Below are 144,179 nucleotides of genomic sequence, written 5' to 3'. Positions count from 1 at the left end.
CCCTTATGGCAGAAAGTGAAGAGGAACTAAAAAGCCTCTTGATGAAAGTGAAAGAGGAGAGTGAAAAAGTTGGCTTAAAGCTCAACATTCAGAAAACAAAGATCATGACATCCTGTCCCATCACTTCATGGGAAATAGATGGGGAAACAGTGGAAACAGTGTCAGACTTTATTTTTCTGGGCTCCAAAATCACTACAGATGGTGACTGCAGCCATGAAATTAAAAGACGCTTACTCCTTGGAAGGAAAGTTATGACCAACCTAGATAGCATATTTAAAAGCAGTGACATTACTTTGCCAACAAAGGTTCGTCTAGTCAAGGCTATGGTTTTTCCTGCGGTCATGTATGGATGTGAGAGTTGGACTGTGAAGAAGGCTGAGCACCAAAGAATTGATGCTTTTGAACTGTGATGTTGAAGAAGACTCTTGAGAGTCCCTTGGACTGCAAGGAGATCCAACCAGTCCATTCTGAAGGACATCAGCCCTGGGATTTCTTTGGAAGGAATGATGCTAAAGCTGAAACTCCAGTACTTTGGCCACCTCATGCGAAGAGTTGACTCATTGGAAAAGACTCTGATGCTGCGAGGGATTGGGGGCAGGAGGAGAAGGGGATGACAGAGGATGAGATGGCTAGATGCCATCACTGACTCGATGTACATGAGTCTCAGTGAACTCCAGGAGTTAGTGATGGACAGGGAGGCCTGGCATGCTGCGATTCATGGGGTTGCAAAGAGTCAGACATGACTGAGTGACTGATCTGATCTGATCTGTTGCCCCTAAAAAGGCAGATATCACAAAGATGGTCACTGAAGCTACCTGAATTTCAGTTACAACAATTCTAAGATGGAAGAGTAAACAAAATAATAGAAATGAGGTTTGTACATAAAATTGCTAAACTTGGAGGACAGTTGATCCGGTGTTAAGCACCAAAATTGTAGAAATATCAGCAGGCTTGGCTTAATTTTTTTTTAACCTTTGTTCTTGTTCCTTCATAGCTAAGTCATGTCTCAGTCTTTAGCTATATTTCCTGATGGGACATGGATGCAAACGGAAGTACAAAGTAACATCTATGATGTATTCTCACCAAAATGTCAAACCTGAGTCTGTTGAATCTCATAAGTTTACAGTAAATAACTGTGGCTAGAAGAACAGGTAAAGGAACACAAGAGGGATGCAACCAGCCAAACCCAGGATTTCTGAAATTTTAGGACACAAGGACTTCATTTCTTCAACAAATAAAATGCAAGGAAAAGCAAGAGGAGACATACTGATAATAGATTTAAGAGACTAACAAGCATGACAGAGGCAGGGTGCAGACATTGGTTGAATCCTGGCTTGAATAAGCTGAGAATTAAAAGACATTTATAGAATAATCTGGGAAATTTAAACACTGACCAGATATTAGATAATGTTAGGAATTATTGACAGTTCATCAAGCCTGTTGTTTTAAGAAATGGATATATGTATGCAAGGGCTGTGAATAAAAGGCTGTCTAGGATTTGCTTTAAAATGGCTGAATGGGGGTGGGGTAGTGACAGAGCTCGAACAGCATATATGTGAAACAGAATGAGGTATAATTTAATGGATGAAGCTGGGTGGTGTATTGGTGGGGATCATTAGTGTTCTTTCTACCTTTATGCATGTTTGACAACTTTCAAAAAGCACGGCCAATTGCCACAGAAAACCTCTCAGTGCTTCTTGGCTCTTTTTGGCCATGTGGTGTGTGAATGGGGAATGTGTGGGCTTTGGACACAGATAAATGTAGACTCAACACTAGGTGATGTGGAGCACACGACTCAACTCTGTCTGTCCTCAGTGTCCCATTCTGTAAAATGAGATAACCCCCATTGACCTTGCAGAATTGGTGTAAAGATCAGATATACAAACCACTTGTTCATGACAGTCATTATTAGCCTTTGTTTGGCTCCCAACCTAGTGTCTGGATCATGGTACGTGCTGAATAAATCTTAGTTTAGGGGTTAAATGAGTTCATTATGAATGAACTGTTAGCATATTTTACATTGACTTCACCCTTTATTGCCTTTAGTTTTATCTGCAATGGATTATGGCCAAATTTCTCAGTGTAGATGAAACTCAAGATTATCCATCAGTTTATGAATCCAGCACCTTCTCTTACTACTCTCCAAAAAGAATCTTCAACCCTATTCCCCCTCTTACTGTCTAAACTCATCCTCATCCTCACTTCCCTGTCTGCCTACCTTCCCAAAGGCCCTTAGAACCTGTTGATCCCCATACACAACAGAGAGTGTAGAAGAAAGTTGTCATAAAAAGTACCCAGTCAAAAGTGAAATGAAAGTTGCTCAGTCATGTCCGACTCATCACAACCCCATGGACTGTAGCCCTCCGGGCTTCTCTGTCCATGAAATTTTCCAAGCAAGAATACCAGAGTGGGTTGCCATTCCCTTCTCCAGGGGATCTTCCTGACCCAGGGATTGAACCTGGGTCTCCTGCATTGCAGGCACATTCTTTACATCTGAGCTACCAAAGAACCCAGTCAAAAAGAAGGTAGGAAAAGAGGAGGGAAGAACAGAGAACAGAAGAGACCATTAGAAAACAAAAACATCCCTTCCTTAAGGACTGGCTGATATGCTTCTTCCTTCATCCGAGATTCCCTTAGGGAGAAATGGAAGAACACCAAATGACAACCTGTCTCCAGTCATGATTTTCCATTCTCCAACTCTTTATACTGAGAATATGCTTTCTTGAAACGTTTACTTTTCACAGTTAATGCAGCCTGTGCAAATATAGAAGCTTTGTTTTGTACCACACATGCTCATTAGATCACTGGCCTCTCAAGCATGCAAATAGAAAAAGTACACAAGGATGGTGTTCATGAATTTGTAACAATGCTCTGTTTTGATGGTATAGTTCTTAAGAGTCAAATGGCTGTCTTGGGCCTCTGGAAGGACAACAAGGTGAGCATAGAAGGGCATTGGTGTGGAGGAACAAAGGCTCCAAGGGAAAGGATGGGGGCTAAGGAGTGGGTGTGTGTCAGGTCAGGACAAGGAAGGAGTCTTGGAGGGGAGGGGAGGATTCATTGGGAAAGAGGATGAAGAGCTTGGATGGGGTCATCTCACTATGAAAGTGCCTGTGCACCTGGGTTGACGGGGGAAGGGCTTTCTTTTCTTCCTCCCTTTGTTGCTTGGGGTCAGTTTTTCAGTCACTGTGGCTTCTGGGTCACCATGGCCATAGTCTCCTAGTGGCCTATCCCAGGCTCATGGCTTCCTTCACTGAAACTTACTGGGGTCCAGCCCCGGTTGGATCCAGGGATTCTCTCGGGAGGACAGCACTGGCGAAGGGATAGATAAAAGGAGAAAGAGACAGAGGCTTGAACTAACTGGTTTACACAGAAAGAAAGCCAATAAAACCTGTGATATCAGGTTTTCACTGACCACGGAGGCCACAGGCACCCTCTCAAATCGCGGAAAGTGCCCCACCTTAGGCACCTTCTCGAGTGGGTCTTAGAAGCCCAGGCAAATAAGTGGTCTCAGAGGGCCCCCACGCTCCAAATTAGTTATCCTTAAGGAAGAACAGAGAAGAAAAGGAGAGAAAAGGAAGCAAGAAAGAACTATATGGGGAGACCAAGCTTGATGAGCATGGCCCACAACTTTATTTTCCAAAGTAGCTTTTATACCTTGAGTTGTGCATAGAGGATAATAGGGGGTGTAGAGCCATGCAAGGTCAGCAGTCCCTGGCCCTTATCGAAGCCAGGCTTTCTTTCTGCAAACTTATCATATGCAAAGGCTTTAGGTGATTTACATCATCTTCTGGCCAGGAGGCCTGTTAACATTTTATGACCCTTTCTTCAGAAAACTTATTTTTCTCTAAAGGTGATTATTCTAAAGTCAGGTGCCACCCTCTGAAAGCATTAGATAAAGTTGCATTCCTATAGGGCAAAAGTGTGGTGGGTTATAACAAGAAAAGAATTAACTCAAGGGTCCAAGGTTACAAACATTAAAGATACTACTTACATTTCTATATACCAACTATATTAATCAATACACTCCCAGGGACACAGTAGGTAACGGATATGGAAACTTGGCAGCAAGCATTAGCTCAACAAAGAAATCCTCTACTAGTTCAATTCTAACAATTTTAACGCTCTGAGAAGCTCTGCATTGTTAGAATATCTTAAGCTTCCCATGCCTCTCGTGGTTGGGAGGCTGTGAACAATCACATGCGTAGCTGCAGGAGTCTGAACAAACCTGCCATGCAAGCTAGAGAGTCATCAGAGGGGTTTGAATTCAAACACTCCTATTATGCCCATGAGACTTATTAACTAGAGCTCTAAGTTGATTTTCTTCAGAGAAAGGTGGTCGGGGATAGACCCCCATTAATGTCAAAAGAGTTGGTGAAAGTCGTGAAATAGTAAAACAGACAGATTTTGGTTTGGGGGTAGATGCTCGGGCAGGTCCAGGGGGCCTCTCAAGTTCTGATTCGCCTTTGCATGTCAGATCCTCTCTTCATGACCTTTGTCATGGATGGGAACTCCCATGCTGGCTCCCGGCAGAAACTCTCCCCAGGGCAACAAGCATCCACACCTTTGGGCATTGATTGGTCATCAAGGCACCCTTCCAGCCAATGGTAGCCCTGGGTAGGTGCTTAAATGTCACCAAGTGTTAGTCGCTCAGTTGTGTCTGACTCTTTGCGACCCCATGCACTCTAGTCCACCAAGCTTCCCTGTCCATGGGATTCTCCAGGCAAGAATACTTGATTGGGTAACCATTCCCTCCTCCAAGGGATCTTCCCAACACAGGAACTGAACCCTTATCTCCAGCATTGCAGCAAGATTCTTTGCTGTCTGTGCCACAAGAGAAGCTCACACATCACCAAGCAATATTATTTACAGTATGAGGTGGGGGGCAGATGTTGGGTTTGCCACAATGCTCTGGTTCCAGAACACTGACATTTGTTAGCACTTCTAAGGGGTCCACCAAGCTTTGAGGCTTACTAGTACATTCATTGGGAAACAAGTGAGTATATAACTGCCCAGAGGTCATCTCAGGCTTGGTTAATGAGGTCAGAAGTCCTTGTGCCAGGCAGCACCAGGATGGCTGTGTTTCATTCCCAGGGTGCAAAGCACCTGACTGTTGGTACATCTGACAGCTATGGCTTCTGGCCTAGGGTGACAGCCTGAAGGTTGCTTGGATTGCAGGGACAGAGACAATCACTCCACACTGATAGGGGTGGATATAAGATTGGGGAATTGATCTTGAAAGCCCTTCCAGGGAAAAGGGGAGGCTCAGGATGGTTACAGTCCTGGGTCAGTGAACTTGGCAGATCATCGAGGGCATGGTGAGAGGCTCTGGGTGGGCTTGGGACTGAGGCATGATGCACTGAGGCACTGAGAGCCCTCCATGACTTGCAAGAGTCTCAGGGTGTACGTGGAATTAGTGAGGACGTGGAGGTGATGAAGAGTTGCAGAGAGTAGCTTACCTCCAGGTCAGACTGGGTCCCACTCTACTGGGGCAGAAGGGCAGGGGAGTGGGGTGTAGATTGAAAGCAGGCAAAGGATGAGGAGGTGTTGGACTGGATTGCACAGAATCTCAGGTCAACCTTGGGGCCCCAGATAGTAACTTTCTATTTGGAGCACGTGGCCCCTGGCTTCCCCAAGGCTGGGATGTGATGAATTGGCCTCAAAGGTTCCAGTCGTTGTCAGATTTGAACATGGATATAGAGACCTTAAATGCTGTCCATGCCTTCTCCATGCACCTTTGCCAACCAAATATTAGGGATAGAGCCTGATGTTCAGTCATCTGACTTGAGACCAGAGGAGAGGAGGCCTCCCTAATCCACTAGGTTAGGGTGGGTGAAAGGTCGGGCTTTCCCATAAGGTACATACACCCCTGATGGAGAACCAGCTTAGGGCAGACTTAGAGCTGCCTTAGCAAAGGTTTAGGTTGGAAAGGCTGAGTATACCCAACTAGCTACAAATCCAGTTCTACACACCACATGTTTAAGTCAAAAAGAAGAAATGTCTAAGGATGGGGCAGAGGTTGGCAGTAGATATGCCTTTTGTGAAAGCAGAAAATGAAAGTCACTCAGTCGTGTCTGACACTTTGTGACCCTTTGGACAATACAGTCCATGGAATTCTCCAAGCTAGAATACTTGAGTGGGTAGCCTTTCCCTTGTCCAGGGGATCTTCCCAACCCAAGGATCAAACCCAGGTCTCCCGCATTGCATGCAGATTCCTTACCAGCTGAGCCACAAGGGATGTGAAAGCAGAAGGCTTAGCCAAAGAGAAGTGATGAGCAATAAAGCAAAGAAGTATAAAGGCCATGCATCCATGTGCCTATGGCGTAGGCGCATGGCAGATACATGGGGAGAAATTGCCAATATTCCAGAGGCGTTTTATAAGCCCTTCAAACCCAATGCCTTGCCTTATTTGTTACTACTGTGCATTAAAGGGCAACCATGTGGGGAGGGAGTCTCATGACCAGGATTTCATTTGTGTCACTGGATATCCTGTGCCTTCTGTACTCCTGCAGCTGATCCCAGGGCAACTCTTCACTTTTTCTTTGCTATGGAGCCAGTGCCCCCACTGCCTGTGCACCCAGGGGAGCCAGAGGTGATCACCAGCATACAGATATACTGGGTGTCAGGGCATTGCTTTGTTAAAGAGCATGAGCTTGAAATCCAGAGATGCATAGAGAACTGATTCCAGATGAAATGTTTAGGAGAAGGGAAAAGGCTTACCCTGGGAGTGTGGATTGTGGCAGGTGTGGTTCTGGAGCTGGATCTGTCAATTCCCAGACTCGAACTGCATGTCTGGCAGACCCTTCACCCTGCTCAGTGCTTCTGAAGTGCACAGAGTTCTCTCAGGGGTCAAACAGCATCAGCTGTACAGACCCAGGACATGAGCACCTCCAAAGTGGATCTAGAAAATGCAAGAGAAGATAGGAAATTAAGCCACTGAACCAGGGATTAGTTTGTCATACTCCCTTCCCCAAGTCTGGAATGCATGCCACTCTAAAACAGAAAAGTTAGTTAAATCTCACTTATAATGTGGGGCTCATGTTTACTTCTCCCTTCTGTTGCATTTTGAAATAGTTCCATGGTAAGCTACTGACTTTCTGCTACTCCCTCCTGTCTCAGAGGAGTAGGGATGACCAGCTCCATGAGAGCCTTCATCTGCCATGCACACATATGTTTAGTAGGAGCAGCCACAAAAGACCCCAAATCGCCAAAGCAGCCTTGAGAAAGACGGATATAGCCTCAGGAATCAGGCTCCCTGATTTCAGATGACACTAGAAAGCTATGGTCATCAAACAGGTATGGTACTTGCATGAAAACAGACACACACACTAGTAGAAAAGAAGAGGGAGCCCAAAATATAGCCTGGGGCACTGTCAGGCCCCAGACTATAGATGAATGGTCATAGATGAATGGTCAATTCATCTATGCCATAAAAGTCAATGGTATATGACAGGGAAAAGACAGCCTTTTCAACAGGTGCTGTTGGAGAAACTGGAGAGCTACATGCAAAGAGATCAAACTGGACTCCTTTATCACACCAAAATGGATTAAATGTAAGGCTTGAAACCATTAAACTCCTAGAATGAAACATCGGCCATAAGCACTTTGTCATTGGGATTGGAAGAGATGTCTCTGGATTGAGGCCAAAAGAACAAGCAATGAATCAAAAGTCCAAAGGATGTAATGTTAGGATAGGGAATACAGTCAATTACATTGTAATAACTCTGTATGGTGGCAGGAGGTAACTAGACTTGTCATGGGGATCATGGAGTAATGTATAAAAACACAGAATCACTAAGTAGTGTACCTGAAAAAAATGTAATACTGTGTGTCAGTTATAATTCAATAAAAGAGATTTAATAGAAGCAGCAGTGTGTGTGTGTACCAAACACAGGACCCATAATGTTTGTATGTTTCCTTGTGCTTCTGAACTAACCAAGTGGGATTTCACAGAGTCTGAAACGTGCAGAGAGATATATACAGGAGACCAGACGCTGTAGATGCTCACTCTCAATATGGTGGTATATGGGGTTCCCACACAGTTCCCCTGCATCCATATACACACACCTGCACATTTTAGCTGGGGCTACCTTTCTTCCCTCAAGAGCACACTTGATCACTGTTTCCTGTGAATGCCTACTTTTCATGCCATTTTGCCAACTCTCTTTACAACTCTCTTTATGGATGCTCTGATATTCAAAATTCTTGCTTACATAAATTTCAACTATTTAGCTGCGTGCAATGCAGAAGATGCAGTTGTTGTCTCAGTCCTTCTCTTCACATGCAGAAATACAGTTAGTAGGTCCTTCTTCTCTGTGCACATTGTACAAACATGTATTAACGTTCATCAGTAGCAAATGTTGTGTTCATGACAGGAGCTATCATTTCCCTAATAGAGCCACGTGTGTACAACTTTGTTCACACATAATACTCTTAGATCTAATATGAAGTAGATGATGGACACACAGATATACTTTGGGCATCACCAGCACAAACTTATTCCTGGTCGAGGTTTCAGGTCTTGTGCTCCAGGGAACTCTGTGTTCTGGCTCTCAGAGCACAGTGTCATGTCATGACACAGAGCAAAAGGGAAAAGGAGAAACAGGTGACTAAGCCGCTGCAGTCTCCCTGCATCAGGACCTCACAGCTCATCACACAAACTCAGGGATGGCTGAGTCACCTCAGCCCCAACCAGTGAGCTCTCCATACCACAAGGCACACGTACATGCACCTGATGCTTGCAAAGAATGAAGACAAAAGGAGAAGAGGGTGGAAGAGAATGAGATGCTTAGATAGCACCATGACTCAAGGGGCATGAATGTGAGCAGCCTAAAGGACTTTGCAAAGGATAGAGAAGACTTGAAGGCTGCAGTCCACAGGGTCGGAAAGAGTCAAACACGACTTAGCAACTGAAGAACAGCAACAAAAATAGACAGGATAGATGGCCTCAAACCAAGGGCCTCATTGCCCTGAGGCCCCAGGAGGAGGCTATGGACATTACATTACATTACATCAGGGTTTGTGTCCCTCCTTTTACTCCATGCTAAGAAGCAAATCCATGCTTCCCTGGTTGGGGAACTAAGATCCCACATGCTGAGCGGCAAGGACAAACATTAAAAAAAATAATAAATAAAAATAAATTTAAAAAGTAAAAAGGACAAACAGAGAAATGGAGACAAGAGTGGCCCTCACCCAGTTTCCCCGCTTACTAATATCTTACATTAATATGATACATTTATTACTGAGGAATTACTGAGGAAGTATTAATGAGGAAGTATTTATTATCAACTAAAGCCCATACTTTACTCAGATTTCTATAGGTTTTACCCACTCCAGGATCCTGGCCAGGAAACCAGCCTAACATTTAGTTGTAATGTCTCCTAGGCTTCCCCACAGCTTTAACATTTCTTTGTTTTGGATGATATTGACAGTTTTGAGGAGTACTCAGTAGATGTTTTGTACAATGTCCCTTGATTGGGATTTGTCTGATATTTTTTTTTCTAATTTTATTTTATTTTTAAACTTTACATAATTGTATTAGTTTTGCCAAATATCAAAATGAATCCACCACAGGTATACATGTGTTCCCCATCCCGAACCCTCCTCCCTCCTCCCTCCCCATACCATCCCTCTGGGCCGTCCCAGTGCACCAGCCCCAAGCATCCAGCATCGTGCATCGAACCTGGACTGGCAACTCGTTTCCTACATGATATTTTACATGTTTCATTGCCATTCTCCCAAATCTTCCCACCCTCTCCCTCTCCCACAGAGTCCATAAGACTGTTCTATACATCAGTGTCTCTTTTGCTGTCTCGTATAATCGGGTTATTGTTACCATCTTTCTAAATTCCATATATATGCGTTAGTATACTGTATTTATGTTTTTCCTTCTGGCTTACTTCACTCTGTATAATAGGCTCCAGTTTCATCCACCTCATTAGAACTGATTCAAATGTATTCTTTTTAATGGCTGAGTAATACTCCATTGTGTATATGTACCACACCTTTCTTATCCATTCATCTGCTGATGGACATCTAGGTTGCTTCCATGTCTTGGCTATTATAAACAGTGCTGCGATGAACATTGGGGTACACGTTTCTCTTTCCCTTCTGGTTTCCTCAGTGTGTATGTCCAGCAGTGGGATTGCTGGATCATAAGGCAGTTCTATTTCCAGTTTTTTAAGGAATCTCCACACTGTTCTCCATAGTGGCTGTACTAGTTTGCATTCCCACCAACAGTGTGAGAGGGTTCCCTTTTCTCCACACCCTCTCCAGCATTTATTATTTGTAGACTTTTGGATCGCAGCCATTCTGACTGGCGTGAAATGGTACCTCATAGTGGTTTTGATTTGCATTTCTCTGATAATGAGTGATGTTGAGCATCTTTTCATGTGTTTGTTAGCCATCTGTATGTCTTCTTTGGAGAAATGTCTATTTAGTCCTTTGGCCCATTTTTTGATTGGGTCGTTTATTTTTCTGGAGTTGAGCTGTAGGAATTGCTTGTATATTTTTGAGATTAGTTGTTTGTCGGTTGCTTCATTTGCTATTATTTTCTCCCATTCTGAAGGCTGTCTTTTCACCTTGCTAATAGTTTCCTTTGATGTGCAGAAGCTTTTAAGGTTAATTAGGTCCCATTTGTTTATTTTTGCTTTTATTTCCAATATTCTGGGAGGTGGGTCATAGAGGATCCTGCTGTGATGTATGTCGGAGAGTGTTTTGCCTATGTTCTCCTCTAGGAGTTTTATAGTTTCTGGTCTTACGTTTAGATCTTTCATCCATTTTGAGTTTATTTTTGTGTATGGTGTTAGAAAGTGGTCAAGTTTCATTCTTTTACAAGTGGTTGACCAGATTTCCCAGCACCACTTGTTAAAGAGATTGTCTTTAATCCATTGTATATTCTTGCCTCCTTTGTCAAAGATAAGGTGTCCATATGTGCGTGGATTTATCTCTGGGCTTTCTATTTTATTCCATTGATCAATATTTCTGTCTTTGTGCCAGTACCATACTGTCTTGATAACTGTGGCTTTGTAGTAGAGCCTGAAGTCAGGTAGGTTGATTCCTCCAGTTCCATTCTTCTTTCTCAAGATCGCTTTGGCTATTCGAGGTTTTTTGTATTTCCATACAAATTGTGAAATTATTTGTTCTAGCTCTGTGAAGAATACTGTTGGTAGCTTGATAGGGATTGCATTGAATCTATAAATTGCTTTGGGTAGTATACTCATTTTCACTATATTGATTCTTCCAATCCATGAACATGGTATATTTCTCCATCTATTAGTGTCCTCTTTGATTTCTTTCACCAGTGTTTTATAGTTTTCTATATATAGGTCTTTAGTTTCTTTTAGGTAGATATATTCCTAAGTATTTTATTCTTTCCATTGCAATGGTGAATGGAATTGTTTCCTTAATTTCTCTTTCTGTTTTCTCATTATTAGTGTATAGGAATGCAAGGGATTTCTGTGTGTTGATTTTATATCCTGCAACTTTACTATAGTCATTGATTAGTTCTAGTAATTTTCTGGTGGAATCTTTAGGGTTTTCTATGTAGAGGATCATGTCATCTGCAAATAGTGAGAGTTTTACTTCTTCTTTTCCAATTTGGATTCCTTTTATTTCTTTTTCTGCTCTGATTGCTGTGGCCAAAACTTCCAAAACTATGTTGAATAGGAATGGTGAAAGTGGGCACCCTTGTCTTGTTCCTGACTTTAGAGGAAATGCTTTCAATTTTTCACCATTGAGGATAATGTTTGCTGTGGGTTTGTCATATATAGCTTTTATTATGTTGAGGTATGTTCCTTCTATTCCTGCTTTCTGGAGAGTTTTTATCATAAATGGATGTTGAATTTTGTCAAAGGCTTTCTCTGCATCTATTGAGATAATCATATGGTTTTATTTTTTCAATTTGTTAATGTGGTGTATTACATTGATTGATTTACGGATATTGAAGAATCCTTGCATCCCTGGGATAAAGCCCACTTGATCATGGTGTATGATCTTTTTAATGTGTTGTTGCATTCTGATTGCTAGAATTTTGTTAAGAATTTTTGCATCTATGTTCATCAGATATTGGCCTGTAGTTTTCTTTTTTTGTGGCATCTTTGTCAGGTTTTGGTATCAGGGTGATGGTGGCCTCATAGAATGAGTTTGGAAGTTCACCTTCCTCTGCAATTTTCTGGAAGAGTTTGAGCAGGATAGGTGTTAGCTCTTCTCTAAATTTTTGGTAGAATTCAGCTGTGAAGCCGTCTGGACCGGGGCTTTTGTTTGCTGGAAGATTTTTGATTACAGTTTCAATTTCCATGATTGTGATGGGTCTGTTAAGATTTTCTATTTCTTCCTGGTCCAGTTTTGGAAAGTTGTACTTTTCTAAGAATTTGTCCATTTCTTCCACGTTGTCCATTTTATTGGCATATAATTGTTGATAGTAGTCTCTTATGATCCTTTGTATTTCTGTGTTGTCTGTTGTGATCTCTCCATTTTCGTTTCTAATTTTGTTGATTTGATTTTTCTCCCTTTGTTTCTTGATGAGTCTGGCTAATGGTTTGTCAATTTTATTTATCCTTTCAAAGAACCAGCTTTTTGGTTTTGTTGATTTTTGCTATGGTCTCTTTTGTTTCTTTTGCATTTATTTCTGCCCTAATTTTTAAGATTTCTTTCCTTCTACTAACCCTGGGGTTCTTCATTTCTTCCTTTTCTAGTTGCTTTAGGTGTAGAGTTAGGTTATTTATTTGACTTTTTCTTGTTTCTTGAGGTGTGCCTGTATTGCTATGAACTTTCCCTTAGGACTGCTTTTACCGTGTCCCACAGGTTTTGGGTTGTTGTGTTTTCATTTTCATTCGTTTCTATGCAAATTTTGATTTCTTTTTGATTTCTTCTGTGATTTGTTGGTTATTCAGCAGTGTGTTGTTCAGACTCCATATGTTGGAATTTTTAATAGTTTTTCTCCTGTAATTGAGATCTAATCTTACTGCATTGTGGTCAGAAAAAATGCTTGGAATGATTTCTATTTTTTTGAATTTACCAAGGCTAGCTTTATGGCCCAGGATGTGATCTATCCTGGAGAAGGTTCCATGTGCGCTTGAGAAAAGGTGAAATTCATTGTTTTGAGATGAAATGTCCTATAGATATCAATTAGGTCTAACTGGTCTATTGTATCATTTAAAGTTTGTGTTTCCTTGTTAATTTTCTGTTTAGTTGATCTATCCATAGGTGTAAGTGGGGTATTAAAGTCTCCCACTATTATTGTGTTATTGTTAATTTCTCCTTTCATACTTGTTAGCATTTGTCTTACATATTGCGGTGCTCCCGTGTTGGGTGCATATATATTTATAATTGTTATATCTTCTTCTTGGATTGATCCTTTGATCATTATGTAGTGACCTTCTTTGTCTCTCTTCACTGCCTTTGTTTTAAAGTCTATTTTATCTGATATGAGTATTGCTACTCCTGCTTTCTTTTGGTCCCTATTTGCATGGAAAATCTTTTTCCAGCCCTTCACTTTCAGTCTGTATGTGTCCCCTGTTTTGAGGTGGGTCTCTTGTAGACAACATATGTAGGGGTCTTATTTTTGTATCCATTCAGCCAGTCTTTGTCTTTTGGTTGGGGCATTCAACCCATTTACGTTTAAGGTAATTACTGATAAGTATGATCCTGTTGCCATTTACTTTATTGTTTTGGGTTCGAGTTTATACACCATTTTTGTGTTTCCTGTCTAGAGAATATCCTTTAGTATTTGTTGGAGAGCTGGTTTAGTGGTGCAGAATTCTCTCAGCTTTTGCTTGTCTGAAAAGCTTTTGATTTCTCCTTCATACTTGAATGAGATCCTTGCTGGGTACAATAATCTGGGCTGTAGGTTATTTTCTTTCATCATTTTAAGTATGTCTTGCCATTCCCTCCTGGCTTGAAGAGTTTCTATTGAAAGATCAGCTGTTATCCTTATGGGAATTCCCTTGTGTGTTATTTGTTGTTTTTCCCTTGCTGCTTTTAATATTTGTTCTTTGTGTTTGATCTTTGTTAATTTGATTAATATGTGTCTTGGGGTGTTTCTCCTTGGGTTTACCCTGTTTGGGACTCTCTGGGTTTCTTGTACTTGGGTGATTATTTCCTTCCCCATTTTAGGGAAGTTTTCCACTATTATCTCCTCAAGTATTTTCTCATGGTCTTTCTTTTTGTCTTCTTCTTCTGGAACCCCTATGATTCGAATGTTGTAGCGTTTAATGTTGTCCTGGAGGTCTCTGAGATTGTCCTCATTTCTTTTAATTGGTTTTTCTTTTATCCTCTCTGATTCATTTATTTCTACCATTCTATCTTCTAATTCACTAATCCTGTCTTCTGCCTCTGTTATTCTACTATTTGTTGCCTCCAGAGTGTTTTTAATTTCACTTATTGCATTATTCATTATATATTGACTCTTTTATTTCTTCTAGGTCCTTGTTAAACCTTTCTTGCATCTTCTCAATCCTTGTCTCCAGGCTATTTATCTGTGATTCCATTTTAGTTTCAAGATTTTGGATCAATTTCACTATCATTATTCGGAATTCTTTATCAGGTAGATTCCCTATCTCTTCCTCTTTTGTTTGGTTTGGTGGGCATTTATCCTGTTCCTTTATCTGCTGAGTATTCCTCTGTCTCTTCATCTTGTTTAAATTGCTGAGTTTGGGGTGTCCTTTCTGTATTCTGGCAGTTTGTGGAGTTCTCCTTATTATGGCGTTTCCTCACTGTGTGTGGGTTTGTACAGGTGGCTTGTCAAGGTTTCCTGGTTAGGGAAGCTTGTGTCGGTGTTCTGGTGGGTGGAGCTGTATTTCTTCTCTCTCCTTTCGAAGAGTTGGGTTGCTTTTCTGGGTGCCTGATGTCCTCTGCTGGCATTCAGAAGTTGTTTTGTGGAATTTACTCGACATTTAAATGCTCTTTTGATGAATTTGTGGGGGAGAAAGTGTTCTCCCCGTCCTACTCCTCCGCCATCTTGGCTCCTCCCGATTTGTCTGATATTTTACCCATACCTAGTCTTGGAGTACGGAGAAGGCAATGGCACCCCACTCCAGTACTCTTGCCTGGAAAATCCCATGGGCGGAGAAGCCTGGTAGGCTGCAGTCCATGGGGGTCACTAAGAGTTGGGCACGACTGAGCGACTTCACTTTCACTTTTCACTTTCATGCATTGGAGAAGGAAATGGCAACCCACTCCAGTGTTCTTGCCTGGAGAATCCCAGGGACAGAGGAGCCTGGTGGGCTGCCGTCTATGGGGTCGCACAGAGTCAGACACGACTGAAGCGACAGCAGCAGCAGCAGCAGCAGTCTTGGACTACGAGTTTGCGGGAGGAATATTACTGATAAAAATCCCATTCTCATCACATCATATCAAGTGTATATTCTATTAGCACAATTGATCACTGATGATGCTCTCATTGACCATCTGGCTGAGGTAGTGCTTGTCAGGGGTCTATGTGATAAAGTGATTGTTTTATGCCCCATTTCCATCCTGTCCTGTTTGGAAGAAAGTCATGATGGACGGTCCATGCTTCAGGGGTAGGGAGTTATGCCCCACTTTCTAGAAGTGGGAGTGTCTGCATAAACTGGAATTTTTCTCTGTGGGAGATTTGCCTATCCTTGTTTGTGTAATTAAGAAATCATTAATTTTTCTCAGTATGGACTCATGGTATTTATATTACACTTTGGGTTAAACTCCAATACCAATTTATACATTTTCATTTTCAAATTGTTCTCAGATTGGCCATTGGGAGCTCTTCCTATATGGGCTTTAGTTAATAATAAATAATACATCAATACTTCCTCATTAATACTTCCTCAGTAATTTCTCAGTAATAAATGTGTCATATTAATGTAAGATATTAGTAATCGGGGAAACTTGATGAGGGCATATGAGAAGTCCACGATTTTCACAAATATTGTTCAAATCTGAAAGGGTTACAATGGAACTATTGACAGTTTCAAAATAAAAAAAAAAAAAGACAAGGAAACTTTGGGGAAAAGACGCTGAGTAAGTTTAAAATGGAAATAGAAAGGAAACCAAACGCAAGCACACAGAACCTGTAAATGTGAAACAACCCTTCCCAAATAATCTTAAGCTTTTCCTCTCCCTTAACCTCCAACCCCATATAATAAGTCTTTTTAATCAATAGGTTTCCCCTGCATCATCTTTTTTTCTTTGTTTTGCAAACAAACAAACAAAAACAAAGAAAAGTGTTTGTTGTGAAAAAGAGCAAGTTTTGTATTTTTCAAGTTTTCCATAATATAGAATATGTTGAATGAAACAGTTTGATGTTATTTAACACGTTTCGCCCTTCAACAGTTCTTTAAATTGCTAGTTACAGGTAGAAGCTTGATTAACTTGCTTATTTACAAGACTGCTACCTAGGTGATGCCATGTACTTCCATTAAGAACATAATGTTTTCTTCTCCTTTGTGCTGAGTTGGCAGTCATTGATGATCCTCACCTTCATTTACCCATTGGGGGTTGCAGAGGGGCAATTTTCATTTTTTTTTAATTTAAATTTATTTATTTTAATTGGAGGTTAATTACTTTACAGTATTGTATTGGTTTTGCCATACATCAACATGAATCTGCCACAGGTGTACACGTGCTCCCCATCTTGAACCCCCCTCCCACCTCCCTCCCCGTACCATCCCTCTGGGTCATCCTAGTGCACCAGCCCCAAGCATCCTGTATCCTGCATCAAACCTGGACTGGCGATTCATTTCTTATATGATATTATACATATTTCAATGCCTTTCTCCCAAATCATCCCACCCTCTCCCTCTCCCAAGAGTCCAAAAGACTGTTCTATACATCTGTGTCTCTTTTGCTGTCTTGCATACAGGGTTAGCGTTCAGTTCAGTTCAGTTCAGTTCAATTCAGTCGCTCAGCCATGTCTGACTCTTTGTGACCCCATGAATCGCAGCACGCCAGCCCTCCCTGTCCATCACCAACTCCTGGAGTTCACTCACACTCACATCCATCGAGTCAGTGATGCCATCCAGCCATCTCATCCTCTGTCATCCCCTTCTCCTCCTGCCCCCAATCCCTCCCAGCATCAGAGTCTTTTCCAATGAGCCAACTCTTCGCATGAGGTGGCCAAAGTACTGGAGTTTCAGCTATAGCATCATTCTTTCCAAAGAAATCCCAGGGCTGATCTTCAGAATGGACTGGTTGGATCTCCTTGCAGTCCAAGGGACTCTCAAGAGTCTTCTCCAACACCACAGTTCAAAAGCATCAATTCTTTGGCGCTCAGCCTTCTTCACAGTCCAACTCTCACATCCATACATGACCACAGGAAAAACCATAGCCTTGACTAGACGGACCTTCTAAATTCCATATGTATGCGTTAGTATACTGTATTGGTGTTTTTCGTTCTGGCTTACTTCACTCTGTGTAATAGGCTCCACTTTCATCCACCTCATTAGAACTTATTCAAATCAGTTCTAATGGCTGAGTAATACTGCATTGTGTATACATACCACAGCTTTCTTATCCACTCATCTGCTGATGGACATCTAGGTTGCTTCCATGTCCTGGCTATTATAAACAGTGCTATGATGAACATTGGGGTACACGTGTCTCTTTCAATTCTGGTTTCCTCAGTGTGTATGCCCAGCAGTGGGATTTCTGGGTCATAAGGGAGTTCTATTTCCAGGTTTTAAGGAATCTCCACACTGTTCTCCATAGTGGCTGTACAAGTTTGCATTCCCACCAACAGTGTAAGAGGGTTCCCTTTTCTCCACACCCTCTCCAGCATTTTTTGCTTGTAGACTTTTGGATCGCAGCTATTCTGACTGGTGTGAAATGGTACCTCATTGTGGTTTTGATTTGCACTTAATTTTCAAATCCTCTCATTCAGTTTTAGTTTATTACCTAAAGTACTTTCATATGGAGAAACGTTTCCTTGTCCACCATTTGCTTATCTTGAGGGAATCATATAACATATTTGCTGTGTTTTTACATCATTTAAATATGTTTGGCATCTATAGTTTATGCAGTTTTAATTTATATTGTTTACGTGTTATATTTTTTTCTTTAGTATCTGGTCATATTTTCAAAAAAAAGCCTCTTTCATAAATATTTTCAAGTAATTGGCATTTGTTTTTTGGCCTTACTGCTTTCTAAGTCATTATTTCTACACTTATCTTCATTATTTCTTACCTTCTATTACTTAAGGTTTCCTATGATGTTCATTACCTAGCTTCTTGAATTCCTTGGGGGATTTAAATAGCTCTTGTTTTCTAACACATCTATTTCAGGATATATATTTCCCTTTGAGTACCATTTTGGCTCTTTTGCACAAGCCATGCTATTTAACTCTATGTATATTGCTTGAATTATTTTTATATGTTGACTAAATCACTCTGTTACTTATACTATTAGAAATTTTCAATATATGCCCCCAAAACAGCGAGTGTAAAATGTAGTTTTGAGAAGGCTGTGAAGATGATGATGAAAGATGCATTATTTGTGGAAAGTTTCAGAGCCCAGGGGTATTTTGTTTTATTATTGTTTTTATTAATTACAGAAGAGACAAACATATTTAACTGCTGGTGACAGAGCTGGGTTTATGCCAGGAATGCAAAGGAGTTTACTAGAAGATCAGTCACTATAACTGGCTGCATGTAACAGTCAAGGATTGTCCAGGAAAATAGAAATAACTGTAAATACTTAACATGGAGAGAACGTAATGCAAGGGGTTGGTTACAAAAGTGGTAGGAAGCCAAGCAGGAAAGAATTGGGAAACCCGATTAATAGCAACACGAGGAAATCACTCACCTCTAGGATGGAAGGACAAAGAAAGGAGACAGTGTTACTGGAACCTGGGTGTTGGATTCAACAGGATCCAGAGCCATGATGGGCCAATCTCATGGTTGAATGGCTGGAGCCATGAAGAATATGGAACCACTGAAGGACAAGCCACCTAATGCAGAGGAAGGAGAAAAATCTTTGACTGCTCTGGCTTCCAAGATTCTAATTTCTTTCTGGTGTTTCTGGTGAGCTGAACCAAAATGGCAGCCAACTGTCGGCTAGTTTGATTGCAGCCTGCTGGAGTCGGCCCCTGTATAATCTAGAACAGAGCAAGGAAGAATGAGGGATGGGTCTGGGAATGCATAAGCCCAGGAGTGCTTCATTAAAATAACAGATTGAGTGAGAAAAATCAGACCTACATTGATACAGAAAAGTGTTAATAAAAATCAACATCCAGTCGTCATAAAAAGAAGGGTTAGTCCAAAGTATTCAACTGGGGTAATGAGTTTTGGGGAGGAAGACCAGACAGACAAAGTGCCATTCTTATGACATCATGTCAATGGTACATACTATCAGCATGATTTATCACCATTGATATTTACCTTGATCACCTAGCTGAAGTAGTATTTGTTATGTTTTCTCCTCACTTGAGCTCAGGTGCAGAAATAAGGAAGAGAGGAAGATAGCACTTGGATCATGTCCTAAACAACCAGCCAGAAATCACTGCTATCTGTGGCTAACTTGTCACACAGATTCAGTTCAGTTCAGTCGCTCAAGTCATGTCCGACTCTTTGCGACCCCATGAATTGCAGCATGTCAGGCCTCCCTGTCCATCACCAGCTCCCGGAGTTCACCCAAACTCATGTGCATCGAGTCGGTGATGCCATCCAGCTATCTCATCCTCTGTCATCCCCTTCTCCTCCTGCCCCCAATCCCTCCCAGTGTCAGAGTCTTTTCCAATGAGTCAAGTCTTCGCATGAGGTGGCCGAAGTATTGGAGTTTCAGCTTCAGCATCAGTCCTTCAAACGAACACCCAGGACTGATCTCCTTCTGGATGGACTTGTTGGACCTCCTTGCAGTCCAAGGGACTCTCAAGAGTCTTCTCCAACACCAAAGTTCAAAAGCATCAATTCTTCGGCGCTCAGCCTTCTTCACAGTCCAACTCTCACATCCATACATGACCACAGGAAAAACCATAGCCTTGACTAGACGGACCTTTGTTGGCAAAGTAATGTCTCTGCTTTTCAATATGCTATCTAGGTTGGTCATAACTTTTCTTCCAAGGAGTAAACGTCTTTCAATTTCATGGCCGCAGTCACCATCTGCAGTGATTTGGAAGCCCCCAAAAATAAAGTCTGACACTGTTGCCACTGTTTCCCCATCTATTTCCCACGAAGTGATGGGACCAGATGCCATGATCTTCGTTTTCTGAATGTTGAGTTTTAAGCCAACTTTTTCACTCGCCTCTTTCACCTTCATCAAGAGGCTTTTTAGTTCCTCTTCACGTTCTGCCATAAGGGTGGTGTCTTCTGCATATCTGAGGTTATTGATATTTGTCCCAGCAATCTTGATTCCCCTTGTGCTTCTTCCAGCCCAGCGTTTCTCATGATGTACTCTGCATATAAGTTGAATAAGCAGGGTGACAATATACAGCCTTGATGTACTCCTTTTCCTATTTGGCACCAGTCTGTTGTTCCATGTCCAGTTCTAACTGTTGTTTCCTGACTTGCATACAAATTTCTCAAGAGGCAGGTCAGGTGGTCTGGTATTCCCATCTCTTTCAGGATTTTCCACAAGTCTATTGTGATCGACACAGTCAAAGGCTTTGGCATAGTCAATAAAGCAGAAATAGATGTTTTTTTCTGGAACTCTCTTGCTTTTTTGATGAGACAGCGGATGTTGCCCATTTGGTCTCTGGTTTCTCTGCCTTTTCTAAAACCAGCTTGAACATCTGGAAGTTCATGGTTCACGTCTTGCTGAAGCCTGGCTTGGAGAATTTTGAGCATTACTTTCCTAGCATGTGAAATGAGTGCAATTGGGCGGTAGTTTGAGCATTCTTTGGCATTGCATTTCTTTGGGATTGGAATGAAAACTGACCTTTTCCAGTCCTGTGGCCACTGCTGAGTTTTCCAAATTTGCTGGCATATTGAGTGCAGCACTTTCACAGCATCATCTTTCAGGATTTGAAATAGCTCCACTGGAATTCCATCACCTCCACTAGCTTTGTTCATAGAGATGCTTTCTAAGGCCCACTGGACTTCACATTCCAGGATGTCTGGCTCTAGGTGAGTGATCACATCATCGTGATTATCTGGGTCGTGAAGATCTTTTTTGTACAGTTCTTCTCTGTATTCTTGCCACCTCTTCTTAATATCTTCTGCTTCTGTTAGGTCCATACCATTTCTGTCCTTTATCGAGCCGATCTTTGCATGAAATGTTCCCTTGGTATTTCTAATTTTCTTGAAGAGATCTCTAGTCTTTCCCATTCTGTTGTTTTCCTCTATTTCTTTGCACTGATCGCTGAGGAAGGCTTTCTTATCTCTCCTTGCTATTCTTTGGAACTCCACATTCAGATGCTTATATCTTTCCTTTTCTCCTTTGCTTTTCGCTTCTCTTCTTTTCACAGCTATTTGTAAGGCCTCCCCAGACAGCCATTTTGCTTTTTGGCATTTCTTTTCCATGGGGATGGTCTTGATCCCTGTCTCCTGTACAATGTCACAAACCTCAATCCATAGTTCATCAGGCACTCTATCTATCAGATCTGGTCCCTTGAATCTATTTCTCACTTCCACTGTATAATCATAAGGAATTTGATTTATGTCATACCTGAATGGCCTAGTGGTTTCCCCTACTTTCTTCAATTTCAGTCTGAATTTGGCAATAAGGAGTTCATGATCTGAGCCACAGTCAGCTCCTGGTCTTGTTTTTGTTGACTGTATAGAGTTTCTCCATCTTTGGCCGCAAAGAATATAATCAATCTGATTTCGGTGTTGACCATCTGGTGATGTCCATGTGTAGAGTCTTCTCTTGTGTTGTTGGAAGAGCAGATTACAACCCAACAAAAAATATTCAGCCCTATTTCCTGCAGTGAAACAGAAATCTTCCAACATGGAAAACAATAAATGAGATCATGGTGTAAATAGAGGATATATGGCAGTTTGTGTCCAACTTAGGGGGACCCTGAATGTCAGAGGAAGGGGTGTGGACCTTATGTTACACACTAAGTTGCTTCAGTCGTGTCAGACTCTTTGCAACCCTATCGACTGTAGACCTCCAGGCTCCTCTGTCCATCGGATCCTCCAGGCAAGAATACTGGAGTGGGTTGCCATTTCCCTCTCCAGGAGATCTTCCCTACCCAGGGATCAAACCTGCATCTCTTACGTCTCCAGCATTGGCAGGCAGGTCCATTTCCACTGGTGCCACCTGGGAAGCTTTTCTTTTATGGGTGGTAGATAATTAAGCAGCAGAGTAACATGATCACACCTGGGCTCCTCTCATCCTCCCCAGTTCCTTTTGGGTGTGGGATTTGGATCTGTTTTCTTACAAACATACTATCCTCACTGGGTATGAGGAAGGCTTAAATGTTCTCACTTTGTGATGTACTTATGAATATCTCAAAAGAAGGGCCCATTTAAACTCCCATCTAAGAACAATCCTTTGCTCATTTTGAGATTAAGGTGTTTCAATAAGTCACACATTCAGTTCACCTGTGTCCTCTTCTTTCAGGTCAAATTCCATCCAGTGACTGCTCAACATCATGGCCCCAAGCCCTGGAAAGCATGAAGTCTTGATGAGGAGCTGAAGACACCAGTTGAGCATCTTCATTCTTCATTGTGTATTATGGACTCCCTATCCTATGGTCACGCACACCATTGTATTTCCATCTGATTTCTGATCGTAGGCCGATTTCTGCGCTCAGGTATCTATCACCTTACTGTCTTGACCTCTCTGTTGCTAGAAGGGTGGATTTGCTAAACTAACACTGTCTCAGGTCCTTTTGACTTAAGCAAAAGTGAAACAGAATTACTAAATACTTGTTTCATACACTCACTTTTCTGTAATAGTGACAGGAAGGCCAGGCCTGGAATTCGGACTGTGAGGGCACTTGTTTCTTGTGTACTGACATTTAACACATACACTATCATGGAAGGGCCAGAATGTTTATCTTCTTAGAAGGGTCAAAGTTGTCTGTGTCTTGGATGTGCCAGAGGATATTTTAGGAAAGGACTGGGTTTTATACTTCTGGAAGTCATCAGAATATTGTACTCCTCCAAACCTAAATTGCCTTCCTATTGTGCCTGGTTGGTCATTTCCTCCTAAACGCCACTTTGGTTATCCCAGCACTTGGAGGACACGGGCTCAGCTTGTCATTCTATGAGGAGCTCTTTCTTGCCATCATTTTGTTCTTTCATGGCAGTGATCAGATTTTCATGAAAAATGGGATTTTTTAAAGCTACCTATGGCCTAAAATGGTTCTGTGTCTGTTGGTGATGTAAGTGTCAGGCACCTCTCCTACAGATGTTTGCAGAGGTGTGTTTGTGTCACTGCTCCTTGTTTGTGTTTATGGTTATGTTGACCTGTTGCATGTGCTACTGCTAAGTCACTTCAGTTGTGTTCGACTCTGTGCAACCCCATAGACGGCAGCCCACCAGGCTCCCCCGTCCCTGGGATTCTCCAGGCAAGAACACTGGAGTGGGTTGCCATTTCCTTCTCCAATGCATGCAAATGAAAAGTGAAAGTGAAGTCGCTCAGTCGTGCCCGACTCTTAGCGACCCCCATGGACTGCAGCCTACCAGGCTCCTCCGCCCATGGGATTTTCCAGGCAAGAGTACTGGAGTGGGCTGCCATTGCCTTCTCCGGTTGCATGTACTGGGGGCCAAATAAAGTTGATCCAACCAGACTGCAGGAGCCATGAGTAAGACATCATCTAGCAAACACTTTCTGATCGCCCACTGAGTGCCAAGGACCATGGTGGACACCAAGACCACAGAGCATGACCAGTAACCCTTACCCAGAGGAGCTCACTGTCTTGATAGCTTAGTTGCTCCAAATTTTTGACTATTCTTCAGAGTTCTGATACAGTTTGTTCTTACAATTTCTGCTTGAGTTTTTGAAGTTTCTGAGGTTCTATGCATTTTCTTTTTAGAAAAATTTAAAATGTGATACCCATTCTCTAATAGTTGTAGTACACATCAGGAGTGAGGGGTAGTTTCTGGAATTTGAGGAACTGTACAATTCCATTTAAGTTCTTGAACTTATCTACTGTACATAGATTTGTTCTTAGTGTTTCCTTTTTATCTTTCCAACATCTTTAGTGTAGGGATTGTAGAATCGTAGTTATAGTCAGTATTTCATTTCTGATATTAGTCATTTGTCTTCTCTTTTTCGATTTTGTTTATCTGGCTAGAGTTTTATCAACTTTGTTGATCTTTCCAATGAACCAGTTTTTTCCCCATGATTTTTTTTCTTTATTTTTGATTTCTTTCTTTTTTTTTTTTTTTTTTTCCTGTTGTGTTTCTAGTTTGTTTTCAGATTGCTTTGGGTAAAGTTTTCTCTTCCTTTTCTAAGTTAAGGTAGGAGCACAGATTATTGCTTGAGGTCCTTCTTCTTTCTTAACCTAAACATTAAATGCTATAATTTTCCCTCTTAACACTGATTTAGCTGCATGCCATGAATTGTAATACATTGCACTTTCCTTTTAATTCATTCTATTGCAGTTTCTGCTTCCTTGAGACTCTCTTTGACCTATGGATGGTTGTTTAATTCCTAAGTGTTTTGAGATTTTCTTCTCCTTCCATACTGCTTGATTTCTATTTTCATTCCTTTCTTGTCAGAGAATATACTCTGCATCATTTACATTTTTTCAATGTCTTTTGAGGGTATAGGATTCTATCTTGGTGGATGTTTCCCATGTACTTGAAATAAATGTGCATTTTGCTGTGGTTGATGCAGTGATACTTAGATCCATAGTGTATGTGAATCATGCAGGGCCCAGCCTGCCCCTTGGGTAATGGTTCAGTTCTCCATGCTTTTGGTATTCTGCCTATGGTGAAATTCCTACATGCACAGCTCAGGTCGAACTCAGGAGTTCCTACAACATGCTGGAATCCCTTGCTCATATTTGCTCTTCTCCACTCTTTGCCCTCACTCTTTGGCTACCAGGAAGCTCTCCTTCTGGTCCTCTCACTCTGAGTGGTGGGTATTTAGTTTCCTTACTCTGTCTTGTACTTTCCTTGAATGGATTCACCTAGATCATCAAGCGGTGAGGTCATACGAAAATAGCACAACAGTCACTTCTCACAAAATTTTTTCTTTACAGAGAGAAAAAACGCCCTCCCTCAAAATTTTATGTGTCTACCATGCTGTTAGTGAGTCTTCCACCACAGGGTTACAGATCTAGGCCTGGAGTTGTTGCTTCTACCCATGTTATAAATCCCTCAGTATGTTCATGATATTTTGCTTTACACCAGGGATCAGCAAACGTTCCTGGTAAATGGTTAAATTGTAAATATTTTTGTCCTTGTAGGCCATGCTTTCTCTGAGATAGACAGATTTTATATTTTATTTTTGTATTATATTCATAATAATTTTGTCTTTAATGTATTCATATTTAATGTTTATGATTAATTTGGTTACTTAATTGTCCATTTACTTAATGTTAAAGGTTTAATTTATTTAATATCTGAGTGTTCATTGGAAAGACTGATATTGAAGCAGAAACTCCAATATTTTGGCCACCTGATGCGAAGAGCTGACACATTTGAAAAGACCCTGATGTTGGGAAAAACTGAGGCAGGAGGAGAAGGGGACAACAGAGGATGAGATGGTTAGATGTCATCACCGACTCAATGGAAATGAGTTTGGGTAAACTCTGGGAGTTGGTGATGGACAGGGAGGCCTGGCGTACTGCAGTCCATGGGGTCGCAAAGAGTTGGTAACGACGGAGCGAGTGAACTGAACTGAATAGTATCATAGCAATTAGCTTATATTATATTTTTATAGTTAGTCTTTAACTCATGTTCCTTTTTCCTTAGAGGATCATTTTACATCCAGCATACCACAGTCTATGTAGCTGTCATATTTCCTTAAATTTCTCATTGCAGGACAGTTTCTCAGACTTTCTCTCTCTCTCTCTCTCTCTCTCTCTCTCTCATGACATTGACAGTTTTGAGGCATCCTGGTTAAGAATATTGTAGGGACTTCCCTCATGGTCCAGTGGTTAGGACTCTCTGCTTCCATTGCACGGGGTGCGGGTTTGACCCCTGGTTGGGGAACTAGGATCCCGCATGCTGAGTGGCCAACATAATTTAAAACATCAAACAAGGTTGTGGCAAACACGAGACCCTCTTTATCCCTCTGGACTTTACTCTTGAGCTCCACACACTGCAGGACACTCTGGCTGTCCACTGAGTTAAGTTCACAGCCATTTGAATATCATGGTACTTTTCTCACCTTAAGGGACAATTTCATGGACTCCTACAAGAAAGTGATGGAGTTCTAGGAAATAAATTACAGCCACTCTCAGTTCAGCATAGCTTCTGCAGATACTGGCATTTACTCACCACAGGAGCAACTGCTAAAAGTCGTTGGGAGACATGGAGTTACCACGTTAGAGATCACTTCTCCAGTTCCCAGAGGGGGAAAAGGGTGTCCTCAAGATCTTACCCTGGAGAGCCAGCTCTCTGTGCAGCCCCTCTGAGCTGGCAGGGGTTGGCAAAAAGCGTTTTGTGGAGGGAGAGTGGGTAAGACCCAGATACAGATGGAACAGGGGTAGAGTGGCCCTTGTCCTGACCTCTATAAACCTGGACTTTGGGTTCAACCCTAGAGCTGGCGAAATGGCCTGGGAAGCCCATGGTCGGAGCAAAGTGACCTAGAACTGAGGATCCTCTACCTTAAGAATGAAGATCTCTGTTTATTATCTCTACAGATATTGCAACATATATGCTCATCTCTTTGGGAAAACTTCTGGATCCTGACCCCTGGGCAGGGAGGCCTTGGCTCTAATCCAGGGCAGGTGGGTCTCTCTCTGAAGCTCTTCATTCAGATAACTGGAACCAAGAGTAATTTATCACTTTGTGAAGGATTAATCAAATGTGTTTCAAGTTCACTTCAAAGGCAGTTCAATTGATGAAAATGTACAAGACACTTGAGGGCCATAGACCAGGTGCAAAATTTAGAAGAGGACTTTAGGAGAGCAGAACACTATGGAGATACTCTTAGACAGTCTTAACCTATGTCTTCTGCTCTGTTACATAGTCTGCTGTCATGTGGTGTTTACTACTCTTGACTGTGTGATGGTTAACTGTCAAAGCTGGGAAATGCACTCACATTGTTCTCTGTTTGCATGTGGGGAGAGAGGTGACGCTTTCTGAGTAACAAATCTTTGAACCAGGAAAGCAACTCTTAACCAGCATGTGTCCTCCAGTCCCATTAGGTATTACTGATGTTCAGTCAGGGAAGGTAAGGGAATTTGAAATTTAAAAAGTCTGACAATGTACAGATGCCAACTTTAAAACACTAAAACAAGCAGAAACTGGGATGACCCAGAGGGATGGTATGGGGAGGGAGGTGGGAGGGGGGTTCAGGATGGGGAACAAGTGTATACCCGTGGTGGATTCATGTTGATGTATGGCAAAACCAATAGAATATTGTAAAGTAATTAGCCTCCAATTAAAATAAATAATTTTATATTAAAAAAAAAGACAAGCAGAAAAGGATTCTGATCTGCAGATTGGTTTCCAGAGTGTTATATGGGATGCTGCACTGGAGCCAGAATTGACAGCATCTCCTAAGGGATGTTTAAAATTTCGCTCACACTAAGAACTGTTTGTTGCTCAAATCTGGAAGCATCACGTGGGTGAATGACACCACCATTGCAGTTAGCTTCACTCCACTAGAAGAGAAGCCTCGCTAGCAAGGAGGGATGGAGTTCAAGCAAAAATCTTGACATGTTCATATGATACATTTATAAATGGTGGAGTGATTACTGACAATATTAGTTACCACCTCCATCCTGTCACATTTCTTTTTTTGTGGTGAGAACGTCGAAGTTCTACTCTCCTAGCAACAGTCAAGTATTTGATACAGAATTGTGAGCTATAAGCATCCTGCTGTACACTGGACTTCAAAACTTGTTAGTATTATAAGTGGGGGCTAGTACCCTGTGAACAATCTCTGCCTATTCCCCCATCCCCTAATTCTTGGTAAACACCACTCTTGTCTCCATTTCTCTGTTTGTCGTTTTTACTTTTTAAATTTATTTTTATTTATTATTATTTTTTTAATGTTTGGCCTTGCTGCTCAGCATGTGGGATCTTAGTTCCCCAACCAAGGATCAAATCCATGCTCCCTGCATTGGAAGCGCAGAGTCTTAGCCACCAGACTGCCAGGGAAATCCCGGTTTGTCCTTTTAGGATTCCTCATGTAAGTGACAACAACCAGTATTTATCTTTTTTCTGTCTCACTTATTTTACTTAGCATAACGCCCTCAAGCTCCTTCCAAGTTGTTGCAAATGGCATGATTTCCTTCTCTCACATGGCTGTATGTTGAATATGTCACATCTTTATCCATTCATCCACTGACAGACACTTAGGTTGTATCCACATTTTGGATATTGTGAACAATGATGCAATAAATGTAGGAGTGAAAATATCTTTCTGATATCCTATTTTCATTTTCTTTTGAAAATACACTCAGAAGTGGAATTGCTGTATCATATGGTAGCTTCCTTGATTGTGTTCTTTGATGCACAGACATTTTCTTTTTTTAATTTGATGAGGTCCAATTTATCTGTGTTTTTCCTTCTTTTTTTTTAAACCTCTGTTTTTGGTGTCATATCCATGAAATCATTACCATCTAAAATATTTCTAGATATATAAATAAACACAGGATAGGAAGTACACATATAATTCTTTGCTCTGTCAAAAAAGAGGTCCCCAGAACCAATGGCTCTTCAGTACCAATGAGCACAATTAGTATACAGATCTAGGTTTGTCAACACCATTCGATAATAAAAGGAACAAGGGCTCCATGGAAAAACTGATGATTCTAGAATTGGGTTAGGAAATATGGAAAACGAGCCCGGAGCACCTTTGTAGGTTGTGAGGAAAAACAAAAAAGTGCTCAAAAAAATTTAAAAAACAAAGCAACATTTCCAAGGCTATGACAAAGTTACTTACAAAGGGAACTGACAGGAAGAGCACCCAATGGCCAATGTGAGAACAATTTGAAAATGAAAATGTATAAATTGGTATTGGAGTTTAACCCAAAGTGTAATATAAATACCATGAGTCCATACTGAGAAAAATTAATGATTTCTTAATTACACAAACAAGGATAGGCAAATCTCCCACAGAGAAAAATTCCAGTTTATGCAGACACTCCCACTTCTAGAAAGTGGAGCATAACTCCCTACCCCTGAAGCATGGACCGTCCATCATGACTTTCTTCCAAACAGGACAGGATGGAAATGGGGCATAAAACAATCACTTTATCACATAGACCCCTGACAAGCACTACCTCAGCCAGATGGTCAATGAGAGCATCATCAGTGATCAATTGTGCTAATAGAATATACACTTGATATGATGTGATGAGAATGGGATTTTTATCAGTAATATTCCTCCCGCAAACTCGTAGTCCAAGACTGCTGCTACTGCTGCTGCTGCTGTCGCTTCAGTCGTGTCTGACTCTGTGCGACCCCATAGACGGCAGCCCACCAGGCTCCTCTGTCCCTGGGATTCTCCAGGCAAGAACACTGGAGTGGGTTGCCATTTCCTTCTCCAATGCATGAAAGTGAAAAGTGAAAGTGAAGTCGCTCAGTCGTGCCCAACTCTTAGTGACCCCATGGACTGCAGCCTACCAGGCTCCTCCATCCATGGGATTTTCCAGGCAAGAGTACTGGAGTGGGGTGCCATTGCCTTCTCCGTACTCCAAGACTAGGTATGGGTAAAATATCAGACAAATCCCAATCAAGGGACATTGTACAAAACATCTACTGAGTACTCCTCAAAACTGTCAATATCATCCAAAACAAAGAAATGTTAAAGCTATGGGGAAGCCAAGGAGACATTACAACTAAATGTTAGGCTGGTTTCCTGGCCAGGATCCTGGAGTGGGTAAAACCTATAGAAATCTGAGTAAAGTATGGGCTTTAGTTGATAATAAATAATGCATCAATACTTCCTCATTAATACTTCCTCAGTAATTCCTCAGTAATAAATGTATCATATTAATGTAAGATATTAGTAAGTGGGGAAACTGGGTGAGGGCATATGAGAAGTCCACGATTTTCACAAATATTATTCAAATCTTAAAGGGTTACAATGGAAAAGCTCAAATTAAAGTCTATTGACAGTTTCAAAATAAAAAAAAAAAGACAACGAGACTTTGGAGAAAAGATGCTGAGTATGTTTAAAAAGGGCAAAACCAATACAATATTGTAAAGTAAAAAAGAAAAAAAAAAGAAAAAGACACAATTAAAAAAAAAAAAAAGGAAAAAGAAAGGAAACCAAATGCGAGCACACAGAACCTGTAAGTCTGAAACAACCCTTGCTAAATTATCTTCAGCTTTTCCTCTCCCTTAACCTCCAACCCCATAGAATATACTAACTGGGCCTCTTCCACCACAGAAACATCTCTGGATCCACTTTTTTCTCAAGCCCCACAAACACTACCCTGATCCAACCTCATGATGTTTTGCCTGGATATGGGAAGAGCCACCACCTGGAGGCCAGGGGTAGACCTGGAACCCTGTATTGCCCAAAATCCACTTTAAGACGATTGCCAGTGTTATCTGCCACAGAAGAAGTCTGGCAAGTTCCAGCACGGGTCAGTGTCTTGCCAAAGATAAAAGAGTCCAGAGCAAACCTTTAGCTGTGCATACATGAGAGTGTGCTCAGTCGCACAGCCATATCCGACTCTTTGCGACCCCATGGAATGCAGCCCCCCGGGCTCCTCTGTCCGTGGGATTTCCCAGGCAAGAATACTTGAGTGGACTGCCATTTCCTCCTCTAGAGTACCTTCCCACCCAGGGATCAAACTTGCATCTCCCACATTGCAGGCGGATTCTTTAACACTGAGCCTCCAGGGAAGCCATGAGGAAACACAGGGCCTTCTCAGAAGAGCAGAACATTCACTGAGACTCCTTAAGCCAGGGGAGGCGCCTGTCCAATCGCTGATGCCCTGGGCAAGATCAGCTTGGGAACAGGGTGGTGTGTTTCCACACAGAGGCTGTTGCAGAAGATGCTGGATCCTGGAATTGACCTCCAGAAAAGTCGGTGGGGGGCAGGGGGCAGTTTGGGCCTCCTAGCAGCCAAAGGCCTGAGGTTCTTATGTACCCAGAGCAAGAACCCAACCACACCTAACAGTCATATCCAATAAGGGGCATGAGGAGTACCTGTTATGAGAGCTGTCACGTATCCATCCTGGAGTGAAACCTGGGGCTGTGGTCCTGGCCTTGGCCCCAGAGCACAGATGTCCTCATGGAGGCCGGGGTGGCAGCTCACCTGCAGCAGCATCTGCTCCCCCCTCCCTCTCCTGGCCAGTCCCGGGCAAGTCAGATGGGATCCCCAGGGCCTTGCTGCTTCCACCTCTCTGGGGCAGCCGACTCTCTGCACAGCCTGCACCCCTGGGAGGCCAGATTCCTCTCCTCCCTGGTTCCTTTCCAAATCCTCATTGGAGTCTGTGGCCTCTGGCACCTAGGAGAGCGTCCTGGGTACGATCCCTGCCATCTGCTAGAGCCTGTCCTCTGCTCAAACAGCCCGACTGGCTCCTAGCTGTCTCCACGGGTGGCTGACCAGACACCCCTCTGCCTCTCTTACTCAGGCTCAAAAGCCATGACCTAACAGTCACATTCAAAGACCCTGAGTTTACTCCAATACATGGGATTCCACAGGGAATGGTCTGATACACCTCAGGATTATATAGATGTGCCCCGCACATCCATGGCAATGATTACTACTGACCCACCATGAGGAGACTCGCCCAGGGGCTGCGTCAAGTCCTGCGGGTTTGAGATGAAGCACCGTGGAAGGTGATGCTGCCCTGGGACTCCCAGATAAAGATACACACATGAGGTCATCAGGACCAGGGCCTAAGCCGTTCTCAGTGGGGGAGGGTGGGGGAGGGGGGCAGGCAGGACAAAACCCAAGGCCAGGTTCTGAGGGAGAGGGGGCACTGTGGGCAGCAGGGGTGGGAGGCCTCATGACTGGGGCCCATGGGGAGTATGCTCCCAACCCCAACAGAGACCTTTGGCAGCTGGCTGCTGTCCTCCTGATGGGAGACCGGGCAGAGCCCCGAAGGGGCTTTCAGTGCCTCTCACCGGGGGTGGTGGCAGGCTGTGGGTGGGGGTGGGTGGAATTCCTTCAGCCAGCTCCCTGTGGGCCAGCCTCTCTCAAGGATCAGAAGTGCAGGACTTTAGTCTCTGGGAGAGAAGCCTCACTCAGAGTTGTCTATGTCTGTGTGTTGTCCTGACTTGATGATTAACTCCCAGGCACCTGTGTCCCTTCAAAACAAATGGTCGTGACAAAAAAAAAAATGCTTCTTTTCCAAATTCACTGGTCACGGGTCATCACATGACCCTTCCAAAGTGAAGAGGCCTTGGCAGGGCCGTGTCCCCATGTGTGCATGGAGAGAGGAAGACAAGAAGTGACTGAACACCTGCTGCTGCTGCTGCTGCTGCTGCTAAGTCGCTTCAGTCGTGTCCGACTCTGCTCCACCCCACAGACAGCAGCCCACCAGGCTCCCCCGTCCCTGGGATTCTCCAGGCAAGAACACTGGAGTGGGTTGCCATTTCCTTCTCCAATGCATGCAAGTGAAAAGTGAAAGTGAAGTTGCTCAGTCATGTCCGACTCGTAGCGACCCCATGGACTGCAGCCTACCAGGCTCCTCCATCCATGGGATTTTCCAGGCAAGAGTACTGGAGTGGGGTGCCATTGCCTTCCCCAACTGAACGCCTGACAGCTCTCCAATTCCACACTGCCTAGCAGATGCTCAACAAAGAGCAGCGGTTAGAACTTATAATGACACAATCTCCTTTGTTTTGGGGAAGAGAGTCTGAGCGGGTCACACGGGTCTTGAAATTCTCAACCATTTCCAAGTGTCCACTGACTATGTGGCAGATGCCACGTACGCGGCCAGAATCACATCTGTTCCCGTTGTTCTCTGGCACTCAGCAGGGAGAGCGGCCCCTTCAGCCCCCTGCACCCACCCGCACACCGCACTGCAGTAACCTCACCACCTCCTTAGGCCCGGAACTCGCTCCTGTCATTTGATGCCAGGCACAGCCTTAACCTGTTGAGTCTCTGCTGCCTCCACACTTCTGAACCTGCCTGAAGCCACGGACGCTGGTGGATGTTGCATCTTTTCTGGCTAGTACGTATCTCTTTTGTCATTTGGATCTCAGACTCTGAGTCTAAGATAAATTAAAAAACCGTCAAAATCGCTGCTCTGTGTGTTTTCCTCTTAGGGGTTATATTATTCAACCTGGGTGTATGCGTGTGTTTGAGGGGTGCGGAGCAGTGTCTTTCCCAGCTGGGAATCAAAGTTCCCAGGATCCAGTCACCCAGCAGGATTTCTCCACTTGGCAGCTTCTCTTCACTCATTTCATCCCTCTGAAATCTAGAGCATGTGCACAAGTGGCCAAAATAAAGTCCAGATGACCAAATAAATGGTCATTTCAATATACTTGGTAATCCGCTTTCCCAGGACAGAGAGTAGAGGGCCAGCCCAGGGACTGCTGGGCCATACTTCAAAGCAACATTTGCTCTTCTCCAGGATTCCAAGCAGATGGTGGGGCAGTGGTAGAAAACACATCCTTTTCCCCTGTGGTCAACACCAATGCAACAACAGTCAGGACCCCTTCTTTCCTGCCCGAGAAAGAGATCTCTCTGTGTTTTATCCAAGATGCAAAAGGATACCTCACAGCAACGATCTGTTTCAGACTTTCCCGTCACCCCCAAGACACACTGCCTGCAAGTCTGAGGGATGCCACCACGCAGCCTCATCACGATCACCTCCCACAGAAGGAACCCAGCTTCCCAAAGCCCCCAGAACGCCCTGGCTCAGACACTGACATTCCAGCATTCCTCTAGGAGCCTGACCGCCCCGCCCTGTGTTGCCTGGTTTAGTGTGACTAGGGGACTTCTCTCCACCTTCTTCGTGTGACTACGGCTCCTAGATCATCGCTCATGGTGTGGGGGGTGTCCGGCTTCTCCTAGTGTCCCCACTGCTAACCCAGCCTTTCATGGAGCAGTGGCTCCATAAAGGTCTTCGGAATACACAAGGCAGTGAGCGGGGGGCTCAATTCATTATCTGCTAATTCCTTAAATAACCCAGGCAAATCCAAATGAACAAGAGATTATTTAGTTTTTGAAAATGACACACAAGAAGGACAGAACCATGAATTCACTACAATTACTTTTATCATCTCTTCCATCATCAATATTACTGCTAAGCAAGCTCACTTTTCCACAACAGTTCTAATTCCAATTCCATTGCATCCTGTTCAGGACCACAAAATACAATGGAAGAGTTTCCGATCTCTTTTACGAAACAGCAAAACTCTTGCTCATGAACTGGGTAAGCACAAACGCACTGTGATCAGCATCATTCACGAAGCTAAGACACTGAAGTTTATTTAGCCTTCTATGAAAACAATCAAAGTTTGAAAATTTTCTAAGGAGAACTGGTGAATCTCCACATCATCGTACAGAACAGGAATGCAAAGAAGCTGATACACTGGTTCCCCAAACTGCCCCAGGCCCTCACTTCTGAGAAGGCTGACCGCTCCCTCTTCAATCTCAGAGCCAAGGATCACCTGGATGCTGCTCTGGCTCAGGCCACCTCATCCTCCTCCCTTGCAGCCTCTGCAGACTGCAGTGGGAAGGTCCTCAAAGCCCTTTGTTTGACCCTGAGCAGAAATGCCATGACTTCCCACTTGCTGGTCTCCGCATAAGCCCGGGGACCCCACAGGAACTCATAGCGAGCAGGGTGGCTGTAAGGCACCTGCCGGTACTCCAGGTACCCCTCCTGCACCCACACGTGGGTCAGAAGCGCCCTGGGCTCCCCAAAGATGCAGTGCACACTCCCGACACACACACCCAATCTGCTGAGTGCTCCCCAGACCTTCTCCTCAGGGGCACGGTCTCCATTCCGCATGATCAGGTTGAGGACCAGCACCAGGAGGCCAGCCTTGGGGATGCTCTGCCCACTGTTCAGCATTGCGTTGCAGGTGAGGCCCAGGATGGGGACCATGATGTAGATGTGCTCCCTGGGGTCCACCTCCTTCACTTCCACGCCAAAGACCAGCTGCAGGCACTGCGAGGCTTGGTTGAAGACCACCGGGAAGTATTCCTGGTTATCCCTGAGGACCTTATTCAGCATTTCCGCCTGGGAGGTCAGCTCCTTGGCTCGATACTTGAGGAGCAGGAACTTCATTAGGCTAGCTATCATCTCATTCAGCGCTTCCTGGGGCAAGGACTCCCCAGTGCCTAAGGAGGACACTGTGGGGGAGGAGGCCGAGGCGGATGCAGCCACCCCTGCCTCAGCCCCCAAGAGCTGCACATTCACCGGGCCCTGGGCCTCGCCAGGGTCCTGAAAATCTTCCTCGGGCTTGCTCAGTTCACTCATCTCGACCACGAGCGCGATGCCTGGGATCAAACCACAGACAGGAGTCAGCCAGGGTGACAGATGGGGACCACAGGCCAGGCTGGGGGAGAGAGGGGCTGTGAATGGCCTCAGCTGAGCACCACACCCTGGGCGGACTGACACAGGCAACCTACAGGTCTCCTCTTGAGGGGTGGGTGCTCTCAGACCTCACAGGGGCAAGCCTCCAGGGCAGCCAGTCCCCTGGCTACCGGAAGGAGGAAGTGAGGTGGCTCCGCAGGGTGCAGTCAGCACAGTCCAAGATTTCCAAGGCTGACAAGGTGGGGGATTAGGCCCTTGTGCGGTCCCTTCTGTTCTGGGGTGGGGAGCCCCTGGTGCACACTCAGGGTACCCTCCTCACCTTGACCCCTGGTACTGCCTGGACCTCCTCTGCCCTCTGACCTCAGGACACCAGCCGCAGCCCTCTGCCTTCGCCTCCTGGTTCCTGCAGCTCCTGTGAGAAAAAGGGAGGGGGCAGCTCGGGGGTATCCTGTGGCACTGCCCTGAGCCTTCTGTGACAGTACGAGGGGTGGACTCTGTGAGGTCCCCCCAGTTGTGTGGCGGGAGGTCCCCTCAGGGCTCCCTTGTAGTGCTCACCTTGCCCCTGGCACGACCTGGTCCCTCCCCTCTGGGGACCTGCATGGAAATTCAGAACAAGATCCCAGCCTCCACAGAAAGCGCTGAGGGGCTCCACACGCTGCCGAACCTGCCCAGGGCTTCCTGTGGGTCCTAGGCTGGGGAGATGCTCGGTCATCAGCTCCTCCTCACGTCCTGCCTGGCCTCCCAGCACTGACCACAGTGGGGGGGTCTGCTTAGTCCTCCCTCGGGTTTGGGGAGTTCAGCCTCTGCCGACCTGAAGCCTCTGCCCTCCGCCCAGAAAAAACCTCACCTCCCGAGGTCCCTAAGCCAGAAGTCAAGAAACTGCTCACCCCACTCTAGGGCCTCCAAGAGTCCCCACAAGGGCTAGGATCCCTGCCTCCCTGTTGGGGTCTTTCCGCCTCAGTCCATCCTTGCATGCAGCCTGGCCCTCAGGCAGGACCGGAGACTGTCCCGTCCGCCATTTTGAGACCCCTCCGCTTTCAATAGATCCCCAGTCTCTCTGAGACGAGCATGTGAGAAAGGCAGACAGACAGAATGTGCTCCCAGGGCCGACTACAGGGGCGGGGATCTGTGGGGTTCCATCGGTCCTCATGCAGGGTCCCCTCAGTCCTCCTTCAGGCACCTCACCTGCCTCCGGCCGGGACCTGGGATTCTCGCCTCTCCCCAGCTGAAGCCCCGCCCCTTATACCAGGGCCCCAGTCTCTCCAAGACCCGGATGTCAGGAAGTCAGACCATGCCTGCTGTGCTCATCCTACCCCCACAGTTGCCCTGGACTGACGGCAGAGATGAGCTTCTCTGAGGTGTCCTCTGATTGGAGTTCAGGGTCCTCTAGTTCCTCCTCAGGGTCCTCAACCTGACACCCCACCAGACCTGGGAATTGGACCACCTAAGGCCCCGCCCCATATGCAAGGTCCCCAGTCTGAGATCCGGACGTCAGGAAGTCAGGCCGCCTAACCAGGTCTCCAGTCTGAGATCCGGATATGAGGAAGTGAAACCCCGCACATTGGACTCATCCTACCCCAGGGCCGCCAAGGACCGGCAGCAGCTACAAGCTTCTCTGAGGTCTCCTCCGATTGGGGTCCAGAGCCCGCTCAGTCCTCCCTCAGGGTCCTCAACTTGAAACTCTGGAGGAGCCGGGCTTCTTCCCTCTGCTCACCTGAGGCCACGCCCCCTTTCCCAGGTCCCCAGTTTCTCTGAGACCTGGATGTCAGGAAATGCAACATGTGCTCATCCACCCTCTGTGCTCCCTGAGCCTTGATGTGAGGGTCCCGCCTCTGGTCAACACAAAGGGCATCCCCAGATCTGTCAGGGCTCAAGATGTGGTCCCTGAGGGATGATGAAAGGCAACCCCACTGATCCCTGCCCCTGCTGTCAACCCTGGGCCACCTTGGTGGTGGGATGAGCACTTGGCAGCCTGTTCTGACTTGCGCATCTGCGTCTCAGAGACATTAGGCAACTGTTAGAAGGGGCAGGGCCTCAGATGGGCAGGCGGGAAGATCTTAGTTATTTTGAGGGTCAAGGTGAGGACACTGAGGGAGGACTCAGGGGCTGCTGGACCGCAGAGCAGAGTGGGCCCTGGGAGGACATAGGGCAGACGAACCATGCTGCGTTTCCTGACATCCGGGTGTCAGAGAGACTGCGGACCTGGTATAGGGGGCTGACTTCCTGACATCCAGGTCTCAGAGAAACTGGGGTCCTGACATAAGGGATGGGGCATGAGTGGGGAGAGGAGAGAATCCAAAGTCCTACACAGAGACAAGTTGAGGTCCCTGAGGGATGACTGAAGGGACCCCAAGTGAAGACTCTAGGGACCCCAAGGTAAGACTGATGGAACCCCACAGATCTCAGCCCCTGTTATCGGCCCTGGGAGCCCTAGGGGTGAGAAGAGCACACTAGGTCTGTCCTGTCTTCCTGAGATCCGGGTCTGTGAGAGTGGGGACCTGGTGTGAGGAGCAGGGACCTCTTCCCACCTTTCCTGGTGGGGAGATGACAGAGCCTAGGTCCACCAGAAGTCAAGGTGAACACCCTGAGTGAGGACTGAGGGTAGTCAGATCTCAGACCAGAGGGAACCCTGGTAGTCCCCAGGCAGGACGACCTCATGCCGCATTGCCTGACATCCCTGTCAGAGAGACAGGTGAAAGCAGCAGAGCCTCCAGATTGCAGACAGGACACTTGCAGGTCTTGCCTGGAGTACAGGCTCCATGCGAGGAGGAACAGAGGCAGTTAGACCCCAACAGGGAGGGATCTTGGCCCTTGCAGGAGGGTCTTGGAGGGCCCAGAGCAGGGTGAGCAGGGTGAGCAGTTTCTTGACATCTGGCCTAGGGACCTCGTGAGATGAGGTTTTTCGGGTGGAGTGCAGATGGCTTCAGGTTAGCAGAGGCTGGACATACCAACCCTGATGGAGGACTAAGCAGACCCCCGCCCCTGTGGTCAGTGCTGGGAGGCCAGGCAGGACGTGAGGAGGAGTTGAGGACCGAGCATCTCCCCAGCCTAGGACCCACGGGATTCCTTGGGCAGGTGCAGCCTCATGTGGGGCCCCTCAGCACTTTTTGTTCAGGCTAGGGTCTTGTTCTGAGTTTCCTTGCAGGTCCCCAGAGGGTAGGGACCAGATTGTACCAGGGGAAAGGTGAGCACTGCAAGAGAGCCCTGAGGGGACCTCCCACCACACAAAACTGAGGGGACCTCACAGAGTCCACTGCTCGTACCGTCAGAGAAGGCTCAGGGCTGTGCCACAGGATACCCCCAGCTGCCTCCTCCCTTTCTCTCACAGGAGCTCCAGGAACCAGGAGGCAAAAGCAGAGGTCTGAGGGCCATGTCCTGAAGTCAGAGAGCAGAGGTGGTCCAGGCAGTACCAGGAGTCAAGATGAGGAGGGTGCCCTGAGTGTGCACCAGGGGCTCCCCATCCCAGAACAGAGGGGACCCCACAAGGGCCTAATCCCACTACCTTGTCAGTTGTGGAAATCTTGGACTGTGCTGACTGCACCCTGGGGAGACACCTCACTTCCTTCTTCAGGTAGCCAGGGGACTGGATGCCCTGGAGGCTTGCCCCTGTGAAGTCTGAGAGCACCTTTCAAGAGGAGATGTGTAAGTGGCCTGTGGCCGTCCAGGCTGTGGTTTTCAGCTGAGGCTGTTCACAGCCCCTGTCTCCACCATCCAGGCCTGTGGTCCCCATATGTGCCCATCTCCCCCCCCCCCCACCCCCGCCTCACTCCTGCCTCAGGCTGTGGTTTGATCCCAGGCATCGCCCTCATGGTCGAGATGAGTGAGCTGAGCAAGCCCGAGGAAGAACTTAGGACCCAGGCCCAGGGCCCAGTGGAGGCTCAGCTCTTGGGGCCTGAGGCAGGGGAGACTGCATCTGCCCCCCCACCAGTCTCTGCCCTTGCCCCCGGTAGCTCTGAATGAGATGGTGGCCAACCTGATTAAGTTCCTGCTGCTCAAGTATCCAGCCAAGGAGCTGACCTCCCAGGTGAAAATGCTAAAGAAGGCCCTTAGGGATAACCAGGAGCACTTTCCGGCAGTCTTCAGCCAAGCCTCACAGTGCCTGCAGCTGGTCTGTGGTGTGGAGGTGAAGAAGGTGGAACCCAGGGAGCACATCTACATCATGGTCCCCACCATGGGCCTCACCTATGATGTGATGCTGAACAGTGGGCAGGGCCTGCCCAGGGCCAGCCTCCTGGTGCTGGTCCTCAGCCTCATCATGTGGAATGCAGACCACGCCCCTGAGGAGAAGGTCTGGGGAGCACTCAGCAGGATGGGTGTGTGTGTCAAGAGTGAGCACTGCAACTTTGGGGAGCCCAGGGAGCTGCTTACCCACACGTGGGTGCAGGAGGGGTACCTGGCATACCGGCAGGTGCCTGACAGCCACCCTGCCCGCTCTGAGTTCCTGTGGGTTCCCCAGGCCTATGCAGAGACCAGCAAGTGGGAAGTCATGGCATTTCTGCTCAGGGTCAAACAAAGGGCTTTGAGGGCCTTCCCACCCCTGTCTACAGAGGCTGCAAGGGAGGAGGACGAGGCGGCCTGAGCCAGAGCAGCATCCAGGTGATCCTTCCCTCTGTGATTGAAGAGGGAGAGATCAGCCTTCTCAGAAGTGCTGGCCCAGGCCAGTTGGGGAAACTGGTGTATAGCATCTTTGGGTTCCTGTTCTCTATGATGACATGGGGATTCATCTGTTTTCTTTAGAGAACTTTCAAACTTTGATTATTGTCGTAGAAGGCTAAATAGACTTCAGTGTCTTAACTTAGTGAATGATGTTGATCACAGTGTGTTTGTGCTTACCCAGTTCAGGAACAAGAGCTTCACTGTTTTGTAAAAGAGACTGGAGACTCTTCCATTGTGTTTTGTGGTCCTGAACAGGATGCAATGGAATTGGAATTGGAACTGTTGTGGAAAAGTGAGCCTACTTAGCAGTAATATTGATGCAGGAAGAATTAGATGATAAAAGTAATTGTAGTGAATTCATGGTTCTGTCCTTCTTGTGTGTCATTTTCTAAAACTAAATTATCTCTCTTTATTTGGATTTGCCTGGGTTATTTTAGGAAGTAGCAGATAATTAATTGAGCCCCCTGCTCACTGGCTCATGTATTCCAAAGACCTTTATGGAGCCTCTGCTCTGTGAAATGCTGTGTTAGCAGTGGGGACACTAGGAGAAGCAGGACACCCCCACACCTAGAGTGACGATCTAGGAGCTGCAGTCACATGAGGAAGGTGGAAAGACATCCCCTAGTCGCAATGAACAATGCAACCCAGGGCGGGGTGGTGGGGTTACAGGAGGAGTGTTGGGGTGTTGGTGCCTGAGCCAGGGTGGTTTGGAGCTTGGGAAAGCTGGGTTCCTTCTGTGGGAGGTGATTGTGATGAGGCTGGGTGGTGGCAGCCCTCAGACTTGCAGACAGTGTGTCTGGGGGGTGACGGGAAATTCTGAAATGGATCATTGCTGTGAGGTGTCCTTTTGCATCTTGGATAAAGTCCAGAGAGATCTCTTTCTTGGGCAGGAAGGAAGGGGCCCTGGCTCTTGTCGCATTGCTGTTGATCACAGGGGCAAATGAGGTGTTTTCATACCCCATGCTGCTACTACTGCTGCTAAGTCGCCTCAGTCGTGTCCGACTCTGTGCGACCCCATAGACGGCAGCCCACCAGGCTCCCCTGTCCCTGGGATTCTCCAGGCAAGAACACTGGAGTGGGTTGCCATTTCCTTCTCCAATGGGTGAAAGTGAAAAGTGAAAGTGAAGTCGCTCAGTCGTATCCGACTCTTAGCGACCCCATGGACTGCAGCCTACCAGGCTCCACCATCCATGGGATTTTCCAGGCAAGAGTACTGGAGTGGGGTGCCATTGCCTTTTCCGTCATACCCCATATCTGCTAGGAATTCTGCAGAACTTGGTCGCACTCCCTTGAAGTGGTGCCCAAGAAATCCATGAAACTACCCTCTTTTTCCTGGTCCAGGGGATTCAGATCATAAGGTGTTAATTAGCTTTAAATTATCTTGATTGTACTTGCCCATCATAATCAATGAATTGACCTTTGTTGGGGCTGCAATGAAGGAAAGTAATGGTTTGGTTGGAAGACCAGCTGAGGCAGAGGCAAAGACTGGTTCTTGCTTCTATTTCCTATAGCAGCTTGAGTCCTGGTGGTACACTCCTCCACACCCAAATTTAACAGGTCCTCTAACTGGAAATGGGGCTTAACAGGTAGCTAAAATGATGAAGAATCTGTTTGCATTGTGGGAGACCCAGGTTCGATTCCTGGGTCAGGAAGATTGCCTAGAGAAGGGCATGGCAACCCACTCCAGTATTCTTGCCTGAGGAATTCCATGGACAGGGGAGACTGGCAGGCTACAGTCCACAGAATTGCAAAGAGTCAGACATGACTGAGTGACAAACACTATGGTCCACTATGGTCTAAGTAGAAAAGTTTCTTAGTTTTATTTATGAAACATCCTGTTTGGCTGATTAGCTATTCCACATCCTATTGAGGGTCCTATTCTCTGACATGCCTGGACCACAAAGCAGCCAACCCCATCCCACAGTGGAGAGTGGAGGAGTGTCTGGGGGCAGCAGTGTGCGAGATTCCTGTCCTGTCATCACAGTGCCAACAGCCGCCAGGCCCTATGAGCTCTGTACTGTCCCTCGGGCCCATCCTGCAACCCAACACACAGGGCTCCTCATACCCGCTCGCCTCCCAGACGAAGAACTGAGGCCATGGGGCTTGGGCATCTTCCCAAAACCACCTGCTAGTGAAGGCCAGCGTGGGCTTAGAGCCCTGGTCTCAATTCCTCTGGAGCCCCGGCCCTCCCCGCCCAGCCCAGGCTGTGGCCCATCCTTCCGACATCTCACGTCTTCCTCTTAGTGCTACACGATGTCTCTGGGGTGACAAAAAGCAGGCTGGCAGAAGGAAGGGGACAAGGCGAATCAGAAGCACTGTGGGCTGCTCTGTGCTTTGCTGAGAACTGACTCTGCCAGGGGCCGGTGTCTCTGTCCAGTCCCAGTACCTCCCAAGTGAGGGCAGTGCCCTGTCCTTGCTGCTGCCATGGGGCCTCCTGCCCAACTGAACCTGCCAGGCTGACCAGCTTCTCACTGAGCAGGAGGGAGGAGGGCCTGACTGTATGGTCCCAGTACCCACTGGGATAAGGCTCCTATAGGAGCCTCCTCTGATATGGGAGGGAAGGTAACACAGGCAGACCCCCGAGGCTCCAGGTCTCTCCAGCTTCAGTGAGGGAGGGCAGCAGCTGGAGGGCCTCTGCACTGCGGACACCGGGGTGGGGACGCCAAGTGCAGGGGCAGGAGAGCTAGGCTGAGAAGGGCAGGCCTGTGATGTCATGAGAGCTTGTGTGTGCACAATACATGTGTTCCGAGCACCAGCTGACAAAGACTCCTCGGTGCCATGTGAACCCACTGCCAGGCCCCAGGTGGTGCCTGGAGGGTGGGGACCAGAAAACGCAGCTCCCTCAGGACCCAGGGGTCTAGGAGGGGCCCCGAGTCAGGGTGGGTGGGGGCAGGAAAGGCCACCTAGCCAGGCTGCCCACAGATACCAGTCTCTGGTCCCCTTCAGAGGAACGACCAGAGGTCTCCACCGACAATCACAGCCTCCAGGGTCATGTTCCAGTCAGATGAACTGACCTGAAGGAATGCCTTGTCAACCTGTTTAGGAGCACAAAGGCAAGGGAGCAAGCCCAAGTCGAGGCCTGCAAGCTCCATTCTGGCCACCAGTCCTCAGGCCGAAATGCCCTGGGAGAGCCTCTTCCATACCCTCTTAGCTCTCCCCTTTCAGACACCAGGCTGTGGCCCTCACACAGGGCAAATGACCCTGCTGAGTGGCAGAACTAGGGAGACACTGTCCTTAGGGGGACAGTGCCCTAGGGTCCTCACACGTGGGCCTTTCCAAGGTGCTGGTCTGTCCCCTACATGGTGATTTTGAAGAAGAGTGGCCCACAAAGGTCAGAGAACACACATCTCCAAACCCACTGCCCTATCGTCCATGTGCTGTGAAGACAGGTGACTCTCACTTGGGTTTCATCCAGTTCCACACCCAGACTCTCATCCATTTTCAAGTACAGGTAGACGGGGGCATCCTTTGGTCACATCTAGCTCAACAACTCAAGAACTGCCCCTGGGAGTGAGTGTGTATAAAGGAGACCCCTTGAAAAGCACCTAACCTGTGAGCCAACAAAATCATTCAATGTACCAGCCATCTGGGTAAGGGAGAACAGGTCCACAGTGGTGGTGGGGGCGGGGGCAGGGGCAGGGGTGGAGAAGATCAGAGGGGGGCCTCAGAGAGGACCGGTGAAATGCTTGTTTTCAACAGAACAGGCTGTACCTTGAGCCCCCAATCAAGTCCTTCAAAGGGCATGTACCCATGGGACACCCAAGTTGGATGTGGGAGGCCAGGACTGGGGATAGCAGAAGCCAAACCACCCCAGTTATGAAAGGAAACAGGGATTTCGAGTCAGCCTCCAGGGAGTCTAAATCCCAGAGTCTGGGACTCTGGGAAGGGGGCAGGGAAAGCACACACCCAGGTGTTCCCAAGGTGAGCCATGAGAGCGGTCTTTATAGGAAGAAATGGAAACTGAAGGCAACAACCTGTAGTGTTCAGTGGGAATGACGTCTGGGGATGGGCAGAACTCAGGAGGCTGCGAGTTCAGCAGAGCACCTGGCTGTGCCCTCTTACACGGCGTCATGAGGAGTCTGTGTCTCAGGTGCTTGGGGAACAGTCAAGTGGAACGTGAGGTCACTCTCACTGTTGCTCAAGCACAGCCCTATTCTGGGGAGGGCTCGACCTGGGGGTTGCTGGGGACAGGACAACAGGACTCTGACTTTGGGGCCATCTGAGCAGGACCTACCTACCGGCAGCACCAGTTGGAAGAGACCAAAGCCAGAAGAGGGGCAAGGAGACAGGGATGGGGGTTGGGGGTGGGGTGTGACCAACAACTCAGGCTAGGCCATCCAGCCCACTACGGACCCGGTCTTCTGGGAGGGACAGTCGCCAGGAGCCCATCTGACCCCTGGGGTCTCTCTTGGTGGAAGCTGAACCAGGGCTCACCAGGGCCTGGCCCTTTAGCAGAAGCCAGCCACAGGCCTGCCCATTGGTAGGGAGGGAGGTGGAGCCAGGGGCACGTTTGTCAACCCATCCAGGGCCTGGCCCCCTGAAACAAGGTGCCTGGCAGCAGATGAGAGCTTTTGCAGGCAACCTGAAACATGTTTTTCTGTACTTTCAGACAAGAAACAAGCTGGGAACCCCATCCCTGTCCACATCCCCCCTCCCCTACACTGGGTGCAGGGCTGCCTCTCCACATCACCTCGGTGACATCATGAAACAATTAAGGGAGCTGACCACTTAATTGGCTGCCAGATTCAAGAATCTCCAGAGAGTATTTATGGGGCCCCCCAACCCTGGTCTGAGGCCCTTCTGCCCTGAGCGTTCACTGCTTGGGTACAGAATACCCCTGAGCTAGACTGGCTCCATGGCTAGTCGGAGTTCCAACGAGGCACACAGTCCCGCTGGCCCCATCAACTGACGGGGAGCCCGCAACAGGAGACACACACCCCCATTCTTCCCCGATGCAAATGTGTATTCAGAGGAGGTTTTGGCAAAGCAGGGTGACCACCCTGAGAGCCTAGATTTGGGCTCCCAAGACAACCCGCCCCTCCACAGGGCCCAAACCCAGAAACAGTCAACAAGAAAGAGAACAACCCCGTCCTCAGGCTGTCCTTCCCCAGGAAGCTCTGGATAATCGTGGAGGATGCGGCCTTCACCTCTGTGCACTGGAACAACAAGGGAGACACAGTGGTCATCAAGGCAGATCTCTTCCAGACAGAGGTCCTCCAGGGCAGAGGTGTGGGCAGGATCTTTGAGACAGACAGCATCCAGAGTTTCATCTGTGAACTGGAACTGTATGAGTTCAGTAAAATCCATCCTTTGGGTAGCTCTGAGGGGAAAAAGAGGATGATGGTAAAGAAGAAAGCCCTTCCAGGGAGACTAGACTAGACGAGCCGAGTGCGGGACAGCTTTCATTTCCCAGGAGAACTGTTTTCTCATGAGAGGGTGGTTAAGGAAAGAGAAGAAAGCAGGGCCTTTCGTGTTCCACAAATCCCCTTAGACAGGATCCACATGGGTGACTCCAGATCCTGAGAGGCCACTTGATGTCAGGGACCGCCAGTAACTCCTCAAGCGAGACCGACCCCAGGGGAGCTCTAGGGAGCACACTCGCTAGGGGCTCATAACCTGCCAGGAATGAAGAGACCTTATCTCCCTCCTTAGGGAAGGCCAGGACTGTGGTGGGGAGGAGGGCATCGAGGAATGGCTATTCTTCTCCACAATGGCTAAAGTAATCCATGTCCTTTCAGACCTATCACAGCTCCAACTTTCAGAGAGACAAGCCTCTCTTCCTGCAGAACATCTGGACAAAAGGCAACCCCATAACAACTGCTCAGCCTGCCGCTGGCACAACGACTCCAAAGAGAAAGAAGTGAGCGTTGACGACCAGACACTCTCCTCGATTCCATCACAACGAGTCCACCCAAGAGGCTGACAAGAAGGCCCAGAAGGGAGCCCCAACTGCTCACGGAACCCACGGCCAGCACTCTTTTGTGTTCTGTGGCCTCTGGTTTATGGGCAGTGTAGCCATGCAGGCCGGGCAAACCATCTTCCCAGAGAACAGAGAAGCCCCAGTGGAGAGGGTACGTCCAGCAATGCCACATCTGTACCCCCAGCTACTGATGGAAGGGACACCACTGGGGAACTGTCCGAGAGCCCCCCAGAGTACCCAGGTTATGGTTTGGTGATGATTATGTACGGCACCTATTATTCCATCGTGAAGGCGGCCGTTTCAGTTGTGCCCCCAAACGAGGCTCCTGAGGTGGAAGAGGAGCAGGAGTCCTCAGATTACAAGCGTGCCCTCTGTGAGCAGTTCAAGGACAACCCCAGTCCCTGAGCTGCCAGGTCCCCAGGGACACTCAAAAGCACTCTCTTGTAATCAAAAATCTATTTCTGGCTCTAATAAAGTAAAGCAAAACTTCACTGGAGTAAATAAAGAATTGAACAAGAACTTTGAGTCTGTGTTCTTTCTATCTGTCCATGCTATTCACACACGGCACTGGATGAGCCACATGAGGCTGGAAGCCCACGCCCCAGGAAAGCTTCAGATCAGTCCTCATGGTCCATTCTCATCTGAAGTAGCAGCATTTCATATGCTCGGCCAAGGGTCTGACCCACAAGCTGAGCACTGAAGCGAACCCAGGACGGACTGGTCCCTGTGCCTTGCCTGCCACTCAGCAGACAGCCCGGCCGGGCTCCTGACCTTGAGTCATGTCACCTTCCATGAGTCATGCACCCTGAAGCAGAAGGGGCTGCTCCTGGGTCCCCCGATGATGCCATAAGTTTCTGATCAGTAGCTGAGAGTCTCCAGCTCCCAATCCAGGGGCCTCCCCAAGAGGCCTACTGGAAAGTAAGGTGACCTCACCAGCCAAAGGCCTTGCAAACACATGACCCCAAATCCAAAGACAAGTACAAGGTTTCCACAAGATGAACACTAGCCCTTGTCGTTCTGAGCTCACAGCTGTATTTAAGAGGCTGTCTTTGGATGTGGAATAGCCAGGCGCCACGTCCAATACACACACTTTGTGAGCCAAGGGACACTTTTCAGCAGGGCAAGGGTCACCTGCAAGGACAAACCACGGCCTGCTTCTGGGCCTGTGGGCCTGTCCACGTGCCGGAGGCCTTGCAGGCTGCTGATGCTCAGTCCAGCCCCTGGCCCTCCCCCATCACCCACTGGACACTGTTCCAACATTGGGGAGTTTGGACCAGAACATAGAGGGAAAAGCACTAATCGGTTTCTTAACAACACATTCACAATCACCCAGACCCAGCAAGGCTGAAACAAGTGGCAATGCCACTTTTTTGTGAAGGTCAAAGTCCCGGAGACTCTCGCTGAGTCCAGAGCAGCAACACACAATGGGAGTCTAGGGCCCGGCCCTGCACCAAGTGGGCAGCCCACCACCAGGCAGGGCCAATTCAGACTGAACCAGGAGAGCATGTCCAGGGCACGGCGGTGACTGGGCAGTGTCACCATGTGCTGGTGTCTCAGTCACCTTCCACTTGAGAGCCTAGTCTGGACAGGCCTTCTGCCCAAAGGGGATCAGGTGCTCGAAGATGTCCACCTGGAAGATGTCCTTCCCGGCCCTCCCTGGGGCAGGCTGCACCAGCCAGTAGGGGTTGGTGAGTGCAGTCAGTACTTCTGTTGCATGCAAGGCAGCAGGGCTTGATTCTCCAGCTCCTCCACCTCGTCTGGACCTAGGTTTTCTGGGCACAGCAAAGTGACCCCAATGTCCACGAGACCTGCGTGCAAAGACAGGACACAGAAGGAGAACAAGGTGATTCCCAGTCACACCTGCTAGAGACTAAGACCGCATTACGGAAGGGAACCTGGGTGAACTGGATCCTCTGTCTGAGCATTTCAGCGGGCTCACCTCGGCAAAGGGAATTCAGGGCGAGGCCAAGCGAGGGAGGGAGCAAAATGAAAGGGAGAGGCCTGGTGCTCCAGGAACGCACCAGGCCACAGGCAGCTCTCAGTCTGCCCACTACAGGCTGCAGGGGCAGAGCAGGAGGGCCCAAGCAGGGAGCCTGTGGACATCAGGTCCCCAAGTGATTCACCAGCACACAGGTGTTGCTGTGGGGCCTCACCCCTAGGGAGTCAGGGGATCTGCTCTGGCTCTGCTGCAGGCAGTGGGGATGGGGAACCCAGGCTGGGTGCTGCTGTGGTGCCTCTCACATTCTCTGCCAGGCACACACATGCACATATGTACATGCACAGAGACAAGTGCCACATGCAGACCTGGATCTGGGCGGGGCTCATCCACTGGAGCTCTCTGCTCCAGCAGCTCCCATCAGGCCACATCCTCCCAGTCCGGTGCCCAATGTGGATGGCCAGGGTACAGTGCCAGGTCTGCACAGCTGGGCCGCCACCACGTTTCCAGGTTCCTGACACCATTTAAGAAGAAACCTGGATAAGGCTTTCAGAAGGACAGACAGCCAAACTTCATTTCCAAGGGCTCCTAGGGCCTCACGTGGCTGTGGAAACACAGATCCACAAAGGCCAGGAGCCTGACACAGTGGCCTCCGAGCTCACAGCCCTGGGCCGGACATCAGCCCCACGTGTCCAAGCATCCTCCAAGCTTGCTGACACAGAGGGGAGGGTCACAGAGGGCTGGCTCCTTCCATCCATCTCCACACTGTCTGTAGACAGGGGTTGGCGAGTCAGAGGACCCGCCCATCACATGCAGTCTGTGGGGAGGTCAGGAAGGAGGGCGGGACAGCAGGAGAGAGGCATGAGGTGAGTTTGAAGACAGGGGAGTCGAAACCCTGGGAACACTCAGGAGAGAGGGTGGGTCCCCTGGCTTCACAGCCCAGTGGCTGGGCTCTGGTCCTCTCCCAGCACAGACAGGCACAGTCCTGGGCTTGGTTTCCCCCAGCCCTGGGCCCCACCCCAACCCTCAGCTCCCTGGCCCCATCACTGCCCATGCTCTGCAGATCCTCCATCTTAGCCCAGGGATGCTGAGCACAGATCTGTGCTAACCAATCTGGCCTTGACCCTGGGGCTGCCCTGGACCTCAGACGCCCTGCCAGGTGTCTTCCCCAGGTGTCTTCACCTTTGGGAGCCACCTTCCTCCCAGCCCTTCCCACACCATGGCCTCCACTGTCAGCAGATGCACTGGCCCCTGCCCAGAGCCTAGAGAAAGAACAGAGAGCAGAAACAACTGGGACGGACGTGTCCTTGCCAGGCCTGGGATGGCACCACACAAGGATCACAGAATTCAAACCTCAAAAAACCCACTAGGTTACTGTCACCTCGTTCAACCGCTGAGGAGGAGCCGAGGGATAGAGAGATAGCCCATGACTGTAGGGGACATGACCACGTGCACCTCCATTCTCACTTCTTTCCTTGTACCTGGTTGGGGTTCCTTGTTTACTGGAGGAGGGTGGAGGCAGAGGAGCAGAGCTGCGGTCCTGAACCTCAGCAGCATCTCAGCACCTTGCAGGGAGCCTCCGTTTCCATGTGTCTGTGAGGACGGGGACAAAGTCCCAGAGGCACCCAGCTCAGGGCCTTCCGGGCCTTTCTTTCCCCAAACACAGCAGAGCCACAGTTCTCACAGGCCCACAAGGCCCCACCTGATTTGGCTCCTACCCTAGTGGCCTGCTTTCTTCAGCACTGGATTCACCCCAGTAGCTATGAAGGCCATCCTTCCATCCTTAGAACATTCCAGTGTGTTCCTACCTCAGAGCCTTTGTAGGGTGTGAGGAGTCACATTGCGTCCCCTCAGTCAGGTGCTGGAGTCTCAATCCCCTGTACCTCGCTGGACCTTACAGACAAAGGAAAGGTCTTCTTAGAGCTGACGATGGTCAAGTGAGCTCATTAGGATGGAACCTCCTCTAACAGGATGGCTGTCTCCATACAAAGGACACATTTAGAGACAGACAAACACAGAGGAGAACTCCGGGCGAGGAGGAAGGCAGAGCTCTCCAAGCCCAGACATGCCCACCATGGCCAGCAAAGCCCCAGAAGTGAGGCGGCAGATATGGGACAGATTCTCCACATCCATCATGAGAACCAACGTCAGTCGACACCTTGACCTCAGTTGCTGGCCTCCTGAACCAATGCGGTTTGTAGTTTGAGCCACCCAGCCTGTGTGACCCTGACACAAAACCCCTTCTCCAAAGAAGACTCTTTCTTCAAAGATGACATACATGTCCAACAGGCACATGAAAAGAAGCTCAACATATGGTCCTAATTATTAGATTAATACAAATCAACACTCCACTGAAGTATTTCGCCTTACACTGGTCAGAATGGCCATCATCAATAAAACCTGTGAAGAATAAATGCTGGAGAGGGTGCAGAGAAAAGGGAACCCTTGTACATTGTTGGTGAAATGTAAATGAGTACAGTCAATAGGGAGAACAGTATGGAGGATCCTTAAACAACTACAAACAGAACTACCAGATGATCCAGCAATCCCACTCCTAAATATATATCTGGAAAAGACAGAAACTCTAATAGGAAAAGATACATGCACCCAATGTTCATTGCAGCACTATTTACAGGAGACAAGATATGGAAGAAACCCAAATGTCCATCAATGGATGATTGGATAAAGAAGATGTAAGGTTTACACACACACATGCACACACACGCACAGGAATACAGCTCAGCCATGAAAAATAATGAAGTAATACCATCTGTGGCAACACAGATGGACCTAGATTATCATATTAAGAGAAGGAAGTCAGAAAGAGAAAGACAAATATTCTATGGTATCACTTATATGTGGAATCTAAAAAGATGATACAAATGAAATTATTTACAAAGCAGAAACAGACTCAGAGAACAAATTTATGGTTACCAAAGAGGAAAAGCAGGGGAAGGGATAAATTAGGAGTTTGAGAGTAACAGATACACACGACTATGTATAAAATAAGACCACTGTGGTGCTGGGGAAGGCTCTTGAGAGTCCCTTGGACAGCAAGGAGATCAGCCAGTCCATTCTACAGGAAATCAACCCCAAATATGCATTGGAAGGACTGATGCTAAAGGTGATGGCAAGAGCTGACTCACCTGGGTTCTGTCCTCTCCGCACCCGAGTCTCTTCTCCTCGCATCACGTCCCCAGTCTCTCAGATACCACGATGTCAGGAAGTCAGGACATGCCTAGTGTGCTCTTCTCACCCCAGGGGCTCCCAGGGCCAATGACAGGGGCGCGAACCTGGGATCCCTTCAGTCCTCCTCAGGGACCTCACTTTGTATCTGGGTAGGAGTTCTGATTCTCTCTCCTCCCACACTAAGCCCCCAGCCCTGGTCTCTCTGAGACCCAAATGTCAGGAAGTCTGCTCCCTATACCAGGAACCCATTCTGAACCCTGTATGTTAGGAAGGCAGCCCCCTATACCAGGTCCCCAGTCTCTCTGAGCCCTGCTGCTGCTGCTAAGTCGCTTCAGTCGTGTCCAACTCTGTGTGACCCCATAAACAGAAGCCCACCAGGCTCCCCCGTCCCTGGGATTCCCCAAGGTAAGAACACTGGAGTGGGTTGCCATTTCCTTGTCCAATGCATGAAAGTGGAAAGTGAAAGTGAAGTTGCTCAGTCGTGTCCCACTCTTACTTACCCGTGGGCTGCAGCCTACCAGGCTCCTCTGTCCATGGGATTTTCCAGGCAAGAGCACTGGTGTGGGGTCTCTGAGCCCCGGATGTGAGGAAATACAGCATATGTTCATCTGCCCTATGCCCTCCCAGAGCCCACTATGCTCTGGGGTCCAGCATCCCCTGAGTCCTCCCTCAGTGTCCTCACCTTGACCCTCAAAATAACTAAGATCTTCCCGCCTGCCCATCTGAGGCCCTGCCCCTTCTAACAGTTGCCTAATGTCTCTGAGACGCAGATGCGCAAGTCAGAACAGGCTGCCAAGTGCTCATCCCACCACCAAGGTGGCCCAGGGCTGACAGCAGGGGCAGGGATCAGTGGGGTTACCTTTCATCATCCCTCAGGGACCACATCTTGAGCCCTGGCAGATCTGGGGATGCCCTTTGTGTTGACCAGAGGCGGGACCCTCACATCAAGGCTCAGGGAGCACAGAGGGTGGATGAGCACATGTTGCATTTCCTGACATCCAGGTCTCAGAGAAACTGGGGACCTGGGAAAGGGGGCGTGGCCTCAGGTGAGCAGAGGGAAGAAGCCCGGCTCCTCCAGAGTTTCAAGTTGAGGACCCTGAGGGAGGACTGAGCGGGCTCTGGACCCCAATCGGAGGAGACCTCAGAGAAGCTTGTAGCTGCTGCCGGTCCTTGGCGGCCCTGGGGTAGGATGAGTCCAATGTGCGGGGTTTCACTTCCTCATATCCAGATCTCAGACTGGAGACCTGGTTAGGGGGCCTGACTTCCTGACGTCCGGATCTCAGACTGGGGACCTTGCATATGGGGCTGGGCCTTAAGTACAATGAGAGGCATACACATACAGAGAGAGACACACATACACGCCAAGAACCAGACACACTCACAATGAGAGAGACACACACACTGAGAGACACACGAAACACACTGAGAGACACACATACTGAGAGACACACACAGAGACAGGCTGACTAGAGGGACACACACACTGACAGAGACACCCTCATCCAGGAAACAACACACACTCCTGAGAGCTAGACACACACACACACACACACTGAGGGAGAGAAACTTAAACAAGGAGCCCGAGACACACACTCACACACTGAGAGAGAAACTTAAACAAGGAGAGCGAGACACACACTCACACACTGAGAGAGACATACAAACACTGAGAGAGAGACACATGCAACTTATAGGGAGAGACACACATATTAAGCAACACATACAGACACTATGAAAGAGAGCCAGTACACTGAGGCAGACACACAATGAGACAGAAACACACACATGGAGAATGAGACACCCTGGGAGACACACAAACAGAGACACTGTGAGAGTCACACAGGGACACACACTCAGAGACACACATACTGAAAAGGACACACACACACTGAGAGTTAGGCATGCACACTGAGAGAGACAGACAAACACACACACACACACTGAGAAAGACACACACATGAGAAAGACACACACTGAGAAAGACACACACGTGAGAAAGACAAACACTGACAAAGACTGAACACAGAACATACAGAGAAACACACACACTGAGAAACACACACACTGAGAGAGAGACAAAAACACACTGAGACACACACAGAGACATCCAAACTGAGAGCAGCACACACACTGAGAGACAGACACACTGAGAGACATACACATACAGAGAGAGACACACACACACTGAGAGACACACACACACTGAGAGACATACCCTTGCAGAGAGATACACAAAAACATGGACACATACACACACACTGAGAATCAGACACAATCACACTGAGAGAGACACACACTGTGAAAGAGTGAACACACAACCTACAGATACTCACACGCTCTGAGAGACTCACACACTGAGAGACACACACACACTTAGATGCAAAAACACACTGAGAGACACACACAGAGACACACAGAGACATGCAAACTGAGAGGGACACACACACACTGAGAGACACACACACTGAGAGACATACACATACGGAGACACACACACACACACCAAGAACCAGACACACTCACAATGAAAGAGACACACACACTGAGACAGACACACATACTGAGACCCAAAAACACACTGAGAGACATACATATTGAGAGACACACACAGAGATACACAGAGACAGGCACACTAGAGGCACACACACAGTTAGGGAGACACCCTCATCCAGGAAGAGACACACACTCCTGAGAGTGAGCTATACACACACACTGAGGCAGAGAAACTTAAACAAGGAGAGAGAGACACACACTCACACACTGAGAGAGACACACAAACACTGAGAGAGAGACACACACCAAGAGAGAGACAAAAGTACATGGAGAGACACAGACAGAGACACACAGAGACATGCAAACTGAGAGGGACACACACACTGAGAGAGACATCGTCATCCAGGAAGAGACACACAATCCTGAGAGTGAGATATACACACACACACACTGAGGGAGAGAAACTTAAACAAGGAGAGTGAGACACACACTTATACACTGAGAGAGACACACAAGCACTGAGAGAGAGAGAGACAGACACAACTTAGAGGGAGAGACACACACATTGAGCAACACACAGACACTAAGAAGAGACCCACAACACTGAGGCAGACACACAATGAGACAGAAACACACACATGGAGTGAGAGACACACTGGGAGACACACAAACAGAAACACTTTGAGAGTCACAGTGAGAACAACACACACAGACAAGCACACACTGAAAGCGACACACACAAACTGAGAGTTAGCCATGCACACTGAGAGAAACAGACAAACACACACACACACTGAGAAAGACACACACATGATAAAGACACATACATTCAAAGACACATACTGAGAAAGACTGAACACACAACATACAGAGAAACACACACACTGAGAGAAAGACAAAAACACACTGTTAGACACACACAGAGACACACAGAGACATGCAAACTGAGAGGGAAACACACACTGAGAGACACACACACTCAGAGACATATACATACAGAGAGACACACACATACAGGCTATGAAATAGATACACTCACAATGAGAGAGACACATACACTGAGAGAGACACACACACTGAGAGAGAGACAAAAACACACTGATAGCCACACATACTGAGAGACACACACACAGACACACAGAGACAGGCAGACTAGAGGGACATGCACACTGAGAGACACACACTCCTCAGAGAGAGAGATATATACACACACACACTGAGGGAGAGAAACAAACTGGGAGAGTGAGACACACGCTCACACACTGAGAGAGACACACAACTTAGAAGGAGAGACACACACACAACTTACAGGGAGAGACACACACATTGAGAAACATACAGACACTAAGAAGAGACCCAAAACACTGATTCAGACACACAATGAGACAGAAACACACACATGGAGATAGAGATACACTGGGAGACACACAAACAGAGACACTGTGAGTCACAGACAGAAACACACACACAGAGACACACACACTGAAAGGGACACACACACACTGAGATTTAGCCATGCACACTGAGAGAGACAGACAGACACACACACACACTGAGAAAGAAACACACACATGAGAAAGACACACATTGTGAAAGAGTGAACACACAACATACAGAGAAACACACACACTGAGAGACACACTGAGAGAGAGACAAATACACACTGAGAGACACACACAGAGACACATAGAGACATGCAAACTGAGAGGGACACACACACTGAGAGACAGACTCACTGAGAGACATACACATACAGAGAGAGAGACACACACACACCAAGAACCAGACACACTCACAATGAGAGAGACACACGCACTGAGACAGACACACATACTGAGGCACAAAAACACACTGAGAGACACACATACTGAGAGACACACACAGAAACAGGCAGACTAGAGAGACACACACACTCAGAGAGACACTCTCATCCAGGAAGAGACACACACTCCTGAGAGCTAGACACACACACACACACACACACAATAAGGGAGAGAAACTTAAACACGGAGAGTGAGACACAACCTCACACAGAGAGAGAGACACAAAAACACTGAGAGAGAGACACACACACAACTTAGAGGAAGAGACACACACATTGAGCAACATACACAGACACTATGAAAGAGACCCACTACACTGAGGCAGACACACAATGAGACAGAAACACACACGTGGACAGACACACTTGGAGACACACAAACAGAGACACTGTGAGAGTCACACAGAGAAACACACACATAGAGGGACACACACTGAAAAGGATACACACACACTGAGAGTTAGCCACGCACACTGTGAGAGACAGACAAACACACACACACACTAAGAAAGACACACACATGAGAAAGTCACACACTGTGAAAGAGTTAACACACAACATACAGAGACCCACACAGTCTGAGAGACACACACACTGAGAGAGCGAGAGACATCCACACTGGGAAGGAGAAACACACTGTGAGAGACACACACCCTGAGAGAGACACACACACTGAGACAGAGACAAAAACACACTGAGAGACACACACAGAAACACACAGAGACATGCAAACTGACATGGACACACATATTGAGTGAGACACTAACTGAGAGACACACACACTGAGAGACATATACATACAGACACACACACACACACAAAGGCTAAGAACGAGACACACTCACAATGAGAAAGACACAGTGACTGAGAGAGACACACACACTGAGAGAGAAACAAAATCACACAGAGACACACATTATGAGAGACACACACAGAGACACAGAGAGACAGGCAGACTAGAGGGACATATACACTGAGAGAGACACCCTCCTCCAGGAAGATATACACACTCCTGAGACCAAGATATACACACACACTGAGGGAGAGAAACAAACTGGGAGAGCAATACACACACTCACACACTGAGAGACACACGGACACTGAGCGAGAGACACACACAGAGAGACAAAAGTACATGGAGGGACACACAGAGACATACAGAGGCATGCAAACTGAGAGGGACAAACACACTGAGAGGCACACACACTGAGAGACCTATACATACAGAGAGAGACACACACACACACGCCAAGACCAGACACACTCACAATGAGAGAGACACACACACTGAGACAGACACACATACTGAGAGACACACACAGATACAGGCAGACTAGAGGGACACACACACTCAGAGAGACAGCCTCATCCAGGAAGAGACACACACTCCTGAGAGCTAGACACACACACACACACACACACTGAGGGAGAGAAACTTAAACAAGGAGAGCGAGTCACACACTCACACACTGAGAGAGACACACAAACACTGAGAGAGAGACACACACACAACTTAGAGGGAAATACACACACAGTGAGCAACACACAGACACTAAGAAAGGGACCCACTACACTGAGGCAGACACACAATGAGACAGAAACACACACATGGAATGAGAGACACACTGGGAGACACACAAACAGAGACACTGTGAGAGTCACAGTGAAAAACACACACAGAGAGACACATACTGAAAAGGACACACACACACTGAGAATTAGCCACACACACTGTGAGCGACAGACAAACACACACACACTGAGAAAGACACATACATGAGCAAGTCACACACTGTGAAAGAGTGAACACATAGCATACAGAGACCCACACAGTCAGAGAGACACACACACTGAGACAGAGAGAGACATCCACACTGGGAAGGAGAAACACACTGTGAGAGACACACACCCTGAGAGAGACACACACATGGAGACAGAGACAAAAACACACTGAGAGACACACACAGAGACACACAGAGACATGCAAACTGAGAAGGACACACACACTGAGAGACGCACTGAGAGACACACACACTGAGGGACATACACATACAGAGAGACACACACACACACTGGCTAAGAACCAGACACACTCACAATGAGAGAGACACACAGATTGAGAGAGACACACACACTGAGAGAGAGACAAAAACACACTGATAGCCACACATACTGAGAGACACACACTGAGACACACAGAGACAGGCAGACTAAAGGGACATGCACACTGAGAGAGACACCCTCCTCAAGGAAGAGACACACACTCCTGAGAGCGATATATATATATATATATATATATATATATATATATATATATATACATATACACACACACACACACACTGAGGCAGAGAATCTTAAACAAGGAGAGTGAGACACACACTCACAATGAGAGAGACACACATACTGAGACAGACACACATACTGGGACACAAAAATACACTGAGAGACACACATACTGAGAGACACACACAGAGACAGGCAGACTAGAGGGACACACACACTCAGAGAGACAGCCTCATCCAGGAAGAGACACACATGCCTGAGAGTGAGATATACACACACACACTGAGGGAGAGAAACAAACTGGGAGAGCGAGACACACACTCACACACTGGGAGAGACACACAAACACAGAGAGGGACACACACTGAGATAGACAAAAGTACACAGAGAGACACACAGAGACACACGGAGGCATGAAAACTAGGAGGGGCACACACACTGAGAGACCTATACATACAGAGACACACACACACACACACCAAGGCCAGACACACTCAGAGAGACACACACACTGAGACAGACACACATACTAGACACAAAAACACACTGAGAGACACCCATAATGAGTGACACACACAGAGACAGGCTGACTAGAGGGACACACACACTCAGAGAGACAGCCTCATCCAGGAAGAGACACACACTCCTGAGAGCTAGACACACACACTGAGGGAGAGAAACTTAAACAAGGAGAGTGAGACACACACTCACACCCTGAGAGAGACACAAAAACACTGAGAGAGAGACACACACACAACTTAGAGGGAAAGACACACACATTGAGCAACACACACAGACACTACGAAAGAAACCCACTACACTGAGGCAGACAAACAATGAGACAGAAACACACACATGGAGAGAGAGACACACTGGGAGACACACAAACAGAGACACTGTGAGAGTCACAGTGAAAAACACACACAGAGAGACACGTACTGAAAAGGACACACACACACTGAGAGTTAGCCACGCACACTGTGAGAGACAGACAAACACACACACACACTGAGAAAGACACACACATGAGAAAGTCACACACTGTGAAAGAGTGAACACACAACATACAGAGATCCACACAGTCTGAGAGACACACACACTGAGAGAGAGAGAGAGACATCCACACTGGGATGGAGAAACACACTGTGAGAGACACACACCCTGAGAGAGACACACACACAGAGACAGAGATAAAACACACTGAGAGACACACACAGAGACACACAGAGACATGCAAACTGAGAAGGACACACATACTGAGAGACACACAAGAGAGACATACACATACAGAGAGAGACACACACACACACGCCAAGACCATACACACTCACAATGAGAGAGACACACAGATTGAGAGAGACACTCACACTGAGAGAGAGACAAAAAACACACTGATAGCCACACATACTGAGAGATACAAACTGAGACACACAGAGACAGGCAGACTAGAGGGACACGCACACTGAGAGAGACACCCTCCTCCAGGAAGAGACACACACCCCTGAGAGCGAGATATATATACACACACTGAGGGAGAGAAACAAACTGGGAGAGTGAGACACACTCTCACACACTGAGAGAGACACACAAACACTGAGAGAGAGACACACACTGAGAGAGACAAAAGTACATGGAGAGACACACAGAGACACACAGAGATATGCAAACTGAGTGGGGCACACACACTGAGAGGCACACACACTGAGAGACATACACATACAGAAAAAGACACACACACACGCCAAGACCAGACACACTCACAATGAGAGAGACACCCACACTGAAACAGACACACCTACTGATACACAAAAACACACGGAGAGACACCCATAATGAGAGACACACACAGAGACAGGCAGACTAGAGGGACACACACACTCAGAGAGACACCCTCATGCAGGAAGAGACACACACTCCTGAGAGCTAGACACACAAACACACACACACACTGAGGGGGAGAAACTTAAACAAGGAGAGCTAGACACGTACTCACATACTGAGAGACACACACAAACAGTGAGAGAGAGACACACACACAACTTAGAGGGAGAGACACACACATTGAGCAACACACAGACACTACAAAAGAGACCCACTACACTGAGGCAGTCATACAATGAGACAGAAACACACACATGGAGAGAGAGACACACTGGGAGACACACAAACACAGACACTGTGAGAGTCACAGAGAGAAACACACACACTGAAAGGGACACACACACGCTAAGAGTTAGCCATGCACACTGAGAGAGACAGACAAACACATACTCACACTGAGAAAGACACACACATGGAAAGACACACACTGTGAAAGAGTGAACACACAACATACAGAGAAACACACACACTGTGAGACACACACACTGAGAGAGAGACAATAACACACTGAGAGACACACACAGGACACACAGAGACATGCAAACTGAGATTGACACACACAGAGACACACATACTGAGAGACATACACACAGAGAGACATACACATACAGAGAGAGACACACACACATGCTAAGAACCAGAAACACTCACAATGAGAGAGACACACAGACTGAGAGAGACTCACAGACTGAGAGAGAGAAAAAAACACACTGAGAAACACACATATTGAGAGACACACACAGAGATGCACAGAGACAGGCAGACTAGAGGCACTCACACACAGAGGGAGACACCCTCATCCAGGAAGAGACACATGCTCCTGAGAGTGAGATATATATATATGTATATATATATATACACACACACACACAGAGACAGACACACAGACACAGAGAGACATGCAAACTGAGAGGGACGCACACACTGAGAGAGACACCCTCATCCAGGAAGAGACACACACTCCTGAGATCTAGACACACACACACACACTGAGGGAGTGAAACTTAAACAAGGAGAGCGAGACACACACTCACATACTGAGAGAGACACACAAACACTGAGAGAGAGACAAAAGTACACAGAGAGACACAGACAGAGACACATAGCGACATGCAAACTGAGAGGGACACAAACACTGAGAGAGACATCCTCATCCAAGAAGAAACACACACTCCAGAGAGTGAGATATACACAAACAAACTGAGGGAGACAAACTTAAACAAGGAGAGAGAGACACACACTCACACACTGAGAGAGACACACAAACACTAAGAGACACACACACACAACTTAGAGGGAGTGACACACACACTGAGCAACACACAGACTAAGAAGAGATCCACAACACTGAGGTAGACACACAATGAGACAGAAACAAACACATGGAGAGAGAGCCACACTGGGAGACACACAAACAGAGACACACACACTGAAAGGGACACACACACATTGAGAGTTAGCCATGCACCCTGACAGAGACAGACAAACATACACACACACACTGAGAAAGACACACACATGAGAAAGACTCACACTGTGAAAGAGTGAACACACAGCATACAGAGAAATATACACACTGCGAGACACACAGACTGAGAGAGAGACAAAATCACACTGAGAGACACACACAGGACACACAGAGAGACATGCAAACTGAGAGGGACACACACACTGAGAGAGACACCCTCATCCAGGAAGAGACACACACTCCTGAGATCTAGACACACACACAGAGGGAGACACCCTCATCCAGGAAGAGACAATGCTCCTGAGAGTGAGATACACACACACAGAGACAGACACACAGACACAGAGAGACATGCAAACTGAGAGGGACACACACACTGAGAGAGACACCCTCATCCAGGAAGAGACACACACTCCTCAGAGCTAGACACACACACACACACACACACTAAGGGAGTGAAACTTAAACAAGGAGAGCAAGACACACACTCACACACTGAGAGAGACACACACACAACTTAGATGGAGAGACACACACATTGAGCAGCAGACAGACACTAAGAAGAGACCCACAACACAGAGGCAGACACACAATGAGACAGAAACACACACATGGAGAGAGAGACACACTGGGAGACACACAGAGACACTGTGAGAGTCACAGAGAGAAACACACACACAGAGACACACACACTGAAAGGGACAGGCACACACTGAGAATTAGCCATGCACACTGAGAGAGACAGACTAACACACCCACACACACACACTGAGAAAGACACACACATGAGAAAGACACACTGAGAAAGACACACAATTTTGAAAGACGTACACTGAGAAAGACTGGACATACATCATACAGAGAAACACACACCCTGAGAAACAAACACACTGAGAGAGAAACAAAAACACACTGAGACACACACAGAGACATGCAAATTAAGAGCGACACACACATTGAGAGACACACACTCTGAGAGACATAAACATACAGAGACACACACACACTGAGAGAGACATACCCACTGAGAGAGAGTCACAAAACACTGAGAGACACACAGACAGATACATAGAGACACACAACTGAGAGATACACACCCTGAGAGACATACCCTTGCTGAGAGAGATACACAAAAACATGGACACACACACACACACACACTGAGAACTAGACACAATCACACTGAGAGAGACACACACTGTGATAGAGTGAACACATAACCTACAGAGACCCACACAGTCTGAGAGACACACACCACTGTGAGATAGAGACATTCACACTGAGAGAAACCCACTGTGAGAGACACACATTCTGAGAGAGACACACACACTGAGAGAGAGACAAAAACACACTGAGAGACACACACAGAGACACACAGATACATGCAACCTGAGAGGGACACACATACTGAGAGACACACACACTGAGAGACATACACATAGACAGAGACACACACACACGTGCCAAGAACCAGACACACTCACAATGAGAGAGACACACACACTGAGACAGTCACACGTACTGAGAAACAAAAACACACTGAGAGACACACATACTGAGAGATACACACAGAGACAGGCAGACTAGAGGGATACATATATTGAGAGCGACACCCTCATCCAGGAAGAGACACACAATCCTGAGAGTTAGAGACATGCAGAGACACACAGAGACATGCAACCTGAGACCGACACACAAACTCAGAGACACACACACTGAGAGACACACACTGAGAGACATACACACTGAGAGACATACACATACAGAGACACACACACACACACTGAGAGACACACACTGAAAGAGAGACTAAAACACACTGAGAGACACACACAGAGACATTCAAACTGAGAGGGACACACACACTGAGAGAGACACCCTCATCTATGAAGAGACAAACACTCCTGAGAGCTAGAGACATACACACTGAGGGAGAGAAACTTAAACAAGGAGAGCGAGACACACACTTACACACTGAGAGAGACACACAAACACTAAGAGAGAGACACACACACACAACTTAGAGGGAGAGACACACACATTGAGCAACACACAGACACTATGAAAGAGACACACTACACTGAATCAGACACACAATGAGACAGAAACACACACATGTCGAGAGAAACACTGGGAGACACACAAACAGAGACACAGTGAGAGTCATAGAGAGAAAAACACACAGAGACACACACACTGAAAGGGACACACACACGCTGAGAGTTAGCCAAGCACACTGAGAGAGACAGACTAACACACACACACACTGAGAAAGACACACACATGAGAAAGACACACACATGGGAAAGACACACACTGTGAAAGAGTGAACACACAACATACAGAGAAACACACACACTGAGAGACACACATACTGAGGGAGAGACAAAAACACACTGAGAGACACACACAGAGACACACAGAGACAGGCAGACTAGAGGCACACACACACTGAGGGAGACACCCTCATCCAGGAAGAGACACACACTCCTGAGAGCTAGACACACACACACACACACACACACACACACACACTAAGGGAGAGAAACTTAAACAAGGAGAGCAAGACACACATTCACACACTGATAGAGACATACAAACACTGAGAGAGAGACAGACACACAACTTAGCGGGAGAGACACACACATTGAGCAACACACAGACACTACGAACAAGACACACTACACTGAGGCAGACACACAATGAGACAGAAACACACACATGGAGAGAGATACACACTGGAAGACACAAAAACAGAGATACTGTGAGAGTCATAGAGAGAAAAACACACAGAGACACACACACTGAAAGGGACACACACACGCTGAGAGTTTGCCATGCACACTGAGAGAGACAGACAAACACACACACACACACTGAGAAAGAGACTCACTTGAGAAAGACACACACTGTGAAAGCGTGAACACACAACATACAGAGAAAACACACACTGCGAGACTCACACATTGAGAGAGAGATAATAACACACTGAGAGACACACACAGAGACACACAGAGACATGCAAACTGAGACTGACACACACACTCAGAGACACACACACTGAGAGACCCACACACTGAGAGACATACAAATACAGAGAGAGACACACACACACGCATGCTAAGAATCAGACACATTCACAATGACAGAGACACACAGACTGAGAGAGACTCACACACTGAGAGAGAGAAAAAAACACACTGAGAGACACACACACTGAGAGAAAGACAAAATCACACAGAGAGACACACACAGAGACACACAGAGACATGCAAACTGAGAGGGACACACACACTGAGACACACACACACACTGAGAGACATACACATACAGAGAGAGAGGCACACACACACACTCTAAGACCCAGACACACTCACAATGAGAGAAACACACAGACTGAGAGAGACACACACACTGAGAGAGAGAAAAAAACACACAGAGAGACACATATTGAGAGACACACACAGAGACACACAGAGACAGGCAGACTAGAGGCACACACACACTGAGGGAGACACCCTCATCCAGGAAGAGACACACACTCTGAAAGCGATATACACACATGCACTGAGGGAGAGAAACTTGAACAAGGAGAGCGAGCCACACACTCACACACTGAGGGAGACACACAAACACTGAGAGCAAGACACACACTGAGAGAGAGACAAAAGTACACGGAGAGTCACATACAGAGACACACAGAGACAGGCAAACTGAGAGGGACACACACACTGAGAGACATACACATACAGAGATAGAGACATACACACACTAAGAACCAGATACACTCACAATGACAGTGATACACTGAGAGAGACACACACTGAGAGAGAAAAACACAGTGAGAGACACACACTGAAAGAGAGAGAAAAACACACTCAGAGACACACATATTGAGAGACACAAACAGAGACACACAGAGACATTCAAACTTAAAGGACACACACACTGAGAGAGAAACCCTCATCCAGGAAGAGAAACACACTCCTGAGAGCTATACACACACACACACACACACTGAGGGAGAGAAATATAAACAAGGAGAGCAATATAAACATTCACAAACTGAGAGAGACCCACAAACACTGAGAGAGACACACACACACAACCTAGAGGGAGAGACACACACATTGAGCAACACATACAGACACTATGAAAGAGACCCACTACACTGAGGCAGACACACAATGAGACAGAAGCACACACATGGAGAGAGAGACACACTGGGAGACACACAAACAGAGACACTGTGAGAGTCACACAGAGACACACACACACAGAGACACACACACTGAAAGGGACACACACACACTGAGAGTTAGCCACGCACACTGAGAGAGACAGACAAACACACAGACACACACTGAGAAAGACTGGACAACAACATACAGAGAAACACAAACACTGAAAGAGAGACAAAAACACACTGAGACACACAAAGAGACATGCAAACTAAGAGTGACACATACAGTGTGAGACACACATACTGAGAGACATATACATACAAAGAGAGACACACACACACTGAGACACACACACATACTAGAGAGACATACCCACTGAGAGAGAGACAAAAAAACACTTAGAGACACACACACAGATACATGGAGACACACAATTGAGAGACACACACCCTGAGAGACATACCCTTGCAGAGAGAGAAACACAAAAACATGGAAACACACACTACTGAGAACCAGACACAATCAGACTGAGAGAGACACACACTGTGAAAGAGTGAACACAAAATCTAGAGACCCACACACTCTGAGAGACACACACACTGAGAGAGAGACACCCACACTGAGAAGGAGAAAGACACTGTGAGAGATACACATCCTTAGAGAGACACACACACTGAGAGAGAGACAAAAACACACAGAGACACACACAGAGACACACAGACATGAAAACTAAGAGGGACACACACACTGAGAGACATACACATACAGAGAGAGACACACACACGCGCGCCAAGAACCAGACCCACTCACAATGAGAGAGACACACTGAGACAGTCACACGTACTGAGACACAAAAAACACTGAGAGACACACACAGACAGGCAGACTAGAGGGACACACACACACTGAGAGAAACACACTCATACAGGAAGAGACACACACTCCTGACAGCTAGACACACACACACACACACACACACACTGAGGGAGAGAAACTAAAAAAAAGAGAGTGAGACACACATTCACACACTGAGACACACACACAAACACTGAGAGAGAGACACACACACACAACTTAGAGGGAGAGACAGACACATTGAGCAACACACAGACACTACGAAAGAGACACACTACACTGAGGGAGACACACAATGAGACAGAAACACACACATGTCAAGAGAAACACTGGGAGACACACAGAGACACTGTGAGAGTCACAGAGAGAAACACACACACAGAGACACACACACTGAAAGAGACACACACACTGAGAGTTAGCCATGCACACTGAGAGAGACAGACAGACACACACACAAACTGAGAAAGAGACTCACTTGAGAGAGACACACACTGTGAAAGAGTGAACATACAACATACAGAGAAACACACACAGTGCGAGACACACACACTGAGAGAGAGACAAAAACACACAGAGAGACACACACACAGACACACAGAGACATGCAACCTGAGATGGACACACAAACTCAGAGACACACACACTAAGAGACACACACTGAGAGACATATACACTGAGAGACATACACATAGAGAGATACACATACAGAGAGAGATACACACACACTGAGAGACACACACACACTGAGAGACACACACTGAGAGAGAGACTAAAACACACTGAGAGACACACACAGAGACAGAAAGAGACATGCAAACTGAGAGCAACACACACACTGAGAGAAACACCCTCATCCATGAAGAGACACACACTCCTGAGAGCTAGAGACATACCCACACTGAGGGAGAGAAACTTAAACAAGGAGTGCAAGACACACACTCACACTGAGAGAGACATACGGACTGAGAGAGACTCACACACTGAGAGAGAGAAAAAAAAAAAACACTGAGACACACAAATATTGAGAGACACACACAGAGACACACAGAGACAGGCAGACTATAGGCACACACACACTGAGGGAGACACACTCATCCAGGAAGAGACACACACTCCTGAAAGCAAGATATATATACACACACACAGTGAGGCAGAGAAACTTAAACAAGGAGAGCGAGACACACACTCACACACTGAGAGAGACACACAAACACTGAGAGAGAGACACACACACAACTTAGAGGGAGAGACACACACGTTGAGCAACACACAGACACTAAGAAGAGACCCACAACACTGAGGCAGACACACAGTGAGACAGAGACACACACATGGACAGAGAGACACACTGGGAGACACAAAAACAGAGACACTGTGAGAGTCACAGTGAGAAACACACATACACAGACACACACACTGAAAGGTAAACATACACACTGAGAGTTAGCCATGCACACTGAAAGACACAGACAGACACACACAAACACTGAGAAAGAGACTCACTTGAGAAATACACACACTGTGAAAGAGTGAACACACAACATACAGAGAAACACACACTGAGAGACACACACACTGAGAGAGATATAAAAACACTGAGAGACACACACAGAGACACACAGAGACATGCAAACTGAGAGGAACACACACACTGAAAGAGACACCATCATCCATGAAGAGACACGACTCCTGAGAGCTAGAGACATATACACATAGAGGAAGATAAACTTAAACAAGGACAGCGGACACACACTCACACACTGAGAGAGACACACAAACACTGAGAGAGAGACACACACACAACTTAGAGGGAGAGACACACACATTGAGCAACACACAGACATTACAAAAGAGAACCACTACACTGAGGCAGACACACAATGAGACAGAAACACACACATGGAATGAGAGACACACTGGGAGACACACAAACAGAGACACTGTGAGAGTCACAGTGAAAAACACACACACAGAGACACATACTGAAAAGGACACACACACACTGAGAGTTAGCCACGCACACTGTGAGAGACAGACAAACACACACAAACACACTGAGAAAGACACACACATGAGAAAGTCACACACTGTGAAAGAGTGAACACACGACATACAAACACACTGAGAGATACACACACTGAGAGAAAGACAAAATCACACTGAGATACACATACAAAGACACACAGAGGCATGCAAACTGAGAGGGACACACTCACTGAGAGACACACACACTGTGACACACACACACTGAGAGACATACACATACAGAGAGGGACGCACACACATACACTCTAAGAACCAGACACACTCACAATGAGAGAGACACACACACTGAGAGAGAGAAAAAAACACACTGAGTGACACACACACTGAGAGAAAGACAAAATCACACTGAGAGACACACACAGAGACATGCAAACTGAGAGGGATACACACACTGAGAGAGACACACAAACACTGAGAGAGAGACACACACACAGCTTAGAGGGAGAGACATACACATTGAGCAACACACAGACACTGAGAAAGAGACCCACTACACTGAGGCAGACACACAATGAGACAGAAACACACACATGGAGAGAGAGACACACTGGGGGACACACAAACAGTGACACTGTGAGAGTCACACAGAGACACACACACACTGTAAGGAACAGACACACACTGAGAGTTACCCACGCACATTGAGAGAGACAGACAAACAAATACACACACACACTGAGAAAGACACACACATTGAAAGACACACACTGAGAAAGACTGGACACACAGCATACAGAGAAACACACACACTGAGAAACACACACACTGAGAGAGAGACAAAAACACACTGAGACACACAGAGACATGCAAACTGAGAGGGACACACACACTGAGAGAGACACTCTCATCCATGAAGAGACACACTCCTGAGAGCTAGACACATACACACACTGAGGGAGAGAAACTTAAACAAGGAGAGAGAGACACACACTCACACACTGAGAGAGACACACAAACACTGAGAGAGACACACACTGAAAGAGAGACAAAAGTACATGGAGAGACACAGATAGAGACACACAGAGACATGCAAACTGAGAGGGACACACACACTGAGAGAGACACCCTCATCCAGGACACACACTCAAGACACACACTCATCCAGACACACACTCCTGAGAGCTAGACACACACACACACACACACACACACTGAGGGAGAGAAACTTAAACACAGAGAGCGAGACAAACATTCACAGACTGAGAGAGACCCACACACTGAGAGACACACACATACAGAGAGAGACGCACACACATACACTCTAAGAACCAGACACACTCACAATGAGAGAGACACACAGACTGAGAGAGACACACACACTGAGAGAGAGAAACAAACACACTGAGACACACAAATATTGAGAGACACATGCAGAGACACACAGAGACAGCAGACTAGAGGCACATACACACTGAGGGAGACACCCTCATCCAGGAAGAGATACACACTCCTGAGAGCGAGATAGATAGATAGATAGATAGATAGATAGATAGATATAGATATATATACATTTTTTATACACACACAAACACACACACACACACACACTGAGGGAGAGAAACTTAAACAAGGAGAGCGAGACACACACTCACACACTGAGAGAGACACACAAACACTGAGAGAGAGACACACACACAACTTAGAGGGAGAGACACACACATTGAGCAACACACAGACACTACGAACGAGACACACTACACTGAGGCAGACACACAATGAGACAGAAACACACACATGGAGAGAGGGACACACTGGGAGACACACAAACAGAGACACTGTGAGAGTCACACAGAGACACACACATACAGAGACACACACACTGAAAGGGACACACATACACTGAGAGTTAGCCATGCACACTGAGAGAGACAGACACACACACACACTGAAAGAGACTCACTTGAGAAAGGCACACACTGTGAAAGAGTGAACACACAGCATACAGAGAAACACACACACTGAGAGACACACACACTGAGAGAGAGACAAAAACACACTGAGAGTCACACACAGAGACACACAAAGACATGCAAACTGAGAGGGACACACACACTCAGAGAGACACCCTCATCCATGAAGAGACACACTCCTGAGAGCTAGACACATACACACACTGAGGGAGAGAAACTTAAACAAGGAGAGTGAGACACACACTCACACACTGAGAGAGACACACAAACACTGAAAGAGAGACACACACTGAAAGAGAGACAAAAGTACACAGAGAGACACACACAGAGACACACAGAGACATGCAAACTGAGAGGGACACACACACACTGAGACACCCTCATCCAGGAAGAGACACACACTCCTGAGAGTGAGATATACACACACACACTGAGGGAGAGAAACTTAAACAAGGAGAGTAAGACACACACCCACACACTGAGAGAGACACAGAAACACAGAGAGAGAGGCACACTGAGAGAGAGACAAAAGTACACGGAGAGACACACAAAGAGACACACAGAGACATGCAAACTGAGAGGGACACACACACTGAGAGACACACACACTGAGAGACACACAGAGACACACACACAAGAGAGAGACACACAAGTAAAGACAAGCATAAGCTGAGAGAACTCAGCACCACCAAACCAGCTCTCCAACAAATGCTAAAGAATCTTCTCTAGACAGGAAACACAAAAAGGTGCATAAACTCGAACCCAAAACAGTAAAGTAAATGGCAACGGGATCATACTTATCAATAATTACCTTAAACGTAAATGGGTTGAATGCCCCAACTGAAAGACAAAGACTGGCTGAATGGATACAAAAACAAGACCCCTATATATATTATCTACAAGAGACCCACCTCAAAGCAAGGGATACATACAGACAGAAAGTGAAGGGCTGGAAAAAGATATTCCATGCAAATAGAGACCAAAAGAAAGCAGGAGTAGCAATACTCATATCAGATAAAATAGACTGTAAAACAAACGGCTGTGAAAAGAGACAAACAAGGGCACTACATAATGATCAAAGGATCAATCCAAGAAGAAGATTTAACAATTATAAATATATATGCACCGAACATAGGAGCACTGCAATATGTAAGACAATTGCTAACAAGTATGAAAGGGGAAATTAACAAGAACACAATAATAGTGGGAGACTTTAATACCCCACTCACACCTATGGATGGATCAACTAAACAGAAAATTAACAAGGAAGCACAAACTTTAAAAGATACAACAGATCAGTTAGGCCTAATTTACATCTACAGGACATTTCACCCCAAAACAATGAATTTCACCTTTTTCTCAAGTGCACACGGAACCTTCTACAGGACATATCACATCCTGGCCCATAAATCTAGCCTTGGTAAATTCAAAAAAATTGAAATCATTCCAAGCATCTTTTCTGACCACCATGCAGCAAGATTAGATCTCAATTACAGGAGAAAAACGATTTAAAAATTCCAACATATGGAGGCTAAACAACACGCTGCTGAATAACCAGCAAATCACAGAAGAAATCAAAACATGCATAGAAATGAATTAAAGTGAAAACATAACAACCCAAAACCTGTGGGACACTGTAAAAGCAGTGCTAAGGGGAAGGTTCATAGCAATATGGGCATACCTCAAGAAACAAGAAAAAAGTCAAATAAACAACCTAACTCTACACCTAAAGCAACTAGAAAAGGAAGAAATTAAGAACCCCAGGGTTAGTAGAAGGAAAGAAATCTTAAAAATTAGGGCATTTATTTAATTGCCCCAAATAATAAATTTGCATTTATTTAATGCAAAAGAAACAAAAGAGACCATAGCAAAAATCAACAAAGCCAAAAGCTGGTTCTTTGAGAGGACAAATAAAATTGACAAACCATTAGCCAGACTCATCAAGAAACAAAGGGAGACTGGCGATTCGTTTAATGCATGATACTGGATGCTTGGGGCTGGTGCACTGGGACGACCCAGAGGGATGGTACAGGGAGAGAGGAGGGAGGGGGGTTCAGGATGGGGAACACGTGTATACCTGTGGTAGATTCATGTTGATGTATGGCAAAACCAATACAATATTGTAAAGTAATTAACCTCCAATTAAAATAAATAAATTTATATTTTAAAAAATAAAAAAGAAACAAAGAGAAAAATCAAATCAATAAAATTAGAAATGAAAATGGAGAGATCACAACAGACAACAGAGAAATACAAAGAAAAGGGAACCCTCTTACACTGTTGGTGGGAATGCAAACTAGTACAGCCACTATGGAGAACAGTGTGGAGATTCCTTAAAAAACTGGAAATAGAACTGCCTTATGATCCAGCAATCCCACTACTGGGCATACACACTGAGGAAACCAGAAGGGAAAGAGACACGTGTACCCCAATGTTCATCGCAGCACTGTTTATAATAGCCAGGACATGGAAGCGACCTAGATGTCCATCAGCAGATGAATGGATAACAAAGCTGTGGTACATATACACAATGTAGTATTACTCAGCCATTAAGAAGAATACATTGGAATCAGTTCTAATGAGGTGGATGAAACTGGAGCCTATTATACACAGTGAAGTAAGCCAGAAAGAAAAACACCAATACAGTATACTAATGCATATATATGGAATTTAGAAAGATGGTAACAATAACCCTGTGTACGAGACAGCAAAAGAGACACTGATATATAGAACAGTCTTATGGACTCTGTTGGAGAGGGAGAGGGTGGGAAGATTTGGGATAATGGCATTGAAACATGTATAATATCATGTATGAAACGAGTTGCCAGTCCAGGTTCGATACACAATACTGGATGCTTGGGGCTGGTGCACTGGGACGACCCAGAGGGAGGGTATGGGGAGGGAGGAGGGAGGAGGGTTCAGGATGGGGAACACAGGTATACCTGTGGCGGATCCATTTCAATATTTGGCAAAACTAATACAATATTGTAAAGTTTAAAAATAAAATAAAATTTAAAAAATAAAAATAAAGAGATTATTATCAGCAATTATATGCCAATAAAATGGAAAACTTGGAAGAAATGGACAAATTCTTATAAAAGTACAACTTTCCAAAACTGAAACAGGAAGAAATAGATAATCTTAACAAACCCATCACAAGCACAAAAATTGAAACTGTAATCAGAAATCTTCCATCAAACAAAAGCCCAGGTCCAGACGGCTTCACAGCTGAAAATAAACAAATGGGACCTAATTAAAATTAAAAGCTTCTACACAACAAAGGAAACTCTAAGCAAGGTGAAAAGACAACCTTCAGAATGGGAGAAAATAATAGAAAATGAAGCAACTGACAAAGAATTAATCTCAAAAATATGAAAGCAACACCTGCAACTCAATTCCAGAAAAATAATCGACCCAATCAAAAAATGGGCCAAAGACCTAAACAGACATTTCTCCAAAGACATACAGATGGCTAACAAACACATGAAAAGATGCTCAACATCACTCATTATCAGAGAAATGCAAATCAAAACACAGTGAGGTACCATTTCATGCCAGTCAGAATGGCTGCTATCCAAAAGTCTACAAGCAATAAATGCTGGATAGGGTGTGGAGAAAAGGGAACCCTCTTACACTGTTGGTGGGAATGCAAACTAGTACAGCCACTATGGAGAACAGTGTGGAGATTCCTTAAAAAACTGGAAATAGAACTGCCATACGACCCAGCAATCCCACTGCTGAGCATACACACTGAGGAAACCAGAATTGAAAGAGACATGTGTACCCCAATGTTCATCGCAGCACTGTTTATAATAGCCAGGACATGGAAGCGACCTAGATGTCCATCAGCAGACAAATGGATAAGAAAGCTGTGGTACATATACACAATGGAGTATTACTCAGCCATTAAAAAGAATACATTTGAATCAATTCTAATGAGGTGGATGAAACTGGAGCCTATTATACACAGTGAAGTAAGCCAGAAAGAAAAACACCAATACAGTATACTAACGCATATATATGGAATGCGGATGGGGAACACATGTACATCTGTGGTGGATTCATGTTGATGTATGGCAAAACCAATACAATATTGTAAAGTAATTAGCCTCCAATTTTATATTAAAAAAAGAAAACTATAGGACATCGATAAAGAAATTGAAAACAGAAAAGAAAAATATCCTATGCTCACGCATCAGGAAAAATATTTTTAAAATATTTTCTACTGGGCCCAAGAGCCTAGAATCCCATTCTCCACAGCAAGAGAGGCCACTTCCAAGAGAACACCACATACTGTAACTAGGAGTAGCCCCACCACTACAACTAGACAAAGCCTGTGCACAACAAAGACACAGTGCAGCCAAAATTAAAAATAATACAAAAAATAGCTTTTAATAAAAAAGTGTATCAACAAAAGAAAAAATAATGTTGACTTTATAAAATTAAAAATGTCTACTCTATGGGAGACCTTATTCATAAAACCAAAAGACAAAGTACATACTGCATGCATGCTCAGTTGCTTCAGTCATGTGCTACTCTTTATGACCCTATGGACTGTAGCCTGCCAGGCTCCTCTGTCCATGGAATTCCCCAGACAAGAATACTGGAGTGGACTGCCACACCCTCCTCCAGGGGATCCACCCAGCCCAGAGGTTAAACCCACATCTTCTATGTCTCCTGCATTTGCAAGTAGGTTCTTTATCACTAGTGCCATTTGCAAAACACATATCTGAAAAAGGATCTGAATCAAATTATACCAAACGACCTCTTTAAAATTTGTTAAAGATTGAAATATACAGCTGGCCAAAGAAGATAAAGAGAGAGTAAACAAGCATACAAGAAGTCATTCAAGATGCTGGTGGAATGCATGGACAGTCAACTTTGGAGGACAGCTTGGCACTTTTCTCCAAATATAAACAGTCTCATCTTAGGATCCAAGAAGTGTACCTCTTGTATTTAGACAACTGCTTTGCAAAACTGTGAAGTAAAATCTCGCCTCAAGTAATGTACAAGAGCTCTATGCATAATAGTTAAAAACTTAAAGATATCAGGATGTCCTTCCACAGATGCATTCATAAGTAAATTAGGACACAGACATGTCAAGGGGAGCACAAAACAGGACACCTAAAATATGCCCATTTGACAAAAGGATTATTTTGAACTGATTAATTTTAGAAAACAGCAGCACCAGGAGAATCTTGGAAAACCAAGTAGAAATGCCATTTTATGAAGCAAATTTACATTTATTAATGATATCTCCATCTGTAAGGGTGTGTCCCTCTCTGGGCTAGGAATTGGATGATGACTAAATATCAAGAAAAGCTTGTCTAAGGAATGGACCTGGATGTTATTCTGCAAAACCACCATACCCTTATTTACTGTGCTTCACCTAATAATCTCCCTTAAATGGCTTCTTCCATTCCCTAACCTTCTCCTTTCATTCTTTTTTTTTAAATTTTATTTTATTTTTAAACTTTACATAATTGTATTAGTTTTGCCAAATATCAAAATGAATCATGTATACCTGTGGTGGATTCATTTTGATCCTTTCATTCTTAATTGGTGACAGCATTTAAAGCAAAGTCTTGGGCCATTTCTTGGACCAGTCTTGCAATGTAAAAGTCAAGAGATACCTGGAGTGTTACTCCAGGCAAATGTGGCCTTGGAGCACCAAATGAATCAGGACAAAGGGTAACAGAGTTTTGACAAGAGAACACACTGATCATAGCAAACACCCTCTTCCAACAACAGAAGAGAAGACTCTACACAAGGACATGACCAGATGGTCAATACCAAAATCATACTGATTTTATTCTTTGCAGCCAAAGATGGAGAAGCTCTATACAGTCAGGGAAAACAAGAATGGGAGCTGACTGGAGCCCAGATCATGAACTCCTTATTGCAAAATTCAGACTTAAATTGAAGAAAGTACAGAAAATCACTAGACCATTCAGGTATGACCTACATCAAATCCCTTATGATTATCCAGTGGAAGTGAGAAATAGATTCAAGGGATTATATCTGATAGACAGAGTGTCTGAAGAACTATGAATGGAGATTTGTGACATTGTACAGGAAGCAGTGATCAAGACCACCCACAAGAAGAAGAAATGCAAAAAGGTAAAATGGTTGTCTGAGGAGGTCTTACAAATAGCTGAGGAAAGCAGAGAAGTTAAAGGCAAAGGAGAAAGGAGAAAATACCCATTTGAATGCAGAGTTCCAAAGAATAGCAAGGAGAGATAAGAAAGCCTTCCTCAGGGATCAGTGCAAAGAAATAGAGGAAAACAATAGAATGGGAAAGACCAGAGATCTCTTCAAGAAAATAAAAGATACCAAGGGAACATTTCATGCAAAGATGGGCACAATAAAGGACAGAAATGGTAGAGAACTAAAAGAAGCAGGAGATAATAAGAAGAGGTGGCAACAATACACAGGAGAACTATACCAAAAAAGATCTTCATGACCCAGATAATCATGATGGTATTATCACTCACCTAGAGCCAGACATCCTGGAATGTGAAGCCAAGGGGGCCTGTGGAAGCATCACTACAAACAAAGCTAGTGGAGGTGATGCAATTCCAGTTGAGCTATTTCAAATCCTAAAAGACGATGCTGTTAAGGTGCTGCACTCTGTATGCCAGCAAATTTGGAAAACTCAGCTGTGGCACAGGACTAGAAAAGGTTGTCAGTTTTCATTCCAATCCCAAAGAAGGGCAATGCCAAAGAATGTTTAAACTACCACATAATTGTACTTATCTCACATGCTAGCAAAGTAATGCTCAAAATTCTCTAAGCCAGGCTTCAACAGTACATGAGCCATGAACGTCCATATGTTCAAGCTGGATTTAGAAAAGGCAGAGGAATGAAAGGCAAAATTGCCAGCATCTCTGTTGGATCATCAAAAAGACAAACGAGTTTCAGAAAAACATCTACTTCTGCTTTATTGACTATGCCAAAGCCTTAGGCCAATTGATGCTTTTGAACTGTGTTGTTGGAGAAGACATTTGAGAGTCCTTTGGACTGCAAGGAGATCCCACCAATCCATCCTAAAGGAAATCAGTCCTGAAGATTCTTTGGAACAATCAATGCTGAAGCTGAAACTCCAATACTCTGGTCACCTGATGTGACGAACAGACTCGAAAAAACTCTGATGCTGGCAAAGACTGAAGGAGGGAGGAGAAGGGGACAACAGAGGATGAAATGATTGGATGGCATCACTGACTGGATGGACATGAGTTTGAGCAAGCTCTGGGAGCTGAGCGACCAAACTGAAACAGAAAATCTACATGGCCTTGGGTTTGTCCTGTGTATCACGAGCTTTTGAGTTTTAACACACAGCCTGTCAGTCCATAAAATAAAATTATTGTGGACTTTGTAAAATTAAGGAGATCTATTCTGAAAGACTTAATTCATAAAATCAAGAAAATAATCCCACTTAAAATTTCATCTCCCAGAAAAGCTAGGAAGTCAACCAAGGACTTCAAAGACCTACAAGCTAAAAACTGCAAGACACTGATCAATGCAACTAAACAACACAAAGATATATCCCAAGATAATGGGTAAAAATTTCATTAAGATGTCTCTTCTAACCAAAGCAATGTACACATTCATGTGATCACTATCAACATTTCGGTGACATTTTTCAGATAAACAAAAGCAATCTTAACATGTGTGTGGTCACAAAAGACTCAGAAAAGCCCAAGTGATCCTGAGAAAGGAGAACAGGTTGGTGTTATCTCCCTCCTTGACTTCAATCCACATTACGCACCTAAAGGCACCACAGGATGTGTGGAACTGGCTCAGAGACAGGCACAGAGATCAGAGAGCTCAGAAATAAATCTACAGGCAGGGCATGTGGTTAGTTACTTCACAAGAAAGGAGTCAAGAACATACACCAAGGAAAGGGCAGTCCCCTCAATAAACTATGCTGGGGAAAATGGATACCACACACCAAGGAGCAACACTGGAAATCATTATATATCACAGGCAAAAACTGACTGAAAAAACACAGCTTTCCACATCAAGCCCTAACAGTCCTGGGTCCTCTGAAGACAGACACTCAGCAACAGCCACACACAGAAAGTTTCTTCCCAATTTTCCTCACCTTTTCCTTTAGCGGTACCTCCCTGCAGGTCCTGAGGAAATCAGACTCCTCTCAGACTCGATGGAACCCCACAATGTACCAAAGATGAAGCCCCAGAAGGTCCTGAGGAACCCAAGCTCCTGTCAGCCTGAACTGAAGCCCACAATGTCCCAAAGCTATAATGGGTCCTGAGGGGCCAGACTCCCATCATCCTGGACTGAACTCCAAAATGTATCAAAGCTGAAATCCCACTGGATCATGAGAAGACTGGACTCCCATCAGCTTGAACTGAACCCCACAATGTACAACACTAAAGCTCCAGTGGGTCCTCCATGGCCAGATTCCTATCTCGCTGAACTGAACCCCACAAAGTCCCAAAGCTGAAACCCCAGTGGGTCCTGAAAAGACAAGACTTCTGTCAGCCTGAACTGAACCCCAGAAAGTCCTAAATCTGAAGCACCAGCAGGTCCTGAGGAGACCAGACTCCCATCACCCTTGATTGAACCCCAAAATGTATCAAAGCTGAAACCCCAGTGGGTCCTGAGAAGACCAGGCTCCTATCAGCTTGAACTGAACACCACAATGTTTCTAAGTCAAAGCCCCAGTGGGTCCTCAGTGACCAGACTCCCATCTCCCTGAACTGAACCCCACAATGTCCCAAAGTGGAAATCCCAGTGGGTCCTGAAAAGACCAGACTCCTGTAAGCTTGAACTGAACCCCACAAAGTCCCAAAGCTGAAAATCCAACAGGTCCTGAGGAGACCAGACTCCCATCAGCCTGAGCTAACCCTACAATGTCCCAAAGCCAAAGCCATAATGGGTCCTGAGTGGCCAGACTCCCATCACCATGGATTGAACCTCAAAATGTATCAAGACTGAAACACCAGTGGGTCCTGAGGAGACCAGGCTCCCGTCAGATTGAATTGAACCCCTCAATGTCCCAAAGCCAAAGCCCCAATAGGTCCTCAGTGGCTAGAATCCCATCAGCCTGAACTGAACCCCACAAAGTCCCAAAGCTGAAACACAAATGAGTCCTGAGGAGACTTATCAGCCTGAAGTGAACCCCACAATGTTTAAAAGCCAAAACCCAAGCAGGTCCTGAGGAGACCAGGCTGCCTATCTCCCTGAACTGAACCCCACAAAGTCCCAAAGCTGAAGCACCAGCAGGTCTTTAGAAGACTAGACTCCCATCTCCCTGAACTGAAGCCCACAATGTCCCAAAGCTGAAGCCCCAGTGGGTCCTGAGGAGACAATATTCCATCAGCCTGAACTGAACCCCACAATGTCCCAAAGCTGAAATCACGTGGGTCCTGTGGTGACCCATCTCCTGTCAGCCTGAGCTGAACTTCACACTGTCCCTAAGCTGAAGTCCCAGTGGGTCCTGAGGAGACCAGAGTCCTGTCAGTGGCCACCCACAGCCACTGGAAGTGCTCCAGCAGAGCGGGGAGTTCCCCTAGAGGTGAGGGGAGTGTCAGGGACACAGGCTGTGCATTATCATGGACAGGCATGATTAAGCAGGTATGCAGGGGGCAGGACAAGGGTGAGGGAGACAAGCTCCAGCTCCGAGTATTGTAAATCTCCACTTTCTGAGACTGTGTGACCTAGGTGATCCAGACTTTGCAAGGAGCAAGCTGAGTTACAGAGGCAGTAGGAGCAGGAGGTGATGTAAAATTTTAACATTTCCTCTTCAGGTTCAGGAACACGGAGGCCTCCCAGGTTCCCAGTTCCTTGTGCCCCAGTGACTGTCAGCTCCTCCTCCAGGGTGCATGGCCAACTCCCACACTACGTCCGCTCTATAGCCAAGGCCCTGGCCCAAGCCTAACCCCTCCATCAGGCCCTGACGAAGCTCCCTGCCCCCACAGTGCATCTCACATCCCACTGCAAAGTGGTCTTTTTGAAGTCTGAACAAGACCATGCCCCTCTACTCCCTGTGATTCACCTCACCTGATGAAGCCAGGCCTTCATACGTTCCAGGGGACTGCAAGTAACTCATTCTCTCCAGACTCCACCTGTGTGGCTGCTGTCTATGCCCGTCTATATGGGCCTGTGATGATCTCCTAAAATGAGGGTTATTTTATACAAAGAGAATGAGGTGAATGATGGCCAAACAAAGATGCATCCTCCCAGAACAAGGCCATATCTGGGCAAAGGTTCTTTGTAGATGTAGTTAAGGATATCCATATAAGCTCATGTAGGGTTAGGATGATCTTCAATCCAACTGACAGAGTCCTTTGAAGAGACGAAAGAGGACACAGAGGGGAAGCCTCTTAAAGGCGGAGGCAGAGATGGGAGGGAGGGGGCCACAAGCCCAGGGCTGCAGTGAAAAAGAAAAAAGAGAAATGATTTTCTTTTCTTTGCTGAGAGCAAAGAAGATAAAGATAACAGTGAGCAGGCTTAATCTCTCCTAGATTTTCCTTACTGCTCCTAATCTGTACTCTTTAACTAAGTTTGCTTTTGTGCCCCCTAACTCTACTTGACCTACACCCTGCACCTATTCTCCTTTGACCTCATGCTACTTACACCCTGGTGCTTGCCTTTACCACCCTTGTAGTTTTCCAACCCTTGTAGATTTCCAACCCTTGTAGACTGCCCCTTGTAGGTTTCCTTCTTTTTGCATTTCAGAAAGAAAGCAGCAGTGCAATGAACCAGAGACAAACAGACCTAGTTACTGGGCTACCTGATACCAGCTCTGCTTTTTGTGGAGTTTTATTGCTGTTGTTATTTCATAATTCTGTTTATTTATTTATTGTCTATTTTTGCCTGTACTGGGTCTTTGTTGCTGCACAGACTTTCCTCTAGTTGAGGAGACTGTGGGCTTCTCTTTTGTGCAGTGTGAGGGGTTCTGAGCCTGTGCTCGAAGCCTCGGAGCCACAACTGCTGAGCCCATGTGTTGCAACTACAGAAGCCTGCATACTCTGGAGCCTGTGCTCCACAAAGAGAGAAGACACCACAATGAGAAGCCCTCACACCACAAGTAAGAGTAGCCCCCACTCTCTGAAAATAGAGAAAACCTGGGCACAGCAACAACAACAGTGCAGCCAAAAATAGATAAATGAAATAAACAAGATAAATCAACACTTTAAAAAATGAAAGTAAAATAAATACTCAACAATGACCTACTGTATAGCACAGGCATCTACACAGAACACTTTGTAATAACCTATAAGGGGAAAGATGTCAGGGTAAAAGGATGTGTACTCATCTTCTCCTGCGAGAACTCCAAAATTGCAACTCACTGCTAAACAACCATCAACAGGATAATGTTGAGGCACCACAGAGACTTACCAGACCTTCCTTTGAATGTTTGAGTGTCTTCTGCAGAAGCACGGGTCTGCAGTGACCTGCCACATGGAAAGGGGCTCTGGCTGCAGCAGACCTGGGGCACTTAGCATGTGGCATAAGCTCTCTTGGAGGATGTTGCCATTAGCTCGACCACAGAGCTGCCGAGCAGACAACACACAAACTGCAGAACAATTATATCAAAGAAATTCTCACACTGTTAAGAAAGTTCTAGGACCCACAACAGATTTCCCAAACTGGGGATCTAGCAAAGGGACTGAGAACCTCCACAGAATTAAACTTTGGAAGCCAGAAGGATTAGATTACAGAACTTGCACAGGACTGGGGAAACAGACTCTTGGAGGGCACAAAAAAACCTTGTGTGCAGCAGGAGCCAGGAGAAAGGAGGAGTGTCCCCACATGAGACTGAGTTAGAATCTGCTGTGAGAATCCAGGAGTGTCTGGTGGAAGCCTGGGTCAACATTTTGGCCTCAGGCCAAACAATAGGGAGGGAACACAGTCTCCTGCATCTATAGAAAATTGGATTAAAGATTACTGAGGATGGCCCCACCAATCAGATCAAGGCTCAGTTTCCCCTACAGTCATTGTCTCCCATCAGGAAGCTTCCATAACTCTCTGATCCTTATTCATAAGGGGGCAGACAGAATGAAAATCACAGTTATAGAAAACTAACCAAACTGATCCCATGGACTACAGCCTTATCTAACTCAATGAAACTATGAGCCATGCGGTGTATGGCCACCGAAGATGAACGGGTCATGGTGGAGTGTTCTGACAAAATGTGGTCCACTGGAGAAGGGAATGGAAACCACTTCAGTATTCTTGCCTTGAGAACCCCATTAATGGTATGAAAAGGCAAAAAGATGTGACACTGAGAGATGAACTCCCCAGGTCTGTAGGTGCCCAATATGCTACTGGAGAAGAGTGGAGAAATAACTCGGGAAAGAATGAAGAGACAGAGCAAAAGTGAAAACAGTGCCCAGTTGTGGATGTGACTGGTGATGGAAGTAAAATCTGATGCCAAAAAGAACAATATTCCATAGCAACCTATAATGTTAGTTCTATGATCGTGGTAAATTGGATGTGGTCAAATAGGAAATGGCAAGAGTGAACACTGACATTTTAAGAATCAGTGAACTAAAATGGACTGGAATGGGCAAATTTAACTCAGATGATCATTGCATCTACTACTGTGGGCAAGAATCCCTTAGAAGACATGCAGTAGCCCTCATAGTCAACAAGAGTAAAAAATGCAGTACTTGCGTGCAATCTCAAGAAGGACAGAATGATTTCTGTTCGTCTCCAAGGCAAACCATTTGACACCACAGTAATCCAAGTCTATGCCCCAACCACTAATTCCAAAGAAGCTGAAGTTGAATGGTTCTATGAGGACCTACAAGACCTTCTAAAACTAATACCAAAAAAAGATGTGCTTTTCATTATAGGGGACTGCAATGCAAAAGTAGGAAGTCAACCAGACTATACTACAAAGCTACAGTCATCAAGACAGTATGGCACTGGCACAAGGATAGAAATATAGATCAACAAAACAAAATAGAGAGCTCAGAGAAGAATCCCTGCACCTATGGACACCTTACCTGTGACAAAGGAGGCAAAAATATACAATGGAGAAAAGACAATCTCTTTAACAAGTGGTGCTGAGAAAACTGGTCAACTGCCTGTAAAAGAATGAAATCAGAACACTTTCTAAGACCACACACAAAAGTAAACTCAAAATGGATTAAAGATCTACATGTAAGACCAGAAACTGTAAAACTCCCAGAAGAAAACATAGGCAGAATACTCTCTGACATAAATCACAGCAAGATCCTCTATTGCCCACTTCTCAGAGTAATGGAAATAAAAGCAAAAATAAACACACAGGACCTAATTAAATGTAAATGTTTTTGCACAACGAAGGAAACTATGAGCAAGGTGAAAAGACAGCCTTCAGAATGGGAGAAAATAATAGCAACCGAAACAACTGACAAAGAATCAATCTCCAAAACATACAAACAGCACATGCAGCTCAATACCCGAAAAATAAATGACCCAATCAAAAAATGGGCCAAAGAACTAAACAGACATTTCTCCAAAGAAGACATACAGATGGCTAATAAACACATGAAAAGATGCTCAACATCACTCACTATCAGAGACATGCAAATCAAAACTACTTTGAGGGACCATCTCACCCCAGTCAGAATGGCTCTCATCTGAAAGTCTACAAACAATAAATGCTGGAGATGGTATGGAGAAAAGGGAACCTTCTTACACTGTTGCTGGGAATGCAAATTAGTACAGCCATTATGGAGAATAGCATGGACACTTCTTAAAAAACTCGAAATAGAACTGCCATAGAACCAAGCAATCCAACTGCTGGGCAAACACACCAAGGAAACCAGAATTGAAAGAGACGCCCATACCACAGTGTTCATTGCAGCAATCCTTACAGTAGCTAGGGTATGAAATCAACCTAGATGTCCATAGACAGATGAATGGTTACAAAAGTTGTAGTATATATACACAATGGAATATCACTCAGCTATTTAAAAGAACACATTTGAGCCAGTTCAAATGAGGTGGAAGAAACTGGAGCCTGTTATTCAGAGTGAAGTAAGTCAGAAAGAAAAACACCAATACAGAATATTAACGCATATATATGGAATTTAGAAAGATGGTAACACCGACCCTAAACACAAGAGCAAAAGAGACACAGATGTAAAGAACAGACTTTTGGACTCTGTGGGAGCAGGGGAGGGTGGGATGATAGGACAGAATAGCATTGAAACATGTATATTATCATATATGAAATAGACAACCAGTCCAAGTTCGATGCATGAAACAGGGCACTCAAAGCTGGTGTACTGGGACAACCCAGAGGGATGGGATGGGGAGGGAAGTGGGAGGGTGGTTTGGGACAGGGGGACACATGTACACCAGTGGCTGACTCATGTCAATGTATGGGAAAAACCACCACAATATTGTAAAGTCATCATCCTGTAATTAAAATAAATAAATTATTTTTTTAAGTAGGAAGCCAAGAGATACCTGGAGTAACAGGCACATTTCACCTTGGAGTACAAAATTAAGCTGCTGCTGCTGCTAAGTCACTTCAGTCATGTCTGACTCTGTGCGACCCCATAGATGGCAGCCCACCAGGCTCCTCTGTCCCTGGGATTCTCCAGGCAAGAACACTGGAGTGGGTTGCCATTTCCTTCTCCAATGCATGAAAGTGAAAAGTGAAAGTGAAGTCACTCAGTCGTGCCTGACTCTTAGCGACCCCATGGACTTCAGCCTACCAGGCTCCTCCGTCCATGGGATTTTCCAGGCAAGAGTACTGGAGTGGGGTGCCACTGCCTTCTCTGAAGATTAAGCAGAGCAAAGGTTAAAAGAGTTGTGCAAAGAAAACGCACTGGTCATAGCAAACTCCATCTTCCAACAACCCAAGAGAAGACCCTACACGTGGACATCACAAGATGGTCAATATCAAAATCAGACTGATTATGTTCTTTGCAGTCAAAGATGGAGAAGCTCTGTAGAGTCAGCAAAAACAAGACCGGGAGCTGACTGTGGCTCATATCATGACATCCGTATTGCAAAATTCAGACTTCAATTGATGAAAGTAGGGAAAACCCCCTAGGCCATTCAGGTATGACCTAAATCAAATCCCTTATGATTATACAGTGGAAGGGACAAATAGATTCAAGGGATTAGATCTGGTCAACAGAGTGTCTGAAGAACTATGGACGGAGGTTCCTAACATTGTACAGGAGGCCATGGTCAAAATCATCCACCAAAATGAAATGCAGAAAGGCAAAGGTGTTGTCTGAGGAGGCCTCACAAATAGTTGAGAAAAGAAGAGAAGCTAAAGGCAAAGGAGAAAAGGAAAAAGACACACCCATCTGAATGTAGAGTTTCATACAATAGCAAGGAGATATAAGAAAACGTCTTAGGTGAACAATGTAAAAAGAAAGAGGAAAACAACAGAACGGGAAAGAATAGAGATCTATTTAAGAAAATTAGAGATACCAAGGGAACATTTCATGCAAAGATGGGCACAGAAAAGGAAATAAATGCTATGGGCCATTTCTGAAGCAGTAGATATTAAGAAGAGGTGGCAGGATTACACAGAAGAACTATACAAAAGAGATCTTAATGACCCAGAGAACCACGATGGTGTTATTAGTCATCTAGAGCCAGACATTCAGGAAAGCGATATCAAATGGTCCTTAGGAAGCATCACTATGAACAAAGCTAGTGGAGGTGATGGAATTCCAACTGAGCTATTTCAAGTCCTAAAAAATAATGCTGTTAAGTGCTGCCCTTAATATGCCAGCAAATTTTGAAACCTCAGCAGTGGCCACAGGACTGGAAAAGGTCAGTTTTCATTTCATTCCCAAAGAAAGGAACTGCCAAAGAATGTTCAAACTATTGCACAATTGTCCTCATCTAACATGTTAGCAAACTAATGCTCAAAATTCTCCAAGTGAGGTTTCAACATACGTGAACCAAGAACTTCTAGATGTTCAAGCTGGATTTAGCAAAGGGAAAGGACCTTAGATCACATTTCCAACATCCACTGGATCATAGAAAAAGTAAGAGAGTCCAGAAAAACATCTACTTCTGATTTATTGACTAGGCCAAAGCCTTTGACTGTGTGGATCACAACAAACTGTTGGAAAATTCCCAAAAGATGGGAATACCAGACCACCTTACCTGCCTCCTGCAAAATCTGTATGAAGATCAAGAAGCAACAGTTAGAACCAGACATGGAACAACGGACTGGTTCTAAATTAGGAAAAGCATATGTCAAGGTTGTATATTGTCACCATGTTTAATTAGGTGTGGAGTACATCATGCAAAATGCTGGACTGCATGAAGCACAAGCTGGAATCAAGATTGCCAAGAGAAATATCAATAAACTCAGATATGCAGATGACACCATCCTTATGACAGAAAGTGAAGCAGAATGAAAGAGCCTCTTGACTAAAGTGAAAGAGGAGAGTCAAAAGGCTGACTTAAAACTCAACATTCAGAAAACAAAGATTACGGCATTTGTTTCCATCACTTCATGGCAAATAGGGAAACAATGGAAACAGTGAGAGACTTTATTTTCTTGGGCTCCAAAATCCCTGGAAATGTGACTGCAGCCATAACATTCAAAGACGCTTGCTCCTTGGAAGAAAAGCTCTAAGCAACCTAGAGAGCATATTCAAAAGCAGAGACATTACCTTGCCGACAAAGTTCCATCTAGTCAAAGCTATGGTTTTTCCAGTAGTCATGTATGGAAGTGAGAGTTGGACTACAAAGAAAGCTGAGTGCCCAAGAATTGATCCCTTTGAACTTTGGTGTTGGAGAAGACTCTTGAGAGTCCCTTGGACTGCAAGGAGATCCAACCAGTCCATCCTAAAGGAAATCAGTCCTGAAGATTCATTAGAAGGACTGATACTGAAGCTGAAGCTCCAATACTTTGGCCACCTGATGCAAAGAACTGACTCATTGGCAAAGACCCCGATGCTGGGAGAGATTGAAGGTGGGAGGAGAAGGGGATGACATAAGATGATGGATTGGATTGGATTACCATCTCTATGGACACAAGTTGAGCAGGCTCTGGTAGTTAGTGATGGATCGGGAGCCTGGCGTACTGCGGTCCTTGGGATCACAAAAAGTCACACACGACTGAGCGACAGAACTGAACTGATAAGGGAAAAGAATATTAAGAAGAATAGATATCTATATCTACACCAGACCAGGTGGAACATAAGGGATGCTGATGGTGACTGGTTCTGACTCTCAGGACTTCAATCAACTGAAGCTTGGAGTCTCGCACAGCCCAAGACCCTTAATAAACATGCCTGTAAAGGTAAACTGTTAGTCACTCACTCGTGTCTGACTCTTTGCAACACCATGGACCACCAGGCTCCTCTGTCCATGGGACTCTCCAGGCAAGAATACTGGAGTGCTTTGCCATGCCCTCCTGTGGGGATCTTCCCCACCTAGGGATTGAACCTGGGTCTTCTGCTGTGGGCAGATTGTTTACGGTCTGAGCCACCATGGAAGCCTCAACATGCCTGTTCCCATAGATTAAAGCTTCCCCACCTTTGCGCTTTAGACAGACAGTGCTCCAGAAAGCTGCATGGTGTTCTCCATAGTCCTGCAAGTAATACACTTTTCCTTCCCATGAGCTTTGGCTGGGTTGTATCTTCTGGCTCAACACCACCATGAGATGAATTCACTTTTCTGGTAACATTTCTCCATCCAGACTCCCAACCACCACTTGATACTAATTCTACAGTCAGTCCTCTTGCTTCCAATACATGGAAATCACCTTTTTGTTCTGTGAGCAATCTAGGTAAGGGCCAGAAACAGTGTCCTTATTTTATCTTGAGATGCCAGTAGGGGTCAAGCAAACTCATCTCTGTGGATCCATTGTCCTCCACTTCAATGCCTCGTTTTACAGAAAACACTTGCAAGGCTTTGAGTTTTTATTTATACCTGATTTTTGAAGGCTTTTGATACCTACATTAAATATACAGACTACTCATAAATGCTACTTCTACTTTGAGATTAAAAATCCTCCAAGTTTTTCTAACTTTCTTATTCCATGTGTTGCATTTAAATGTTTGACCATATGTTGTTTATCTTGTGTCTCATCAGAATTTAGTTAATTACACAGTTTTCCCCTGAATAATGCAGTACTCACCACATAGAAGCAATGGCACCACTCCAGTACTCTTGCCTGGAAAATTCCATGGACGGAGGAGCCTGGTAGGCTGCAGTCCATGGAGTCGCTAAGAATTGGACATGACTGAGCGACTTCATTTTCACTTTTCACTTTCATGCATTGGAGAAGGAAATGGCAACCCCCTCCAGTATTCTTGCCTGGAGAATTCCAGGGACAGAGGAGCCTGGTGGGCTGCCGTCTATGGGGTCGCACAGAGTCGGACACGACTGAAGCGACTTAGCAGCAGCAGCAGCACCACGTAGAGGGAGAAGGCAATGGCGACCCACTCCAGTACTCTTGCCTGGAAAATCCCATGGACGGGGGAGCCTGGTGGGCTGTGGTCCATGGGGTCGCTAAGAGTCGGACACGACTGAGCGACTTCACTTTCACTTTTCACTTTCATGCATTGGAGAAGGAAATGGCAACCCGCTACAGTGTTCCTGCCTGGAAAATCCCAGGGATGGAGTAGCCTGGTGGGCTGCCGTCTATGGGGTCGCACAGAGTTGGACACGGCTGAAGCGACTTAGCAGCTGCAGCACCACATAGAGTGCTTCCCCAAACTAGATTTGACCAGGTATTACATAGGCCTAGGAGAAAATCCGGGAGCATGACTACAGTCTGGTGGAGTCGTGATTACAGTTGAGGGCACTGGAAGGAAACATCCAGCCTGAAGACAACACGCCCACTGGAAGATCCAGGCCTAAGAGGTCATGCCTGAAAACAAGGAAAGAAATCGGCCAAGATGTGCCTGCGCACTGGAGGCTTCTTGACTGACACGCCCCCGAGAAGCCATTTCCCCAGTGTTTGGGTGGGGCCTCCTTCGCTCTCTGCACCCTCCCAGTGCCTATTGGCTGGACTGCCTCACTTGCGGCACCGATTGGTCGCTTGTGCCTGGAACCGTACAAGACGGCTGCGCCCCCTTCATTTTGCCTCAGCGCGGGAGGATTAACCGCTAAGCTGTTATCGCGATACGGGCCGGGGTCGGAAGTGCCGCAGAACAGCGAGGAGACTGAACGGAACGCACGCTGTGCAACCTTCGTAAACCCTCAGAGTGACGGCTTCTAATTCCAGGGTGAGAGGCCCCAAATCCCATCAGCTTTGAGGAACCTGGGTCCTAACCTGAGAGCTTGCAATTCATCAGCTTCAGGGACTCCAAGTCCCTTCACTGGCAGAAACACTGAATACCCTAGTGCTGCAACTCTCAAATACCTAGAGTAACCCCAGTTCCCTTCAGCCTGCTGCTGCTGCTGCTAAGTTGCTTCAGTCGTATCTGACTCTGTGCAACCCCATAGATGGCAGCCCACCAGGCTCCTCTGTCCCTGGGATTCTCCAGGCAAGAATACTGGAGTGGGTTGCCATTTCCTTCTCCAATGCATGCAAGTGAAAAGTGAAAGTGCAGTCGCTCAGTCGTGTCCAACTTTAGCGACCCCATGGACTGGAGCCTACCAAGCTCCTCCGTCCATGGGATTTTCCAGGCAAGAGTACTGGAATGGGGTGCCATTGCCTTCTCCACCTGTCAGCTTGAGGCACCCTGAAAATAGCACCCACAGAGAGACCAAATTTCCTTAATCTCAGAGACCCTGAATACCTCAGCCTGGGAGCTCTTAAAACTCTTCGTCCTCAAGACCCCCACTGTCCTGCCTGTCAAAGACTTAAAGCCCCTTAATAAGAAACCTCCAATTTTCTCAGCCTCAAAGATCCCAAGTTCTCTCACCCTGTGCATTTGACATCAGCTAAAAGATCCCCAGTCCCCTCTGTCTGAGGATCCCAGTTCCTTCAGCCCCTGTGTCCCAGATCTCCTCCTCAAGCTGAACAACTTTTCCCTTATACATAGAACCCATGTTGGCCCAGATTTTTCAGTCCCCAGGGGGAGATCCTCAAAACCCTTCTTGGAGAAATATTCTCTCTCCTGCACTGGAACAGAGCCCTGATTTCAGCCTGACCCCAGGCCAGCAGTTAGGGGCTTCCAGGTCTCCTCAAGATTCCCTATGTCACCCACAGACACATCCCTCCCAGTGCCTTTCCTCAGAGGGGCTGAATTGTAGGGGAACCAAAGAAACCATATCTAGTTCACATTAGGGTGGCCTGTCATATCTGGACAGGATCTGTCCACCCCACCAACACCCTCACTCTGACTTTCCCTACACCTTCCTGCCCTAGACACTCCACCCAAGGAAGACAGACCAGGCTCTGGACAGTGGTCTGGGCTATCTCAGCATCTTCTCCTTCCATAGGCACCTTGGCATTGAGGCATTCCCATGGCCATGAGCCAAAACAGGTCTCCAGAGGAGAGAACTAAGGGAGACGCTGGGAGAACAGAGTGGAAGCTCACGGTGAGAGGCAGAGTTGGCAAAGCTGGGCTCTAAGCCAGCTCTATAGGAAGGACACAGCCCCGGTCCCTAAAGGACAACAGACTGCTTGACTGGGCAGCTGAGTGAACTTCTCTGTGAGTGTACACAGGATGGGAATGCCTGGTCCTGTCTGAGACAGTGGTGTGAAGCAGAACAAAACAGGACACTAGCATCATCAACTGCTCTGTGTCCAGCGAGAGTTAGGAAAATGCTCAATGTTTTTTCAGTTAAGTAGCACACAGGCGGGAAGGAAAGTCTTTGTTCCTGTCTCACAGAGACCATTCAGTAGCTTCAGGCTAGTCCCTGCACAAAAGGTGGAGGAGACGTCAGCTCTAAGGTCTGACTTATATTAGTAAGACCCTGATGAAATCTATTATTTTCCTTAGGCCAAAGATGCTTTCAAAGACATTTCCATATACTTCTCCAAGGAAGAATGGGCAGAGATGGGAGAATGGGAAAAAACTGGATATAGGAATGTGAAAAGGAACTATGAAGTGCTGATTGCTATAGGTAACAGGAACTGCTGGGTGCCTGTGAGCCTGGGAAACATGAAACAGGTCTTCAGCCTCAGTGTTTCCTTGGCTGTCTCTCAGGTGGCTTCATCTGCTCACAGTTCCCTTTTGTGTGGAGACTAACCTGGAGGAAATTTTTATTGTTTTACCAAAGTGGGATTGACCCTGGCAGTGCAGAGCTCACCTCTTGCCTTGTTCTACATTCTCCCAGCCCATCCTACTGATTTCCCTGACTTTGTGATACTTTCCATTGCTTTTGTGCTTTGTGCTTCCTTCTTAGAACATATATTTTGCTTCTTTCCAGGTTTAAGAGCCACTCAACCAGCTTTCATGCATCACCGCAGGCAGGTCATCAAACCCCAGGGAGATGATACTGAGGATTCTGATGAAGAATGGACACCACAGCATCAAGGTGAGGGGCCAGGAGAATGTAGAGGTGTCTTCCCAAAACCAGCCTGGGCTAAGGTCTCAACTGCATCTCAGCCATTAGCAAAGAAAACATAATTTTCAGCATTCTGAAGTGGTTGTGGCTGAATATTGACATAAGCCTGAATGAAGATGAATGTATAGGTTTTCCAGTGTAATTCTCAAAAGCTTTTTCTTTAAAATTTATGATTCTTTTTAAAAAGAATTATTTTTGCTAAACATTCTTAATGAAAGGCAATTAAAGATACCTTAGGCTATAAATTCATCAAAGAGATTTCTAATAGTAATCTCATAATAATTCGGTTATTGGAGTAAATCTCTTAGAAGAGCAAATGATTAACATATTATGTCAAGATACATTATTTGTGTGTAAAAAACTAACACCACATGATCGTCTTACCCTGCTGCTACTGCTAAGTCGCGTCAGTCGTGTCCGACTCTGTGCGACCCCATAGACTGAAGCCCACCAGGCTCCTCTGTCCCTGGGATTCTCCAGGCAAGAACACTGGAGTGGGTTGCCATTTCCTTCTTCTTCTTACCCTAAGGTGAAACAAATTCTTTGTTTTGAATCTGGGAAAGGGTTTGAGATAACTGTATATTCTCCCTTATCTTTCCCACATTTCACTGACCAGAAACAGCCTCAGGTAAATAAAAAATTAAGTACACTCACTATAAAATAAAAGTGAGCAGCTCACTTCCTCTTCTGCTGCTCAGAGAGTTTACAAGAGGTAATCTGCCTAGACTGGAGAAAACAATTTTGATAATTCTAGGATTCTCCATCAATGGATTTCTGTTCTCCCAGATTTTTAAAAATTATTTATTTAATTTTGGGTGCACTGGGTCTTTGCTGCTGTGCAGGGGCTTTCTCTGGTTGCAGTGACTGACTTCTCGTGGCAGAGCACATGCAGGCTCAGTCGTTTGTGACACACAGGCTTAGTTGCCCTGCAGAAAATGAAATCTTCCTGGACCAGTGACTAAACCTGTGTCCTCTGCATCGGCAGGCAGATTCTCATCCACTCTACCACCAGGGAAGACCATCTGTTCCCTTAGGTTATGAAAACTAGTGTAAGAGAAATGAAAACCAAAGGTTTTGACATGAAGAGAGATTCTTCATAGGGAATACATACCCCATAGTTCACCATACCTCTGCTGCTGCCGCTAAGTTGCTTCAGTCATGTCTGACTCTGTGCAACCCCATAGACAGCAGCCCCCCAGGCTCCCAGGTCCCTAGGATTCTCCAGGCAAAAACACTGGAGTGGGTTGCCATTTCCTTCTCCAATGCATGAAAATGAAAAGTGAAAGTGAAGTCGCTCAGTCACGTCCGAATCTTAGCAACCATATGAACTGCAGCCTACCACGCTCCTCCATCCTTGGGATTTTTCAGGCAAAAGTACTGGAGTGGGGTGCCATTGCCTTCTCTCACCATACCTCTACACATCTTTATTTACCTTCTTAATTTCTGAGTGTATGGTACACTATTGCTGACTATGTACACATTGCTCTACAGCAAATCTGTAGAACTTTTTCATCTTGCATGACTGAAGCTTTACACATACTGAGCAACAATTCTCCAATTCTTTCTCCTCATAGTCCTTGGCAACCACAATTGTATTTTCTGTTTCCATGGATTTGATTAATTTACGTACCTCACAGAAGTGGAATCATGCAATATTTGCCTTTTTTTTAATTGGTTCATTTCACTTAGCATAATATCATCAAGGCTTATCCCTGAGGTCACATATGATAAAATACTTTTTTAAGGCTTCAAAACATCCCATTGTGTGCATGGGTATATAATATATATGATATATATAATCTTTATCTGTTTATCCACCAATGAACATTTAGATTGCTTCCACATCTTGCCAACTGGGAATAATGCTGCGATGACCATAGATGTGCACAAGATTTATTCAAGATCTCGCTTTCAATTTTTTATGGAAATATACTCTGTAGTTGGATTACTAGATCATACAGCAGTTCTAATTTTCTGAGGAAACTCCATACTGTTTTCTGTAAAGGTTGCAACATTTTACATTTCCAACAATAGTGTATAAGTGTTCTAATTTCTCCATATACTTACCAAACTTGCTATTGTCCTCTTATTCATATTGGCCATCACAGAAGGTATGAGATAATTTCCATTGTGGTTTAATTTGTATTTCCCTATTGATTAGTAATATTGAGCATCTTTTCATATGTTTATTGGCATTTGTGGATATTCTTTGGAGAAATGTCTATTCAATGCCTTCTCCCACCATGTTCATCAGCTCAGGCTGCCATAATGAAACAGACTGCATGGCTTAAACCACAGAAGTTTGTTTTCTTCCAATGCTGGAGCATGGAAGTGTGATATCAGGGTGCCATCATGGTCAATCAGGTTCTCTTCCTGGCTTATAAGTAGCCTTCATATTGGTGTATACTTATGAACCCCTTATTAGATACGTATTTTACAATATTTTCTACCATCCTGTAGTTTGTCTTTCACTCTGTTCCTTTGTTTCACTCTATTCATCCATTTCACTTTGTGTCCTTTGTTGCACAGAGGTTTTAAGATTAACATAATCTCATTTGTCTATTTTTACCTTTTACTAATACTTGCGCACTTGGTATCATATCTAAGAAATCATTCCTGATTCATGTCATGAAGCTTCACCCTTGTTTTCTTCTAAGAGTCTTATCAAGTCTTATATTTAGATCTTTAATCCATTCTGAGTTGATTTTTCTTTGTGATGTAAGATCTTCATTATTTTGCATATGGATATTTTGTTTCTCCAGGGCCATTTGTTACAGGGATTAAACTTTCCCTGTTGTCTTGACACCCTTGATAAAGATCATTAGACCATGTATCCAAGCGTTTACTTGTGGCTGTCTATTCTGTTCCATTGATTGGTACCTCTGTCTTTATGCCAGTGGGCTTCCTCAGTGGCTCAGCAGGTGAAGAATCTGCTTCAATGCAGGAGACACAGGAGATGCAGGTTCAATCCATGAGTTAAGAAGATCCCCTGAAGAAGGAAATGGCAATCCCCTCCAGTATTCTTGCCTGAGAAATCCCCTAGACAGAGGAGCCTTGTGGGCTACAGTCCAAAAGGTCGGAAAGAGTCAACACAATTGAGTGACTAAGCACGCACTTTATGCTGAAACTACGCTTTTTGGTTCCTGTACGTTTGTAATATGTTCTGAAATCAGAGACCTCCAGTTTTTCTGTTCTTTCTAAGATTATTTTGTCTATTTGGGGTCCTCTGAGATTCCGTATTAACTGTAGGATGGACTTTCTATATCTGAAAAAAATTCCATTGGGATTTTAATAGGACACTGAATCTTTAAATTGCTTTGGGTAGTATGAACAGCTTAATAATATTAAGTCTCCAAATCCATAAATGTGAGATGCCTTTCTATTTAGTTGTGTCAGATTCCTTTCAGCAATACTTTGTAATTTTCAATGTATAATTCTTTCATCTCCTTAAGTTTACTCCCAATTATTTCATTCTTTTTGATACTATTATAAATAAGATTATCGGGACTTCTCTGGGGGTCCACTTGCTAAGACTCTACACTCCCAATGCAGAGAACTTGGGGTCAGTCCCATAGCAGGGAACAAGATCCTACATGCCACAACAAAGACCTGGCACAAATAAATAAATAAAATTTTTTTTTTAATTCAAATTAGCTCTTGACTACAGCTTTAAAAATATAAATAGGATTTTTTTTTAATTTCCCTTTCTGGAATGTTGATTGTTCATGCATGGAAAGGTATTTGAATGTTGATTCTGTACTGTGCAACTTTCTGTGCAGGTTTTTTTGTGTGTGTAGAATTTTAAAGATTTTTTAAAATCATGTCATCTGTGAACAGACATAATTTTACTTCTTTCTTTCCAAATGGAAGTTTTTGGTTTCCTTTTCTAATCTAATGCCCTGTCGAGGACTTCTAATATTATATTGAATAGAAATGTTGAGAATGGGCATCCTTGCCTTTTTCCCTTGATCTTAGAAGTTTTCAGCTTTTCACTGGTGACTATGATGTTAGAGACAGACTTTTCACATTGACCTTTATTATATTGCAGTCACTTCTGTCTATTTCTACTTTGTTGAATATTTTTGTCATGAAAGGCTAGTAAATTTATTATATACTTTATGGACCTCAGATGAAGCACAAATGAAGTTTCTTTTTTTAATTTTAAGAAAATTATGTAATGATCCCAGTGGAAGCATAGGAGTTGATGATACAGAAATCAGTTTCCATTCCTCCTTTGCTATTCCTTGTTCTTGTCACTCTCTGGCTCAGAATTCTTTGTCCTTAATTAGAATGCCCAGAGATTGGAAATATTTACCCACCAAAACACTGTTTCTCATCATTTTCTAGGTAAACCTTCTAGGAAGGCCTTCAGAATGGAGCACAGAAAACACCAAAAGGTGAGTATTTCCTAAATCCTATTGACAAAAAAATCCTCTTCATGGATCCAGTCACAGGTGAGAATAGGAAAAAACAGAGATCCTGGAGACTGCTGCCTTCCTGTCCTGAAACTTTAGCACAATGCCTGATATCATCACCATCTTTATAGTTAGTAAGAACAGCAACAATAGTAGGCTGTTCTATTTGTTACATTATTTTCACAATATTATAGACTTTAAGCCTTTTATGTGAATAAACTTACTTAAACCTTAAAATAATCCTACAGTACCTATAAGTAGGTATATAGCTATCATCATTATAGATCAAGGAACTGAGGTTTAAAAAAATGTTTGATTACATATCAATGGTAACACAATCTAATCCAAAGCACCTTCTCTAAACCCCTTACAAACTGGTTAAAACATTCATAGGTCAATAAAGTTTATTCATACATCTAATTCATACATCTTTATATCATTCACCTGAGAGATGTTTTAAAACTCAGTTCTTTTGTGCTGTGCTAGTGAGGGTGGACTCTGGGAGTTGGTGATGGACAGGGAGACCTGGCGTGCTGCGGTTCATGGGGTCGCAAAGAGTCGGACACAACTGAGCGACTGAACCGAACTGAGTGAGGGATATGCTAAGACATCTGACTAAGGGAAGCCTTAGGACATGTTGGGCAGTTTGTAGAGTGGACGGTCCAAAATGAAGACGCTTAAGGACATGTTGGACAGTTTGTAGAGTGTATGGTCCAAGATGAAGAAGCTTAAGGATATGTTGAGCAGTTTGTAGAATGGACAGTCCAAGATGAAGAAAGCGACATGATCCCTACCTCAGAGCCTCCCACTCTAATAAGAGGAAGCAACTCGCAGCCATGACAAACCTCAGGTTTAAGACTCAAAAACAATAAGTAAGAAAATAACTGTAGGATGCAGTCCTAAGATGGTGGAGGAGTAGGACAGGGAGACCACTTTCTCCCCCACAAATACATCGAAAGAACATTTGAATGCTGAGTAAATTCCACAAAACAACTTCTGAATGCAGGCACCCAGAAAGGTAGCCCATTGTCTTCAAAAGGAGGTAGGAAAAAATATAAAAGATAAAAAGAGAGACAAAAGAGGTAGGGACAGAGATCCATCCTGGGAAGGGAGTCTTAAAAAAGAGAGAAGTTTCCAAACACCAGGAAACACTCTCACTGGCGAGTCAGTGGCAAGCCTTGGAACCTCAGAGGGCAACATAAGGAGGAAAAATAAATAAATAATTAAAACCCACAGATTATGTGCCTAACGACAACTCTCAGCCGAGAAGCAGTGCAGACACTTGCACCCGCCACTACCAAACGGGGGCCAGACAGGGAGGTATAGGCTGCATTGCTTAGGGTAAGGACCAGGCCTGAATGCCCCAAAGGCAATCTGAGGGAACTAACCTGAGATAGCAACCCAGACTGTGGGATAGCTATCCCACGAAAAGCCCTAACCTAAGACACAACCAGGCCTGCTCACAGAACAAAGGACTGAGCAGAGGTAGCCGGCTGCGGACCAGCCCATCCCCCCTTGGAGACAGGCAGGCGGGGGCAGCCAGAGCCAGAAAAGGTCAATAGCGGCCCCAGAGAGGCATCCTCTACCAAACTGCAAGCAGGCTTTGTTGCTAACCAAGACTTCTTGGGATTCTGGTCGGTCAACATCTGCCGGGAGGGTTGCAGGCAGAGATCAGCGCCCCAGAAGAGATGCACAGCACACCTGGAAGGCATGCCCGTTGTACACCCAGAAAACCAAGCAGCTGGGATGGGGGAGGCAATAAGTTGCAGCCCCCACCTGGGGGCAACCGCGCCTACCAAGCACCTGCTCACCTGAGCTGCCCAGACCTGGGAAGAGCACAAAACACAGGCCCAATCAAGTCTGTGCCTCTGTGGAGTACCCAAGAACCTGAACCTGAGTGGTTTAGACCTGAGAAGTGCATACAACTTAGGGCCTGCCTCAGACAGTTCCCAGCAAAGCAACCCAGAGCCTAAGCAGTGTATACAGGGAAAGCACACACGCCATGAGCATGGGCAAACCCAGTGTGGCCGAGCCACTGCAAGCACACTCCAGTGATATTTGTTGGCAGTGTTCCTCCATCCCCACAGAATGACTGAACAAATGAGCCTAAAAAAGTGATCACCACCACCCCCTTGTGTCAGGGCGGAAATTAGACACTGAAGAGACCAGCAAACAGAAGAAGCTGAAACATAGGGAACCTCCTTGGAAGTAACAGGTGCAATAGATTAAAACCCTGTAGTTAGCACCAACTACAAGAGATGGGAATACCAGACCACCTGACCTGCCTCTTGAGAAACCTATATACAGGTCAGGAAGCAACAGTTAGAACTGGACATGAAACAACAGACTCGTTCCAAATAGGAAAAGAAGTACATCAAGGCTGTATATTGTCACCCTGCTTATTTAACTTATATGCAGAGTATATCATGAAAAACGCTGGGCTGGAAGAAGCACAAGCTGGAATCAAGATTGCCAGGAGAAATGTCAATAACCTCAGATATGCAGATAGCACCACCCTTATGGCAGAAAGTGAAGAGGAACTAAAAGCCTCTTGATGAAAGTGAAAGAGGAGAGTGAAAAAGTTGGCTTAAAGCTCAGCATTCAGAAAACTAAAATCATGGCATCTGGTCCCATCACTTCATGGCAAATAGATGGGGAAACAGTGGAAACAGTGTCAGACTTTATTTTTTGGGGCTCCAAAATCACTGCAGATGGTGATTGCAGCCATGAAATTAAAAGACACTTACTCCTTGGAAGGAAAGTTATGACCAACCTAGATAACATCTTCAAAAGCAGAGACATTGCTTTGCGAACAAAGGTCCATCTAGTCAAGGCTATGGTTTTTCCAGTAGTCATGTATGGATGTGAGAGTTGGACTGTGAAGAAAGCTGAGCACCAAAGAACTGATGCTTTTGAACTGTGGTGTTGGAGAAGACTCTTGAGAGTCCCTTAGACTGCAAGGAGATCCAACAAGTCCATTCTAAAGGAGATCAGTCCTGGGTGTTCTTTGGAAGGAATGATGCTAAAGTTGAAACTCCAGTACTTTGGCCACCTCGTGAGAAGAGTTGACTTATTGGAAAAGTTGACTTATTGAAAAATCCCTCTGATGCTGGGAGGGATTGGGGGCAGGAGGAGAATGGGGACGACAGAGGTCGAGATGGCTGGATGGCATCACCGACTCAATGGACATAAGTCTGAGTGAACTCCGGGAGTTGGTGATGGACAGGGAGGTCTGGCATGCTGCAATTCATGGGGTCGCAAAGAGTCAGACACAACTGAGCGACTGAACTGAACTGAACGTAGGAAGGGTCCTATAGATCTTGTGAAGTACAAGCCAGATCAAGGAACTATCTGAAAATGAACTGACCACACACTGTCCACAACAACAGTGGAGAAAGTCCTAGATATATTTTTACTACTATCCATTTTTAAATTTTTTTAATATTTAAGACCTCTATTACTCCTTTAATTTTCATTTTTATAACCTACTATTACTTTGCAAAAAAAAAAAACTATTTTAAAAGCAAACTTCAGGTGTATATATATATATATTTTTTTTTTTTTTGAGAATCTAACCTCTACACTAGATTTTTAATCTTTGCTTTTTGGTATTTGTTATCAATTTTGTAACTAAAGAACACAATCTTCAGTACCTGTTTTTACTTGGGAGCAAGATTACTGGCTTGAATGCTCTCTCCCTCTTTGGACTCTCCTTTTTCTCCACCAGGTTGCCTCTAATTCCTCCCTCCCCTTTCTCTTCTCTACCCAACTCTGTGAATCTCTTTGTGTATTCTGAGCTGTGAAGAACACTTTGGAAACTGATTACTGGCTAGATCTGTCTCTCTCCTTTTGATTCCCCCTTTTATCCTGCTGGCTACCTCTGTATACTTCCTCCATCTTCTCTTCTCTTTGTAACACTGTGAACATCTCTGAGGGATCCAGACTGTGGAGAGCACATAAGGAGATTACTGGCTAGCTCACTCTCTCCCCTTTTGATTCCCCCCCTTCTCCTCCTGTTCACCTGTATCTCCCTCTTCCCTCTTCTCTTCTCCATGTAACCCTGTGTACCTCTCTCAGTGTTTTGCACTGTGGAGAAACTTTTCATCTTTAACCTAGATGTTTTATCATCAGTGTAGTATAGATGGAGAATTGAGGCTACTGTAAGAATAAGACTGAAAACCAGAGACAGGAGGCTTAAGTCCAAATCCTAAGAACACCAGAGAACTCCTGACTTCGGGGAACATTAATTGATAGGAGCTCATCAAATGCCTCCATACCAACACTGAAACCAAGCACCACCCAAGGGCTAAGAAGTTCCAGAGCAAGACATACCATGCAAATTCTCCAGCAACACAGGAGCATAGCCCTCAACTTCAATATACAGGCTGTCCAAAGTCACAACAAACCCACTGACAGCTCAAAACTCATTACTGGACACTTCATTGCACTCCAGAGAGAAGAAATCCAGCTCCACCCACCAGAATACCGACAAAAGCTTCCCTAGCCAGGAAACATTGACAAGCCTACCATTCAACCCCACCAACAGCAAGGAACCACCACAATAAAGAGGAACCACAAACTGCCAGAATAGGGAAAGGCCAGCCCAAACACAACGATACAAACAGGATGAAAAGGCATAGAAATGCCAAGCAGGTAAAGGAACAGGATAAATGCCCACCAAACCAAGCAAAAGAGGAAGATATAGGGAATCTACCTGATAAAGAATTCCAAATAATGATAGTGAAAATGATCCAAAATCTTGAAAATAAAATGGAGTTGCAGATAAATAGCCTGGAGGAAAGATTTGAGAAGATGCAAGAAAGGTTTAACAAGGACCTAGGAGAAATAAAAAAGAGTCAGTATATAATGTATAATGCAATAAGTGAGACCAAAAACACTCTGTAGAGAACCAACAGTAGAATAACGGAGGCAGAAGATAGGATAAGTGAGGTAGAAGATAGAATGGTAGAAATAAGTTAATCAGAGAGGAAAAAAGAAAAACCAATTAAAAGAAATGAGGACAACCTCAGAGACCTCTGGGATAATGTTAAACACCCCAACATTCGAATCACAGAAGTTCCAGAAGAAGAAGATAAAAAGAAAGACTATGAGAAAATATTTGAGGAGATAATAGTTGAAAACTTCCCTAAAATGGGGAAGGAAATAGTCACCCGAGTCCAAGAAACCCAGAGAGTCCCAAACAGGATAAACCCAAGGCAAAACACTCCAAGACACATATTAATCAAATTAACAAAGATCAAACACAAAGAACAAATATTAAAAGCAGCAACGGAAAAACAACAAATAACACACAAGGGGATTCCCATAAGGATAACAGCTGATCTTTCAACAGAAACTCTTCAGGCCAGGAGGGAATGGCAGGACATACTTAAAGTGATGAAAGAAAATAACCTACTGCCCAGATTACTGTACCCAGCAAGGATGTCATTCAAATATGAAGGACAAATCAAAAGCTTTACAGACAAGCAAAAGCTGAGAGAATTCAGCACCACCAAACCAGCTCTTCAACAAATGCTAAAGGATCTTCTCCAAACAGGAAACACAAAAAGGGTGTATAAACTCAAACCCAAAACAATAAAGTAAATTGCAATGGGATCATACTTATCAATAATTACCTTCAATGTAAATGGGTTGAATGCCCCAACCAAAAGACAAAGACTGGCTGAATAGATACAGAAACAATACCCCTATATATGTTGTCAGCGAGAGACCCACCTCGAAACAAGGGACACATATAGGCTGAAAGTGAAGGGCTGGAATAATATATCCCAGGCAAATAGAGATCAAAAGAAACAGGAGTAGCAATACTCATATCAGATAAAACAGACTTTAAAACAAAGGCTGTGAAGAGACACAAAGAAGGACACTACATAATGATCAAAGGATCAATCCAAGAAGAAGATATAACAATTATAAATATATATGCACCCAACATAGGAGCACTGCAATATGTAAGACAAATGCTAACAAGTATAAAAGGGGGAATTAACAATAACACAATAATAGTGGGAGACTTTTAATACCCCACTCACACCTATGGATAGATCAACTAAACAGGAAATTAGCAAGGAAACACAAACTTTAAATGAGACAATGGACCAGTTAGACCTAATTGATATCTATAGGACATTTCACTCCCAAACAATGAATTTCACCTTTTTCTTAAGTGTACATGGAATCTTCTCGAAGATGGATCACATCCTGGGCCATAAATCTAGCCTTAGTAAATTAAAAAAGCCTGAAATCATTCCAACCATCTTTTCTTACCACAGTGCAGTAAGATTAGATCTCAATTACAGGAGAAAAACGATTTAAAAATTCCAACATATGGAGGCTAAACAACACGCTGCTGAATAACCAGCAAATCACAGAAGAAATCAAAACATGCATAGAAATGAATTAAAGTGAAAACATAACAACCCAAAACCTGTGGGACACTGTAAAAGCAGTGCTAAGGGGAAGGTTCATAGCAATATGGGCATACCTCAAGAAACAAGAAAAAAGTCAAATAAACAACCTAACTCTGCACCTAAAGCAACTAGAAAAGGAAGAAATGAAGAACCCCAGGGTTAGTAGAAGGAAAGAAATCTTAAAAATTAGGGCAGAAATAAATGCAAAAGGAACAAAAGAGACCATAGCAAAAATCAACAAAGCCAAAAGCTGGTTCTTTGAGAAGATAAATAAAATTGACAAACCGTTAGCCAGACTCATCAAGAAACAAAGGGAGAAAAATCAAATCCATAAAATTAGAAATGAAAATGGAGAGATCACAACAGACAACACAGAAATACAAAGGATCATAGGAGACTAATATTTATTGGCAACTATATGCCAATAAAATGGACAACTTGGAAGAAATGGACAAATGCTTAGAAAAGTAGAACTTCCCAAAACTGAACCAGGAAGAAATAGAAAATCTTAACATGATGATGGGTACATCACAAGCATGGAAATTGAAACAGTAATCAGAAATCTTCCAGCAAACAAAAGCCCAGGACCAGATGGCTTCACAGCTGAATTCTACCAAAATATTTAGAGAAGAGCTAACACCTATCCTACTCAAACTCTTCCAGAAAATTGCAGAGAATGGTAAACTTTCAAACTCACTCTATGAGCTCACCACCACCCTAATACCCAAACTAGACAGAGATGCCACAAAAAAAGAAAACTACAAGCCAATATCACTGATGAACATAGATGGAAAAGTCCTTAACAAAATTCTACCAAACAGAATCCAACAACACATTAAAAATATCATACATCATGACCAAGTGGGCTTTATCCCAGGGATGCAAGGATTCTTCAATACCCACAAATCAATCAAGGTAATATATCACATTAACAAACTGACAAATAAAAACCATATGTTTATCTCAATAGATGCAGAGAAAGCCTTTGACAAAATTCAACATCCATTTATGATAAAAAAAAAACCCTCCAGAAATCAGGAAGAGAAGGAACATACCTCAACATAATAAAAGCTTTATATGACAAACCCACAGCAAACATTATCCTCAATGGTGAAAAATTGAAAGCATTTCCCCTAAAGTCAGGAACAAGACAAGGGTGCCCACTTTCACCACTACTACTCAAAAGAGTTTTGGAAGTTTTGGCCACAACAATCAAAGCAGAAAAGGAAATAAAAGGAATCCAGATTGGAAAAGAAGAAGTAAAACTCTGACTGTTTGCAGATGACATGATCCTCTACATAGGAAACCCTAAAGACTCCACCAGAAAATTAATAGAGCTAATCAATGACTATAGTAAAGTTGCAGGATATAAAATCAACACACAGAAGTCCCTTACCTTTGTTTACACTAGCAATGAGAAAATAGAAACAGAAAGTAAGGAAACAATTCCATTCACCATTGCAACGAAAAGAATAAAATACTTAGGAATATATCTACCTAAAGAAACTAAAGACCTATATATAGAAAACTATAAAACACTAGTGAAATGAGTCAAAGAGTACACAAGTAGATGGAGAAATATACCTTGTTAATGGATTGGACGGATCAGTATAGTGAAAATGAGTATACTACCCAAAGCAATCTATAGGTTCAATGCAATCCCTATCAAGCTACCAACGGTATTTTTCACAGAGCTAGAACAAATAATTTCACAATTTGTATGGAAATACAAAGAACCTCGAACAGCCAAAGCAAAATTGAGAAAGGGAACTGGAGGAATCAACCTGCCTGACTTCAGGCTCTACTACAAAACCACAGTCATCTTTTTTTTTTTTTTTTTTTTTGCCGGGAACTGGAGGCCAGAGGAGGAGCCATCAGATGGGAGAAGGAGCTAGAAGGGCCGTCCTTGGGGTTCTGGTATATGGCTGAGTTTCTGACGGACAGAGGGCTGTACAGATGCTCCCTGGAGGAAGTCTTGAGTCTTGAGGAAGTACTGGCACAAAGACAGAAATATTGATCAATGGAACAAAATAGAAAGCCCAGAGATAAATACACGCACCTATGGACACCTTATCTTTGACAAAGGAGGCAAGAATATACAATGGATTAAAGACAATCTCTTTAACAAGTGGTGCTGGGAAAACTGGTCAACCACTTGTAAAAGAATGAAACTAGAACACTTTCTAACACCATACACAAAAATAAACTCAAAATGGATTAAAGATCTAAATGTAAGACCAGAAACTATAAAACTCCTAGAGGAGAACATAGGCAAAATACTCTCCAACATACATCACAGCAGGATCCTCTATGACCCACCTCCCAGAATATTGGAAATAAAAGCAAAAATAAACAAATGGGACCTAGTTAAAATTGAAAACTCTGCTCAACAAAGGAAACTATAAGCAAAGTGAAAAGACAACCTTCAGGATGGGAGAAAATAATAGCAAATGAAGCAACTGACAAAGAATTAATCTCCCAAATATGCAAGCAACTCCTGCAGCTCAATTCCAGAAAAATAAATGACCCAATCAAAAAATGGGCAAAGAACAAAATAAAAATTTCTCCAAAGAAGACATACAGATGGCTAACAAACACATGAAAAGATGCTCAACATCACTCATTATCAGAGAAATGCAAATTAAGACCACCTTGTGGTACCATTATTGCCAGTCAGATTGGCTGCTATCCAAAAGTCTACAAGCAATAAATGCTAGAGAGGGTGTGGAGAAAAGGGAACCCTCTTACACTGTTGGTGGGAATGCAAACTAGTACAGCCCCTATGGAGAACAGTGTGGAGATTCCTTAAAAAACTAGAAACAGAACTGCCATATGACCCAGCTATCCCACCGCTGGGCATACACACCGAGGAAACCAGAATTGAAAGAGACACGTGTACCCCAATGTTCATTGCAGCACTGTTTATTATAGCCAGGACATGGAAGCAACCTAGATGTCCATCACCAGATGAATGGACAAGAAAGCCGTGGTACATATACACAATGGAGTATTACTCAGCCATTAAAAAGAATACATTTGAATCAGTTCTAATGAGGTGGATGAAAGTGGAGCCTATTATACAGAGTGAAGTAAGCCAGAACGAAAAACACCAATACAGTATAATAACACATATATATGGAATTTAGAAAGATGTTAACAATAACCCTGTATGCAAGACAGCAAAAGAGACACAGATGTATAGAACAGTCTTTTGGACTCTGTGGGAGAGGGCGAGGGTGGGAGAATGGCATTGAAACATGTATATTATCATATGTGAAACGAATCATCAATCCAGGTTTGATGCATGAGACAGGGTTCCGGGACTGGTGCACTGGTATGACCCAGAGAGATGTGATGGGGAGGGAGGTGGGAGGGGGGTGTTCAGGTTTGGGACCATATCTACACCCGTGGCAGATTCATGTCAATGTATGTCAAAACCAATACAATATTGTAAAGAAAACAAAAATAACAGTGATAAATGAACTGCTAAGTCAGTGGCCAAAAAAAAAAAAAAAAAAGGTAACTGAAGGACTTCACATAGGTTACTTGCTTTTGAGTAGAAACTCATCATCTGCACATGATTTCAAATGCTTATTCTTGTAGGAGGAAGTAACAAGCCCTTCCTCTGAGCTCTGATTAGGCAACTATCCTGTATGGAATCATTTGTTTAGCCTGCCCCTGTGTTGTCAGCTTTGAGAGCCTAGCCCATACCCCTTAATTCTCAGAAGTCCAGGCTCAGCTCAAAGCCCCTGAGGGCCTCCTGAATGTTTTGTGAATGAGTGACTCCACATTTAAGTTTTCATCTAGGAATAAGAATTCAAGGAATGCTGAAGATAGTATTTGTGAGCTAGACTTCAATTATAGAGGCAGTTGAGGGAATATATTGATGGCAAGGGTGTATGCTGACATTCATACTGTATTAAATAGCTCACACAACGATTTGTTGAATATTATTAAATTTCATGTCCACTGTAACATTGAGAATTAGAATGTATACCTATTTATGCATCAGGAAATTGAGGAGAACCAGCTAGTCGTACAGCCTTCTTCAAGCAGAATTGATGAGTCCAGCTACTTTAATTCGAACATTGTAGGACATAGCAACCTGCAACGTTCAGCTCATTTTCTTTATTGTCTAAATGTCCTTCTGCCAGTCGTTTTTCTCTTCTCAATCTCACTGCTTTGTCACCATACTTTCCAGATGTGTTTTGTCCCCTCTGTAATTTTTCATCCTTCCTCAACCATCAAACATCCACTAATTAATAGAAAAACCACGGATTTCCTTATGAGCCCTTACCCTCTTCTTTCCCTGACCTCCAACTATTCTCCCTGCCTTGCTCTTACCTTTATGCAGAATGTTGAAGGGGAATAACCTTAAGATATGAATTATAGTTTTGATTCATTACCCACTTAGGTCCTTGTTTTACATTCCAGTGTTCAGACTTCCCCTCCATCAGGTATTTCCAATAATTTTAAAAGTATTAACTAAAGTCATGCATGTGAAAACACTTCATACAGTCCTAAAGAACTAAAGAAATACATATTCTCTTTTACTCACATCTAAGGGAAAGTCCAGGGGACCATTAAGTAAGGTGTCCAGTTTGAAGAAATTGCAAGGAGCAGCAAAATTGCTGAATACAAGTGGCTCCAAGTGGGCTCAGAAACCAGCGAACCCTCCCCGAGAAACAAGGACCCTTGAACAGCACTCCAGACAAAAAGTCGGTAAGAGAAAACTTGGAGAGTTGCTCTAATTGGTTCCTCTAATTCCTGTAGAAAAGGTAAAAAGTATGGCGTAGGTGTGTGGTGTGGACTTTGGGTAGACATGGGTTTAAGGTGGACTGATCTGAGACATGAAGTTAGCACTGGGACCTGAGGAAAATCTTATACATTTTCTGAGGTCCTGATTGTTCATCTGTAAAGTGAAGATAAGGATACATAACTCATACAGTGTTTGAAAGCATTACATTAAATGCAATACTGCTGACACATACAAGTGGTTCAATAAATCCAGCTGTGATAATAGGGACCATGCTTTATTAGTGTTTATGCCCAGACCTCTGCTCAATGCCTTATGTGTCATGTGCCCTTAACATTTATTTTCTGAATAGATGTGTCAGTGAACCATTTCCTAAGTAAGAAGGTTGGGAAGTAAAACCTACTAACAGGAAGTGCAGGAAGATAACACTGAACTGGGCATCTGTGGAATCTCAGTATCCTGAACTACTAGATAAAGGCAGAACAAACAAAGTATAGAGAAGGGACTTTCTAGTGGTTAAGTGGTTAAGACTCCATGCTTCCACTTCAGGAAGTGTGGGTTCCATTCCTAGTCATGGAACTAAGATCCCACAGGCCATGCAGCGTGGCCAATAAATAAATAATGTAACATGAAAACAATAAAATACAAAAGTAAAAGTTTGAAAAATAAATGGAAAGAAAAAGTTTTGACAAAGTGTATAGCTGACAAGTATGAGATCTCACAGATCACTGTTTTTTCTGATAAAACAGTGACTAACTCTCCAGACCCCACCATCCTTGCTTAGCTTCTGTTCTCCATCTTAGAACTCAGAAGAAAGGAGACTGACATGAAGAGGTACAGTCTGCGAGAAAGAAAGGGCCATGTGTACCAAGAGGTCAGCGAGCCCCAGGATGATGACTACCTCTGTGAGTGACCCCGCTGGCCCATTCATGAAGGGGTTATGAGGCCTTGATCCAATAACTTCACTTCACCATTTGGTTCTCCTATCATCCCCTTCCTCTATGTCTTGGGGTACAGGATCAAGGCCAAATGCCATGAGTTCCCCAGTTCTTTCTGAAGGTCTTTACGACCACCAACATCACTATACCTCCCCTCATCCCTGTTGCTCTCACCTCCAGATTGTCAGGAGTGTCAGAACTTCTTCATTGACAGCTGTGATGCCCACGGGCCCCCAACCTTTGTAAAGGACTCTGCAGTGGAAAAGGGGCATGCCAACCGCTCAGTCCTCACTTTGCCCCCTGGGTTAAGTATCAAACTGTCAGGCATCCCTGAGGCTGGGCTTGGAGTGTGGAACGAGGCGTCTCATCTGCCTCTGGGCCTGCACTTTGGCCCCTACGAGGGCCAAATCACAGATGATAAAGAGGCCATCAACAGTGGATACTCCTGGCTGGTGAGAAATAACCCTCTTTCTATGTCCTCTGGCCACTAATCGCTTGTGTGTGTTGGGAGGGGTACTTCATATCTACATTAAAGGATGCAGATGGTGATGACATGGTCGGCAATGACACAGTCAGCCCTGTGTACTGTGTGCACTGGGCATGAACACAGATTCAGTTCAGTTCAACCGCTAGTCGTGTCTGACTCTGCGACCCCATGATCCGCAGCACACCAGCCCTCCCTGTCCATCACCAACTGCCAAAATCTACCCAAACCCATGTCTGTTGAGTCAGTGATGTAATCCAACAATCTCATCCTCTGCAGTTCCCTTCTCCTCCTGCCCTCAATCTTTCCCAGCATCAGGGTCTTTTCAAATGAGTCAGCTCTTCGCATTAGGTGGCCAAAGTATTGGAGTTTCAGCTTCAACATCAGTCTTTCCAATGAACACCCAGGACTGATCACCTTTAGGATGGACTGGTTGGATCTCATTGCAGTCCAAGGGATTCTCAAGAGTCTTCTCCAACACCACAGTTCAAAAGCATGGATTCTTCAGTACTCATCTTTCTGTATAGTCCAACTCACATCCATACATGACTACTGGACTACATAAACACAGGACTTCTATATAAAGATCAGAGGAATGTGGGAGACAGTGGTACAGGCACACAGGACTTCTAGCTAAAGATCAGAGGAGAGGTGAGAGACAGCAGTACAGGCATACAGAAGTGACTCCTTCCTTGTGGAGCCCTTGCCTTCAATGTGCCAATAGACTCAGACTTAAAATTATGATTAAGGAGCTTACCATGTGGTCTGACTGGAAGCTGAATCCATGCAGGCTGAAGAGCAGAATGACAGCAGAGGGAATAATTTATTCTATTACTTCCACCAAAAAAATAAATAAAGATGAAAGCTTGTATCTCTTTTCTGACATTCAGATCACCAAAGGGAGAAACAGCTACGAGTATGTGGATGGAAAGGACACGTCTGTGGCCAACTGGATGAGGTGAGTGCAATGAGTCTGCAGTTTGTAGACTCCACTCCTCCCTGAAGCCCACACCCCTTTCCTTCTCAACCCGTCTCCCTCAATAGCTTTTACATCTTCTTTCCTCTTTTCCCTCCATATCATGCTCTTTCATTTCAAAATATGTTAGAAAGAAAAGAAGAAAAATATAGCATGTGCCCTCAAAATATAAGTCTATATGCTCAACAAAACTGAGGTACTTGAAAACAACTTGAGGAGTCTAGATTCACCAGGGACACTTTAATTCACTTAATTGACACTTACCAAGCACCTTATGCCCCAGTTTAGACAGTGAACTTCATTACTGAAGCAGATCACACAACCCATGTCCTTTTGGAGAAGATGCTGAAGACAGACATGAGCCAGTTGATTTTACAAATAGTAACCTTAATTTTTCTATTTTTGAATAACTGCACAGTGCCAGGATAACCTAAAATGGGAAACCTTGAGTCCACGTGGGCAACAACCTCCCTAGGCTGGGTTCCAGTGAGAAGTGGGCCCTGAGGCCTGGGGAGGAATGTGGGGCAGAATGGCCATGAGCATGCCCCCTCTCTGAGGGCCTCTCCTTTCATCAATGCAGAGAGAAAGTGAATAAACTATTACTGTGGTGTGTCTCAAGCTATGTCAGAGCACTCTACAAGTTTCCATGGGAGGGGGTGGGCAAGTGAATAGGACCCTGGATACACATGGGGAGATTGGAGAAAAGCCTCGGGAGAAAAGGCAGGTTGGGGTGAGTGCTGAGGGATGCATGCTAGCCTAAGAGCACCAAGTCCTGTGAAATGAAAGAGAACTTAATTCAGAGTTTAGAGGAGCTGGAGGTTACCAGTCTTACAGACAGTCCAGGTGGAAACAAGTCTGGAACTGGGCTCTGTACAATGGCTAATTAGGTAAGGAGAGGAAAGCATTCCAGCTAGGAAGAGGATGAGAAATAGGATCTGGAAATAGGAATTCACATGCCATGGTCAAAGGTGTGAACAGACAGTCCCCATGAGGGGCAGTGGGAGCCATGGTGGCCTCAGCCTGAAGGCAAGGAGCTGGGCATGGTCTGACAGTAGAGGGGACTCATCACCTGTGGTTTCTTTCCCTTTCTTGGCCTCAACCCCAGGTATGTGAACTGTGCCCGACACTATGAGGAGCAGAACCTGGTGGCCTTCCAGTATCATGGGCAGATCTTCTACAGAACCTGCCAGGTGGTCAGGCCTGGCTGTGAGCTGCTGGTCTGGTATGGGGATGAGTATGGCGAGAAACTTGGCATCAAGTGTGAAAGCAGGGGGAAGAGCATGTTTGCAGCCGGGGGAGTAGAGGGTCACCCCTCTTCCAGCACCCCACCCCATTCTGGGGAGCTTCCCAGGTCCGATTCTGAACCATAGTACAATCTGGTGTAAAGTCAGTCAAGTCACAATTAAAATTCCTCAAAATTTGATTCATTTCATGACTGTTATGAAAAATATTTATATTAAAATGTTAGTTCTAATTTTCAATACTTCATGCAAAAAACCTGTACCATCACCTTCTGCTGAAAGTCTTAGAAGCTAAAAGCAAGTTTTCTAGCACCTACCAGCACTCTCACCTTTACCTGTTTCTCCCTCATTTACTCCACATTTCTAAGTGACATGTGTACAGTGATTTGCATTCAGTTACTGTTTCAGGTTGTTGTCATGTGAGTTCATATTCTGTGCCAGTTAGGGCCCCATGCACTGAAACAGACAGAACCACTGCCTTGGGGCAGCACTGGATTCATACTAGACAGGGGCTGGTGCTCTAAGCAAAACTGGTGCAGGAAAAGTGCCTCAGATTAGAGTGAGCAGGGGGTGGGGTGTGGAGCAGGATGGTGTAGCAGAATCTCTGCAGAGATAACACCTCTGGGAAAGGATTTCACGCAGGGGAGCAGCCAGTATTGCAGCCCCTGGGCCGGGAAGAGAGGCGATGCCAGTGGTCCTGGGAGGAAACACAGAGGGAGAGGAAGGAGGCTGGACAGAACACCAAAGCCTCAGCACCTGTGTCCATGTGCAGGCCCCAGGGGTCTTCCTGGATGACACAGAACAACCATGCGGCTTTCAGCTGCAAGCGGTATATTCTTTGTGCCAAGATGATGATTCGGTTCATTTTTGGGAAGAGACAGCAGTGGGGAGTCCCCTCAGAGGTCAGTTCATTGCCAGACATGAGGGGAGAGTGGGCTGGCTGAAGATGCATGGAAGTGAGGGTGTGAGGAGTCTGGCTGGAGATGTATTTTTAACCAGGGCTTCCTAGTGCATGTTAAATGGACTAAGAGTCAATGAAATAAATGAGCCTGCATTCACCCTGAACATGGCCTCTGAGAGGTCTATGACACACCAAAGCAACCATTATTCTGCATTCACCCAATGGACAGCCTCTGAGAGGTCTGTGACAGGTAAGAGTGACCACAAGGCTGCAGTCACCCATCTTCTTAATGTCCCTGTCTTAAGGAGAGTGTTTGCCCAGCGGTTAGTGGTATAAACAGGCATATAAAGCTTTTTAGAGCACATGACTCACCAGGGGATAATTAAAGTAAGCAGGACACACCTTGGTGATTGGCGTCCTCAAGACAATACCCATCAAAGAAAGACCCCATGGAAAGAGCCACCCTTTGAAGCCAAATGGATCGAAGTCAGTGAGTCTCCACCCTCAGGAGTGTGGGTCCAGGTGAGTAGGTGACAGACACTACCCAGCTTAGCTGGATGGTAGCCAGTGGCGTCCCTACTGTCCAGAAGAAGCTTGGTTCAAGTCTAAGGACTTCACAGGGGGCTACCCAACCACTTCATGTGTGGGACCTCAGGTAATGTCCCTGATTTATGGCTGGGGAGGTTGAAGAGGGGGTGCACTCAGAGTTCCTGGTCCCCTTGGGCATTTGTTACTCAGGTTCACCATCCCTGCCTTCCTGGGGACCACCATCTCTGCCATGTCTGTCATCATCTATTCCATTCCCCCTTCCGAGAAAAGCTGAGATCTGGGTAACAGTGCTGGCAGGACCCATGCAGGCAGGATCTCTGTCCCCCCACTGTTTTTGAAAGGGCACGTTTCACAATGTGGTGGTAAGCCTTTCAAGAGCAGAGCACGTTACATGCTGAAAGCCTGGTCTGACTCAGGAAGAAAGCTCAGAGGGACCCCTTGTCCCCAACACAGTCAAGTGCTTGGAGCTGAGAGGAAAGGAGGAGTGAGGGCCGGGCTCCAGGAGAACTCAGGGGCTGGGCCCCAGCCCCACTCCTTCTCTGGGGTTCAGCCCTCCCAACAATCAGATGTGAGTTATGGAAGTTCTCCCGAGAGGCACATGCGCCCAGTTCACGGCCCTAATTTTGTGCCAGGACATATGGGGGTTCTCAGAGCACCAGGGAGGGCCTGATGGGCAGGGAAGCCCGAGGGATTTGGTCACCAGAGAGGGCCCATGACAGCACTGCCTTAACCTGGGGCTCCAAGACCCAGGGCTCTTGTTTGAGTCACACTTGTGTGGTGGTGTCTGCTGTATGCAGGCCACACTGCATCTGTGTCCCCACAGACCAAGCTCTGACAGAGCTATGGGCTTGGCTGGAGTGCTGGGGATGCTTGGTAAAGGACAGACAATACCAAGGTCAGAGCACTGCACAGGAAGTCTCTGTGAGTGGTTGAGAAGGGCCAGAGTCCCACCTGCCCCTGCTTGGAGGACGTGGATGTTCACCTAAGAGACCAGAGAGATCCCCATGCCTCTGACAATGGCCCCAGAGGACAGGCTAGCAGTATGCTGCCAGAACAAGGGTCACCCAGGACACCAGGCAGGATGTGCACTGGGCAGTAGCAGCAAACACTCCAGGCCACATGCAGGCCCAGTGACCCTGGGCAGACACAGACGGCCTCAGACTGTGTCAGCACCCTGACTTCAAGACCAGGGAGCTCCTGGGTGAGGGAGAGGTGGGGTCTCCCAGCACCTTGAAGACGTGGGCCAGCTTGTACTGCAGATTCTTTATGGTGCTGGTCTTCGATTCCAGAATGACTGAGGAGAGGAAGGTGTCGGGGAAGTGTGGCCTGACTCCACCGCAGGGACATCCACATAGGAGGCACTGCCGTAGGAAGGCTTCTGAGCGAGGTCCCGGTGTGTATCCATCCCCAGACCCCAGGGGGACCTAGCCTTGGGGCTGGCTGCCTCAGGTCACCCCATTGGCCAGGACCCCAGAGCCAGGCCTGACCACACAGAGTCCCCTGTCCACATCGCCCACTCTTTCTGTGACATCTCCCAGGTCAGAGGGCAGAGAGACGAGGCTCGGCTCCAGGCAGGGTGTCTGCCAGGTGTTGTCTGGCCTTCTGGCCCCTGGGCACCAAGGCCTCGTCTGTCCCGTCCCGGCAGCGCCCAATGACAGGGACAGCCCAGCCCAGGGGAATGCCACACACCACCACGGAAACACCAGGGAACAGACACTCAGCCTGCACCCAGAAGTGCCTCCCAGGGAAGCCTTCCCAGCACCCACCACACAGGCCACCACAGACCTTCCTCTCCTGTTGTGGCTTCTTCCAGCTCATCTTAGTGTCCAGGCAGATGGCAGCTGTGGCCTTGGCTAAGAGGCCAAGCTGCAACAGGGAGTGGACTTGGGCTAGGATGGCTGGAAGGCCAGGAAGGGGCTGGAGAGACCTTGAAGACACTGGAGCCAGGAGACCACGGAGCACACTGGCCTGGGTGCTCTGGCCAGGAAACCACGACGGCCCCTCCTGGAGGCTGAATGAGGGTCTGCACTGCAGGGACGGAGCCCTACCTGCAGCCCTCAAGGCCTACCTTCAGCTTGCAGGACATGAGTGTCAGGACTGAGAGGTCCAGGTTGGAGGCCGCCAGCACCTCGCTGAACTGTACCTCCTCCTTCGAAAGGGCGGTGGCCCACGCCTACATCTTGAGCTCCAGGACAAGGTCCTGAGGCCTCCATTCTGTTGAACCTCCAGGATGCCCACGGTGAACTTCCAGGGACCCTTTCTTCCTTCCTTCTACATAAACACAGAAATCTGTATCTGTAACCTACATGTGTAACTCTAGGAGAGCATCCACACAAATAATCTTTCACTGTATACACAAAATCTGAATCTCATATACATAATCCAGAGGACCTGATACTCAGCCATCTGCTTTACTTCTAGGGGAAAAAAATCTAACAAAGGGTATAGATCTCCCATAGATTCATCATACCTGAATCAGGCGGCTGTATGCTGACAATAGTCACAGCACTGCAAATTGACTATACTGCAACATAGCAGAGGCATGGTATTAAAGAGAAGGAAAGAAAACCAGTGCTTGTTTTATTCCCCCCAGACTCCCTGACTGGGGCTGCTACCCAATCCCTGGAGCCTAACCAGGCTTAGGTCCCACTGCTTGACTGGGGTGAGTTCGAGAGAGCCTGGCATGGTGCCCAGCATCGAACCCTTTTTAAATGTTTACTTTCTGCTTTGTTCCAGCTTGGACCAGCCTCCCCAGTGGTATCCAGGCGTCCAGGGACTTGGGAACAAATACTACTAAGCCACCACGTGCCTTGGTGCTGAGCATTCCAGCTCAAGCCTCCTTCCCAGCAAATTGTCACCCCTCATTTTTGTGAAAATGAAAAATACCTTCCATGAAGTTGTGATGCTGTGTGTTGGAAATATAACTGAAAGTTCTATGATAAATGTGCTGATTATGGAACACATTTAATCCAGCTTTCTATGAAACACCAGTGACAATTCCTTACATTTGTTTCACACTTCAGTTTATATCAGGTTTCTGTTTGTAGTCTTTTCAGTGTTGCTTCCTAGTAATCAGTTTCAGAGGTTTTTCAAGAAATCCTCTGGGCTCCTTCTTTAGCAGTTCTGGTCTGGCCTCTGGCCCTGGGACCAATATAGGTCCCTCAGCTTCTTGGAGCCAGATTAACCCCCACCTTTCAGTCCCGCTTTCCAGAGTTGTAACCAGTCTTGGCAACCCACTCCAGTATTCTTGCCTGGAGAATCCCATGGATGGAGGAGCCTGGTGGGCTACAGTCCATGGGGTCGCAAAGAGTCAGACATGACTGAGAAACTTCACTTTCACTTTCAAGCAGCCTTAAAGAGCACTCCACCCCTCCCACACACCAGCAAGCAGATAGCTGTGTCTAGAGCTCAGCAAGTACCACAGTCTAGACCCCAGCACTCCTGGAAAATGTGGGGCAGGGCAGACAGATGGCAGGAAGAAGGGGTGCTGGGCAGTGTCCATGGCCAGGCCTGGGAGCTGTGGTTCCTGCCCAGATCTCGCATAAACCTGAAGCTTTCTGACCCTCATCCCATCCTGGTGGGCCTTTCCATCCCTCTGTCCTCAGAAGTCTCTGCCCATGTGCTCTTTCCCCAAACCTGGCTTTTTTTTGGAGGAGAGGTTTAGAAATCTCATGGATAGAGGAGACTAGTGGGCCACAGTCCATAGGTTCACAAAGAGGCTGACATGACCTAGCCACTACTCAACAACAATGAGTAGATGAGAAAGTGAAGGAAGGTTAAAGAAAGAGAGAGAATAAAAACCAATGCAAAATCCTGTCACTGTCTTTAGTAGGTAATTGAGGACCTGTCATCAACCGTAGAAACTTTCAGATGAACACACAGTTGGAAAGTGTACTGTGTTCTTACATCCTACCATGCGCATTCCTGCTATAATCTGACAGCAAAGACTTGTGAAATAAGAACAATAATCGTCATGATAATCAATCCCTGCTATTCATGACTATACTCTTCATTCTTAACATGTATTTGTTGAATATTTAATCGGTGTTAGGCATTCTCTAGGGGCTTCCCTGGGGGCTCAGACAGTAAAGAATCTGCCTGCAATGCAAGGGACCTGACTTCAATCACTTGGTGGGGAAGATCCCCTGGAGAAGGAAATGGCTGAAGGCTAATGACTCTAGGTCTTCCAATCACTAGAAAACTGCCGGTCCCACAGAACATTAATAGGCAAGTGCCCTCCCAAAGGCCTCCATCTCAACACTAAGACTAAGCCACACCTGAAAGCCAGCAAGCTGTAGTGCCAAAAACCCTTCACCTATCCTTCAGCCAAATAGGGGCACAAACTTGCACATCAGTAAACAGGCTGCCCAAAGTCATACTGAACCCATAGACACCCCAAACCACACTACTGGACCCAGCCACTGCCCTTCAGAAAGACAAGATCTAGCTCCACCCACCAGAACATAAATAAAAATCCTCCCAACCAGGAAACCTTCACAAGGCATTGGTCCAACTCCACTCAGGTCACCACTAAGACCACACCAGCTCCATCCATGCCAGGTCAGCACACCAACACCTGACCTCCATTCATACCAGATCTTCACACAGACCACTCAACGTCCATCCATGCCAGGTCAGTACACAGACCACTGAAACTCCATCCATGCCAGGTCACCACTAAGAACACCCCAACTCAAACCATGCCAGGTCAGCACACAGACCACTCCAACTCCATCCAACAAGGTCCGCTCACAGACCACAGTACCACTATCCCTCTGACTGATAACGATAAGAGGCTTATGGAAGCTTCCTCATGGGAGAGACTGACTGTGGGGAAAACAGGGTCTTGTTCTGATAGGGGGGGCCATGCTTAGTAAATCTTTAATCCAAAGTGACAAAATGCCAGAATAGAAGGACATGTGCTCAACTTCTCCTATGAGAACTCCAAAATATAACTCACTACTGAACAATCATTGACAGGAGAATATTGGATCCCACCAAAAAAAGCTACCCCATTTCCAAGTGCAAAGGAGAAGCTCCAGCAAGATGGTAGGAAAGGCAAAATAGTGTTTAGAATCAAATCCTATACCTGCCAGAGAAACTCAAGGGTGCTCAAACAAAACCTTGTGTAATCACAAGACCCTACAGAGACTGACCAGACTTGCCTCTGAGTGTTTGAGCATCTCCTGTGGAGGTGCAGGTCAGCAGTGGCCTGCTGCAGTGGCAGGGGCTCTATGTGCAGCAGTCCTGGGTGTGGCATAAGACCCTTGGAGGAGGTCACCATTAACCCAACATAGAGATGCCGAGCAGATGACCCACAAACTGCAGAACCATTACACCAAAAAAAATTCTTGCGCTGTTAAGAAAGTTCTAGGACCCACAGCAGATTTCCCAACCTGGGGATCTGGCAAAGGAGTGAGAACCCCAGGGAATTTGACTTTGGAGGCCAGTGGGATTTGATTACAGAACTGCCACAGGACTGGGGAAACAGACTCTTGGAGGGCACAAACAGAACCTTGTGTGCACCAGGAGATAGGAGAAAGGAGCAGTGTCCCCAAAAGAGACTGACCCAGGCTTGCCTGTGAGTGTCCAGGAGCCTCTGACAGAGGTGTGGGTTGGGGGTGGCCTGCTGAAGGGTCAGGGGCACTGAGTGCAGCAGTGCGTGCATGGGATCTTTAGAAGGAGGTCGCCATTGTCTTCATTACCTCCACCATAATTTGGTCTCAGGTCAAACAACAGGGAGAGCCATAGGCCCGCCCATCAACAGAAAGCCATGTTGATGGGCATTCAATATTCACAAGGTTCAAGGGTTTCTAAATAAACAACAATTGATCTCCTGGAGTCTCCTGAGGGGTCATCAAAAAAGAATTCATAACTGAGTAGACCACCACAAAGCCAATTTTAACAGGTACCTTTAACTCACACATTAAAAAAAAAAATCACATGAAAAGATGTCAACACTGCTAAATACTAGGGACGCACGTTCAGTCTCACCTCACACCACCAATCAGAATGGTGACTGTCAAGCACTCTACGAATGTTAAATCCACCACATGCCATGAAGAAAAGGAAACCCTCCACCTCCGTTGCTGGAAATTAAAATAGGTAAGAGCCACCATGGAGGAGAGCATGGACGTGCATCAACAGTGAAAATGAGAGTGAAATTAGAATATCCCTCAAACCATACACAAAAGTAAACTTCAAAGAAGATAAAGATCTAAATGTAGGATGGATACTATGCAAATTTGAGGACAATATAGGGGGGGCAGGCTGTAACCCCCATCAGGAGGGGTCGTATTCAGCACACATCTGTTATTTCCTCTTGGGCTACTGGGTTCTTCTGCCTCCCAGACAAGCTACCACATGTTGACAGGATATTTTACTGTGTTTAGAATTATTTTCTAAACCAAGTTTTATTTCCATAAGTAAATCAAAAGTCTCAAAGGTAGAAAGAAGAATCAACAGAAGCACTCCTCCCACCCAGGTGCCCCATCTTTCCAAATCAAGGAAAAGTGAAAGTGTTGGTTGTTCAGTCATGTGGGACTCTTTGTGACCCCATGGGCTACAGCCCACCAGGCTCCTCCGTCCATGGGATTTTCCAGGGAAGAATACTGGAGTGGGTTGCCATTTCCTTCTCTAGGGGATCTTCTCAACCCAGGGATTCAACCTGGGGTCTCCTGCATTCCAGGCAGAATTTTTTACTGTCTGAGTTACCAGGAAAGCCCAAATCTGCATCAAATGTCCTCACAAAATATGTACCTTTCTATTTCGTCCCTCACTTCCTTCCTCTTATGTGCCTCCCCAGAGATTTTTTTTTTGAACGCACATACATTTTCTAAAAATGTATTTTCATTAGTCCCAATTTATTGAACAAATGGTAAAATACTCTATGTACTATTCTACACTTTTTTCGCTTAAGAATATGTCCTGCAGAGCTTGCCAGATCAGTAAAAAACTGCATTTTCTCCTTCTAGCCAAACATTTCATTACAGTACCATTGTTTGCTGGACATTTCAAGTGGCTGCTTCCAATCTTTTGCCATTACAACATGGCAGTGAGTCATCTTGTGTCACACAGCTGTAACAGTTTTCACTTTCAGGGTAACTGGCCCACAGTGGAACTGCCAGGTCAGAGGGTATCAGGCTGGTATTGACAGGCAGTGCCAGGATGCCCTCCATAAGGGCTGTGCCAACTTTAATTTAAATAACCTCTGTCTTTCCTGTTAATTAAAAACAAATACATTGAATTTCCTTAAGAAAATTTCACCTCACAGAAACAGAGGTTACAGAGGGCAAAGAACCACTGTGAACAGCCCAGTGAACAGTCTCCATAAAGCTTCTGGAAGGACCTTGTTTAGGTCTGAAAGGCCTTGTCACAGTCTCCCCACCCACCCGTCTCTGCTTGTCTGGTTCCCTCCACCTCACCCTCCAGGCTGGAGCTGCATGTCCCCCACCACACCGACTGACTGACATCCCCACTGGAGATGGAGGAAGAGGCGAGCCTTCATCTGCAAGGCAACCCGACTCAGAAGGGCCCATGGTCAGGGCATCAGAGCAGCCAGGTGTGCAGGGCAGCTGGCATGTGGAGCTGGTGTCTACTCTCAACCATGACATGTGAGGTCTGGCAAGGCCTTGGCCAGCAGGGAGATGCAGAAGACAGAAGCAATGCCAGGACAGGGCTGAGGGTAAAGATGGTGGCCCATGCTGGTCATGGAAGAAAGGGCAACTGTGGTCTAGCCACTCACACCTCCATCTCTCTCCTTCCAGCTCGGGGCACTGCCTGGTGCCATCTACGCATTGTGCTAGAAATATGCCCCAAACACTGGAAAACCAGGAGAATTCAGAGAGAAATCTGGATGTTTGGTTCCTCACAAAAACACCTGCTGACCTTGGGCCCACAGACCCAAGGCAGCCGGGTGCCCTGGCCCCACCCCACCCTGGCCACACCACACAGCCACTGTACCCCGGCCTGCCTTGGAGCCACCTCAGCTTGCTGCTCGGCATTGACCTACAGCTCTGGACACTTCCTCCTCCCACATGCCCTCAGTCATCCCTGGCTGAACCACAGCAGTTATCTGAGTGTCTCCCTGTGGCAAGCAGGGTACCATGGCAACAAACCCCACATAACCTCTGCCTGTTCTGGTGCCACCATCCAAAAGCAAGCAGCTCAGCTACCAGGGCTGTTGATTTACAAATCCAGGCCACAAGCCAGTGCCCTGCACATGACACCTTGCCCCACAAGGGAGGAGGTGGGTGTTCATTGAGCGAGAACTTGTTCCATTAGAAGCTCAGTCAACCAGGGTGTGCAGGGCCAGTGCTGCGGTCTCCTCCACACACCTGGGGACTGTCTTTAGTGATAATGTTCAACGAGACCAGAGAGCTGACGTGGTCCACAAAATCAGTGCCTTCATGCCGGGCAAAGGCAATGACTCACTCAGCGAGCAGAGCTTCAGGCTGAAGACTGCCTGGACTGAACCGAGACAGTCCAGAAAAAGTACCCAACCCTCCTACGACCTACCTCAATGCCACAGGCACACTTCCCACCTTCATGGCCTGCTGGCTTTCCATCTGGCTGTGCCCATGACTTTGGTCCACCTGGAGCTGAGTTTGTATCCTAAAAGAAGGAAGGGAATGAGAACAGAGCTGCTGTCCACGCCCTGACCATGTTGGAGCAAGGTGCTCTGAGGCTACATTGCTGTACCCACTACCACCAGCCAGGCAGGACCCAACCACACATGCTTGCCACATATCCTTCCACTCAGGAAGCAGCCCAGGCTCAGGAAGCACTGACCATGTGACAGATGTGGAGCAGGCCAGAGGGCAAGCAGCCAAGCCAGGGTCACACCCTGGAACAAGCACCCCCACAGAACTCCTCTATCTTGATCCAGGGACAAGACCAAACCCCAACTCTAGTGCATGCTTTAAAAACTGTGCCACTGCTAAGAGAACACATGTGTGGGAAAGCTGACATACCTGCTGTGTCACTGGCCAGCCTGGCATCACTTCCCACAGCTACTGTCATCCCCCAAGGCCCTACTCTGCAAGCCCAGCCTTCCGCTGCCCCCTCATCTGGGCTCGCCAGCTCAGCACACCTTTGCTGAAAGCTCCCTACATGCAGGCCAGGTGGCAGGCACACGGGGGTCACCTGGGTTAGACACCTAGCTAGGGAGGGAGCACCAGGAATTGTCCCCACTCTATCTGGATCCAAAGCCCCTTCAGGTCCCCAACCACTGAGCTCAGCTGCCTTGTAGGAGACAGGAAGAATAAAAGAAAAGCAGGCCCCGGCAAGGACCACAAAAGAAATTTCTAATTATTGACAAACCGGATGCTATAAGGCACGAGTCTTGGAACAAGTCCAGAGGGAACAGTTCATAATCTTGAAAACAAGATATGATCCTGGGGTTGAAAAACTGACCCCAAACTGTTTCTCAACTGGCGTCTCAGAGTCACATGTTTTACGCATCTGGTGGAAAAGCTATAGATAAGAATATTAGTTTTAGTTACTGATTTGTTATTGATTACTGTTTCCTAATTACTCAATGGTTAATGATTATTTTGTTATAGTTTAACTCCCCACTTATTCTTTCATTCATGGCTAAAAGTATAATAAAGCTGGCTTGGATTCAGTTTTGGCACCTTCACCTTGGAGCTGTGTTGGTCCCCTAATCCTTCGCCTTTCTCTGAATTCTTGTGTCTCGTTTCTCATTCTCTCGCCATATCGTGCTTTTGGAAATCCTGCTTGTCAACCCCAACGGGGATCCGAAAGTGAATCCAGCCTCTGAGGCTAGCTCCTAGCGGCAGAGAATGCAGGGAAATCAGGCCAGCTCGGTGGACAAGGAAAGTACTTGGTAAGTACACCCCTGCGGATTTGTCAATCAGGCTAACAATGGGGCAAAATCCTTCTAAGCATAGTGACTATATGCAAGTGTTAAAAACTTTGTTAAAAAGTTCGGAGGTTGAGTTTTATAGTTTCTGGTCTTACGTTTAGATCTTTAATCCATTTTGAGTTTATTTTTGTGTATGGTGTTATAATATCATATATGAAATGAGTCGCCAGTCCAGGTTCAATGCACGATACTGGATGCTTGGGGCTGGTGCACTGGGACGACCCAGAGGGATGGTATGGGGAGGGAAGAGGGAGGAGGGTTCAGGATGGGGAACACATGTATGCCTGTGGCAGATTCAGTTCAATATATGGCAGAACCAATACAATATTGTAAAGTTTAAAAATAAAATAAAATTAAAAAAAAAAAGTTCGGAGGTTGAGATTTCTCACTCTTCTTTTAAAGAATTGTTTTCTGCCATTGAAAAATATTGCTACTGGCTAGATCCAGATAAAGGGACTTTGAGGCATGAGGAATGGCAAGAAGTTATGCATTGCCTGCGCCCAATGCAGCGAAAAGATTCCTTTGTCTGTATGGTCAGTAGGGAATCTTATTAGCACAGCTTTAGGACCACTGCAATCCAAAACCTCGGATTCAGGGGATTCTGTAGAACAAATACAAGAACAAATGGAGGAAATGAATTTATATAATAACATAGGTGATGAGGAAGAGAAACTATCAATAAAATTGAAAAATAAGAGCTAAAAGAATGATAGAAGTCAAGAACAGATCTTTCTCTCTCGACCAACTGCACCTTTGGTCAAGCCCCTTCCTTTCAATCCTGAAACCCCTTGGGATGGTGGATTTGCTTTTAAACCACAGATAACTGTGCCTATTAAAATGACACCTTTACAAAAGGGAGTTCGTATGGCACAGTTGCAGGGGGATGAAGATGCTTTAGTTCTCCCTGTGGCTGTAACTCAAATCCTACCAGATCCTCAATTTCCACAAGGAAGAATACATTATGATTATAATGCCATAGCATTTAAAACCATAAAGGAGATAAAACAGGCATGTACCCAATATGGAACTGATTCTCCTTATACCATGGGACTAATTCAGGGACTTTCACAAGATGAACAATTAATTTCTTATGATTGGGAAATGATAGCCAGAACTTGCCTATCCACCTCATAATTTTTACAATTTAGGACCTGGTGGCAAGATGAGGCAAATCAACAAGCTCACCGAAATGCGACAGCCAACCCACCAGTTGATATAACACTGGATCAATTAATGGGTAGTGGGGCACATTTTGGCATTCAAGCTCAGTTACAATTTGATGATCAATTACTCACTCAAGTGAGAATGATATGTTTAAAAGCCTGGGAGAGACTAAATCCACCCAGACAAGCCTCAATTTCACTTACCCAAATTAAATAATCAAATGGGGGACCTTATGTAGATTTTATTGCAAGGCTACATCAAAATTTAAATAAAACAGTCTCACAACCTGGTTTGAGAGATATGCTGATACAAGTTCTTGCTTATGACAATGCTAACTCAGAATGTAAAAAGGCGATTCAGCCTCTCAAAGGACATGGTGCCCCTCTAGAAGAATATCTTAAAAGTTTGCCGGGATATTGAGTCAGAACCATATAAAATGCAACTTCTGGCTCAAGCATTGTCTAAGGCTAATAAAAAGACAGATATGAAATGTCACCGATGTGGAAAATTAGGACACATTAAAATAGATTGTAAAGGAAGAAGAAGATAGTCAGTTAATAAATTATACTATTGGCTCTGATGCCACTCCTATTTGTATTGGTTTTGGAAGTATATGTCTTAAAACAGGATATCAAAAGTGGCTGTCAGTTGTCAAAGAATCAAATGAGGATAAGATGTCCCTCTTTCTGTTAACTGCCCTTACTTTTTTAGAAAAAGAAGAAACTTCCAGCATGATGAATCCACCTGACCTTCCTGATTGTGTTCCTGAAATTAGCCATGGTATTGAAAATTGGTTAAGATGGAAATTATGTAAAGGATCAAAAGGTCACTTATTATTAAATGTTGCAGAAGGCTCCATTATCAATTTGGGACCCTGCTGCTGCTGCTGCTGCTGCTAAGTCGCTTCAGTAGTGTCTGACTCTGTGCGACCCCAGAGATGGCAGCCCACCAGGCTTCCCTGTCCCTGGGATTCTCCAGGCAAGAACACTGGAGTGGGTTGCCATTTCCTCAGGAACCCCTAAATGTATAGAATCTAAAAAGTCTTCCCCATGGGTATATAATGAAAAGACAATTAGTACTTATGGTAGTCAACCCCTCATATGGCACAGGGTAGGATTAGCTCCCCCTGTGCCTCGTCTAGATCATTATCCTATTTATGATGAATTATGGAAAATACCCATGGCATTAAAAGAACTAATTGCTTGGAAGGGACAATATACTGCATATATTTTAAATAACCCAAAAGCTACCTTTAATTTTACAAAAAACTCTACCCACACTATTCAGACTTGTGTAAGAATTCCTTTTGTTTTTATGATCAGACCAGCAAAATATGATTCTGATTTGGGATTAGTAACATGTATTAACTGTTCATTTCATACATGTTTAAATAATACCATTCCTTTTGATGAAAGTTGGCAGAGTATTTACATTCTTAAAACCAGAACTGGCATATGGGTTCTGGTTGATTTACAACAACCTTGGCAAGAAAGCCCTACGTTATATGTTACTGAAGAAATATTGAAAAATCTTAAACATGTTAAACATTTTCTGGGATTACTAATTGCTGCCATCTTAGACATTATTGCTATTACCACTACGGCAGCCATAGCTGGAATGGCTCTTCATAAATCTGTACAAACAGTTCATTTTGTACAAAAATGACATAAAGATGCTGATGTCCTTTGGACCACTCAACAAAAAATTGATGGAAAGTTGGCCTCCCAAGTGGCCGACCTTCAACAATCAGTTATTTTTTTAGGAGATCAATTAGTCAGTTTACAAAAACAGGTGAGACTAAGATGTGATTGGAACTATACTTCCTTTTGTGTAACGCCTTTCAAATACAATAAGACACAATTCAATTGGGATAAAGTTAAACAACACCTATTGAACCAAGGTAATATTTCTGTAGATATTCAAGATCTACAACAAGATGTATTAAAAGCTTTTAATAAATATCTTGATGTAATTTCTGGATCATATTTTCTTGATACTGTTGCTGATAATCTTTCTTCTTTTAATCCCTTAAAACAGATCAAGACATTTGGATACCGAATTGCTCTGGTTATGGGAGTGCCATTAATTATGTATTTGTGTTTCTGTGTAGTCTGGAGAACAATCAAGTGACAAAGAAGCCAACAACAGCAACTGGCATTTCTCACCATTTCTCATCATGTGCAAAATCAAAAAGGGGGAGATGTAGGAGACAGGAAGAATAAAAGAAAAGCAAGCCCCAGCAAGGGTCGCGAAAGAAATTTCTAATTATTGACAAACTGGATGCTATAAGGCATGAGACTCTTGGAACAAGTCCAGAGGGAACAGTTCATAATCTTGAAAACAAGATATGATCCTAAAACTGACCCCAGACTGTTTCTCAACTGGCATCTCAGAGTCACATGTTTTACATTATGTGGTGGAAAATCTATGTGTAAGAATATTAGTCTTAGTTACTGATTTGTTATTTTTTAATATAAATTTATTTATTTTAATTGGAGGTTAATTACTTTACAATATTGTATTGGTTTTGCTATACATCAACATGAATCCACCACAGGTGTACACGTGTTCCCCATCCTGAATCCCCCTCCCTCCTCCCTCCCCATACCATCCCTCTGGGTCATCCCAGTGCACCAGCCCCAAGCATCCAGTATCATGCATGGATACTGATTACTGTTTCCTAATTACTCAATGGTTAATGATCATTTTGTTCTTGGGCCTTGAAGGCCACATTAGTTATAGTTTAACTCCCCGCTTATTATTTCTTTCACAGCTGAAAGTATAATAAAGCTGGCTTGGATTCAGTTTTGGCACCTTCACCTTGGAGCGATGTTGGTCCCTGATCTTCACTTTTCTCTAAATTCTTGTGTCCCATTTCTCATTCTCTCGCCATATCATGCTTTCGGAAACCCTGCTTGTCGAGCTGGTCTCGACACTGCCTCTTCCAGCAACATGACTTAACAACTGAAGGTAAAGATACACAAAACCGAGTTGATGCAGCGAGATGTCTCATCACTCACTGGACAGGATCCCAGATCAAATAATTCCCTCCTCCCATCCTCCCCCAGTTGCCACCTCCACACACACTCAGGGCAGACGGCAGTCTCTCCAGCCTCCAAGTCAGAGCTGACCAGGAGCAACAACCCATTTATCACAGACTTTCCCTGAGTAGCCTGGAATGCCCACAGGCCCTGGTTGGGCTGAACAGCTGCGGGTGGGGGTTGGGCCCCCAAACCAGGAGGCAGAGGCCCTGGGTCACTGTTATCCCACACCCACCCCTTGGGGTCTTCAATCACAGGACTCCTGGCCCTCACCCACCAAGGGCACTAAACTGGAAGAGAAGGCCTACGGGACCAGCTGACGAAGGCTTGATTACTATGCCCAGAGTTGTACTGCCTCTGAGATGAGGTTTCAAACCCGGAAAACACTGGTGGTCTCTTCCCCTCACCATCTCTGCAGGACAGGAAAACCAGGAAGCGACAGACACAGGGGCCATAGGTTGACTCCAGGACAAGGCCTGACCTGACACCTGACAGTCCCACAGCACCCGTTCTCCCCAGAAGGCCAGGCCATGCGTGATGGGGACACAGCGAGCTCATCTCTAACACACTCGCAGAGCCAGCTCTGGCATAGAGCCAGGGCTGCATAAACAACCAAGGCCCCTTAACCGCACTCAGTTTCAAACCTGGGCAAGAGACACAAACTCCACGCTACCCACTAATCCACAGGCCCCAGTGGACTTAAGCTGGTGAACATGGAGTCTCACACACATGTGGATTTTTTTCTTCTTCTTTTCCTTTGATTTAAAAACACAGTTCAGTGTTGGCTGGAGGAGGGTGTCCCTCTGGCAAAGTCACGAATGTTCCCCACAGAGTGGTTCTTTTCTAGAGAGCCAGCGAGTGCCCAGTATCTGTCCAGACTTCTAGCTATCACCTGCTGGCCTCTGTAACCCACAGATGCTGACAGACCAAGTACACTACGAGCTATTGGTTAAATCATGCCTTTCTGTTTAGAGAGGTGTCTGAAATGCATCGACAAATGAAGGATTAGAGCTCATTAGTCCACAAAGCTTGTTCTGAGAAACACTAGTCCCCAGAGATAGTCTACTAAAAGACATCTCCAAGGACAAGTAAAGTTGGGGACTGCAGTCCACAATGTCTTTCCCCTGGAGACACAGGACACATCAGCATACTGAAGACACAGAGAGAAAGTCTGACAGTAAGAAAACCCAGTGAAAACGCCTGCTTTGTTTTGTTTTCCAAACTCACCAGACTGTTGAACCTCCTGTGGCCTAGCACTGGCTGTCTCCTTATGGCTGTTGTTTCCAGGGAGACACTGAGGGCCCCGATCTAGCATGCAGCTGCCCAGGTTACTCACCTTGAGCTAAGCCAACAGGAGTCGAACTAGACATCTACATTCTATCCTGAATCTGGGGTCTTTCTTGAAAGTCACTCTTCAGGTTGGCCTCTGGAATGGCCAGGTCACGCAGAGCTACCCTTCTCAGTGATGGTGTCCCCAGCACCTACATTCTGACTGATCGACTGTCTCGGCTTCTGCAAACTGGAGGCAGATTTCTGCAAACCTGGCTGTGGCAGCAACTCCGGTGGCTGAGAGGCCATAACACTGGAACTGGACAAAGGCAGGACAGACGTGAGGATCAGACAGGCCATGGCCTCAGGGTCCCTCCACATTCCGACCTCCTCTGGCGGATAAAAATACCTCCCCTCAACAGACTCCTAGGCTGGCCAAGAGAATGAGAAACTGGACAACATGTGAGGTCTGCTCACTGACCCCTAACAGGACGGCCAGTCCTCTGCCTTCCTTCACAGCCTTCTGCTTGCAAAGACTGAAAGCTCACTATGAACAGCAAACAGGTGGACAACAAAGTGATGGAGGATCTGCCATGAGGGCAGCTACAACAGTAGGTAGAAGGGGCCCCGATTCTCACTCCTGACCAAGGGTTCACAGCTCCTTGGGCTGACCACTTTGAAACAGGAGACTTTCTTTTAACCTTCTTTTGGTTTATGAAAAAAAAAAAATACATGCTCAAGGTAAAAATAAACACATACAACACAGAATGTGTCACCATCTCATCCTCCGGAGAGAAACTCAAGCAGATTTTTTTCTACACATCAGCGTAGTATTTTTTTAACACATATGGGGTAACACCACACATACACCTCAGTAACTTGTGTTTTACTCAATCCCTGACATCTTTCTATGACAACACATGTGGATCCACCACTTTCTTCTAATGACACAGGTGGATGGCCTAGAATGTGTCAATCTCCAGATTCTCTTCCATGACAGATAAAACCACAACGAACTTTTCTGTGTATTTCTCTGTGCACACTGTGTGTAAGCAGTCCCACAATCTAAGTTTTCAGAAGCCAGACAGCTGGATTGAAAGACTTTTAAAGTTTAAGATTCTGTGGGGCTGCCCTCCAGCAAAGGTGCCTTATTTTTTGAGTGATGAACACAAAAGAGTTCTGAAGGAAGGTTTCTGCTGACTTGAGGCCACCCAGTCACTCTTTCTTTTCAACCTTCTACCCGACAAGCTTCAAGGAGGGCAGTGAGCCCCTGGCCAAAACTCCACCCAGTGCTGGTGGCTCATATGTAAGCCGAAGCCAAATTCTATGCAAATTCAAGGTTACTCAACCCAGTCCTCACCACGCATGAAGGCCAGGGACGCTCCTCTCACATCACCTTCTACCTGAAATAGATGCTTCCATGTGACATCACTTCTGGGTTCTCCAAACACGGAGTCCCAGCAGGTGAGGACTCAGCCACCTCCCTGACCACCGGGAGGGGAAAGCAGAGACGCAGTGCTGGCATCTGCTACCACCACCAACGCTCTTCACCTCTTGCTGGCAAACAAGCTTCAGCACACTGGCTTCGTTCAAGTTGCCTGATGCTATGCCACAGTGCGTTAAGACTGGATAAAAGGAGGGAGCAAGGTTTTGTCCTCTCTCCAGAACTAGCAGTGGCAGAGGCATCTCACTGCTTACACGGAAACATGTAGCATCAGTTTCATTAGAGGCTGCAGTGTCTGTGACTGACAGGAATGATGAGAGTAACACTAACATCTGCCATCCACCAGGCCCCTGTGCCAGGCCCCGTGCCAAGCACATGACCATGTCCTCTCATCCATTTCCTGTAGACACCCCTGGAGCCAAGGGTTATTTGTACTTCACAGGAGGACACTGATGGCCAGAAGTCAATGGTTTCCCAGCTTCCACAAGGCTAATAAACAGCCTGGCTAGAAATCACACAGCAGTGTCTGATTCTACAAGTCACACTATACCATGAATCGCAATGATCCCTACACAGACTGTTAGGAAATGTTTATAATTTTTGGTTGTTACTGATCAATCACCTGGCTGAATTATCTGTTCATTCTCTACATCTTGTCTGAAGGAACTGGAGGAAGCTTTGGGCCATTTTCAATTAGAGAAAAGGACCCTGGTTGGCAGGCCATGATCTGGACCACCTTTACTTTCTGGGTCCAGAGTATCAGCAACCAGACCTCAGGGACACAGGGCACAAAGGTGGACGAGGCCAGACTGCTTTGGGCCATTTTCAATTAGAGAAAAAGACCCTGGTTGGCAGGCCATAATCTGGACCACCTTTACGTTCTGGGTCCAGAGTATCAGCAGCCGGACCTCAGGGACACAGGGCACAAAGGTGGACGAGGCCAGACTGCTCCATTTCCACTGTCTTCATATGGCCTCTGTGTGTGTTCACATGGCTTTCTTATAAACGTACCAGTCATTGGATTACAGCTACCGTAAACAGTGCGACCTCATCTTAACTAATCACATCTGCAAAACCCTAATTCCAAATCAAGTCACATCCACAGGTTCCAGGGGTTGGGATGTCAACATCTTTTTCTGGGGGACACAATCCAACCCACAGCCACCCTCCACCACCTCCCACTTCACTCTGAGCACAAGCCCTCAGCATGTCCCCTGAGGCCTCCACATCCAGTCCCTGTCAGCTCTTGGGCCCTGTCCTGCTGCTCTCCTCTTCACCCACTCTGCTCTGGCCACACTGGTCTCCTCACACTCCCAAACCTCCCTCAAGTCTTCACTCCGTCTCTGCTTCACAATGAAGCCGACCCCGACCATGCAGTTGAAAATGGAAAACCACTCCTCCAAGCGCTCCCTCTTCTGCTAAACTTCCAGCCAGGGATCTCACCACCTTTCCATAGGCTACCTAGTGTACTTGTTTTTTCGTTTCTTGACAGTCTCTCCTGGTTGGACTGGAACCTCCATGGAGGACTGGAACTGTGTCCAGCAAAAAATGTTCCTTGAGTTACCAAATAAACAGAACTACTATACAAAATGTAGTAAAATATCTTTGTAAGATAGGAGTGGGGAAGTACTTCCTAAATATTGTTTCAAGCCCATAACAGATTAATATCAAGAATATACCAATATTTTTAATAATCTGCTGATCATCAACAAGATAACTACAATTCTTAGCTGTGGAAATGTGGAAAGGATACAAATAGCCTAGTTATAGGAGATAAAATCCCCAAAGGTGGCAGGATATGGTAGGAGTTCAGATGGGTGCAGCATGCCAGGAAGCAGCCTGGTACAACTGAATCCAGTAAAGCCTGCGTATCCGTGAACTCCAGCATTTCTGCTCCTGGGAAACTGTGACCAGTCCCCTCAGTGGGGGTGTATGAGGGTGTCCTCATCATATCGCCTGTGGAGGCGGGAGTCAGAGCCACCTAGACATCCCACTGACTGTCCTTCTGCCCTAATGTCTGACCCTCAGGTAAGTCTGCTCAGTTTATGAGTTTCCACTTGTGTATGGACGACAGCAGAAGTCAACAAGCTAGACCTTTGCTCAGTATATTCGTTGGGCTTTCCTTTCATACGTCTGACCAGAGTGTCCACACCTACTGTACGTACCCATGTGACTCTGGTCCTGCCCTGACATGGTATTCTCCAGGGACGATGGCAAAAACCTATTAATATCTGCTAAATCTACAACTAAAACCATTAACAATGTGTGCCCATGGCTCCCCTTTTGTAGCACCCACAGGGGATCCTGGGACAGTGAGCTCATTTAGTCATCTCTAAGCAACTGTGAGGCTTTACTTCCCACTTAGCTTTTGTATAGGATCCCTAACCCAGTGCTGCACTGCCCTTAACATGGAGAAGCTGGCCTGCTCTCCTCTCATCATGTTGAGTTTATTTATGTATTTTTGTCTGTGCTTAGTGTTTGTTGATGCACACGGGCTTTCTCTAGTTGTGGCCAGTGGCATCTACACTTTAGTTACTGAGCACAGGCTTCTCATCATGGTGTCTTCTCTTACTGCAGAACATGGGCTCTAGAGGACAGGCTCAGTATTTATGGGGCATGGGCTCAGTTGCTCTGTGGCATGTTGGATCTTCCCAGACCAGGCATCGAACCATGTCCCTTGCATTGGCAGATGGATTCCCATCCACTGAACCCCCAGGGAAGTCCTCCTCATGTTTTATCTTGCTCTGTCCTGAACTGTAACCACTTCTCTAACCTCTGCTTTCTCCTGGATTAAAAGTATATGTGTATATGCGTGTATGGGCTCAATCATGTCTGACCCTTTGCGGCCCATGGACTGGAGCCCACCTGGCTCCTCCGTCCATGGGGTTTTCCAGACAAGAATACTGGAGTGGCTTCCCATTTCCTTCTCCAGGGGATCTTGCCCACCCAGGGATTGAACTTGTGTCTGTTGTGTCTCTTGTGTTGGTAGGCAGATTCTTTACCCCTAGCGCCACCTGTCTTTCAAAAGCCTGAAAGAAAGTCTGTGGCTTTATAAACTGGGCAGCCTGAATCATTTCCTCTACAAGGAGTTCACTGACACAATCCATTCATGCCTGCTGCAAGTCCTTTTCCACTCCTTTCAAAGCGGTACAGCTTAGCATCTGCAGCCTTTGACACATCCCACTTGACATGTGTTTCAACCTAAATATCAGCTTTATTAGTGATAAAACTGATTGGGAAGAATATGGGTTTGGCTTTTGAGCCAAGTCAAGTTGCTGACTTCCTCCAGGCTGCCTGAGACCTGGGGATGGCTGCCCTCAGGGAAATATGAGCCCTGAGGATTGAGGATTGATACACCTTCCCAGGCTGCTGCCTCCCATGATCAGCTTCATTCTCTGTCACACTCTGACATGTGTGACAGACTCATTTTCTTCCATACATATTATCTCTCAGATTTGCTTTCTCATACTGAGTCAGACTATGTGTCACATGCACCCTTTCTGTAATATTCCTGTGTCACTATATAATGCTTTTTCCATCACATTTATTCTTTCTCACACCCGATCTCTTCTAGATTCTGACACTCTGTGTGCCACGCACTCATGCTGTCATGGTATCTGTGAGAGAGTTAACTTAGGTTGCTAGGGAGACCAAGGTTCTTTAAAGAGGAGGTGAATAAGAACATTCTTTGGTTTTCACATTCTTTTTCCTTAGATACAGAGGCGTGGTAGGCAGCAGAATCCCTTGCTCAAGGAAGGATATACTTTTTTGAGCTCAGAACCTATGTTATGGGAGAAGGTCTGGGTAAAACTTCCATGGCCTTGAGCTCTGGGTTAACCCATTTCTTCTGGTTAATATCCTGCAAATGTCATCCCATGATGTATATTATGGGAAATGGTCTGGGCAAAATTTTCATAGCCTTAAGACATTCTTTCATCTGTTCTCAGAAGCTAGCAGAAAAGTATATAATGCTCTGCTTAAACTAGAGAATACTGGTGTGCGTTCCCATTTCCTTCTCCCAGGGATCTTCCCCACCCAGGGATTGAACCTGTGTCTGTTGCGTCTCTTGCACTGGCAGGCAGATTCTTTACCACTAGTGCCACCTGTCCTTTGAAAGCCTGAAACGAAGTGTGTGGCTTTTCAAATTGGACCACCTGAACCACAGATACTATTTCTGTCCCATTCTAATATCTATGTTAGAATCTTTTTCTATCATTATCACTTTAATAAAATTTCTACTACACAAAGCTCTGAGTGACTGAAACTGTGTTTCTTTGTCTGGGAATTAAATTGTGTCTCTTGGTTCCAGAATTAAATATTCTCCTTTGGAGACCACAAATCTGGCCATTTACTGGCCATTCACCATTCACTGTACACATTAAGTTATCACCTATTATCTTGGGGGCTCCCTACCTCTATACTACCATCTGCATCTTAATCTCTTCCCGTCATACTCTGTCCTTTGAAATTCCTGTCCCAAACACACATTCCCTCTGTCACACTCACTCAAAACCATTCACCTGTCACAGTGGTAAACTCTCTGAGAAACTCATTCTATCATACACTGTCTTTCCTTCATGCTTCTGTCACTGTCTTTTCACACATATTATTTGTCATTGGCATTATCATTTTCCTTTGCAGATCTCAGAATTCAGACACAACTTAAGTCCCACGCTTGATGGAGCACTGTAGTCAACAGTTTTGAGAAATGGAGAAGCCAAAATGCACAAGACTTTGAGCCGCTGGTGTTGGTGAATGAGTGGGTGTGTGTGATTTGTGTGGAAGAGAGTTGCATACCAACATGGCAACACTGTCTGAAAACTGACTTGATGGATGAACACATGGAAAGCACATACATGGACTGTAGCAAGTGTTAGCTATCACTATGGATGAAGGGCACAGGTACAGATGTGGAGTAGGCAGAGGGAGGACGCTAGTGGGTCATGTGTCTTGGCCTCTTGCCCTCTACTCCATCGTAGTCTAGTGAGCCCCCTTCTACAGCACTACTATCCTTACAAATGTCCCCCACAACCTGACAGTGGGCCCCTGAGGGAGAGATGTGTCCAGGCTCCCTGCTGGGGTCCTCTTGGCTGCAGAGCAGGGGACAGACACAGGCAATAGACCATGTCTTCGCACATCCTAAAACTGACTGGGAGCCAGAATCGACAGAAACTTGGAGGGTGGGACGGTGGGACAGGGATGCCCCACCCACAGGGAAGGGTCAGCCACTGCTGGAGCCTCTCCCCTTCCACTAGGGGTTGGGGAAGGCTGCTGGCCTTGGATTTGAAGGGCCAAGAGGACTCTCCAGCCAGGCAGAAGGACTCCGAGGCCAGACTGAAGTACATCCCTGATGCAGTCACCTCCTGTGGCACCAGTGGTCCCTGGCAGATGTCCCCCACGCCCAGACAGTGCTGCCCCAGCCCCGTCGTCACTCCTGGCTATACCTTGCCTGTTGACTGTCTAGACCAAGAAGCAGACCAGCACCCAGCAGGCCAGCAGAAACAGGGTCACCTCCCAGTTGAGGGCTCCTGGCACCTCCAGCCCTCTGGAGAGCCACAAGTCTGTTCCTGGAGCGGTAAAGCCCATGAGCATTGTGCAAGCAGAGGGCAAGAGATTGGGCAGTGTCTAGAGGCACATGGCCCTTCCCTCAGCCCTTGAGTCTAGCCAGTTCCTCCGGTGTTTTTGAGGATCCCGGGGCATGCCCACAGCCTGGAGTCCCTGCAGTCTGTGTGCCCGGACCCCCAGGGGGCCCTGCCTCATGCCATCCCCAGTGGGCCCAACAGCAGTCCCTGCTTCCCTCCGCAGGCAGGCAGGCACAGCCCACTCTGCATCCCTAGTCTCAGGACTCCAGGGCCGAGTCCCAGTGCACACCCATGTGCATGTACCTTTCTGCCAGCTTGACTGATGAAGATGCTGGCCAGCTCCAAGTTTCCATCATCTCCTGTCTCAAGCAGCTTTTCCTGTTGCTTGGGACCAACCAATTACAGGGTACTGTGTGCCCCTGTTTATCCCTAAGCCTAGGCTAAGAAAGAGCACCTAAGATTAACCTAGGCAATGAATCCTTCCCCAGGGCACTGATTCCTACACTGATTGCTGATTTATTATAGGGGCCTAACTGTTTGCTTATACTGGCCTTTGGGCACTCTTGGCCCTGCTGTTTTCCTCTGGCTGGAGGAGGAAGGTGTTTCAATATTTCTTATCAGATCAGATCAGATCGGTCGCTCAGTTGTGTCCGATTCTTTGTGACCCCATGAATCGCAGCACGCCAGGCCTCCCTGTCCATCACCAACTCCCGGAATTCACCCAAACTCATATCCATCGAGTTGGTGATGCCATCCAGCCATCTCATCCTATGTCGTCCCCTTCTCCTCTTGCCCCCAGTCCCTCCCAGGATCAGAGTTTTTTCCAATGAGTCAACTCTTCACATGAGGTGGCCAAAGTACTGGAGTTTCAGCTTTAGCATCATTCCTTCCAAAGAAATTCCAGGGCTGATCTTCAGAATGGACTGGTTGGATCTCCTTGCAGTCCAAGGGACTCTCAAGAGTCTTCTCTAACACCACAGTTCAAAAGCATCAATTCTTGGGTGCTCAGCTTTCTTCACAGTCCAACTCTCACATCCACACATGACCACAGGAAAAACCATAGCCTTAACTAGACAAACCTTTATTGGCAAAGTAATGTCTCTGCTTTTCAATATGCTATCTAGGTTGGTCATAACTTTCTTTCCAAGGAGTAAGCGTCTTTTAATTTCATGGCTGCAGTCACCATCTGCAGTGATTTTGGAGCCCCAAAAAATAAAGTCTGACACTGTTTCCACTGTTTCCCCATCTATTTCCCATGAAGTGATGGGACCGGTTGCCATGATCTTCGTTTTCTGAATGTTGAGCTTTAAGCCAACTTTTTCACTCTCCTCTTTCACTTTCGTCAGGAGGCTTTTGAGTTCCTCTTCACTTTCTGCCATAAGGGTGGTGTCATCTGCATATCTGAGGTGATTGATATTTCTCCCAGCAATCTTGATTCCAGCTTGTGTTTCTTCCAGTCCAGCGTTTCTCATGATGTACTCTGCATATAAGTTAAATAAACAGGGTGACAATATACAGCCTTGACGTGCTCCTTTTCCTATTTGGAACCAGTCTGTTGTTCCATGTCCAGTTCTAACTGTTGCTTCCTGACCTGCATACAAATTTCTCAAAAGGCAGATCAGGTGGTCTGGTATTCCCATCTCTTTCAGAATTTTCCACAGTTTATTGTGATCCACACAGTCAAAGGCTTTGGCATAGTCAATAAAGCAGAAATAGATGTTTTTCTGGAACTCTTGCTTTTTCCATGATCCAGCGGATGTTGGCAATTTGATCTCTGTTTCCTCTGCCTTTTCATTCTGTGTCTGAATATATTTTCAAATACTGCACTTCCACAGTTTGCTGCCTTTGTCCTTGGTTTCAAGGGAATGTTCTGGGCTTCAGATAGTCTAGTAGTACAGTGTAATTGAAAACAATTGACAAAATGGAAGAAAATTAAAATGTATTATATCTTGTCATTCATCATTAACTGCTGTCAGTATTTTGGAACATTTTCTTAGTTTTATAGTGGCATATGAGTGTGTGTGTGTGTGTGTGTGTATATATATATATATAATTAACTTTTGCAAGGTCAGGATTAACTTTTCATGAACTATTTTTATTTAACATATAAGCTTTTTCTAAAATTTCTTCAAAATCAAGTACTTGGATGCATAAAAGAAGTTCTATAATGTAAGTGTTAAACATTTAATGTTTCCATTTTTCCGTATTAATGATTAAGTGCAATTCTTCTGTATAAGCCTCTGCCTGACTGGTTATGTCCTCAAGATAGATTGCAAAGGGTAGAATAACTGAGTTAAAATTCACTTTTCTATTGATTTTTTTAAAAGTCTATTGGTCTAGAGTAGGTGGTTGGTACTCAAAAGTGTGCCCTCCCAGCAAAATTCTAGTTTGCCCACCACCATTTACCAGTAGGTCTGATTCCTCCCAAAGTAAAAAACTTAGCTTGCAGAAGATCAAACAACTCAGAAACACTAGAACTGTAACTTTATGGCCTACTGATCTTCATTCAGATCAATGTAGAAAAGCTTGGGGACAATTAGTTAAGTCTTTGGGGGAGGATTTAACTCCCATCAGTGTTTAGTGTATCCTGCTACCTCACCAAATTTTCTTATAGTTTTAGTAGTTCTGTGAGCTACATTGTATTTTCTACATATATGATCAGGTTCTCCCCTGGAGAAGGGGGAAAGGCTATCTACTCCAGTATTCTGGCCTGGAGAATTACATGGATTGTATAGTCCATGGGGTTGTAAAGAACAGTATGAAAAGACAAAAAGATAGGACACTGAAAGATGAAATCCCCAGGTGGGTAGGTGCCCAATATGTTACTGGAGTTCAATGGAGAAATAACTCCAGAAGGAATGAAGAGAAGGAGCCAGGGCAAAAAAAAAAAAAAAACCACCCAGTTGTGGATGTGACTGGGGATGGAAGCAAGGCCTGATGCTGTAAAGAACAATATTGCATAGGAACTTGGAATATTAGATCCATGAATCAAGGCAAATTAGTTCAGTTCAGTCGCTCAGTCATGTCCAACTCTTTGCGACCCCATGAACTGCAGCTCACCAGGCCTCCCTGTCCATCACCAACTCCCGGAGTTCGATCAGACTCATGTCCATCGAGTCAGTGATGCCATCCAGCCATCTCATCCTCTGTAGTCCCCTTCTCCTCCTCCCCCCAATCCCTCCCAGCATCAGAGTCTTTTCCAATGAGTCAACTCTTCACATGAGGTGGCCAAAGTACTGGAGTTTCAGCTTTAGCACCATTCCCTCCAAAGAACACCCAGGACTGATCTCCTTTAGAATGGACTGGTTGGATATCCTTGCAGTCCAAGGGACTCTCAAGAGTCTTCTCCAACACCACAGTTCAAAAGCATCAATTCTTCAGCGCTCAGCCTTCTTCACAGTCCAACTCTCACATCCATACATGGCCACTGGAAAAACCATAGCCTTGACTAGACGGACCTTTGTTGGCAAAGTAATGTCTCTGCTTTTGAAGATGCTATCTAGGTTGGTCATTACTTTCCTTCCAAGGAGTAAGCGTCTTTTAATTTCATAGCTGCAACCACCATCTGCAGTGATTTTGGGGCCCCCAAAAATAAAGTCTGACACTGTTTCCACTGTTTCCCCATCTATTTCCCATGAAGTGATGGGACCAGATGCCATGATCTTCGTTTTCTGAATGTTGAGCTTTAAGCCAACTTTTTCACTTTCACTTTCATCAAGAGGCTTTTGAGTTCCTCTTCCCTTTCTGCCATAAGGGTGGTGTCATCTGCATATCTGAGGTTATTGATATTTCTCCCGGCAATCTTGATTCCAGCTTGTGCTTCTTCCAGCCCAGCGTTTCTCATGATGTACTCTGCATATACGTTAAATAAGCAAGGTGACAATATACAGCCTTGACATACTCCTTTTCCTATTTGGCACCAGTCTGTTGTTCCATGCCCAGTTCTAACTGTTGCTTCCTGACCTGCATACAGCTTTCTCAAGAGGCAGGTCAGGTGGTCTGGTATTCCCACCTCTTTCGGAATTTTCCACAGTTTATTGTGATCCACACAGTCAAAGGCTTTGGCATAGTCAATAAAGCAGAAATAGATGTTTTTCTGGAACTCTTGCTTTTTCCATGATCCAGGGGATGTTGGCAATTTGATCTCTGGTTCCTCTGCCTTTTCTAAAACGAGCTTGAACATCAGGAAGTTCATGGTTCACGCATTGCTTAAGCCTGGCTTGGAGAATTTTGAGCATTACTTTACTAGCATGTGAGATGAGTGCAATTGTGTGGTAGTTTGAGCATCCTTTGGCATTGCCTTTCTTTGGGATTGGAATGAAAACTGACCTTTTCCAGTCCTGTGGCCACTGCTGAGTTTTCCAAATTTGCTGGCATATTGAATGCAGCACTTTCACAGCATCATCTTTCAGGATTTGAAATAGCTCAACTGGAATTCCATCACCTCCACTAGCTTTGTTCGTAGTGATGCTTTCTAAGGCCCACTTGACTTCACATTCCAGGATGTCTGGCTCTACGTGAGTGATTTTTGCATTTCTTTTTCTTGGGAATGGTCTTCTTATGTACAATGACTCAAAACTCCATCCAGAGTTCATCAGGCACTCTCTCCATTGAATATAGTCCCTTGAATCTATTTATCACTTCTACTGTATGATCATTAGCGATTTAATTTCAGTCATACCTGAATGGTCTAGTGGCTTTCCCCACTTTCAATTGAAGTCTGAAATTGGTAATAAGGGGCTCATAATCTGAGCCACAGTCAGCTCCCGGTCTTGTTTTTGCTGACTGTATAGACTTCTCCATCTTTGGCTGTAAAGAATATAATCTATTTGATTTCGGTGTTGGCCATCTAGTGATGTCCACGTGTAGAGTTTTCTCTTGTGTTGTTGGAAGAGAGTGTTTGCTGTGACCAGTGTGTTCTCTTGGCAAAACTCTATTAGCCTGTGCCCTGCTTCATTCTGTATTCCAAGGTCAACTTTGCCCATTTCTCCAGGTGTTTCTTGACTTCTTAACGTTTACATTCCAGTTTGCCATAATTAAAAGGACATCTTTTTGGGGTGTTATTTCTAAAATGTCTAAAAATTCTCCAAGCCAGGCTTCAGCTGGTTTTTTTAAAAGGCCGAGGAACCAGAGATCAAATTGCCAACATCCACTGAATCAATGAAAAGAGTTTAAAAGAGAATTACAGAGACACATCTATTTCTTCTTTATTGACTCTGCCAAAGATTTTGACTTTGTGGATCACAAAAAAAAAAAAACCCTAGGAAATACTGAAAGAGGTGGGAATACCAGACAACCTGACCTGCCTCTTTAGAAATCTGTATCAGGTCAGGAAGTAACAGTTAGAACTGGATATGGAACCATAGACTGAAATCAAATCAGGAACAGAGTATGTCAAGGCTGTATATTGTCACCCTGCTAATTTCACTTATATGCACAGTACATCATGAGAAATGCTGTGCTGGATGAAGCACACGCTGGAATCAAGATTGTTGGGAGAAATATCAATAACCTCAGATATGCAGAAGACACCAGGCTTATGGCAGAAAGTGAAGAAGAACTAAACAGCCTCTTGATGAAAGTGAAAGAGGAGAATGAAAAAGCTGGCTTAAAGCACAGCATTCTGAAAACGAAGATCACAGCATCCGATCCCGTCACTTCATGGCATATAGATGGAGAAACAGTGGCAGACTTTATTTTGGGGTCTCCAAAATCACTTCAGAAGGTGACTGCAGCCCTGAAATTAAAAGATGCTTACTCTTTGGAAGGAAAGTTATGACCAACCTAGATAGCATAATAAAGCAGACATTACTTTGCCAAAAACGTTCCGTCTAGTCAAGGCTATGGTTTTTCCAGTAATCATGTATGGGTGTGAGAGTTGGACTATAAGGAAAGCTGAACACAGAGGAAGTGATCTTTTTGAACTGTGGTGTTGGAGAGGACTCATGAGAATCACATGGACTGCAAGGAGATCCAACCAGTCCATCCTAAAGGAGATCACTCCTTAGTGTTCATTGGAAGGACTGATTTTGAAGCTGAAACTGCAGTACTTTGGCCACCTGATGCGAAGATATGACTCATTTGAAAAGATCCTGATGCTGGGAAAGATTGAGGGCAGGAGGAGAAGGGGACGACAAAAGATGAGATGGTTGGGTGGCATCACCGAGTCAATGGACATGAGTTTGGGGAAACCCCAGGTGTCTGTGATGGACAGGGAGGCCTGGTATTCTGTGGTCCATGGGGTTGCAACGAGTTGGACATGACTCAGAGACTGAACTTAACTGAAATTAAATGGAAACATTTTCCATGTACATGGATTGGAAGACTTAATATTGTTGACAGTACTCACAAAGTGGTCTACAGACAATGCAATCCTCATCAAAATCTCAACAGCATTTTTTGCATAAATGGAAAATCTCATCCAAAAATTCATAGGGAACTGCACGGGACACCAACTTCATGGTGCTTTGTTATTCTGCCCCAAACTTCAATACTATGAGTTCCTTCATGTCCCTCCAGGGAGCCTACCTATTTGGGACAGCTGACCACTACTTTGGAGAGAAAATAATGCTAGATTCAGATGTCATCTCTCACCAAATATATTCCTAATAGATTATAAAATGGAAAGCCCTAGAAGTTATTTTGAATGAACGTTTTCATAATTTTATAATAGGCAGGGCTGTTGGTTAAAAACAAATTTCAGACAGCATAATGAAAAAAAGATCACTTAAATCATATAAATTTAAATTGCTTTAACTTGTACATATAAAAAGAACATGTACAAAGATTCAGTGAAGGAATGTGGAGGGAATGTGTCTTCCAATTATGACCAAGATTCGATATTTTAATCATGTAAAGAGCACTTACCCATCAGTATGAAAAATATTACTGCCCCAAATAGAACACTGGTAAACAATATGAATGGGCACTTCTCAAAGAAGAGATACCATTGGCCAAATGCCCAGATATTGTTCAATTACATTAAAATTGAAAGGAAAGTGGACTTGTATTGAGTTGTGACTTGAGTGACTAGATGTACATCTAGTATGTAGTATGCCCAAAGATGTACAAGATTGAATTTATTCCATTTGCAGTGGGATGTATGAAAATGATCACTGTCATACACAATTGCTTAGGATGTGAATGGATGCAACATTTTGGGGGGCATTTTGTTAACATGTATCAAATATTTTAAAGGGGCTTACTCTTTATCCCAACAATTCCTCTCCTAGGAAATCTAGTGCAGAAAAACAACAATACTAGGATATTCATTTTGGCATTGTTCATAATACTAAAAAATGAGAACCATCATGAAGGTATGTGTGTATATATATATATATATACACACACACATACATATATATATATACATATATATATATATATACATACACACACACACACATATATATATGGTACTGGTTAAAATACCCATGGTATTTAAATTTGTGGATTTTCATATAGCCTGCTGCCCTTACCCTGCCTCCTGTGTATTTGTATAGAGAAGCTTTAGAAGTACAAACAAGTGTAAGAAGCCATCATATTAAAGCTCCTCCACGAGGAAGAGAAGGCTGCAAGGAATAGCTGCAGTGGAGCACAATAAGCCATCAATAGGCCTACTCTCTCCATGGATGATGCAGAAAGGGGAGGTCTCCGGAGCGTGAAAGTTAGCTGAGCCAGTGGCCCCCTGACACCTGGGGTCTGATGTACACTCTATGTCTCCCCCACCGTAGGTTTGAAAGGTATCAGAATCCTACAAAAAGAAGATGAAAGGTTTGCCAGAACCCGCCTCTAACCCTCGGGTGTCTGTCCTGGCACCTACCTGCTGAGTCCCCAGTGCCGAGTCTACTCGACTACAAGTCTTCTTGTGTCACCTGGGCTTGGCATGATAGGGTCCATGAGCCTGGTCAGAGAAGTCAGCTGCTCAGAGCCTGACTAACCCCGTTGGGTGTCACAGACACAGCTGAACTTGGGACCTGTCACAGGAGAATATCAGGGGACCCAGACACCCTGTTGAGGCTCCTCTTGGATGCATGGCCAGCTTTGCTTCAGACTTTCTCTATTCCACCCTGTGCTTTTCACATGGTTGCCTTCAGGGCCTTATTGCTGCAATGGAGACTTAGAGGTTCAGCCATGACAAACCCTGGCCAAGGTCATCTGGAAGGCCAGTTTGCCTGGCTGCACAGGGAGCACAAGACTGCTTCTGTTCAGAGCCCTGACACCCCGAAAGAGAATGCAAATCCCCCCAACATGCCACAGGGTGATCAGGGCTAGCTCAGCAGCCCCACCATATATATGGGCTTCTATTCTCACTGCCAGCCCAAACTTGTTCCTCTGTCAGGGAAGGGGTTTGCTCAATCCCCAGTCCCTGAGGAAACATTGGCTGGCACTCCTGATGCCAGTAAAGCCCCTGCCCCGGAGCCTTCCTTGCTTTCCTTCCAAGCTCCTCATCACTGTGCCAAGAGTCTTCTGTATTTGGAGCTCCTACAACACCCATCAGTCTCTCTCCTGTAGTGTGCCAGAAGTGGCTCTTGTTCTACTCCAAGGCCTTCTCCATTGCATCAGCTCACCAAGAAAAGAGGGATAAAGTTTATCTTGATTCCAGGGCTGCAAAAAACTGCCAAGACTCACCTTCTCATAGCCAGATGTGCATCCAGTCTCTCTACCTGGTCTCAAGGCGACTGGGGAAAACCAGTTGTCCTGTTCACCCACCCCTCACCACGAATATTCTGAGAATGAAGCCAGGAGCACACTAGAGCATAGATCCACTGAAGCAGGAGAGCAAAATCTGTGGGCATGAGGCAGGTGAAGGTAGCAAGGAGAGTTCGGGAGTGCTGTTGGAAGAATGAATACCAAGGACCTTCAGGGATTCCTAGGAACTTGGAAGGGCAATTATTAGAAGTACTAGGTAGAAACAAATGATGTAATTACCCTTGGGAAGGAGAAATGTTTTCCTTTTTCCAGTGTGTTCCTCCCAACCCACAGGGAAGGCAGGGATTTAAAATGAACTATATTTAGAAAAGGTGTTTCCCACTGTAAGCACTGGTTTCAAAAGTCACTGAGAGATCCCTTGTGGTGGGCCCATCCTTTACCATCCAACAAAGAGAGAAAACATCCCTCCTTCTCATATACCTGTTCATTCAGTGATCAGAATTTAGTGACGAAGAAAAAAGAGGCCAGTTGTGTGTTCCTATTGTAGTAGAGGACTGTTGTTGTTCAATCACTGAGTCATGTCCGACTCTGGGATCCCATGGACTGCAGCACGCCATGCTTCCACATCCTTCACCATCTCCAAGAATTTGCTCAAACTCATGTCTATTGTGTCAGTGACTCCACCCAACCACCTCATCCTCTGTCAGCCCCTTCTCCTCCTGCCCTCAATCTTTGCAGCATCAGCATCTTTTCCAATTGGTCAGCTGTTTGCATCAGGTGGCCAAAGTATTAGAGCTTAAGTTTCAGCATCAATCCTTCCACTGTATCTTTAGGGTTGATTTCCTTTAGGATTGACAGGTTTGATCTCCTTGCTATCCAAGGAACTCCCAAGAGTCTTCTCCAATACCACAGTTCAAACATGTCAGTTCTTTGGCACTCAGCCTTCTTTATAGTCCTAC

At 45.5% G+C, this 144,179-nt stretch overlaps 3 protein-coding genes across 3 annotated transcripts; 2 read left to right on the top strand and 1 right to left on the bottom strand.

The window, feature by feature from the left end:
- Window positions 1–34,576: 34,576 nt before the first annotated feature.
- Window positions 34,577–35,371, bottom strand: LOC102282175 (melanoma-associated antigen 10). Its single transcript, XM_005895059.2, has one exon. It carries the CDS (start codon window positions 35,369–35,371, stop codon window positions 34,577–34,579), a length of 795 nt encoding a protein of 264 aa, XP_005895121.1.
- A 3,873-nt stretch (window positions 35,372–39,244) lies between these two features.
- Window positions 39,245–40,007, top strand: LOC102283304 (melanoma-associated antigen 10-like). The gene is given in 2 exon segments (XM_014478013.2): window positions 39,245–39,375; window positions 39,377–40,007. Coding segments are annotated over 2 exon segments (762 nt in total).
- Window positions 40,008–50,014: 10,007 nt separating this feature from the next.
- LOC102282730 (histone-lysine N-methyltransferase PRDM7) lies at window positions 50,015–112,456 on the top strand. Its single transcript, XM_070366798.1, has 12 exons — window positions 50,015–50,086; window positions 52,058–52,175; window positions 89,028–89,224; window positions 90,924–91,047; window positions 91,354–91,461; window positions 95,839–95,888; window positions 106,903–107,059; window positions 107,897–107,998; window positions 108,212–108,483; window positions 109,406–109,473; window positions 110,597–110,749; window positions 112,372–112,456. Exons 1-12 carry the CDS (start codon window positions 50,015–50,017, stop codon window positions 112,454–112,456), a joined length of 1,506 nt encoding a protein of 501 aa, XP_070222899.1.
- The last annotated feature ends 31,723 nt before the right edge of the window (window positions 112,457–144,179 follow it).

This window comes from Bos mutus, unplaced genomic scaffold, assembly GCF_027580195.1.
Source record: "Bos mutus isolate GX-2022 unplaced genomic scaffold, NWIPB_WYAK_1.1 CTG212, whole genome shotgun sequence".
Classification (NCBI taxonomy): domain Eukaryota; kingdom Metazoa; phylum Chordata; class Mammalia; order Artiodactyla; family Bovidae; genus Bos; species Bos mutus.
Note: the sequence above shows the minus strand (reverse complement) of the source record. Positions and strands in the feature narration are given on the sequence as shown.

Bases quoted from the DNA above. Each gene is read 5' to 3' on its own strand.
- LOC102282175 (XM_005895059.2), bottom strand. From the start codon at position 35,371: ATGAGTGAACTGAGCAAGCCCGAGGAAGATTTTCAGGACCCTGGCGAG.
- LOC102282730 (XM_070366798.1), top strand. From the start codon at position 50,015: ATGGCCAGCAAAGCCCCAGAAGTGAGGCGGCAGATATGGGACAGATTC. The intron at 107,999-108,211 runs GTGAGTGACCCC...TCTCACCTCCAG, and splicing joins CCAGGATGATGACTACCTCT to ATTGTCAGGAGTGTCAGAAC. The intron at 109,474-110,596 runs GTGAGTGCAATG...CCTCAACCCCAG, and splicing joins TCTGTGGCCAACTGGATGAG to GTATGTGAACTGTGCCCGAC.